General features: G+C 38.5%; 1 protein-coding gene across 1 annotated transcript; it reads right to left on the reverse strand.

Annotated features, from left to right (window-relative positions):
* Window positions 1-10,043: 10,043 nt before the first annotated feature.
* PTPN20 (protein tyrosine phosphatase non-receptor type 20) lies at window positions 10,044-114,042 on the reverse strand. Its single transcript, XM_087432929.1, has 12 exons — window positions 113,921-114,042; window positions 104,357-104,451; window positions 90,083-90,137; window positions 68,826-68,929; window positions 63,006-63,103; window positions 60,162-60,274; window positions 39,874-40,022; window positions 37,058-37,148; window positions 21,849-22,183; window positions 17,564-17,779; window positions 12,395-12,457; window positions 10,044-11,528 (listed from the first exon to the last, which is right to left on the reverse strand). Exons 1-12 carry the CDS (start codon window positions 113,976-113,978, stop codon window positions 11,463-11,465), a joined length of 1,443 nt encoding a protein of 480 aa, XP_087289055.1. The 5' UTR covers window positions 113,979-114,042; the 3' UTR covers window positions 10,044-11,462.
* Between the last annotated feature and the right edge of the window lie 29,248 nt (window positions 114,043-143,290).

The raw sequence follows: 143,290 nt of genomic DNA on the forward strand, positions 1-143,290 counted from the left end.
AAACATTTGCTTTTCCATCTCCACGTAAATCGCCGTCCTCCCATTTGAAGTCCCAAACCACCACCCCCAACAGCCTCCTTTGTCTTTAGCTGAAAATGGTATTTAAGTGTCTTTAGCTGAAGATGGTATTAAGGCCATTCTGGGGAGTTACTCAGTTTTCTTGGGTTTCTCCCATGTATACATGCTATTAAACTTGTTAGATTTTCTCCTTTTATTCTGTCTCATGTCAACTTAATTCTTGGACCATCCAGAAGGCCCTAGAAGGGCAGAGGAAAATTTCTTCCTCTCCCACAGGACAAAAGTGACAAAAGTATATAAATACTTCACAAATCTGCCCCTATTTCATAACTTGACTCACATTTAGTAGGAGAGGGCTTATGAGAGGAACATGACACTGCTCCCTCCTGCGCTACTCAGGAGAAAGGTGTGAGGCAGGGAAAGTGGAGAAGTGCCATGAGAGGTACACCTGCTGGAGAGACCATGTGTCTGGGTGTAGGCAACCAGTGTGTGAGGGAGAGCAAAAGCAGACTGCACCACAAGCGCATCTTTGTGACTTAATAGGGTAGAAGTCTCAATAAAGCAAGACTACAGTAAAACCAGCCTCCTCAGCCCAGAGGAACCCCTCTGCCCACAGATCTATTTAGGATCTCCCAGCCTGTCTCCCAGCATTTCCCCATCCTCCTGGAGTTCCTCCTTGTCCCTCAGGGCAGCTGCCCTCGTGCCCTGTTGGTCCCTGGGCTCCTTACACTCTGGCTTCCGGGCAGGACACCCTCCTGGCCACAAGTGCAGATCCAGTCCTGCCCTCGTCCTTACGGCGATGAGCTGAGGACGCTTCTCACTAAAAACGCTGATGAACTCCAACAATAGGGGTTCTTATTTGTTCTTATTGCACTAATCTATTTGACTTGCTTTTACAATTTATCATTCCATCTACCCACCCTCAACTTTACATACATTCCCTGAAGGCCTAGAGCCAGAGGAAATATGAGCAACCCTGCTCAATACGGGGCCTCTGTTACAAATCCCTTATTCATGGTCCTTGGCTTTGTCAGGAGTCTTGGCAGTCTCTTTATCTCCTGGACAACTCTCTCCCACAGAACTTGACCTGAGAAGTTACGGGGTGGCCATTGTGCCCAAATGCCATGGCAAGTAGAGTGCCTCTTGGCTCTGGAGGCAGCAATTGGTGCCAATGAGCACAGGCATTATCTCCCCCGAGAGGTCATTAGAATTCTCATAAAAATAAGCTGCTCCCACAAGCACGCCGGCCCAGGCATCCTGAGCAGGCCCCACATGTGCCCATTCTCAGTGGCAATCCCGCTCAGACAGACAGTCACTAAGGGCCCCACACGTCCTTTTGTTTTTCAGGGACAATAACTCTCAGTCTGTGGAATGCTGCGCCTCTTTGATTTGGCCCTTTGTTGCCAATAGCTTTAATGTCCCACTTCATTTTCTGCTTCACCCCGGGCAGAATTCCCGGTAAATAAGCACTTTAATACTAGAACACTGTGCTCTTCAGGAGATGTATTTTCCTGGAGAATAAAATACTGCTAACATATGCATTTCTGTTTGGCCTGTGAAGTACCTTTTATACACTGGGTTTGTAAGGGATTGGTTCTGGATTGCTAACATCTCAGTGGTGATCCAGAAAGGATAGTGGCAGGCAATTTTAAATGTGCTCTAGGGGGTGTAATTAACCAAATCCTTCCCCTCCATATCTGAGAAAGAACTTCCTCATCACCAGTGAGGAAGACATGATCTTTCACATAAAGGGACACTTAGTTTTTTCCTTGGGGTTATTATCCAAGCCTGACTGTTTGGTGGACTCAGTTTCCCCAATTTCACTCCCACCCATTTTTCAGAAGACAAGTCCAAGACAGTACTTGACTTGTAGGAGGGGAACAGTGTTTTACTATTAAGTGACTGTCTACTGTAAATTTGCTGTAGCTTCTTCTAGCAGATTAAGGCACATCCCTTCTATTTCTAGTTTGCTAAGAATTTTCTTTTCTTTTTCAAAATTAAGAATGGACTTAGAATTTTTTTCTTCATCTATTGAGTTGTCCATAGGATTTCCTTCTTTAATCCATTAGTGTGATGAATTACATTCATTGATTTTATAATGTTAAACCAATTTCACTTCCTAGAATAAACCCAACTGATCATGATATATTTATTCTTTTTATATTGCCAGGAAAAATTGTGAAAAGCTTTGAAACGGACCAAAAGGATTACCTGGTGTTCTCAATGGAAAACTAGGAATTTTCTAATTTTAGGTTTTCTGATTTTATGGGGACTGTACCTTTCATAGTCTTTGAGCTATTCTACAACTCTGTAAACTGTAGATAACTGATAGCAGTGCAAACGATTCTTATCCATAAACAGGCAAGTTAATTCTACCCAGTGGAGGGACAATTGATTTTTTCCTACTCTCTACATGAAAGCCAGTTTATCATCTATTTGTAAATTTCAACATTTACATGTGTGGTTTTTAAAATTTTTTCTGTGAACCAGCTTATGGGTTCCCTAATTAGTTGATGAGTTAAATAAAATCTTTGACTTCTGTGTATTTAGTATTATGAGTCATAATTATACTTTCTTTAAAAATTATCTTCTGACAGTCTTTTTTTGGATTCACTTTGCTACTACTTTGGGACAGTTGCATATATGTTCATGAGTAAAACTGATCTCATAGTTTCCTTTTTGGGTTTTGGTGTCAATGTTATGCTAACCTTTTCCATTTCTCTCAAAGAATTGTATAAGATTGGAGTAATTTCTATTTAATTTTGCAGAACTTGCCAGTGAAGCCACCTGGACTTGAAGTTTTTATTGTGGAATGGTTTAATTATGAATTAGTTTCTTTGAAATTTTAGACCTATTACAGTTTTCTATTTTTATTGTGTTCCTTTTAGATTTTTCTAGGAATCTGTCCATTTCAAATTTATTGGCATACACTTATCCATAATATTCTCTCATTTTCTTTCTTTAAAGTCTCCGGATTCTGTAATGAAATAACTTTTTCTCTATTCTTGCTACTTGTTATTTGTGACTTCTCTCTTTTATCTGAATCAGTCTTACTAGAACCAGCTTTGATCAAGCTATGTTGATTCTCCTTGTTGTGTGTTTGTTTTCTATGTCATTAATTTCTAGTCTGAATCCTATTCCTTCCTTCTACTTTATTTTGGTTAATTTTGCTGTTCTTTAACTTCTTGATAATGACGCTTATTTAGCTTACTAATTTTGTACCTTCTTTTCTAATAAATGTATTTAAGGTTATAAATTCCCCTCTAAATACTGCCTTAGCTGTCTCACAAAAGTTTTTAAATGTATTACTATCATTATCAATTCAAAACTTAATTTAATTTTGATTATTTTTCCTTTGTCCCATTATTTATTTAGAAATACATTTTTTAAGTTTCAAATATATGGAGCTTTTCCAGTTATCATTGTTACTAATTGCATAGCATAATTGCATTTGGTTTAGGAAACACACTGAATATGATTCCAATATTTTTAAATAAATTGAAATTTGCTTTATGGCCCAAGGTATGGTCATCTTGTTGAGGGGGTGGGTATTATATGTGTCATGAGAGCTTGAAAAGAATTATATTCTGCAGTAGTTGGGTGCAGTGTTCTATATATGTTTTTTGGACAATTGGGTACATCATGTTCTTCTAGAGCCTGATTTTTTTTTTTTTTTTTTTTTGGCTTAAACAACAGAAATTTATTTTCTCACAATTCTGGAGGCTAGAAGTCAGAGATCAAGGCATCAGCAGGGTTGGTTTCTTCCGAGGCCTCTCTCCTTGATTCGTAGATGGCTGTCTTCTCCCTGTAGTCGCACTGATTTTTGTCTGCTTGTTCTACTAATTACTGAGAGAGAGGTTGAAATTTCCAACTATTATTTTGTACTTGTCTATCTCTTCTTATAATTTTCAATTTATATATACATATATGCTTCATTTATTTTGCATATATGCTTTATATATTTTAAGGCCCTGTTATTAAGTGCATGCAAATTTATAATGGTCATATGTTTCCAGTGAATCTCTCTAGCAATGTTTTCTTGCCTGAATTCTATTTTGTCTAAAAGTAATATACTACATCAGCTTTCTTTTGACTAGTGTTTGCATCCTTTTTACACTCTTTTATTTTCAACTTTTTTGTATCCTTTTATGTTTTAGATTTGTCTCGATAATTTTCATCATTTACCTTGAACATTTGATCCACTTATCACTTATTGTAATTATTGATTATCTTTGGGCTTCAATCTACTCTCTTATTAAGTGCTTTTTATTCGCACCACCTTCTGTATTTCTTTTTCTTTCCTCTCCCGTAAGTTACCTTCTCTTAGTTTGGAAATTAGACATTCTTTTCCTATTCTTTTAGTAGCTATAATTGAAATTATAAGAAACATTTGAAGCTATCAAAATCTAATATTAATTGATAAATTTATCCTTCTCTTGAATGATGCAAGGATCTTAGAACATTTTAAATCTATTTACATCCCTCCTGACCAATATGCTAGTGTTATAATGTATTTTAATTCAATATGTGTATTTTAAACCCAATAAGATATTTAACCCAATCTCTTAATTCCATCTTTACCTCATCTGGGATCATTTTAAGCCATTTTAACTTTTAGAATTTCCTTTAGGGTACTCTGCTGGAGGCAAACTCAGTTTTGTTGTGTCTGAAAATGTTTTTATGTCACTTTTATTCTTACAAGATTTAGAAATCAAAACCTGGGCATTAGGGGTGCTCACTTGTACTGGATTGGTCACTGTTTTTAGGCCATGTCAATTGACAGAGCAGGTATCTACTTATCTATCTGTCTATCTACTTACATATCATCTATCTATTCACCCATTATCTATCTGTCTATCATCTAAATACTTTCTGAGTTCATATTGTTATTTCCAATTGAGGACCATAGGATTTTTACTTAACTTCTATATTACACCTGTATCTTTTTTCTACCACTTTGAGAATCTTCATTCACAAGGACACACAGGATGACTGAATTAGAATATCCAAGAATTACTCATATGCTTTACTCCACATTACAATAGTCTGAAAACAATAATTCTATACTACTGAACCAATTATTACCAAAACACTAAAATATTTTTGCCTTTATTATATTCATTCTCCCTCATTTTTAAATGATTATATCTACCTTGTTAGGTCATATAGTCATTTGCATACTATAGTTTCTCCCTTTTAACTCCTTTATACATATATATGCACATATATTTATAAGCATTATATTTAAAATATTATATATAATTAGAAATATATATATATATATATTTAATGCTTACCATTATGTCAATGATTTTCTAAGCATTTTAGTTATCTGAAGTGTGTTCTTTAGTAGATTCCCTAGGAAGGGCTCTTGGAAAAAATTTTCTGAGTCTTGCATGTTGACATAAATTTGCATCCTTCATACGTACATCAAGGTCAGTTTCACTAGATCTAAAATCCTTGGCTCTTGTTTTCTTTCCTTGAAAATCTTAAATACATTATTCCATTTTTTTCTGTCATAAAGTGTTACTTTCAAAAAGCCTGATAATAATCTAATTTTATTTTCCTCATAGATTCCCAAAAGATTTTTTTCTTCAAATTTCACTAGATAATTTCTTGGCATTGGTCATTCTCATTTGATATTCTCAGGTACATACTGTAATATTTCAATATGTAGTTTTAAATCTTTTTTATTTCAGGAATATTTTCTTGAATTATAGTTTACTATATTTGTTCTGTACCTTTGTCTTGGTTTCCTTCTTTAAAACTTCTATTATCTATATGTTAGTCTTCTTTGCCTATCATTGATATTTGCCATGCTCTCAAGTTCTGCTTTCTTTCTTCATTTTGTTTTGAAAATGTTCCTCATCTTAAGCCTTTTCTTTATCTTAATGTAACCATTATAGACCAATTCATACTGGCTCTATTGTATCAATAACAAAATACCGAAGTTATCTTGCAGGGGCAATAAGCAAAAGCTACAAGTCACAGAGCTAGAGCCTGTGTAGAAGATGGAAACCTTGTCCTCAGATGACCTTAAGCCACCTAGGAACCAAAAGCTCCCTAACTACAGAACTCAATGTGACGTGAAAGCAACATGGGGAACTTAACAAGAAGGAAAGGGTCCCTTGATTTGTAGCACACTGGACTATTAAGATCCTTACACTCCCACCATCCAATCAGATTCCGCCAAGCTAGCATTTTGCATAACCACCCCCATTCCCAACTCCTTAAAAGGCCATCCCCACTTCAGCTGTGGGAGACAGATTTTAGCCCTGCCTCCTGTCTCCTTTCTGGTCAACCCTGCAATAAAGATCTTTCTTCTATCAAAAGCCAGTGCTGTAGTATTGGCTTCTATGTGCATGGGGCAGTGAGCCCTTGCTCGGTAAATTTAAGGTGTCAGGTATTGTGTTTATTCACTTGTGCTCCTTCTAGTTTAGTCTTCATTTCTTAAATTTTTTTGTTTCTTTCTTGATTTGTCATACCATTTTGAATTTTTCTAATTCTGATTTTTGTTGTCCTTCTGTGTCTGACGTAATTTTTCCAATGTCTTTAAGCTCATTTTGAAATACTAGGTTATAGTTTGATCTGTTTTTTGAGCATGTCTTTCTGGTATAGCCTCACTGTCTGTAGGGAGGCTATTAAGTTCCTTAGTCTTTCTTACAGTAACTTGTATGGGATTTGATCACCATACTTTTCTATTGCTCATTTTTATGTGAATTTAGTTTTCCTGAACTTTTAGGTGGCTTGTTCAGATAGCTCTCATAACTTCCTTGAGCTTGCCTTCTGAGGTTTTCTGTTTCTGATCCCCTCACTCACTTTTATATGGACCTCACTCACTTTTATATGGACCTTCTCTTTCCTTCATCCCTATTATCCCTTCTGCTCAATTTTGATCCTATAGTTTCTCCTCAGTGTGGGACTCTGTTCTGGAAAGGAGTCTTGGCTGGTCAGCTTTTACAGTAGACAGGAACTAGACTGCTCCAACCCTTTAGGCCTTACAAAAATACTCCTTGTACTTATTCCCTTTTGAAGTGGATGATGGCAATACTCATCCAGTTTCAGCTGCTGTCCTCAAATTATCCCACTACACTTTCTAGTAAATATCTGTTGCCTATTTTGGCTATTTTTGGGTCCATGTGTTTGAAAATAAAATGGGTCCTTCACCACAGAGTTTGAGAAGCACTGATGTAGAAATCAAAGGAGGGAGAGATGAGTGTTAGGAGGCTTCATGGAAGAGGTGGCTCTTAGGCTGGGCCATGAAAGGCAGTCAAGGTAGGAATAAATTTTGATGTTCCCCAGGGCTCTGACCTTGGACTCCATCTCACTTTCTTAGGGGAGCTCATCCATTCCCATGCCTTCAAGCATCACCTTCAAGGCAAACATTCCCCCAGATCTAGGTCTTCAGCTCAGGAATCTTTTTAACATCAGACATGTAGAACTGCTTGGAGGTCCCACAGGTGTAACAAATTCAGCATGGCCCAAACCAAGAGCATGACTTTCCCCCTAAACTTTGTCACTGCATCCCACAACTTATGATATGTTGTGTTTTCATTTTCATTTATTTCAAAATATTTTCTAATTTCTCTTGTGATTTTGTTCTTTGACTCATAGGTTATTTAGAAGAACACTGTTTCATTTCCAAATATTTTGGAATTTTTGCAATATCTTTATGTTATTGATTTCTAGTTAATTCCATAGACATACTTTATAGTTCCTATCCTTTGAATTATATTGAGACTTATTTTATGACCCAAAATATAATCTCTGTTGGTGAATGTTCCATGTGCACTTGGAAATGATGTGTATTCTGCTGTAGTTTGGTGCTGTGTTCTATAAATGTCAATTAGGTCAAGCTGCTTGATAGTGTTATTGCAATCTTTTATATCCTTACAGATTTTCTGTCTACTTATTCTGTCAATTACTGAGAGAGGAATGGTGAAATATCCAACTATAATTATAGATTTGTCTATCTTTCTAGTTTTATCAGTTCTTTCAGTTTGTGCTTCATATATTTTGAAGCTCTGGATTTGAAATGCTATTTAAAAGTAGCCAAAGCATACAATAAATTCACAAATATATGTGAGTCTGTTAAGTCTATTTCTTGACTATTTTGCTCCATTGATCCATGGAACTGGTATCCCTATACCAGAAGCATTGTTTTAATTACTATGACTTTAGACAATACTTTGATTATTGCTAAGGTACCCTCTCTTCCTTCCCCACAATTAACTTTTCTTTTTTAAAAATATCTTGGTTCTTTACATGTATTTACTACTCATTTAGGATGTGAGCATCAACTGGTCAAGTTCTTGGTAAATTTAATCTTAAGTGCTTTATATATTTTATATATCCCTGTTGCTCAGAGATTTTTTTCCTACTGAAGATATAGAAGAGGGATTGGCAGATTTTTTTCTTTAAAGGGCTAGATGGTAAATATTCTAGGCCATATGGGCTTATGATCTCTGCCACTACTAACTTGGCCATTGCCACTGTAGCACAAGAGCAGCCACTGACAAGATGTAAACAAATGGGCATAAAACTTTACTTACAAAAACAGGCAACAGGTCAGATTTGACCTGTGGGCCATAGTTTGCTGATCCCTGATATAGAGAAAGATTAATTTTTACATAGTTATCTTGTATCTAGACTTCGTAATGAATTTCTAGTACTATATTTTAGTTGAGTCTATTATTTCTATGTGGGCAAATATACAAATAGAAGATCATTTTGTTCTAACTTTCCAATATTTATACCAATTATTTCTTTTTGTAGTCTTATTGCATTGGCTAGATAACCCTAGAGCAATACTTAACTATAGTGCTAACAGAAGGTATTGTTTTGTTAATGAGTCTCTATTTTTTCACCTCCAAATATGATGTTGCTATTAGTTTCTAAAAAATGTTCTTTACCACGTTCAAGTTTCAGATAGGATGGTTGTATTAGATATCTTTTAAGATCACTTCTAATTCAAATCGTTTCATTATGAGGTCATTACTTACTGCTTTTTGGTTGTGGCTGTAGACAAACTGAGTCTTCCACTGAGCAACCCATCACCTCCATTGAATTCCACTGACCTGTTTTTACTTAATGGATACTTTCCAAATCTTCTGGTTCAATTACTTGAACCTCAAGACAACACAGAAGAAAATTAATTTTTCCAGGGATTAAGAAAAATTAAGTAAGAAATGAAACTTTTTTGTTTTAGAGTTATTTAAGGTGTTTTCCTTCGAGATTTTTCAATAAAAATAAATTACTGAAATGACCTTTGAGTAGTAAATGTAAACTTAACTGAAAATTCAATAATGCTCTAGATAGACTGGAGGTGAAAGGTCCAAAGAAAAATAAATTAGTAAGACTTGTATGAGAATAAAACCTACAATGTTTATTCTGAAAAGCTTTGGTCCAAGCTCATATAACTTTAAAAATATGTATTTAAAGTTGAAAGTTAATAAATGAATATATGCTTATATCTAAATATTTAAGAAGTTCCTCTAAATAAGCATTCATATACTCAGAAAGGTGTTGACGGGAGTTTCATATTCATATCCTACACAAAAACTGATTTATTGTTGGTATGAAACTTAGTATTTCAATTAGTCACAAGTTTTTAACTTGAAATTCACTTTCTAAAAATGAAATAAAAACAAATGCAATCAGTACTTCCATATTTACTTATCTAATTTCCCTGAAAAACTAAAAATTAGTCCCAATATGAGGCACACACTAAAGAAGAAAAATGTTTACCATCAAGAATTGTGGAAATTTTCTTTACAAGAACACTTCAAGGCCCAGAAAATAAAAATATTCAGGCAATACATAGTAAACCTTGCATAGAGCCCCTCTCAGGAATATTGTTTTACACTATTATTTTACAATAACAGAGAGAAAATAAAATTAGGGATACAGATATTAAAGGCCAATCATCAAAATTAAATTAATGTTTAGCATAGACTATTATTTATGTGAACAATGTAAATAAATAGAATCATCAATTTGATTTAATATAAAATACATTTCTGGCATATAATTATTTTTAAAATGAGAATTATCAATTTTAATTCAACCAATTCAAGTATTCATTCAGCCAAGGGAACAAAATAAGCCTCTTAAAAATTCAAGATTTATAGATTAATATTAGAAATTTTCTCAATATAACACATAGAATATTCTGATCTCCACTGAATTACACTATACAAAGACATGTATCAATTGCTTTATAGCTAATAATCAAGTATAACTGGCCACTAAAATTCCTTGACCAAAATATCACTAATTGTAGGAGGCAAAGTCCTATAATAAGATGAATGTAATAATGGCCACATCTTTTCAAAAACAGAACATAGAAGTTTTCGTTTTTACAACTATGAATTTGGTTTTCCAAAATCTGGTTCCCAAAGCCAACTTCTAAATGTTACAGCAGAGATGGGGCAGTAATGGAAAGAAATGATTTAATAGAACTCTGAAGAAATAAAATAACTATCGTAGATCTTAGTTTGAAAAGTATATCTGGCATAAGAGATACTCAGAATTACATAATAATGCTTATATCCAAGTTTATTGGTTAGCTCAAGGGCAAAGAGTAAGAGGCAAGTAAAATGTAATATTTGCTTTGAACAAAGCAGACTGAGTAACATGTTAAGCGTTAGGGTGGAATAGGAAAGAACTCAAGCTGGGCAAAGTTTTCCTCTTGGCCTTTCTCTATAAACACCTATTTTAATTTTGAACGGTTCACCAGTGTGCTCATGTAATGGAGAGGAGGAGCTCTGCCCACCCATGACATGCTTCCCAGACCAACAGGTCCTTGTCCAGCTGCTCTAGAAAGGCAGCTCGTCCTCTGAGGTCCCCGTGGCCCCACGGAAGCATGGAAGTAAAGGAAAATGGAATCCAATTTGCGTAGAAAGTTAATCCACCATAATTGGACTCGTTAGTGAACTGAGTTATTTAAATACCAGCTAAAAGTACAGACTAGCTAAAAAACATGGGTAAGTATCTGTCTTGAAAATACCGGTAAGAGGTCATGCTATGATCCTGCAGTTTACTGGCCCTACATTCTCCCAGAATAAGGGCTTTATAAGGTCCTGGAAATCCTCAGCTCCCTTTAGCTATCTTTCCAAATAAAATGTTAATGAATATAGTTTAAGTCCTTTTGTGGGCTCTGTAATCCCTTCAACCAAATAGGCTGCAGTTGTTTTATGTAACTTTTGTTTCATTGGTAAATGTGGGAGGGTATTTTGATGTTACCTAAGTAAGATCAAGGGGTACACACTGTTCATCCCAAACCAAATGATGCTGCCTTCAGGGAGTTGCCAGAAAGAAGATGAAATGAGACACCAAGAAAGCACATTGTACCCATAAGCAAAGCCCTTCAGCACAGCTCGAACGCGTTCTTTATGAGGAGGCTCCACTTGGTAATTTCAAGTGTGAAGCAACAGAAGTCTTTCTTAATGGAAAGTCAGAAGCTTCTGAAGAACTTCAAGCACAATTTTATAACAAAAGCAATACTGCTCCTACATACACATATATGAAAAACAATAGGATGTTAAGTAATTGAATATTCACTTTCAGAGAACACACTTGTAATTTTCAACCACAAAGGAAAGTTCCTAAAAAGAGCAAACATTTAACCAACCAAGAACTTCTTTATGTAAATACATATTTTAAAATATCAAGAAGATAAGTTATCATAATATAGTTCTTGGTCTAGAACTAGCTTCTGAAGGCTTAACTGAACAGAGGGTTAACTGATTCTCAATCTCCATCTCCTTACATCTTCCCTGGATAAATCAAATTAAAAAAATTTTTTTAGATGCAGCCTCAGGTCTCTCAGGCAACTTCAGTTCAAATAAAACACTTCATATCGTTCAACATTGGCCTAAAAACAAGTCAACCTAAAGATTAGGGACCTGTTTGTTTTCATCATCCATACTCTCTTGACCTCCCTCTCCCAATGATTAGTAACTAATCTGTGACATAAACGGTATCCTGTTATGACATGCGCTGACTTGGATATTTTAGTGGCGAGTAAAGATCCCTAAATTGCCATCCAGAAATTTATGAAAAATGACTTTAGGTATGTTACTCAAACAACATGGCATTATGGACAAAGCATGTGTTTGGGCATCAGGAGACTTTAGTTTCAGTCTTGGCTCCTCCACTTGGCACCTGAATGACCTTATGGAACAGACTGCATTGCTCTGAACTTGAAGTACGTCATCGGCAATCTCAGAGCAAAACTAAGGTCTACCTCAAACAGTGAGGATTCAATGAAATCATGTAGGTGAAAGAGCTTTATAAGGTTTAATGTGCTATACATACAATGTTAATCTTTCTATTCATTCTTCTCCCTATTAGAATTTATGTGGTGGGAGCTTACCTTCGTTTGAATCATGCCATAACGTTGTTCTCTCATTTGAGCCACTATGTCGCTGATGCTGAACTGCAACGGGATGACAGTAATTTTGCATTATCCATATAAGGGAAAACACGAACTCAGATTGCCAAGTAAGTACTCCATACTTCTTTCCAGTAAAAGAGATGTCAAGATTTAACCAGAAAGGTCTCATTTTCAGTCATAAGAAAATGTACTATTTTTAACCTAGCCTAATGGATAAGGATGACCTGTTTAAATGGGTTTCCAGGAAAAAGCAGGAAGCAATCATTTATAACAAGAAATGCTCTCCAAACGAAATAACAACAAATTTGCCCCTGTGTATACTTTTCTGTTCTCCAAAGGGAGAACTTAAAGCAGCATTATAATTCTGGAAAGGTCTGAAGCATAGAAGACATTTTCTGGCCACGATGGTAACACAGCTGTTTCTCATATAAAAAGCCCTCTCAACTCAAATGGAGACGCTGAGCAACAGTTGGCCCCAAACCAGATTCTGTGCACGGAGACCAGCACTACCTAGCGTGGTCGCTGAGCTGGTGCAGGTCCGCAAACGGCTGTTGCTAATCCACAGTGAGTCCAGAAACTGGCAGTAAGTGCTTAGAAACTCTTATGGCAATGTGATAGTGGCAAAGCACCGAGGAGCATCATCAGAAGAACAGAATATAGACCAGCTCGGGTGTTGCTGAACTTGCCTGGCGAGTCACACGTGGTGCAAGCTGAGGACCAGTCACGGGCAGTGAGACCATGCTGACACATGAAATTTTAAGGTTTGTCAACTATAACCCAAAAGTATATAAAAATTAGGGAAAATGTAAGCATTCCTTTATTTTTATAACTTGTCATTTTTATAATAATTTAAAATTTTAATTAAGCCTTTAAAAGTTTTTATACTGAAATAATTATCGATACACAATAAGTTGCAAACAAAAATGTACAGAGAGATCCTGTGTATCTAGCCCTCACTCAGTTTCCCCCAATTATACCATCCTATATAACTATAGTATAATATCAAAACCAGGAAATTGACATTGGTACAATCCAGAGAGCTTATTCAGATTTTGCCAGTTTTATATGCAATCATGTGTACGTGTGTGTGTGTATGTGAGTGTATGTAGTTCTATGCAATGTTATCAGATGTGAAGATTCATGTAACCGCAACCACAATCAAGATACATAACTGTTCCAACACAAGACTTCCTCAGGCTATCCATTAGAACTACCCATCCACCCCAATCTCTAACCCTTGGCAACCAGTAATCTGTTCTCTATCTGTACAGTTTTGTTATTTCAAGAGGATTACATGAATGGAATCATGTAATATCTAACTTTTTGAGATTTACTTTTTTTTATTCAGCATAATTGCCTTGAGATCCATCCAAATAGTTGTGTGTATCAACAGTTCATTACTTTTTATTGCTAAATAGTATTCCATGGTGTGGACATGTACCAGTCTGTTTAATCATCAAGTTACTGAAGGATATCTAAGTTGTTTACAGTTTCTGGAAATCATGACTAGATCTGCTTAGGAACATTTATATATAGGTTTTTGTGTGAATATAAGTTTTCATTTCTCTGGGATAAATACCCAGGAGTGCTATTGCTGGGGTTATATGGTAAGTTTAGTTTAGTTTTGTTTCTGTTTTTTTTAAAGAAACTGTAAAACTATTTTCCAGAATGGGTATACCATTCACGTTAATTTTACCTGGAATTATGATTCCTCACATATTGAGTTTTGTAGCCATTATTGATTGTGAATTGCTAAAACCACACTTGTGTAACTTACAAAGATGTACTGGCTAACAAAGCAAAGGAATCATTAAAATTTACTTGTCATTTACATAAAAAATGAAATAAGTTCAAAGACAAAAGAATTATTTTAAAGCATATTAAATTAAAAAGCCAACAGAAGCTGATGTTCAATATTTCACATGTAACAATAATGCTTGGCAGGCTTACAAAATAGCACTTTGAATTGCTAAGACTAAAACTCCATATATGATTGCCAGGACAATGGTGAAAGACTGCACTAAGCATGTTTTCTTGGAAATTTTGGGTAAATATGTGGCAAAAAAAGATAAAGTACCACTTTCTAATGACACCACAGTTTGACAAATTCAGGGACTGGCTAATGATATGGAGTGGTATCAATTCCGGAAACAAATAAAAGTAGCAAAGTACTGGGGCCAGCTTGGTGACATAGTGGTTAAGATCGCACACTCCGCTTCAGCGGCCTGGGGTTTGCAGGTTCAGAACCCGGGTGTGGACCTACGCACCACTCATCAAGCCATGCTGTGGCAGGTGTCCCACATATAAAGTAGAGGAAGATGGGCATGGATGTTAGCCCAGGGCTAATCTTCCTCAGCAAAAGGAGGAGGATTGGCAACAGAAGTTAGCTCAGGGCTCATCTTCTTCAGCAAATAAAGAAAAACAAAAAAGTGGCAAAGTATTTACCACTGCAACTTAATGAATGCATAGATTTTGCTAACATAGTGATTCTTTCAGTGTATGTGTGATTTGAACATGATGTGATAAGAAGGAAGAATTCTTCCTTTATTCAGTTTGATTACTGACAAACACAATTAGGTCTAAACTGTATAAAAATGAAAAGTACTACATTGTCACAAGTGTCTGGAGCTTCAGCTTTGTGTAGGATCATGTTCTGGCGGTGGAGCTGCAAGGACAAGAACACAGCCTGAGGGAGTGCAGAGATCAAGGCACTTAGGCCAGAAGATAGATCAACACACTGCCTCATCAACCAAGTCTCGAAACAAAAAAACCCCGCCCGATGAACTCAACAGTGTACTTAGTGGTGCAGTAAGACTTTTTAAGTATGTAAAGGCTAATATGTTAAATTTTAGATTATTCACTTCATTATGTGATAATGTGGTAACTGTTAATTAACAAATGTTATCACATGCTAAAGACAGTTAGAGGGGAAAGTTCTACTGAGAATGTTTGAACTACAGAGCAATCTGTGTTTCTGCAAGATAAGAGCCAGTTTGTTCCCAACGTGTCAAGGATTTTTGAGGAGGCTTGATTAAAAATGAAAATGGCTATAAAAATAACAATTAATAAAAAGAAATAAATGGTTACACATTCTTAGATTTTCATATCCTTTAGCGTTGTAATTGATAAACTAATCTTAAAATGTCATAGGTCACAACTTCTCCAGCCGCACATGACCGGTATGCAGCCTGCAGCGTGTAAGACTCCCACGTGAGTTCCACACCACACAAACTGGTCTACACCCTCTTCAACAAGACCAACCCACTGTCATGCTCTTGGATGTCACAGCAATACACCAAACTGCTTTGAAAGTTTCTAAATGCTCACTCTCAATTTCTATAAACTCTTGCTGCAGACAACAAACATCCACAGATTGGTGTTGGTCCAAGATCATTTTTTAGTAGCTCTGGTGGACAAAATTTTTGAAAAGAGTAGAGAGGGGCATCAGTAAGAACATTTGACAGTTCAAATCTCTATGGAAAGCGAATAAGGAAACAACGGATGTATTTCGTATTTTTGAACCACTATATTTCATCAAATCTAAGCATCCTTAATTGTAAGATGCATCATTATTTCACGTACCACTAAGAAAAACACTGTCAATTAAACTGACAGCTAACTTATTATAAGACACATTTTGAGTTTAAAGAAGGTATAATGTGGAAAAAAACAGTGTTCCTTGGACTCAGGAAATATAATACTTACAGTTTTTGAAGGGATATAAAATAAGGACAAATATAAACAAATTATTTTAAGAAATTATGATGGAGAATATATAAAAGAAAAATTATGCTAATACATTTTCTGCTAAAAGAATAAAACAACATCAGTTATGGGAATAGATAACATCAGACTCATACTACCTAAATTTTCAGCATTTTTGAGGAGGTCTATTTTTTTTTTTTTTTGACCACCCAGTTTACGTTCATTCTTAGGAATAAAACTCTGAGTTTGTTCTGGAAAACATTCCTTTCTCATTCTTAGCCTTATGGCCTGGAGTGGTCCTAACTGGACCAGCATCACCCACAGTGGTGAGCTCAGGGAAGGGCTTCAGTGAGAAACAGTGAAATGCTAGGAGATACTGGCTCAAGCTTCTGAGAAAAAGAAACACCCCCTGTCCTACAGGGAGTTACTGGGAGAGGCCATTTTTGTACCCTCCCACACAACATGGCATGAGGATGGGGAGTTCTGGAACTGAGGCAGCCATTTTGCGAGGAAAGCCTCTCACTGTCGGGGAATGACTATGTAAAGCCGGAGACAGCAGAGATTTAACTTTTGTTCTGACAACAGCATAACTCTGCAGCATTCGCCTACCAGGGCAAATGCCTCGTCGCCCGTTTTCCTATGACTGAGGTGTGGATTTCTGTATCCTTGTGGTCACGGTAAGAGCCACCTGTCCCCTTATGCCTGCTAAGTAAACAGATGTCTCCCCTCCTCACTTTCACAGCACAGGGAAACGGTTTAGTACGTAAGCCTTTTTGGCCACAGAACTGAAGTCACATTCCCTAATCAGTTTAATCAACAATAAAGGTACTAGCACAATCACCATGTGTGTAATTCTCGTGTCTATCTCTTAGCTGGCTCCAAATTTAGGAGGAAAATGAAGAATTGTTAATTGACTCAAAACCAACAATATTATTATCCTTATTCTACATATGAGAAACCTGGGCTTCAGAGAGGATAAGCACTTTGCACAAAGTCACCGAAATCTCAAGTATGTGGCAAAGCTGGCAGTCAAATCTAGTGGCCTCTCGTTAACTCTCAAGTCTACCCTTTTCCCAGTGTGTTCACACGCGTGTATTTCTGTTCAGTAAAAACAGGTACACTTCATCAACACTCTCTAACAAGACTCTAAAAACTGTCTGTGTGGAGGAGGGAAGGAAAAGGAAAATGAACTCACGTTACTGTGTACATACTATGCTCCAGACACGGTCCTAAGCCATTCCTTTGCATAATGTACTTTAATTCTCACAACCACCTCCAGGAACCTGCAGCAGTTAAGTGAGAAGCAGGTACCCAAAACTCACGTGCTTTCTATTTACTAAGTTGCTCTTGAAGGACAAATATTAGTCTTCAGATATTAGAAGGCTGTTAAAAGTAGAGTGTTTACCAACAGCATTGGTTTATCTGCTTAATTCACACACTTACTGAAAAGTTCTTTTCAATGGCACAGAACACAACATCCACACATAGGAACACCCCTGTTCGGCCCACACCAGCACTGCAGTGAACAACCAGGGGTCCGGTAAGGTGGCTCTTCCTCACATAACGAATATACTTTATAAAAGCATCTACTGAGGCAGGAGTGCCATGGTCTGGCCAGTCGGTGAACTGCAAGTGTTTTACAGAGTGCCGAGTTCCTGTCTGTTGAGAGAAAGAGAAAGGGAGAGAGGAGAGAGGGAGGGAGAGAAAGAGAGGGAGGGAGAGGGAGGGAGAAAGGGAGGGAGAGAAAGAGAGGGAGGGAGGGAGAGAAACAGAGGGAGGGAGAGGGAGGGAGAGAAAGAAGAGAGAGAGAGAGGGAGGGAAAGATGGAGGGGAGAGAGAGAAGAGAGATTTATCAACTTCTTACATTAGAGATCTCATTTCAATTCTGATATACCAATAATAAAATAATAATAATAATAATGGCTATATGGTAATACAATAATAAAAGTAAGAATACTGACAGGTAACATGAATTGAGCACTTATCATGTGCCAGGTACTGTGTTAAGGACTTCACATGCATTATCTCCTATAATCCTCCCATCAACCCTGGGCAGTAGGCACTCTTTTATCCTCATTTTACAGATTAAAAGGAAAGGATTGGGGTGACTGAGAGATGTGTGCTAGGTCAGAAGGCTCACATGTTTAGAGTGGGGACTATACTGTAAGCCTCCTGAATCCAAATCTACTGTCTCTCTTCTGCACCATGAGGCTGCAGAAGAACCAGGAATCCAAACAACTGAGAGGGAAAGATGGGCTAATACGTTAAGAATAAGAAAGAAAAGCAATCTATCTTAGCTTAAATATTATGACCCTAAATTTAATTTTGGAATTTTAAAATTTAAGTAAAATTAAAATTTAATTTTAATTTAATTTTAAAACAGGTAGCTGCTGTCATGTTGCTTGACCAGGGGGCACCAGCCTGCTCTGATGATGACGGGGTGGTTAAATGACCGTGTGAGTGGCCTTTGGCCCCCACTCTTGTGCTGAGCCTCCTGGAAGCAGAGTCACGGAACTCTCTTCAGGGTTGACAGTTCACCCATCATCACTTCCAAAGAGATTACCCTTCCCCAGTGTGGAGCCTCATTTTACTTCACTGGGGACCCTCGTGAGGAAACTCAAGAGTTTCTTACTCCTCTGCCTCTCCCTAATGCATCTCTTTTTCCCAAATTCCAAATGAAAAAAAGTTTTCCTAAATTCCAAATAGAAATAAGTTTTCCTATGTTAAAAGTAGAAAACTCAAGTTTGATTCATTGGTACATAAAATTGAATGATGAAAATAATACTTGAAAATCTTGTGAAGGTACCAAGTTGAGGATAGCTCTCACCCTATCACATGACTCAGGGGTTAAATCTCTCCTGCCACTGCATGACCACTGAGAAATTGCCCAAAAGGGGCCCTCACTGCCTTCCTGACCCAGTGCCATGAAGGCAGAACCCCTGATGCAGATTCTCCAAACATAAACTTCATGGTTCTGAGGCTTGTGGGCCTCAGCCCAAAGGCCACCATCCTAGACCCCTTGCCAAGCCTCTACAGGTGGACTCCAGCATTTGAATCCTTGCAGGCAGATCATTTCTCTGGGCCTCCCACCTGGCCTATATTCTCAAAGCATGCTGTTCTCCTGCCACAGCACGTATCACACGTCATTTGGAACTGATGTGTTTGGTGTCTTCCTTCTCCACTAGACTGTAAGTACTCTAAGAGTTGAGACTGTGTCTGCTTTATGTCTCAAGCACCTGGCACAACACCTGGTTAATAGGAGGGGATCAATAAATATTAGGAGAGTGAGGGAGAGTGAGGGACCAGGCGAATCCCCAGGTGTACAGAGCAAGCACAGTGCCGAGCACACAGCCAGCAAGCTCTCCATCAATGTCAGCCATTATGATTATGCTTGGCCTCCCTCGTCACCACTCTCCAGTCCTCCTTGTACTCCTCCAACCCTCCTCATACTCCCCTTTTCTATCCTCCCCACCCCCCCACTCCTCCATCTCTTCAGCTTCTTGCACTCAGGTCCCCCATCCTAGAGTAAACTCTTGGAAACCCTCATCATTTCCCTAAATGCTTCTTCCACTTCCTTGCCTTGCCTCCCACAGGCACTTCACTCTGCAGCCCTCTCTAAATGGGCCACTATTCTCCTGTGCTCCAGGTACCACAGAGCATAGAGATTAGGTTGCATACCCTTTGCTGCCCACCCCTGTTTCCAATTCAGTACTCCTTCTCCTTATATAAAAAATCCTATTCATACTTCTTAGCTTCATGTGCTCAGTGCTACCACCCAGCGGTTAAACCTCCTAGTCGATCGCCATATTCACTGAAGATCCCGACCCTTTCCCTACCACAGATTCTGACATCATCCAGCCCAAACTCAGGGTTTCAACAGCCCGACAGACACTCTAACATCACAGCATTTTTATTTCTCTCTTGCAGAGGAGACCACTCCTTTCTTCCAGTCCTCACAATGATGATCACTCCTTGGACTTACCATCACCTGCAATATCCAGTATCAAAACTCTTCCAGTTCTTAAACTCCAACATCACTTTCTGACCAGGAGCTCGTATGCTACCACCTCAGTTGTGCTTCACTTCAACTCCAACAACAATGTGACGAAACAGAGCTCTCCCGTCCTTCATGTCCTCCCATTTACTCCTAGTTGACTGGCCCCTGATTCCATTCACCTCCCTAAATTCAGACTTCATGGCTGATTATGTGAATCATTCTCTCATCAAACTGTCAACTTTCATCCTTTGAATCTTGCCACCTGTACTGGACAATATCCCACCCTGGGTCAGTCCCACAACCTGTGTTCAGGAATCCCATAGTTAGGCTGCTGGGAAGAAAATAATCACACAGTTGCATATTTTATTGCTATTGCAAATTTATGGGTTCCAACCTCCAGCAACCCTTTTCCTGGGCATTGTCTGTGTCCCAATCAACTCCTTTGGTGATGACTCCAAACCTCGTCACTCTTTTTAAGCTTCTTGTTTAACTCCCACCCCCTTCATTCCTGTTGAACACATGTATCACCTACCTACTAATTAAATCCACTTAGAGCAATGTAACTCATCACTTTCTCCTACAACCCATTCCTTTTCTATTTTCCGAATCTATTAGAGCAAGAAATCTATGAATTATTCTAGACCAACACTTCCCAATAGAACTTTCTACAACGATGCAAATGTTTTAGATCTGTGATGCCCAAAATGGTAGCCACTAGTAACATGTGACTAAACACTAGAAATGTGGCTATTGCAAGTGAGGAACTGAATTTATTTTATGTAAATTTAAATAATTTAAATTTAAACTTAAATAGCCATATGTGGCTACCATATTGGATAGCATAATTTTTGACTACTCCTTCTATCACTCATAAGTCACAAGTCATAAGTCACATATAAGTCCTCCTGTTTTATCTGAAAAATACCGAAGTCTCTGCTTTCCATCTCAATGCCAACTGCCCTAGTTGATCATGCTGCCTTCTTACAATGTCTCTCAATTATCTTCATAATAAAGTTCATGCTCCTTAGCTGAAATCCAAGACATTTCATGTTCTGGCTGGTCCCTGCTTATGTTCTGTAGCCTCATTTCATCTCTCATTACTCCCTAGCATTGAACTTTTACACTCCAAAAATAGACTACTTATTTGCTATACATACCCTATGCTATTTTATATCTTGATCATCTACTTCCTCTTTCCATCTTTCTCATTTGGGTAATTCTCAAACCAGATGTCACCTCCTCCAGCAAGCCTTCCCAAAAACCCCAAATAAAGCTAAGTACACTTCCTTTCCAAGCCCCCAAAGTACCCCATACAGATCTCAATATTACCACTGAGCACAGTAACTGGAAGTACCAATGAGTGCACCAAACTCTCCACTACTCAGTAAGAAGTGATGGTGCCTGGCACAGTGATTGGCATACCTTAAGGACTCAATACGTATCTGTCATACATGGCAGAAGTAGCCGAAGTATATCCCAGGATTAGGCAACTTCCAATACTCACTCCCCCTCACTACCTCCCTGTTTCAATTTTTTCATCTCTCCAGTCAGAGTTTGGATAAGGAGAAGCAGAAATGGTGTTATCTTAGTTTCTGGTATGAGGGAGAAGTAAAAATAAGTTACTTAAAAAAGAATCCCCAGTCTAAATCCTATCCTATCGCTAACTTCTTATCCTGACACATGTTTATATAATGCAATATATATATCTAATAATGATTTTTTAAAACTTACGGACTTCCTCACAACTTGAAATATTCGAATGATGAAATATTGAAGTATCTGGTAGTTCTCCAGGAAGATATGACAGCTTTTCAATTCCAAAGGCTTCTTCATAGAAATGGGCCAATAATGGTGGCATTTGATAATTCCACCTTCTATCTCTCTGGTTATCATGACAATAACATTAGAGTTATTTTCCAAAACCATCTCCCAAAAGTCATCTGTGGTAGCTGGTAGTGGTCCTTGGGTAGCAATATAAAAATACTCTTCTCCAGAATTGACTATTCTAATATAACTAGCATTGATGTAGTCCTTGTTTTCTCCAAGAGGAACACGTGTTGAATCATCTATTACAAAAACAGAAATATCTGGTAGATAAAGGAAAAGTGGGAGATGCAATACACCCAAATTTCATCAAAGCATGTCACACAGGTAAACCCATTTATCTCTTTGACCAGTGGAGAAGATGGCATAGAAGTTTCTTTTCGAAAGGTTTATTTGAGTCCATGAATTTAAATTCTTCCCTCCCCAAAACCTACTGGCATGATCTAAGAAATATACAATTAGGGGAGTTCTTTGTTTTTTATATTTTTAAATCAGTTTCCAATAAACATAGAAGGACGCCATCAGTATCCAGACACTTTGAAAGATTTCTGTTAGATATGGCACAAGCAGGATTAGGCCAAGGAAGGAACCTACTAGTCTGCAACTGAACACAACAAAGGAGGAGCCCTCTGAGGGAGCAAATGAATGACCTTCTCCTACAAATCCAGAGAACTTGCAACCCAGAGCAGCAGGGGCGAGGGGGAAGAAAGAAGACAAGACTGTGATAGTTGATCAGATACAAATCCTAGGATTAATGGAATTCTAGCAATGCCCCCACACAAGGCAGTCATCTTTTATGTCCATCCTCAGCTTTCACCTGGTGGAGTGGCATGCTAACCAAAGCAAAGACATTGTGGCAAAAGGATGCTACAAAGGGAATTTGCTCCAAGTAACGTGGGACTTATCTAACATGGACTACTACAACAAATATGAGAGGGGAAAACCAGCTACTTGGCTCAATAATACACTCTGTTGGCCCAGGAGCTCCTTTTTCACTTTACATAGACATCTGGAGCTCTGGCTGCACCGCGGCTCCCACACAGAGAATAAACGCACTCAGCAAAGGAGGCACCTTCCCTGCCACGCAGTGGTCTCACCAACAGCCCCTCACTACCACTCAAAGTCATGTGGACTACTTATCTTGCTATGACCAAGACAACTGAACAGGGGCTTACACAATTTCTGACAGAATCCTTTTCAAATTCCAACATAGCAAACATAAACCTCCCCTTGTAAATATGAATAAACAGGAAAAACAATCACTAGATATATAAAAATATCCAGTACTTCACAAGAGGAGACCATTCTGAGAAATCACAGCAAATGTTTTCCTTTCTATAAGAGCGAAGAATACTTTAAAAACTCCTATTTGTATTTTAAATGAAATCCGAGAGAACATCATTTTATCTTTTAAAAGGATAATATATATGTTTATTGACATAAATATGTTACATTATTAAATTATAAAGGAGATAATAAGAGCATTATAGGGAGATCCTTCATCCTATATATGAACATACATACATTATATATAAACATATAATAAAAACTCTGGCAAGTATTCATCAAAATGCTAGCAGTGGCTATTTTATTAATCTAAATTTTTACAGTGAATATGCACTACTTTATAGTAGAAATGCATTTTTCTATTTTCAAAAAGGAGACTACTTGTGTGAAAATTAAACAATCTAAAATAATAAAAGCTTGCTTTCAGATAAAAACTACAATTGCTCAATAAAAGCCCTAAAGTGAGAGGTAAACAGAAAAACTAGTGACTTAGAACACTGGCTTAAGAATTTTCCCAGAACTCAGGAAAAAAGATGAAAAAAATGACAATAATGATTAAAATGCTAAAGGATGCAGAGCATATAAAGAGAATATATTAAAAGAATTTCAGAATCAAACTATGGAATACAAGCAAGAAAGAAAGAACTCAAGTGATCACAGGAGAAAAGTTCCCCAAACAGAAGAGACAGTAACAAAATTTAGTGCAAACATGTGTACCAGGTCTGAGCAGCATGGTATGTACTCTGCATGTATCACCTCATCTGAACTTCAAAATAATCCTTTGATACTGAACACCCATTAAGTCAACAAAGAAATCAGAAATCAAAAAATACCTGGAGACAAATGAAAATGAAAATACAACATACCCAAATCTATGAGATATAGCAAAAGTGGTACTAAGAAGAAGTTTATAGCAATGCAGGCCTACCTCAAGAAACAAGAAAAATATCAAATAAACAATCTAACTTTACACCTAAAGGAACTAGAAAAAGAAGAACAAACAAAGCCCAAAATCACTAGAAGGAAGGAAATAATGAAAATTAGCATGGAAATAAATGAAATAGAAACTAGAAAGATAATAGAAAAGATTGATGAAAATAAGAGCTGGTTATTTGAAAAGATAAACAAAATTGACAAACCTTTAGGTAGACTCACTAAGAAAAAAAGAGAGAAGGCTCAAATAAATAAAATCAGAAGTGAAATAGGAGAAATTATAACAATACCACAGAAATACAAAGGATTATAAGAGAATACTATGAAAAGCAATATGCCAACAAACTGGGTAACCTAGAAGCAATGGATAAATTCTTAGAATTCTACAACATTCCAAAACTGAATCAAGAAGAAATAGAGAATCTGAAAAGACCAATCACTACTAAGGAGATCAAAACAATAATCAAAAACCTCTCAAAAAACAAAATGGCTTCCCCAGTAAACTCTACCAAACATTCAAAGATTTAATACCTATGCTTCTGAAACTCTTCCAATAAATGAAGAGGCTGGGATGCTTCCTAACACATTTGATGAGGACACTACCCTGATACCAAAATCAGACAAGGACAACACAAAAAAGGAAAATTACAGGCCAATATCACTGATGAACATAGATACAAAAATCCTCAACAAAATATTAGCAAATTGAATATGACAATATATTAAAAGGATCATATACCACAATCAAGTGAGATTTATTTCAGATTTGCAAGGATGGTTCAACATTCATAAATCAATCAATGTGATACACCACATTAAAAAATGAAGAATAAAAATCACATGATCATCTCAATAGATGCAGAGAAGGCATTAAACAAGAGTCAGCATCCATTTATAATAAAAACAATAAAATGGGTATAGAAGGAAAATACTTCAACATAATAAAGGCTACATACGAAAAACCCACAGCTAACATCATACTTAATGGTGAAAAACTGAAAGCTATGCCTCTAAGAACAGGAACAAGACAAGGATGCCCACTTTTGCCACTCTTATTCTACAAAGTATTGGAAGTCCTAGCCAGAGCAATTAGGCAAGAAAAAGAAACAAAAGAGATCCAAATTGGAAAGGAAGAAGTAAAACTGTCACTATTTGCAGATGACATGATTTTATATATAGAAAACCCTAAAGAATCCATCAAAAAAAACTATTAGAAATAATAAATGAATACAGTAAAGTTTCAGGGTACAAAATCAAGACACAAAAATCAGTTGCATTTCTATACACTAACAACAAACTAGCAGAAAGAGAAATCAAGAACACAATCTCATTTACAATCACAACAAAAAGAATAAAAAACTTAGGAATAAATAACCAAGGAGGTAAAAGACGTGTACACTGAAAACTATAAAACATTGTTGAAAGAAATCAATGAAGACACAAAGAAATGGAAAGATATTCCATGCTCATGGATTAGAAGAATTAACGTAGTTAAAATGTCCCTATTATCTAAAGCAATCTACAGGTTCATTGCAATCCCTATCAAAGTCCCAATGGCAGATTTCACGGACATAGAACAAAGAATCCTAAAACGCATATGGAACAACAAAAGACCCCAAATAGCCATGGAAATCCTGAGAAAAAAGAACCTACCAAATGGGAGAAGATATTTGCAAATCATACATCCAATAAGGAGTTAATATCCAAAATACATAAAGAACTCATACAAGTCAACAACAAAAAAACAAACAACCCAATTGAAAAATGGGTAGTGGATATGAACAGATATTTTTCCAAAGAAGATATACAGATGGCCAACAGGCATATAAAAAGATGTTCAACATCACTAATTATTACAGATGCAAATCAAAACCACAATGAGATATCACCTCACACATGTCAGAACGGCTATTATTAAAGGGCAAAAAATAACAAGTGCTGGAGAGGATGTGAAGAAAAGGGAACCCTCATACACTGCTGGTGTGAATGTAAACTGGTGCAGCCACTAAGGAAAACAGTATGGAGATTTCTCAAACAATTACAAATAGAACTACCATATGATCTAGCTATTCCACTACCGGATATTTATCCAAAGAACACGAAAACACTAATTAGAAAAGATATATGCACCCCTATGTTCATTACAGCATTATTCATGATAGCCAAGACTTGGAAACAACGTAAGTGCCCATCAATGGATGAATGGACAAAGAAGATGTGGTATATACATACACACAATGGAATACTACTCAGCCATAAAAAATATGAAATCTTGCCATTCGCGACAACGTGGATGGAACTTGAGGGTATTACGCTAAGCAAAATAAGTTAGATGGAGAAAACCAAATACCCTATGATTTCACTCATATGTGGAAGATAAGAAACCAACAACAAGCAACAAACACGTAGATACAGAAAACAGATTGGTGGTTACCAGAGGGCAACAGAGGTGGAGGGAGGGCAAAATGGGTAAAAGGGGACATCTGGACAGTGATGGATGGCAACTAGACTTTTGGTGGTGAACATGATGTTGTCTATATAGAAGTCGAAATATAGTGATGTACACCTGAAATTTATATAATGTTATAAACCAATGTTACCTCAATAAAAAATAAATTAGAAAAAACAATCCTCTGAAGGAGGCATATTATTAGTCATGCTTTTCAAATGAAGAAACTTTACTCAAAATGGCTAAGTAATTTGTTCCATATTATGCAGAAATTCTTCCAGACTCCCCATTCTACAAATAATTCCATGATCTGCCACCCTTCAAGGAAGACTCAGGTTTGCAGATGGAAACGCCTCACCAATGCCCAATGACAATATTGAAGAGAGCCACCAAGACCTCAAGACCAGCAGGGGTTAAGGTCACAGAGACAGGAAGCAAAAATTGTAGATCACTAGAGGTAATAGTGAGTGGTGCCACTCCCATTTCCAGCCCTTGATTCCTGAATCCTGGAAGAAACAGCACCATATATTGGATGCTAATTTAGAGCATATACAACCTCCTAGAGAACACTGCTCCAGCCCTGTGAGGTACTGCCACCCAGCTGGTACTGTAACTGAGTCTTCAAAAGGCCATTCCACTGCTCTATCAAGCCAGCTGCTTCAGGATGATGAGGAATATGTTAAGACCAGTGAATTGCATGAGCATGAGCTCATTGCCACAAATCATTTGCCTCCAAGTGAGTTCCTTGATCAGAAGCAATGCTATGTGGACCACCATAATGGTTGATAAGGCATTCTGTAGGTCCACAGATGGTAGATTTGGTAGAAGCATTACATGCAGGGAAGGCAAATTCATACAAAGTGTCTGTTCTAGCACCAAAAAAGCACTGTTCCTTCTATGATAGAAGCAGTCCATTGTAATCAACCTGCCATCAGTTAGCTTGCTGATCACCCTGAGAAATGATGCCATATTGGGGCCTCAACATTGGTCTCTCCTGCTGGCAGACTGGGCACTTAGCAGTGGCCATAGCAAGGTTGGCCTTGGTAAGCAGAAGTTCATGTTGCTAAGCTCATGCATAACCTCTATTGCTGCCAGCACGTTCATTTTGTTCATGAACCCATTGGCCAATTGTAAGGGTAGCTGACTGGTATCCACAGATTGGGCCATCTATCCACTTGATTATTAAAATCCTCTGCTTAAGTCACCCTTTGGTAAGCATTCACATGGGACACAAGTATCTCCATGTTTTTTGCCCAGAGAGGTCCACCCACATATCTCTTCCCAAGACCTCCTTGTGATCAATTTTCCAGTCATATTCCTTCCAAGACCCTGGCCATCCAGCTAAGCCATTGGCCACAGCCCAAGAATTGGTAGAGATTTGTACCTCTGGCCATTTCTCCTTTCAAGCAAAACAACCAACTAAGTGCACTGCTCAAAGTTCTACCAACTGGGAAGATTTCCCTTCACCACTGTCCTTCAGGGACGTCCCAGAGAGGGGCTGTAGTGCTGCAGCTGTCCACTTCCAGGTGGGGTGTGCAGACTGTGCAGAACCATCTGTAAACCAGCCCCAGTTTTCTATTCTTCAGTTGAGTGATAATAGGGAACGCCTCATGAGGCCACAGGTGCAGGTAGGAAAGAGAAGGAAATGCAGCAGGAGAGTGGACCATGGGCATTTTGGCCACTTCATGTAACTTACTTGTGCCTTCAGGCCCTGCTCAAGCCCGAACTTGAATATATCACTTCCATTTGATGATGAAGTGCTGCTGTTCAGGCCCAACTTTCTGGCTTGAAGGCCCATGGTTAAGTGTTCAGTCTCTACTAAGGCCCAGTAGCAGGCCAAAAGCTATTTCTCAAAAGGAGAGTAGTTATACGAAGAGATTGGCAGGGCTGTGATTCACCTATAGGGGCCTGACAAGGCTCCAAACAGTATCCCTATCTCCCACAGATACTGCATCTACTGGATTATGTGGCCTGAGTAGCAGAGCAGCTTGCGCAGCACCCTGGACCTGGTACAGAGCTTTCTCTTGTTCTGGACTCAAAACTGTTAGTTTTGAGTCTCTTGGGAAATGGGCCAGAGTAGCACACCCAAATGAGCAATATATTGCCTCTAAAGTCCAAAGATGCCCACTAGGCACTGTGCCTCTTTTGGCTGTAGGAGGCGCCAGATGCAACATCCTATTTTTCACCTTACAAGGATTATTTTGACACGCCCCACACCACTGGACCTCTAGAAATTTCACTGAGATAGAAGGCCACTGAATTTTTGTTGATTCATTTCCTACCCTCTGATACACAAATGTCTTACCAGTAAGTTTAGAATAGTTGTTACTTCTTGCTCACTAGGTTCAATCAGCATAATGTCATCAATATAATGGACCACACATCACAATATAATGGTGTGATGTCTTAAGTAAGTGAAAGGTGATCAAGATCCCTGTGAACTATGACATAGGGCAGGAGAGTTGATATATCCCTGAGGTAGGACAGTGAAAGTGTATTGCTAGCCTTGCCAGCTGAAAGCAAACTGCTTCTGGTGGTCTTTACTAATGGGTATGGAGGAAAAGCATTTGCCAGATCAATAGATACACACCAGGTAACAGGGGATGTGTTAATTTTCTAAAGCAATGAAATCATATCTGGTACAGCAGTTGCAACTGGAGTTACCACCTGCTTCAGGTTACAGTAATCCGCTGTCATTCTCCAAGATCCACCTGTTTTCTGCACAGGTCAAATAGGTGAGTTGAATGGGGAAGTGGTGGGAATCACCACCCCTGCAATTTTTAAGTCCTTGATGGTGACACTAATCTCTTCACATTCTCCCCCATGAATGCAGGACTGCTTTTAGTTTACTATTTTCCTAGGTAGAAGCAGATCTAATAGCTTACATTTGGCCTTTTCCACCATAATAGTCCCCACTCCACAAGTCAGAGAAGCAACGTGAGGATTCTGCCAGCTGTTGAGTATGTCTAGTCCAGTCATGCATTCCAGAAGTGGGGAAATAACCACAGTGGTTCAAGACCCACTGCAACCTGAGCTAAAACTCCATTGATTATCTGACCTCCATAAGCACCATTCTAACTGATAGACCACAGCGACGCTTTGGGTCTCCCGCAATTAGTGTCAGATTAGTGCGAGTGTCAGTAGTATTGGCAAAGAAGACTCTTCAGAGTTTAGGGGTCTGCTGTGCCCATCTTCATCAGGATCTTCCCATATGTTTCTATTCCAATTTTCAGGATCCCACTCCTTCTCAATCAATGCCCTCACTTTAACAGCCAACACCCTGCATGGTTGGGAATTCAATTTGCATTGTAATTCAGCCATCTGCAGCATGAAATGCTGGGTTTGATTTTCAGCAGTCTCAGCTCCATGGCTACAGGAAATAAAGGCTTCTTTCAGGGCAGATATAAAAACTTTAGGTCATTAATGTGGTGCTTGAGATGGAAATTCTAATCCCTGAGATCATCCTTTTCTTTGTCCACTTGTCCAGTGCAATTAGGAGCAACCAGCCAATCTCATTATACTTATTAGTTCGATAAAAATATTTTAAGGTATCAAATACAGTGATCCAGAACTTTGCTTCCTACAATTATTTGAGTGGAATATCCAACAGTGAGATTTTGTGTATCTCTGTTGCCATATCACACCATGGATTACCACTGCTCTCTCTACTACTGGAAATAGAGTCATTAATGCCTTCACATTTTATCAGATTAGGGAACTAATTCATAAAACATCCTTAAGGTTCTATTCCTTTAGAACAATTCTTGGTACCAAAATTTGTATTAGTCAATGTTGTTCAGAGAAACAATCAACAGGCTGTGAGAGAGTGAGAGACATTTATTTTAAGTAAGAGAGATTTATTTTAGGGAATTGACTCACATGACTTGGGGGCTAGCCAGTCTGAAATTTGCAGGACAGGCTGCCAGGCTGGAGATCCAGAGAAGAGCTGATGTTATGGTCTTGAACCCAAAGGCAGTCTGGAGGCAGAATGGCTTCTTCCTCAGGGGACCTCCACCTTTTTCTCTTAAGGCCTCCACTGATTGGATGAAGCTCATCCACATTATGGAGGGTCATCTGTTTTACTCAAAGTCTACTGATTTAACTGTTAATCACACCTGAAAATACCTTTACAGCAACATCTAGACTAGTATTTGACCAAATATCTGGGTAGTGTGGCCTAGCCAAGTTGACACATAAAATTAATCATCACACTAGCTAAAAATTGTAGTAAATGATTTGAAGGAGGAAGATCTTTCTTGAAACTTAAATTAGTTCCCTAAAAGACCAACTGAAAGAAAGAAAATAAAAACAAAACTAGGGAGAGATAGCAAGTACATGCAAAACTACAAAGAGCCAGAAGTAAAGAAATAATCAGAGAAAAGAAGAAAGTCTTAGAAGATAGATTCAAGAGACTAACCCTATACATCATAGGAGCTCCAGAAAAAGAAACAAGTGTAGATTGAGGAAGAGCAATGATTAAATAACTGAAGCAAGTCTCCTACAGCTAAAGGAGGATCGAATCTGCAGACTAACAGGTCCTGTGAGCTCTAGAGAAGACTGATGAAATGAAAAACACCTGGTAACACTCTTGAACGCCAGGAAAAATTAAAATGTTATAAGGTTTCAGAATAAAAGAATACGTTTCCTGTAAAAGAACAGGAGTCAGATTACTGTTATATTTCTCATCTAAAACACTGGAAGCTGGAGGACAGTGAAGTAGCACCCAAAGAAAACTGGGAGAAACGTACTGAAATCCCACAATACTAAAATCAACAAAGATATTCATCTACCGGGATGAAGAAAAAGGAGCAAGAGCTGCAGATGGGCCGCGTTTGAGACTATTTACTACTTAGCCCACCTCTAACCAACCAACCAATGAATTGGAACAGAGACCTCAAACTAAGGGAAGATGGGAAGAAAAGGAAACAGTCGAGCCACAAGCCTTGCAAAATATAGTCTTATATCTATATAAAGAATGACTGAGAACCTATCATTAAGTGCTGAAAATGGTTTCTTGAAATAGAAAATAACATTCAGCACAGCAACACATATTAACAGTCTGGAAAAAGAATTCATGTCAAGAAGCACTACTGCATGGTGGTTAAGCCTAGGTTGAACCCCAGATCTGTCTCCTATTTGCAGTGTGACTGCAGGGAAAGTAATTAATCTCTCTAAGCCTTTTTGTAAAACAAAGATACGAAGAGTTCCAACATCACAGGGTGTGGTGAGGGTTAGATGAGTTACTACCTACGAAGGACTTGGATCAGCGCTGGGCACACACAAACATATTACTACCACCCCAATTATTGTTATTACTCTTACTATTGCTATTCTAGAATGGAACGATACAGTGTATTAGTCTGCTAGGTCTGCCATAACAAAATACTACAGACTGTGTGATTTAAACAACAGAAATTCATTCTCACAGTCTGGAGGCTAGAAGTCCAAAACCAAGGTGTCAGCAGGCTTGGTTTCTTCTAAGGGCTCTCTCCTTGGCCTGCAGAGGGTCGCCTTCTTGCTGTGTCCTCACGTGGCTTCACATTTCCTCTGTGCCCATGCATCCCTGATGTCTTGTTTTCTGGTGAGGAAGACTGACCCTGAGCTAACATCTGTGCCCATCTTCCTCTATTTTGTATGTGGGTCGCTGTCACAGCATGGCTTGATGAGCAGTGTGTAGGTCTGCGCCTGGGATCTGAACCTGTGAACCCAGGCCGCCAAAGTGGAGTGTGTGAACTTAACCACTACACCACCAGGCTGGCCCCCCTGATGTCTTTTGAGTGTCCTAATTTCCTCTCCTTATAAGAATACCAGTCAGATTGGATTAGGGCCTAACCTAAGGGCTTCATTTTATCTTAATTACCTCTTTAGAGGCCCTGTCTCCAAAGACAGTCACATTCTGAGGTACTGGGGGTTAGGACTTTTACATATGAATTTTGGGGGAACACAATTCAGTCTATAATGTACAGTATACACTCTTTTCATTGGCTTTTTTTACACCATATGATTATTTTGAGATTCATCCATGTTTTTGAATGTCTCACTAGTTTGCTATTTTTCACTGCTGAGTAGTATTCCATTCTAGGAGGAAAGACCTGGCCACCCACTTCCAAAAAACTTGGCCATGAAAACCCTATGAATAGAGGTGGAGCATTGTCTGATATAGCGCCAGAAGATAGGAGGATGGTGCAAAAAACACCAGGCAGGGTTCTGCTCTACAGTTCACAGGGTTGCTAGGAGTCAGAATCGACTCAACGACACTAACAAGACAAGTATTCCATCGTGTGGGCAAACCACAATTTGTTTATCCACTCTCCTGTTGATAGACATTGGGCTGTTTTCAGGTTTTGGCTATTGCAAATAAAACTGATATGAACATTTATATGCAAGTCTTTATACAGGAGTAGAACTGCTGAGTCATATCGTAGGTATATGTTTAACTTCATAAGATAGTGTTAAACTCTGTTCCAGTAGTGGGTGTAAAACAATATCTTACTATAGTGTTAATTTCAATTTTCCTAATGATTAATGATGCTGAGCATCTTTTCACATATTTGTCACCCATTTATCTTCTTTGGTGAAGTGGCTCCTCTAATCTTTTGCTCACTTATTGTTGGGTTATTTGTCCTCTTATCAAATTACAGGAATTTTTTATATATTCTAAATACAAGTCCTTTGTCAGGTAAATGTTTTGAATGTATTTTTCTCCCAGTTTGTTGCTTGCCTTTTCATTTTCATACGTGTGCTTTGAAGAGCAATATATTTTTTAATTTGATGAAGTCCAATGTGTTTTTTTCCTTTGCAGTTTGGGATTTTTGTGTCCTATTAAAAAAAAACTTTGCCAAACCCAAGGATGCTAAAATTTTCTCTTAATTCTGATATTTAGGCCTATGATGTATTTTGAGTTAATTTTTGTATATGATGTGAGGTAAGGGTCATAGTTCATTTTTTGCTATATAATTTTTTTTGGTATAGCAATATGCAATTGTCCAGAACCACTTTTGAAAGATTATCCTTTCCTATTGACTTGCATCCTTGAATTCAGATCTTATCATCTGCTCTGCCCTCCTCACATGACTGTAGAGAACACTCAATGAGATATGTGAAAACATGCTCTGAAAAATTTAAAACTAATAGAAATCTCAGTCACTATCATTACTTGTTGGTTCTGAGTGTATCTTGACCCAGAGAGCTTATTCTCTCATCTGTGAAATAGGAATAATAATATCTGACTGGTCTACTTGAGAGGGATTTTATTAAGATTATGCATTTTAAAATGCTTTGTAAATTGTCAAGTGCTATAGAAATGCAAGATATTGTCTATACCTGAAAAATCTCTGGATTACATAATGAGGCCCATTTCTGCTTTGCACAGTAATACAGGGCCATAAATATGACTGTACAAGCTGAAACTGCAAAAAGATCTTCATAATCAACAGGACAAATAATGATTATTCCATAATCCTTAAAAATTTTTGTCAAAACATTAGAAACCCTTTTACTGTTCATTATAAATGTATAAAGGAAGTGGAAAAATAGCAAGACTAATATTTATTTAGAGCACTGTAATTTAAAACATTAGAAACATTGAAAATTAGAGCATTTAATTTGTAAAGAAAACTTATCAAGAGTTATTTGAACAATGTTTGTGTCTTTTTGTCACATAACTCACAAGACAGCATCTTTTCCACACCTTGGTGAATTATCAGACTCCCCTGCAAGTTTGGATCAGCTTCTACCCTTTTATCCTTTGCTTTTACGATGTTGTGGCACAGCTCTAAGAGTTCCTTTAATGTGAAGTTTTTTGCCAGCAACACTTCCTCTAGGATACCTTCATCCTTTCTGTCACAAGCACTTCCCTCATTTATGTCGCAGTGTCAACATTTTCCCGGTCAGCTATTTCTTTTATAACTCTCTTTACATTCTATTAGAATTTCACTCCCAGCACGATCACTTTTCCTTTCTTTTCTACAATTTCATCTTTGTTGGCCAATTCCCTCTTCTGATTATTTTTGTTATGTGGGTTTATCACTGAAAGATAAGGAGGCAACACAACTACGTGGTTTGCTGTCTGTGCATGTAACAGGCACACAGTGACCACCTGCCAACATACTTTAAAAGAAGTGACGATTAGTCACTGATCTGATGTGCATCTGTTATTTACATAGGGATTTACGAACTAAAGCTAGAAGTTGTTTGTACCTTATGCGATTACTCACAGATAATATATAGTGACTACTGAGATTTGAATTGTGTTGTTGAGGGACTAGTGTTATTTAACTAAACACAGTAATGAAATCTGTGCATAGAGGAGCCACGCAGTGAGGACTGCCTGGACTCCCCTGTCCTGAGATGTGTGAGTTCCCCCATTGAGTGTTCTCAACATTTCAAGAGGAGGGAAAATAATTATTTCTCTGGCTTTCTTGACGTGAGTCTTCAGGAACCTCCTCTATTAATTCAAGAAATGTGTGGTGAAGAAATCAAAGAAACTTTCTATGATGGTCATTTAAGTAGCCTTATTTTAGATTAAATTACACTGTGGTATGACCTTCCTCATTTATCTATGAAGTAGATACATTAGTGAACTTTTAAATAGAATTTGGTTGAACAATAGTTGATTTTCTTTTAAGAGAAAATCAAAAAGTTTTGCATGATTTTCCTTAATCATTTAACTTACTTTTTCATATCTTTGCATGTCTTTAGTTGTCACTTTTCTTATCCCAGAATAAAGAGTTCAAGCCAGATCAAACGTTAAATGTACCCCATCCCCTAAAAGAAGTTTCTTATAACCCTGACAGGTGCATTTTAAAGGCCTGTTCGCATTCAGTCTCTCTAAGGGCTAACTGCACATGTAGGGATAGGAATTACATAATTGGGAACTCTGACCTCTTGAAGTGGTACCAACTTGTTGGCGTTCTCTCTTAAAATGTTTAATAGTGGTTCATCACCCTGATTTCACAACAGCCATCAATGCACTTCTGCACACTCTCCCCCACAGAAGACAGCAGAATAAATTATTTTAACTAGCCTGGGAAGGTACTCATTACTTTTATGATCACAAAGTTATTTTAGATCTGAATGAACCAACCAAACACGAAAGTATTTACCCAGTGATGGAAGTCACTGTGTTCTACTCTGATCTTTATGACAACCACCTCAAGTCTAGTAAGAGAAACAGAAACGGAAACAGAGAATTAAAATACAGTTTGGTAAGTGAGGGAGGGTAGTCACAAGATGGTACAAAATTGTTAGAGAAACACCAAACCTAGCTTTGAGAAAACGAAGAAGGTCTGACCCAGCTAGCTCTGAAAGACAGTAGGAATTACCTCAGCAAAGGGAGGACAGATGGTTCTTGCAAGAATTGCAGGTTCCAAGGCCTGGAGACAAGAAAAAGAAAATGATGAATTCTAGAAACCAAAAGAAGTTCTGTGGGAGTGCTGAGGCTAGAGAGGTGAAATTTATGCCATGTGAAAGAACTTAACCATGACAGTAACAGAGAGCCAAGAAGAGCTTTAAAAGGAGAGTAACATGTTCTGATTTGCATTTTAGGAGTATCATTTCAGAAGCTGCTGTGAGTAGATGGGATTGGAGACAGTGAAGAAGACAGAGACCAGCTGAGAGATCAAATAGGCTCAATCTACGTTAGCAGCGGTGGAAACTGAGAGACGGGGAATGATTTTAGACATATTAAGGAGGTAGAATCGAAAGGATTTTGTGACCATTTTGGGATATTGCAGGTGACACCAAGTTTTCTGGCTTGGACAACTGAGTGGAAGGTCAATTTGGAGGAAAAGAAATGGTAATTTAATTCGGAAAAAAGTCGACTGTGAAAGGAGTGTGAGGCATAGAATGAGATACCCTGCCTAAAATTAAAATGGTGCTGTGTTTTGTTTCCACTCTTCAGATGGCCTGAGACAGATAAATCCTGTGAGTAACCAGGTGGGGAGCGGAGTGGCACTGGCTTCACCCAGCACAGCAATGTGTAGGGCCCTTTGGAGACAATCAAAGGGCAGCCTTCTGTCAGAGGGAAGATTGACAGCTTGACTGTCCAGGACACAGGATATAAATTACACCCCAATTGTACTTGTGTCTAAACAAAATGGCCAGAGAAGGTGGTCAGGGCTTGGGGTACCAAAAGTGACAGATATCTCAGACTACTAGACTTTATGTTTTCAGTGGTTCATGAGAAGCAGCAATGCATAAGAACAAGGTTGAAGGACTGCTGTAAATAACCCTGGGACAGTGGCTGGAAGAAGTACCTAGAAGAGAAGACTTGACCTTCACCATGTCCTAGCAGATCCAAGAATACACCCAGGCCACTCACTGCTGGCTACCAGAGCTCTTCATCGTGGCCACAGGTCAAATGCTTAATTCTAAAAGCCATACAACCCACTTTTTAATCTTTTCCCAAATGTAAACAGGAAAATAATCAAAACCATTTTTAGCTTACATGGAAGAACATCTCGGTATCTGTTTTTGTCTCTGTTGCGTGGTTCATTCCCAGAGGTGAACTCACCAGGTAGGTTCTTATATTCTAAAGCCTTTAAAAGGTAAGAAATATAAGTCATGTACTTACTATAACGAAAAAAAACCAAAAAGAACAAAAACTGCCTCTGTTTACTGTTCATGATTGTTAAACCCCTATATGACATGACTTGACGTTACGTATGTTGTGTGATACGCAGACAAGTCAGAACCCCATTTAAAAAGTACTATATAAAAGATCTCAAATTTGAGATGTCAGTCGACAAGTTGCTTGAAGAGGAAATGTTAAATTCTCTGGAGATACTTTCTCCCTTGAACTTCAATATTTTTCCTTTTTCATAAAAAAGCCAATACAGAAATATTTACTTCTTAGGACCTACCCATAAATCTATCATTTTATAAACAAAAATAATAAGTAACTACAACAAAAATATATAAATATATAAACAAAAACATACAAACAATCTCACAATTTACTCCTTGCCCCATGAAGAAATTATAGCTAGGATACTAATTAAAGAATTCTTCCTTTCAAAAAGATTTCTTTACCCAGTGTGAATTCAACAAACATTTGGTATGTACTCGGCACTGCTCTAGATATTGGAACACAAAGATGCACCTGAGAATCGCCTCATCCTGAAGGAGCTAACGGAGCAGTTGGAGATGCAGACCTGATCAACGCACAGGTACTAGTATAGATGACAGCACTAGATTACACCTGAAGGGATGAGAAGGAAAGCTCCTAGAAAGGAAGCAGCACTTGAACTGGGCCTTCCCGAGTCATTGGAAGTTATGAAATATGAAACTCTGTGTGTGGAAGGAGAGAAGAGCAAAGATGGCTGGGGAGCATCCCAGGTGGGGACAGGAATAAAGACACGGAGCATACAAGTCCTCTCAGGGAACTGGTGAACAGTATGGTAACGAGGGCACAGAGAAAATGATCCAGCCCAAAAGAAAACTAAAATTACCTGGGAAGGCCTTGTTCCCTATACAAAGGAAAGTGAGAGGTACCCAGTCCTACTCTATTAGAATATTTGTGGATAAAGCCTGAGAGTCTGGACCTTTTAAAAGCTCTTCAGCAACTCTTGGGTAGCTAACTTGGCACCACCAGTCTTTAAACAAATGTTGGCAAATACTGCCATGTGGAATGAGAATCCAGTGAAGGTTTTAAGCAGTAGGATAATATGATCAGATTTTTACCTTTTTAATCTTTCTGCAAACCAATTCTAAAATTAATCTGGTAAAAAAAATCTTTAGGAAGAACCAAAACAATTTTGTAAAAAAAGAGTAATGAGGGGAGACTAGTCTTAACAGATGGTAAAAGATAATATACACCTACATTAATTAAAAGAGTTTGGTACCAGTACATGAATAAACAAGTCAATGGAAAAAGTCCAAGAATAAATTTAAATATATGTGGTGCTTCAGAATACGATAAAGTGGCATTTTACATCACCAAAGTTTCAAAAGGATCTTGGAACAACTGTATAGCTATATAATGTTTGGTCCCTACCAAATACCTTATAACAAATTAAATTCTAGCTGTATTAAAGATTTACACATTTAAAAAATCATAGAAGTATTATTTAAAAAACATGAAATAATTATTATGACCCTAGAGTGAAAGGGGCATTCCTAAAAGACAGAGAAAACTCTGAAGCCCAAAAAGAAAAGATTGTCATGTTTGATCACTAAAAATTAGTAGTTTCTTCTGGGCCGGCCCCATGGCGCAGTGGTTAAGATCTGCACGCTCCACGTCAGTGGCTCAGATTTGCGGGTTTGGACCCCGGGTGCAGACCTACACCACTCATCAGCCATGCTGTGGCGGCGACCCACATATAAAATAGAGGAAGACTGGCACAGATGTTAGCTCAGGGCTAATCTTCCTCACCCCCTCCTCCTCCCCAAAAAATAGCTATTTCTTCTTAGTAAATGTGTGTGTGTGCACAAATAACAAAGTAAAAAAATTTACCACATATAACACATACAAAAGGGGTAATTTCTTCATTATATAAAGAATAAGAAAATATATATCATTATATAAAGATAAGAAAAAGAATAAATATAAAATTAGGCAAAGACCTGGAACTAGCAGTTCACTGAAAAGAACATGAAAGGCTTAAAAACATACGGAAAGCTAGTCCTTGGTTCTCAAATAAAGAAAAGCGAATTAGATCATTAACAAGAAATCATTTGTCATTTAAGACATAAGCAAAGATCCAAAAATTTGATATCACAAAATACTGGTTGTCTGTCCAGGAATTTGTTCTAAAGAATACTCACACATTTGCACAGGCCTGTGAAGAGGGGTGATTGTTTATAACATAACAGCAAACTCTAGAATAATCTAAATGTCCATCAGAGGGGACTATTTAAAGAAAAGAAGGTCTTTATCCATATAATTAACTGCCACACAATACTTAAAAAAAACAAGATAGAGCTCTATGTGCTGATAATATATTTGGAAATTATTTCTTATGTGGAAAAAAATTTTTTTAAGGAAAAAAAGGGTAGAATAGTGAGTAAAGCACTGTCAACAATTTTTCTGGAAGTTTATATGATAAACTTAATAGTGGAAAGGGGGCCTAGGAAGTCAAGGGAGAAAAAGAGAGAGACTTTACCCATTATAACATTTTATGTTATTTTTTTTTTTTACTATGTACACCCGTTACTTTAAAAACAAAAACAATGTATTCAGTCAAGAAAAAGAAAAGAAACCCTCTGGTAGTGATGTGGAAACAGAAATCACACACAGACTTTTGTTAAAACCAAAATGTTTACCATAAATTCCTGGATGATTTCATAGTCTGCTCTTTTTTTCTCGAGCATTTTAAAACAATCCTTGATAGCTGATTGCTCATGAAAACTGAATATTAATGGTCGAACCTGAGCCAACTGAGCTAGCTCCCTTTCAGAAACAATTTGTATACCTAAGAAAGAGAAAAATTCACATTTGTAAGTTACTTGTATGTATATGAAGGCAGATTTTATTTTTGTTGTTGTTTTCTCTTAAGTAAAGGCATAGCCATTTAAGGATTAACGGAAGTTTATTTTTCCAGAGGTGAAGAGTCTATTATTGTGAAAAAAAGTATCCTTGTCTTAGAAAAATCGTGACTACATACCTTGAAATTACACAAAACCCACTATTCTTGGAGAAAACTGCCAAGTGCTATAAATATAACAGATGCAGTAGACTGAGAAGTGTTCTGTTTTATAATGTGAATTGGGTGTATGTATTGACAATTATGCCAAGAAGTGCATGTATGAGACTTGGGTGGGAAAAAGACAGAACTTTTGCTCTCCCTGGGACCAAGTGTTTGGAAGTTCCTGGAGTTTGAGATGAGAGCATGTGGAGAGTGTAACACACTTCTTACTCTAAAACAGATCAAGCACACACAAACACACACACATATACACACACATCACATACACACATCACACATCTCAAGGATTGAGAGGATCTATATGATGTAATTAATAAGATTTAAAAATAGATATATATAATGTATATATCTATATATAGATAATATATATTGTTATATAGTTATACACTTATAACTATATAAGTGTAGACCATACAGTCTATATCTATATAGATAATATATATATATTATATAGTTATACACCTATAACCAATAATAACAGAAGAGAATACATTCTATTTAATAGTAGATATGGAAATCATTTTTTTAATATGATGATCTTTTAGGTTTCATTGACAGTCTAGATTCCAAATATCTGAAATTTTACAGATCATGTCCACTGGTCAAAATGCAATAAACCTAGAAGTCAACATTAAAAGAATATTTTTAAAATTTCATATTTTTGAAGTAAAATGCTCAAAGGAAACCAGTTCTCAAAATCTCTTTCCAAAGCCAAATAATATGAACAAAAATCAAGTTAATAACAGCAAAAAATACACAAGAAGCAATTAAGCAAAAGAACAGGCACAAAAAAGAGATAGAAGTTTCTAAGAATCTGCACAACCCTGGGAAACTCATCTTGTCTTGGAACCCTACTATACCCAAAAGCCCTGTGTAGGGGTGGGAGAGAGAGACTACTGGTCAGGAGAGACAGACACAGAAATCCTATAATTTCTCACAAATATCTCTAACTTTAGCAGGAGAGGAGGTCTAGGAAGCCCAGAAGCAGAGATAAAATTCCCACAAGAGTAGCAGCCATTTTGATCACCTTTGATCCCCAAAAGAAAAACCCTTAGAACTTGTCCATTGTGTTCCAGTCTTGTTGGAAAAAAAGCTGAGAGAAGGCAGAGAGGAAAGGGAAGAAAAGGTAGAAAGACTGTAATGGACACTGTCATGGACTCCCCAACACTGATTCTACCCCGACGGTAAGTTAAAGCTATTTGTAATTATTCCACAATAATTCCCTTGCCAGTGAATAATCCAGCAGCAGGTAGGTGATTTGGGCCAATGGGAAGCAAGAAGAAGATTGTTCAGGGCTTATGGGAAAGGGAAGCAAGCCTCTTTCCCACCTCCATCCCCTGCCAGAACAAAAACCCAGAGGCTTAAGTCCCCTGATTACCACAACCAGCCCTATTGTGACCATAAAATGAATGAGCTGAGTATAGCAAATACGAAAAAAACATAAAGAACCTATATTCTTGATGACATCACTGAGCAACTGATCACATTGAACCTGGAATACTTCCTACCTCTGGACTTCCATTATGGGATAAAATGTATTTCTTTATTGTTAATGTCATTGTGAATTTGGTTTCTTTTTATTGCAGCCTGTTCTAAGAATTCTAATCAAGGTGTATAGGTCAGCCTTGGGCTGCAGATAACGGCAATCATTACAGAAAGTGATTTTTACATAAAGCCGGTTCACAGAAAGGGATTTTATCCATCTGTTTGGTGCTGACAACATCATTGGGAGGGTTTGAAGAGCAGGCACTTCCCCACTATGATCCAAAAATAACACAGCAGAATGGTCTGCCAAGAAGAGCGCTACCTTTGCCACAATGTGGAATCTGAGGGAGCTGGACACCACTGCTCTGAGTGGTGGTTCCTGGCTGACACCACCTTAGCAACCACGGAGGAATGAGAAAGCCACCATGACTGCTGGCTCTAGTAATGTACCACCTTCCTATAGTGAGGCACTAGGAATGCCATGCCTGCAATCGTGTGTACCAGCAACGTGGATGCTTTTCTACACATTTAAATCTTGGCCAAGTGCATATGACTGGTCAAACCCACACTAGCTACCAGGATGTCTAGGAAATGTAATTTTTATTTTTCCTGTCTGGGCCATACAGCAAGCTACGCTAGGAAGAGGGTGTGATCGACATTGAGTAAGCTGATCTACAATATTTGCCATACAACAATTCATCCACACTCTTGAGCTTTCTGCTCCTTTCCCCAACCCTTCAGCACACTCGTCGCTGTCCTCAGGCAAAATCCAGCCCTCAAAGTTTAGTTTATAATGGAAGATAACTAGATTCAAATAAAACAGAAGGAGAGCCAAGGAGAATTCATTCATGTTCAATTAGAAAAGTCAAAGAGATGCAGAGCTATACATGTTAGTGAACAAGATGGAATAAAACAGAGAGATGCAGAAAAAAATGAATAATGTAACATAGTATGCAAAATTTTTTAACACATTCTGAATAAAACATAACCTAAATTGTAGCTCCACCATCTGTAGGAAGATGTAATAAAAGTATGAATTATTTTAAGTAAGAGTTCAAAAATGAGATAAAACAACAGAATGAGGTGAAGAATAAGTTTACAGACCTAAAAAAATAAAGGCCAAAAGTACATTATTATAGCACTTATAATTAAATCAAACACTGCAAGAAACAAAGTACAGTTGAAAATGGACTCATTCACAGGATAAAGACGTATACATAAACGAATGAAGAGAAGAAAAGGTAAAAAAAAGAAAAAAAGATAATGCACATAAGGACCCTATCAGAAGCTCAGGAGAAAAACTGGAGACAAGGTGAGGAACTCAGGAAATCCTTCCTCACGGTGCAAGCTTGGAGAGGGGAATGTAGCTTCTATAGGAAAGGCGTGAAGCCACACCTGGTTCCTTTTTCCCTATCTCCCCTAAGGATCAAAAGCATAGGGAGTTGGGAGAAGGGCAGCGAACCCTATTACCCTCAAGGTACAGGTTAAGACCCACTAACACTGGGGATAGAGAGGTGAGGGAAGCATCATGGGGTCAGACCATAACATACCCCACACCCCTGAAGACAGGGAAGGATAACTCAGGAGGCACTAACTCTAAGACCCAGGGACGCTGCACCTGTCTAAGTCCAAGGCTGAACAAGGACAGAAGAGAATGCCATTCCCACCTGCAACCATGTTAGCAAGCAACAGAATTACAAATAAGAGCACTCTGTTGCTGGGGAATAGACAACATCGTAGATAGGAACCTTCTCTGAGGTGCAGGCACCATGGGGAGACCTAAAGCAGAGGGTAGAACAGACACTGAGGTAACCCCTCTGGCATGCCATTTTCCACTCTAAGCACAAGGGAACAATACAGGAACTTGAAGCTGGTGGTGCACTGAGAGTAACCACAGCAACATCAAAACCCAAACCCTGGGGCTGGCCCCGTGACTTAGCGGTTAAGTGCACGCGCTCCGCTACTGGCAGCCCGGGTTCGGATCCCGGGTGCACACTGATGCACCGCTTCTCCGGCCATGCTGAGGCCACATCCCACATACAGCAACTAGAAGGATATGCAACTATGATATACAACTATCTACTGGGGCTTTGGGGAAAAAAAGGAGGAGGATGGGCAATAGATGTTAGCTCAGAGCCGGTCTTCCTCAGCAAAAAGAGGAGGATTAGCATGGATGTTAGCTCAGGGCTGATCTTCCTCACAAAAAAAGAAAAAAAAAAAACAAACCCAAACCCTGTTCAATTCCTGACTAAACTGACACAACTCCTCACACTGAAGGCCTACCAAAGGAAGAGGCATGTCCATTTTTATTTACCTCAGCATATAGAACACAAGATATCCAGATTTCAACCAAAAAATTATACAGCCTCACAAAGAAGCAAGAAAAGAAAAAATAAAATAAAACTGTCAAGAGACGAAGCTATCAACAGAACCAGACAGATATGACATAGATGTTAAAACTACCAGACAATGAATTTAAAATAACTAAGATCAATGCTAAAGGTTTAGTAGAAAAAGTAAACAACATGGATGAACAAATGGGAGACTTCATCAGAGACACAAGGAACCATAAGAATCAAGCAGAAATGCTTAAAATGAAAAATACCTTAACAGAAATAAAGAATACCATCAATGGGCTCATCAACAGGCTTGAGACAGGCAAGAAAAGAATCAGCAAACTTAAAAATACGTTACTAGGCATTACCCAAACTGAAAGAGAAAAAAGAGGGGGGTAGGGGTGGGGGTGGGGAGGACACAGAAGAGACCATCCAAAAGCTACAGGCCAGTATCAAACAGACTACAATATTCCTATAATTGGAATCCCAAAATAGGAGAGAGAGAGAGAGAATTGGGCAGAAGAAATATTTGAAATGATAATGGTTGGGAGTTTTCCAAAATGAATGAAAGACAACAAGCCTCAGATCCAAAAGCTCATCATAAACAATACAAGTCAGAAGACAACACAGAATCCTATAACCGACAAAAACATCTTTCAAAAAAAAATAAAGGAGGGGCTGGCCTGGTGGCGCAAGCAGTTAAGTGCATGCGCTCCACTGCAGCGGCCCGGGGTTCACCAGTTCAGATCCCAGGCACGCACCGACGCACTGCTTGGCAAGCCATGTTGAGGCAGCGTCCCATATAAAGTGGAGGAAGATGGGCACAGATGTTGGCCCAGGGCCAGTCTTCCTCAGCAAAAAGAGGAGGACTGGCAGATGTTGGCACAGGGCTGGTCTCCTCACAAAAAAAAATTAAAAATAAAAAAATAAATAAATAAAGGAGAAATAAACACTTATACAGACAAACAAAAACTGAGAGAGTTCCTTAGTAGCAAACTTGCATTACAAGAAATGTGCAAGGAAAAACTTCAGGCAGAAAGAATAAATATATTCCATAAATATTTATATTCCATAAATGTAGTTAAATGTAAAGTTTTCTTTTTTTCTTAATTTCACTTCTCTGGAGAATAACTGGCTATCTAAAACAAAAATAATGACTATGTATTTTGTGATTATTATGTCAAATTAAAATGTTTGACAATAATTGCACAAAAGATGGATGGGAGAAATTAGGAAGACACTATTATAAGGTTCTTACAACACATATGAAGTGATATAATGTTATTTGAAGATAGAAAAGATAGACTGTGAGAAATTAAAGACGTATATTGTAAATCCTAGGGTGAATAAGAAAACATTTTTAAAAGAGGTATAAATAATAAGTCAATTGGGAAGATAAAATAGAATCACAAAATAATCCAAGAGAAGGCAGAAAAATAGGAAAAATGATAAAGAATAGAAGGAATAAATAGAAAACAATTAGCAAGATGGTAGAGTTAAATCTAAAATGATAGATAGGGCCGGCCCCATGGCTTAGCGGTTAAGTGCGCGTGCTCCGCTGCTGGCGGCCTGGGTTCGGATCCTGGGCGCGTACCGACACACCGCTTCTCTGGCCATGCTGAGGCCGCATCCCACATACAGCGACTAGAAGGATGTGCAGCTATGACATACAACTATCTACTGGGGCTTTGGGGGAAAAATAAATAAATAAATTAAATAAAATGATAGATAAATGCAAACAGTCTACATACATCAATTAAAGGACAAAGACTGAGAGATTGGGTTAAAAAGCAAGGCCCAACTATAAAATGCCCATAAGAAACCACTTTAAATGCAAAAACATAGGCAAGTTAAAAGCAAAAGAATAGAAAAACATATACCATGGGAACACTAGTCAAAAGAAAGTGGAGTGGCTATATTAATATCAGAGAATATATCAATAACAAAGTAGACTTCAGACCAAGGATATCACCAGGGATAAAAAGGTCACTAACGGGGGGAGGGAGGGGTGAATAAGTAGAGCAGAGAGGATTTTCAGGGCACTGAAACTATTCTGTGTGACACTATAATGGTGGATACACGTCATCATACAACATTTTGTCCAGACCCACAGAAGGTACAACACCAACAGTGAACCCCAATGTAAACTATGGGCTCTGAGTGGTGATGTGTCAATGGAGGTTCTATTGTCACAAATATATCACTCTGGTGGGGGATACTGATAGGGGGGGAGGCTATGTATGTGTGTGCGGGGGCCGTATATGTGAAATCTCAGTACCTTCTGCTCAATTTTGCTGTAAACTTTGAACTGCTCTAGAAAATAAAATCTACTTTAAGAAAAGATCATTACTAATGATGAAGGGATCAATTCACAGAGAAGACATAACAATGCTAAATGTGTATGCACCTAACAGAATTTCAAAATACACGAAGTGAAAACTGATAGTGCTGAAAGGAGAAACAGAAAAATTCACAATTATAATTAAAGATGTCAACACTCTTCACTCAGGAATCAATGGAACAAGTACAGAGAAAATCAGTAAGCACATAAAAAAACTGAACAACTTGACCTAACTGACCTTTATAAAACAGTCCTTCCAAAAACAGAACAAAAATTCTTCTCAAGTGCACATGGAACCTTCCCCAGATAGACCATATTCTAGGCCAAAAATCGAACTTTAATAAATTTAAAAGAATTAATATAAAGTATCCCCTTGGACCATAATGACATTAAACTAAACATCAATAACAGATATCTGGAAAATCCTCAAATACTTGGAAAGTAAAAAACATAGTTCTGAGCCAGCCCTGATGGCCTAGTACTTAAAGTTTGGCACGCTCTGCTTCAGCAGCCTGGGTTCAGCTCCTAGGCGCGGAACCACACCACTCATTTGTCAGTAGCCATGCTGTTGGGGCAGCTCACACAGAAGAACTAGAATGACTTATAATGAGAATATACAACTATGTACTGGGGCTTTGGGGAGGACAAAAAAAAAAAAAAGAGGAAGACTGGCAACAGATGTTACCTCAGGGCGAATCTTTCCCAGCAAAAAATAAAACAAAAAAATACTTCTAAGTAACCCATGAATCAAAGAAGCAGTCACAAGAGAAATTAGAGAATATTTTTTAAAAAATAGACTTCATTGTTAAGAAGAGATTTATATTTACAAAAATAATTAGTAGATAATACAGAGAATTCCCATATATCTGCTGCTACAGTTTCCCCTATTATTAATATCTTACATTAGGATGGTACATTTCTTACAATTAATGAACCAATATTAATAGATTATTTTTTAACTAAAGTGCATGCTTCATTCAGATTTCCTTAGTTTTTCCTTAACATCTTTTACTGATCCAGGATCCCATCTGGGATTCCACATTACATTTAGTTCTCACGTCTCCTTAGGTTCCTCTTGGCTGTGACGGTTTCTCAGACTTTCCCTGTGTCTGATGACCTTGACAGTTGGAGGAGTGCTGATCAGGTATATTCTAGGATGCCCGTTATTGCAATTTGTCTGATGTTTTTCTCATGATTAGCCTAGGATTACGGGTTTTGGGGAAGATCACAGAGGTAAAGTGCCATATTAATCACACCATATCAAGGATACATACTTATAAACATGATTTATGACTATTGATGTTGACCTTGGTCACCAGCTGCAGCTGTATGTCAGGTTTCCCCACCACAGAGTTATTCTTTATAAGCATACCCTTTCCATATTTTACTCTTTGGAAGAAAATCACTCTGTACAGCCCACAATTACAGGGTGGGAGTTATGCTCCATCTCCTTTATAGTGGAATATCAACATAATTTATTTGGAACTCTTCTGCATGGGAGATTTGTCTCTTCTCTCCATTTATTATTATATTCAATAATTTATTTATATCAGTATGAACTCACAGATATTTATTTGTACTTTGGGTTCTTATCCAGCGCTACAATGTATTGTTGCTTCAATTGTTCCAGAATTGGCCACTGAGAATGAGAAAACATTTTGAATTGAATATAAATAAAAACACATCAAAATCTGTGGAATGCTGCTAAAGCAGTATCCATGGAAAGATTTGTTGTATTAAATGCTTATATTAGAAAAAAAGAAAGAACTCATATCAATAAAGAAATCAATGAGGAGTGATGTCAGCATCATGGTGGAGTGAACCCTTCCCTCAGACTCTCCCCGCTAAGGTACGACGAAAAAGACATTCATAAACCCACAGAAGACATTCACACAACACAACAGATGTGTTAGAGATCCACACAGCCACATGTCTGAAGCCCCCAGGAAGAAGTGGAAGGAAGTAAGGGGATCTCCTCTCCCTCCTCCACAGCGACCTATGCCACGGGACTGCACGCTGCACTGAGAGGAGGTGGGGAGTGGCAGGTCTCCCAGGAAGACCTTTGCTCTCCGAGTTGCCTCCCAGCTGTGGGAAAGCTCCACACAGAGGAGGCCAAGGAACTGCAGGGGTATCTTCATCAAGCCAGCACCCCAAGAGAGCAGATAGACAGGACAGAGTGAGAACGCCTCCAGGATTGCCCAAACAAAACAAAGCGCCTCTCCCCCGACCTGGCGCACCAGCTCGTCTGGTCAGCCAGAGCAAGGGACCCCAGCCAGAGCACATGCACATATGTGTGTAAAGCAGCAGTGCAGGGCAATCGCAGATGGGCCTTGTCAGCACAGATTTCAAAGGACAGGCACAGATGCCAGGGATCGCAGTTGGTTCAGAATACACAGCTCCTGCCATCGCCCCCTCCCCCAGTGGCAGAAGGTGGAATTTGCAACCAGATACTTCCACTATGCAAAGGCACAAATCCACCCTGTCAAATAGCATGAAGAGGTATATCAAAACTCCAGACCAGAAGGAAAATGACAATCACCCAGAAATCAATCCTGAAGGCACAGAAAATTACAATCTAAATGACAAAGAATTCAAAATAGCTATCATAAGAAAACTCAATGAGTTACAACAAAATTCAAAAAGACACTTCAATGAAATCAGGAACAAAATTAATGAACAGAGGGAATTCTTCACAAAAGAGATTGACACTATAAAGAAAAAACAATCAGAAATGCTGGAGATGAAAAACACAATGAATGAGATAAAGAAAAATCTGGAGTCCTTGAATAACAGAGCTGATATTATGGAGGACAGAATTAGCAATTTGGAGGATAGAAATATAAAACTGCTTCAGATGGAGGAGGAGAGACAACTAAGACTAAAAAGAAATGAAGAAATTCTCTGAGAAATATCCGACTCAATTAGGAAATGCAACATAAGGATTATAGGTATTCCAGAGGGAGAAGAGAGAGAGAAAGGAGCAGAAAGCTTGTTCAAAGAAATAATAGCTGAGAACTTCCCAAACCTGGGAAATGAGATGGAATTACAGGTAAAAGAAGCTAATAAAACTCATAATTACATCAGTGTAAAAAAGACCTTCTCCAAGGCATATATTACAAAAACTGGCAAAAATCAATGACAAAGAAAAAACATTAATGGCAGGAAGGCAGAAGCAAATAACCTACAAAGGAACCCCTATCAGGCTTTCAGTGGCCTTCTCAGCAGAAACCTTACAGGCGGGAGAGGGTGGAATGATGTATTCAAAATACCGAAAGACAAAAACTTTCAGCCAAGAATACTCTATCCAGCGAAAATATCCTTCAGATGTGATGGAGAAATAAAAAAACGTTCCCAGATAAACAAAAGCTGAGAGAGTTCATTGCCACAAGACCCCCTTATAAGAAATAATCAAGAAAGCCCTCATACCTGAAAAAAAAAGAAAGGGTTTACAAAGCCTTCAAAAAGGAGATAAATAGGCAGACAAAATCAGAAAATTTCAGCTCTCTATCAGAACAGGTTAGCAACAATTATAACATTAGCGATAAAGGGAAGGAAAACATCAAAAATAACTATAATCTCTTCATTTTAACCACAAGCTCACACACAAAACAGAATAAGTTGTGACAACAATAACTTGAAGGGCAAAGAGGAACGGGAAGGAACCTACTTAGACTAAGGAAATAAGAGGCCATATCAGAAAATGGACTATCTCATCTATGAGATTTTTTTATACAAACCTCATGGTAACCAGTAAACATATAATCAGAACAGAGACATAAATGATAAATAAGGAGAAAACCATCATAGAGAACTTCCAAACTGAACTGGCAGTCTGAAATACATGGGACGAGAAACAAGGGAAATACAAAATAACTGGAAAACAAGTGATAAAATGGCATCATTAAGCCCTCATATATCAATAATCACTCTAAATGTAAATGGAGTGAATTCTCCAATCAAAAGACACAGAGTGGCTGGATGGGTTAAAAAACAAGACCCAACATTATGCTGCCTCCAGGAAACACATCTCAGGTCTAAAGACAAACAGGCTCAGAGTGAAGGGATGGAAGACAATACTCCAAGCTAATGGCAAGCAAAAGAAAGCTGGTGTTACCATACTTGTATCAGACAAAGTAGACTTCAAGATAAAAAAAGGCAGTGAAAGACAAAGAGGGGCAGTATATAATGATAAAAGGGACACTCCACCAAGAAGACATAACACTTTAAAATATATTTGCACCCAATATAGGAGCACCAAAGTACATAAAGCAACTAATAACAAACCTAAAAGGAAATATTAACAGCAAAACAATAATAATAGGGGACCGTAACAACCTACTTACATCCAGAGAGAAAGTCAACAAAGAAACAGTGGAATTAAACAAAAACTAGACTAGATGGACTTTATATATATATATATATAGAGAGAGAGAGAGAGAGAGAGAACACTCCGTCCAAAACCAGCAGAATATACATTCTTCTCAAGTGCACATGCAACATTCTCAAAGATAGGCCATATGTTGGGAAAACAAGGAAAGCCTCAATAAATTTAAGAAGATTGAAATAATATCACACATCTTTTCTGACCATAATGCTATGAAACTAGAAATCAATTACTAGAAAAAAGCTGAGAAAGTACAAATATGTGGAACCTAAACAACATGCTACTGAACAACCAATGGATCATTGAAGAAATTAAAGGAGAAATCAAAAAATATATGGAGACAAATGAAAATTAAAATACATGATACCAACTCATATGGCATGCAGCAAAAGCGATCCTAAGAGGGAAATTCATAGGAATAAAGGCCCAGCTTAACAAACAAGAGAAACCTCAAATAAGCAATCTTAAACTACATCTAATAGAACTAGAAAAAGAAGAATAAACAAAGCCCAAAGTCAGCAGGAGGGAAATAATAAAAATTAGAGCAGAAATAAATGAAATTGAAACCAAAAAAACAGTAGAAAGGATCAATGAAACTAAGAGCTGGTTCTTTGAGAAGATAAACAAAATTGACAAACTCTTAGCCACACTCACTAAGAAAAAAAGAGAGAAGTCTCAAATAAATAAAATTAGAAATGAAAGAGGAGAAATTACAATGGACACCACAGAAATACAAAGGATTATAAGAGAATACTATGAAAAACTATATGCCAAAAAATTGGACAATCTAGAAGAAATGGATAAATTCTTAGATTCATACAACTTCCCAAAACTGAATCAAGAAGAAATAGAGAATCAGAATGGACCAATCACAAGTACAGAGATTGAAACAGTAATCAAAAACTCTCAAAAAATAAAAGTCCAGGACCAGATGGCTTCTCTGGAGAATTCTACCAGTCAAAGAAGATTTAATACCCATCCTTCTCAAATTATTCCAAAAATTGGAGAAGACAAAACACTTCCTAACACATTTTACAACCCAACATCACCCTGATCCCAAAGCCAGACAAGGAAAACATAAAGAAGGAAAAATGAACATAGATGCAAAAATCCTCAACAAAATATTGGCAAATCAAATACAGCAATATGTTAAAAGATCATACACTATGATCAAGTGGGATTTATACCAGGGACACAGGGATGGTTCAACATCCACAAATCAATCGATGTGATACACCACATTAACAAAATGAGGAATAAAAACCACATGATCATCTCAATAGATGCAGATAAAGCATTTGACAAGATCCAACATCCATTTATAATTAAAAAAAACTCTCAGTAAAATGGGTATAGAAGGAAAGTACCTCAACATAATAAAGGCCATATATGACAAGCCCACAGACAACATCATACTCAACGGGGAAAACGTGAAACCCATCCCTCTGAGAACAGGAAAAAGACAAGGGTACCCACTCTTGCCACTCTTATTCAACATACTACTGGAGGTTTTGGCCAGAGCAATTAGGCAAGAAAAAGAAATAAGGGGTATCCAAATTGGCAAAGAAGAAGTGAAACTCTGGCTGTTAGTAGACAACATGATTTTATATACAGAAAACCCTAAAGAATCCATGGGAAAACTATTAGAAATAATCAACAACTACAGCAAAGCTGCAGGGTACAAAATCAACTTACAAAAATCAGTGGCATTTCTATACTCTAATAATGAACTAGCAGAAAGATAAGTGAAGAATACAATCCCATTTACAATCACAACAAAAGGAATAAAATATCTAGGAATAAATTTAACCAAAGAGGTGAAAGACGTATACAATGGAAACTGTAAGACATTATTGAAAGAAATCGATGATGACATAAAGAAACAGAAAGATATTGCAAGCACGTGGATTGGAAGAATAAACTTAATATGTGATAAAAGCATATTTAAGTTCAGTTGTGAAAGGTGGTTTCTTTAGTGAATGGTGCTCGTGTAATTGTCTAGTTGGTTCTCTACACCTCTGCCATATTTAGCAATTAACTGCAGATGGACTAGTGATCTAAGCAAAATGAATAAATGAATGAATGAATGCATGAAAATTCTGGAGAAAATTCAAAAGAATATTTGTATATTCTTCCAGTAAAGAAGACCTTTTTAAACATTCTAGAAACCCAGAATGTTTATGAAGGTCTCCCTTCTTAAGGTAGTGGCAAGGGGAGAAATTACAATATATTTGTCAGACAGACAAGGTGTTAAGATTTCAAACATGTGAAGAGTTCCTACAAATTAATAAGAAAAAAATGGGCAAAGGATATAAATATGCAAATGAAAGAAGAGGCTAATAAACATACAACAAAATACTTGCTCTCACTAGCATCAGGATAAGGTGAATTAGAGTAATAAGGAAGTGCTACTTTTCATTCACCAAATTGACAAAAATTAGAAAAAGAGTTATCTAGTGATGATAAGAATGTGAGAAATTGGACCCTTCCAACAAACCAGAGCAAGAATAAATTGCTCTAACATTTTGGAAAGAAATCTAGTATTGTCTACTAAAATACAAGTTGAATGTATACTTTGACTTGACCATCTTACTTCAGGGAATCTAACCAAAATAAAAGCACCAGTACCAAGGAAATGTGCGTAAGAATATATATTGTGGATTAGTAATGGGGAAAAGTCAAATGGAGAATGGGTGAGTTTACTATAGCATGTCCATAAAATGGAATATTAGGCAGCCATTAACATGGTGCTAGAATATGTGTTAACCTATATACATAATATAGTTTAAGTTTAAAAAAATAAGATTGCAGAGTAATGTATAGCACAATTTTTATTTAAACTTTAAGCAGAAAATCTAAGTTTTTATATCCTTGTGTGTTCATAGAGAAACTATTAATATTGGTTACTTCTGAGTCGAGATTTCAGATGATGGGAAGAAATTATCAACTTTTTCTTTATATTTCTTTGTATTGATTTTTTTAATATAAGCATATATTAAGTTCGTAATTTAAATTTTTTTAAATTTGGACTTTTAAAATATTTTATTAAGGATCAAGTAGGTGCAAAATAATAGATAAATAAAATATCTTTAAGGTGTAAAAATAATAACAATACACTACCCAGTTTAAAAGAGAACATTATCATTGCCTCTGATGTCCCCATGCACCCTTCCCCTCCTCCTTCGGGAACAACCACTATTCTGGATTGTGCTATCATTCCTTTGATTTTGTTTGTTTTGTTTACCACATATGCTCTTTTGCGTATTCTGCAAATTTATGTAGATGGAATCATATTTTCTTTTAAATCTTGACTTTTATGCTGAGACTACACCTAGGTGAGTTTGTTCATTTTCAGATTACACAAATACACTACAACTAATTCATCTATTCCAGCGTTGAAGGGCATCTGCGTTTTTCACAGTTTAAGGCTATTACAAACGAGGGCAGTATGAAGGTCTTTGCACGTGTCTTCTGGTGCAGAAGGGAAAGCGTGTCTCTAGCTAAACAACCAGGAAAGGAACTGCTAGGGCGCTGGGTATGGGCATATTAAAACATGCCAAGTTGTCTTCCATTGTGCCCCATACTCACCAATACTGACTACTGTCACATTTTTTAATTTTTCAGTCTAGTCAGTGTAAATTATTATTTCACTGTGGTTTAGTGTTCACTTCCCTGATTCAAAATTAGGTTGAACATATTTTCATATTTCCTCTTCTGTGAAGTGCCTGTTGATGTCTGTGTTGGTCAGCTTGGGCCACTATAACAAATTACCATCGACTTGGTAGCTTAGACAACAAACATTTATTTCTCACAGTTCTGGAGGCTAGAAGTGTAAGATCAGGATGCCAACATAGTTGGGTTCTTGGTGAATGCCCTCTTCCTGGTTTACAGATGGCTGCTTTCTTGCTATATCCTCACAAGGTGGAAGGAGACAGCTCTAGTGTCTTCATCCCTTATAAGGGCACCAATCTCATCATGAGGACTCCACCCTCACGACCTCATTCAAACTCAATCACCTCCCAAAGGCCCCACCTCCAAATGCCACCACATTGGAGATTAGGGCTTCAACATATGGATGGGGGGGGCATTCAGCCCATAGCATTCTTCCCCTGACCCCCAAAGTTTATGTCTTTCTTACATGCAAAATACATTTGTTCCATCTCAACAGCCCCAAAATTCTTAACTTGTTCAGCATCAGCCCTCAAGTCCAGAATCCAAAGTCTCATCTAAATATCATCTGAATCAGATACAGGTGAGACTGGAGGTAAGCTTCATCCTGGGGCAAAATTCCTCACCAGCTATGAACCTGTGAAACCAGATAACTTATGGGCTTCTAAAAATACAATCATGGGACAGGCATAGGATAAACATTCTAATTTCAAAAGGGAGAAATGAGAAAAGAAGGTGATGGGTCCCAAGTAAGTCCAAAACCTAGCACTGCAAACTCCATTGAACCTTAAAGCTCAAGAATAATCCTTTCGGACTTGATTCTCTGCCCTCCAGACCCACTAGGGCAGAGGCCCTGCCCCCAGACCCCCTATGGCAGCAGTCCCACCTCCTTGGCTCTGCTGGGCAGTGGTAGCAGTCTTGCCACCATGGCTCTTGGCAGCCCTGCTCTTTGTAACTGAGGTGGAGTACACTCAGGGCCTGTGGTGGGAGTGGCAGCCCTGATGATCTCTGAACTGCCCTAGAGGTCATTCTTTCCTTGCCTTGGCCAAATCTTTAAGTTCTGGTTCCTTTTTGCTTAACAATTCCATCTTCAATTCATTTCTCTCTTCTCATATTTTACTATAAGCAGTTGGGGGAACCAAGCCACCGATTCAACAATTTGCTCAGAAATCCCCTCACAAGTTCTGCCTTCCACAAAGCACTAGAACACAAACACAATTCAGCCAAGTCTTTGTCACCTTATGACAAGGACCACCTTTCTCTATTGTCCTATAGCATGTTCCTCATTTCCATCTGAGGCTTCATCAGAATGGACCTTACTATCCATATTTCTACCAACATTCCGTACGTGATTATTTACGTATTCTCTAAGACGGAAGCTTTCTCTACAGCTCTCCTCTTTCTGTTTTTGAGCTCTCACCAGAATCACCATAGAAGTCTCTTCACAACAATATCAGCTTTTTCTAGCATGCACCTCAAAACTCTTCCAGCCTCTACCCATTACCAAAGCTGCTTCCACATGTTTAGGTATTTGTTACAGCAGCACCCCACTTCTCAATACCAATTTCTGTCTTAGTCATCTTGGGCTGCTAGGCTGCTATAACAAATTACCATGGACTAGGGCACTTACAGAACAAACACTTATTTCTGACAGTTCTGGAGGCTAGAAGTTGGAGATCAGGGTATCCTGGTGAGAACCCCCTTTCTGGTTTACAGATGGCTGTTTTTGTGCTATATCCTCACGTGGTGGAGAGAAAGAGCTCTGGTCCCTTCATCCACTTATACAGGCACCATTTGCATTAGGAAGGCTCTATCCCCATGACCTCATTCAAACTCAATTACTTCCCAAAGGCCCTATCTTCAAATGCCAACCCACTGGGGATTAGGATTTCAACGTACCAATTTTGGGGAGACAGAAAAGTACAGTCCATAGCAATGTCTTTTGCCCATTTTTCTATTGTGTTGTTTGTCTTTTACTTATTAATTTGCAGTTCTTTATATTTTCTAGTCATTAATCCTTTGTTAATGCAGACCCTGGGAGAAGCCTAACCTTTGTCCTAAATGAAACTGAAAAGGAGGGAACTGAGAAGGGAAAAGCAGCTTCTGTCTGCTTTCCCCGGAGACCGGGCCTTGCTTCTAAGAGCTAGGCCATGGCATTATCCTGTTGTACAGAAGTAAATGTCATTTATCACCAACACTAGTTGTCACTAGGGGACCATAAGAAAGCAAAACAAAATCATCTAGTTATCATATCTAAACACAGAACTTCAAAGAATAACCCTAGATATACCAACTGCAAGTTTCTTGTTCCTCTATCAGTCAACATGTCACCCCTTTTCCTTTAAAACCCCTCAAAAGCGCCTGCTTGGATAGACACTGATCTTAGATCATGGGCTTCCCGCTGTTGCTGCAGCAGCAGTTTGAATAAAGCTGTCCTTCTTTTTTCTGACTCAGTCTAAGAATATTCCCAAAGACTTAGTTCCATGGATGTTTATCATATCACTGTATAATATAGTAATATTTTTAGAAAAACTACCCTAGGTGAACAACAAGAAGAGGTCGACTATATAGATAATAGTGTGGTCATAAAATGGAATATTATTTGGCTTTTAAAAACTGTAGAGTAAATATATACTTACTAAAAAGATATATTCACAATGGAATATGCTCTTGTTTTTTATTCTAAAAATAGATTTATATTCAAAATTCCACTTCTGCCTAAAATGTAGAAAGCTAGAATAGCATTACTCATATGCTATCAACATATAAAGCTGAAGAAAAAACAAAATAAAACAATTTTTGAACCAATCAGAGAGTTGTGATTGCAGGGCAACCAAGTTGGAAATTTAAGGAAAGCCAGACTCCTCTAAGGAGAGACAGGTCACGAACACTGGCTCACTTGTAGCAGCTGATGGGAGAAAGAGATGTCAGAAACTATACAAGTGGGAAAGAAGTATCCAGATAAAAAGCTTAATATATTGCTGAAGGCTGAATGTGGGCTAGTGTGAGAGTACAGAACCCCAGGAAGCCACAGATACAGAGAGTATACACACCATCACAGACTCAACAGACCTCCAGTAGGTGCTCCAAAGAAGGACTGAAGACAGAGTGGGAAATGGAAGGAATCCTTCCTTCAGGGGCGTAGGCTCAGAGGAGCAGAGCCACCGCCACGGTGGTAAACGTATAAAGCCCCACTTGGACCTACCTCCCTTATAGAACAAAAGTCTTAAATTGTGGTGGGAACAGCAGCAAACCTTGTTGTGCACAGGTGAAGACGCACTGCAGCTGGGAAAAGAAAAACCCTCTACTCCTGGAGGAGGAGCAGGAAACTGTCCTGAGCTCAGGATCCTTTACCAACACTATTATAAGTCTCCTACCACTAAGTGAGGGACGGGAACCCTCTCCCACAGTAGACCTGCCAAAAATAGAAGGCAGAGTTTGGAGGCCATAGAGAGGAGGGCAGCATCACAGACAAAGCCCCACACTGAGAACCAGGGACAGAGGACCTGCCTAAGGCTGACACTGGACTACAACAACAAAGAACTGCCTTGCTCTCCTCTCCAGGCTAGCAAGCACCAGTCCACTCCTGGAGGAGGGGCACGAGGGTGGGGAAGATCCCTTCTGAAGCACAGGCACAAAGGGAAGGCCTAAAGCTACGGATAGAACAGGAACGTTAAGAGAAACTCCCCAGCGCTCCAGCTGCCACCCAAAGTACAAGTTAAATCTTGAGGAATTTTAAGTCAATAGTTCACTGTAGATAACGACAGCAACACAAAACCAAAATCCAACTCATGTCCCAAACATGCTAAATCAACAACCTACACTAACGGCCTAGCAGAGGAACAAGCATGACTATTTCCAGGCATAAATTCTATTTACCTCAATCTCTAACTTTCCTACACCCAGCACCAACACTCTATCAAAATTTATGAGGCACACAAAGAAGCAGCAGCAGCAACAACAAAAGTCACTGTCAGAAAACAAAGCGATCAACAGAAAAAACTCAGAAATCACCCATCTGTTAGAATTATCAGAGAGGGAATTTTAAATAACTACGATTAATGTATTTAAGCTCTTGGTGGACAAAGTTGGACCCCTTGAAGGTCCACCTTAAAAGGTGGACAAAAATGCATGAACAGTCGAGGAATCTGAACGGAGATGGAAACTATAAGATAAAGTCAAATGGGAGTGTTAACAATGAAAAACACTGTAAAAGAGCTACAGAATGCTTTCAACGGGCTCATTAGTAGACTCAACACTGCGGAGGAAAGAGTCAATAAACTAAGATCGGTTGATAAAAATTACCTTAACTGAAACACAAAGAGCAAAAAAGAGTAGGAGGGAAAAAAGTAAAAGGCCTATTGGTACAACCTCTTTGGAACACGATTTGTCTGTTATATGCTTATGACTCACAAATCCCACTTCTAGATATTCACCTTAAAGAAACAGAAACTTAGGTTTATACAAAACCAGTATGTCAATGTTTGTAGTGCTTTTATCCATAATTGCGAAAATCTGGAAAACAACCCAAATGTCCTTCAGCTGGTGAGTGGATAAACAAACTGACGTAGCCATACAACAGAATACTATTCAGCAAAAAAAAAAAAATCTAAATACTGATAAATGCAATGGTGTGGATGAATATCAATAGCACTACATTAAGTGAAAGAAGTTGGACTCAAAAGGCAACAAATTTATGATTCCATTCATAAGACACTTTGGAAAAGACAAAAGTAAAGAGAACAAAAACTTTACCCGTTGTCAGGTGCTGGTGGTGGGGTTAGGAGTTGACTACAAAAGAGCACAGAGAAATTTGAGGGGTGAAGGAAGTGGACTGTATCTTGATGGTGGCGGTAGACCTTCGTCTAATCTCATGGAACCATATGCTAAAAAGGGTGAATTTTACCATATGTAAATTGTACTTCAACATTTAAAAAGTAATTTTCTTGTAAACTATTTTTGTGTGAGACCTGTATTTTAATAATTGCATAGTGTGATATTGCCTTAATTAGATTTGATATTTTTCAAATTAAAAAAAATCATTAGAGACGATGATTCTGGCACTTGTTGGGAAGTTGAAATGGGTGATCTCTAAGATGTTCTCTAACTCCCAGGTTTTTGAGGTATATGATCCCCCAAACCCACACACAAAAATTATACATGTATATTCATGGTTATATTTACATTTATATTATACACAAATGTAAATACATATACACAGAAAAAAATTTGGAACAATCTTCAGTACTATTATTTATTTTATCATATATATTTGTATTTTCCTTTTTTCCACAACCCATGATTACGTGTCACCCAAAAAAAAGGTATTATTTCACTTACAAAGTATACACTGTGCAACAAATTAAAATTAAGGAAATGAGGAAGCAGGTGATATTCAAGTCTATACAAATCTATAATTCCTAGTTTAAGAAAATAATAAGAGCTCATTTTATTAAGATGACATGTTTGATATTAAAATATTTAAAGAAAGGGTAGAAATTTGCCCTTATGAATGTAGGGTGTGGAGCATTTTCTTCATTTTTAAAAGAAAATCCTAGAAAATGATGTTTTCCTCATTTTAAAAAGTGTCTCCTAGCTCTTTCCTGCATTTATATTAGAAATTTCTTTGTGCATATCTCTGAAATACAGCCTTTTCAAGAATCTGCTAATAAAATAGGCTGCAGTCCTACCGTGAAGCTGAGGGGAGACAGTCTGGGACGGCCCTGCAGGCTCCTCCTCCTCACTGCTCCATCTGTCTCTTAGGAAGGAGTTTCTGACTGACCACGTGATGGGCTCACTGTCACTGAAAAAGAAATTTATATATTTGTTCATGGTTTCAAACAACGTATACATTTAAGAAAGAGTCTCTGGTAATCTACATTAATTATTCAGTAAAGCTTCGCCTCCATTTCAGTTCAGCCACCCAGTTCCACTGCCACCACCTGGAACTGGCCGCTGCCAAAGAGGTAATTCTGCAGTGCCAACGTCGGATCACATTTCCTCCCAACTTCACCTGGCTTGCAAACTAGCCGCCTCGGATCAATCGACCTATTCACCTTCTTTCCTTCTTTACCTAGGCTGTGGGAGAAAAGTACTGGGGTCTCTGGGGTTTCTGATATCAGCAGAGAGCCATTTTGAAAACACTGGTAGGTCCCTGTTGGGTTTCCCTAAAACCATTCCTCCACCGCAGCTAATTCTGAACTACCACCCTCACATAGGCCCTATCTTAATTCTCTGCCTTAGTAAAAATGTAGCCCCTTCTAGAAAATGCAAGCCAGAAAGCAAGAACTCTTTCAACTTACTTTTAAAATGCATACTTAGATGCACCAACATTCTTCATGACTCCTTACTTTCTCCTTGCTCAGAATTAACCCTTCCACATTCTCAACTCCATGCCTTCTGCCTCCTCTAAGACATTTTTCCGAAGTTATCTTTTCTTATATATATATATAATTAATCTCTTCCTATCTACAAATTCTTCCATTTTATAAGAATACTTGATTCTCTCTCATCTTAAAAATAGAAAACTGTTTAAACTTTCTGTCTCCATCTAACTACTGCTCTAACTCCATCAGATTTTTCACATACTAGCCCACACTTGCTTCTGTTTCCTTTCCAGCTTCTCACTCTCCATGTACCATTGATACTATCTGCTTGGCTCTTGTTGCACTTTCATTTGCAACCCCGCTTAACAAAAGCCTCCTCATTTGGTTTCTGGGTCTAATCTCCAAAGTCTAGAGAAAATTGTCCCTAAAACTCAAATTTAACTACACCTGCCCACCAACTACCAAGGCTCCTTACTGGACACATAAGTTTAGGATGCCAGCAATCTGGCCCCCGCCGACTGTTTCATCATCATCTCTACTCATTTCCTTCACGCACATTATACTTAATCTTAACAAAATGAATGCCTTTTTTTTTTTTTTGCTGCTGTAGGTAATTTCAGGTTTCTTACTCTTTCTCCTCCTCTTTTCTCTGTTTACTATAAATATCTTATTATTCTCCATTTCCTGCCAGCTAACTTCTACCTTGCTTCCAGCAATCCTCCTTCTAGATAAACAGATGATGATGATGATGATGATGATGATAGATAGATAGATAGATAGATAGATAGATAGATAGATAGATAGATAGATACATAGATAGATAGGTAGATAGGTAGGTAGGTAGGTAGGTAGGTAGATAGGTAGGTAGATAGGTAGGTGAATGAATGGATGGATGGATGGATGGATGGATAGACAGACAGACACATGTATGAATAAAACAAAAAGACTCCATCTTTCTTTCATTTTCATTCTAATAGTCTGAATAAAATGTATACTCCTTGGTTTCACATATATTGAGTTCCTTCACACTCCAGCCCACACTGGGTTTTTGGCTCTCCCTCTCATCTTCTCAAGGTTCACGGCATTCTAATTCACACATACCCTACAACTCTCGACACATAATATTTCTCACCATTAATGAGGATTTTCACAACTCCTTACCTTAGCTCAAATTTCTTCCCCCATCTTGAAATGTTCCTCCCTCTCCTTTTACCCACTAGATTTCCATTTATTTAAGATCCTAAATCCAACCAAAATATCTTTTCCTCAAGGAAGCTGGTGAGGAACTATCCCCCCAGCATAGCTCTCTGCCTTCGGTACCCACAGTCCTTGGATTTTGACTCTATAATAATATTTACTACATTGTATTTAAATTTGTCTTTTACATGTCTCTTTCCATAATTAAACTGTAAACTAAAGGGAAGGACTACGTAATATTATGTATTTGTATACAGTGCTTAGTACATAATTAGTATCTACCAATTAGTATACACTATTAGCATATAACAGTATCTCAAAATGCCTTTTGAATTACTATTATTTGTTCATTTAACTACTTCTGAAAGTTGTATACACAAGTTTTATACTATACACATTATTATGCAGTGATTGTAGCTAATATTACTCATAAATCTCTAAGGAAATATGGCTCAATAAAATGTTTCCTTATTTGATATGTTTTTGCATGTAACACCTAAATTTGAACATTTTATAAGCATGAAACCTGCCATTTCTTTTCTTTTTCTGATGGAAATTGACTTTTCACCTGGTTCTTTATATTTGTTCCATATATAGAACCAAGAATTCACCATGTTAATAGTCCTATTGTTTCTGGCGCATTCTTTCTGTCTGGAAACGGATGTCACTGCTCATAAGACTTAGCTGTGTGCTGAGCTTCACCAGACCTCAGGTACACCGCCCTCCAAGAGCACACACAAGAGCACGTGTACAGAGGCTTCAGAACTGCCAACTGTCCAGACGAGAGAGAAACGGAATTCTGTGGGGATAGCTTTTTGTTGTGTTAACACCATATTTACAAGATTATAAACACATCCTATTTCTAGCCAAATAAGGTTGTACTTACTACAAAGAGCTATATCTTAAAAACTTAATCAAACATTTGTGGGCCATTATTTACTATCTCCACTTAGAGGGCTAGCTATGAACATGAATAAAGAGAACACTCACTAAATAACTCACAAGTTATACCTTTCTTCAGCCTCTTTAAAAAGATCCTCATAATCACTATGTTGGAAATTCTGAAGAGGGAGTTTTACCTTCTCTGAGCTAATTTCATTTTCAAAAACCTATAGGCATAGAAAAAAACAACATTATGGCTATGATTTTAGGAATACACAGTTTAAAAGAAATATAACTTCTATAGCTTCCTAAGAAGAGCAATAAGGTCTTAATAATAGAATTAAAACCACAATCACAGTGTGATTTCTATTCCTAGAAAATCACTTAATATGTATATCTCCTATTAAGTATTTTCCAATCTGTCAAAACAGAGTACAGAGTACTATGCATACACAAATGATTTTTATTGAATCACTCAACTTACTTTCCAAAAGTTGATAAAAATAACCTTTATTTTTCTTTAAGAAAAGAACAACAGATTATTACTGCAGCCCAGAGGAGATGCTTATAACGAGTACTTATCATATTTAGCGTACCATTAATATAAAATTCCTAGCACGATATTTATTTTAGTACTTGTATAACTAATCCAGTAACTCTAAGTATGTATCAGCCATGAGATTTTGTACTGCCTGATGAACATTAGTTCACTTTGTTGCATTTGCAGCCAGCCTCTTGTACAGTACCTGGCCCACTGGTAGACAAAATTGAATATAATTAGAGAGAAAAAATCACATTACAATAAAGATTTAGTAAACAATATCTTAGACCTCAATTCTGCTTCAATTAATCCACTCATTCGACAGTTCTTTTCTGGAGGTCTAGTATGTGCAACACCGTCCTAAGGGCTATGGATAAAACACTGAACAAGAAAGGAGTGTGTTCTGTCCTTGTGGAACACATATATTCTCATGGGGAGAGAGAAAATACACAGCAAGCATACAAAACTTGCAGCTGGTGAGAAGTGTTAATGCAGTAACAGAGTATGGTGATACATAACAGCCACGTACCTGAAAGAGAAGAGGAAGGGCTAAGCAAGGAGACAGGGAAGCACCCCGAGCAAGAGCAGGCCCACGTCCAGGCAGCCTTCCATGGTCTGGCCTCCGCCTAACTTCCACCCTCATCTCAGGCCTCTCTATTTCTCCTGCATCATCTCCAGACACAGCCTATGTCCTGTCTTTTCATCTTTTTTAAGTGTCTTTTAATGACTTTGATTTTGTAAAGCTTATTAATCTTTTCCCCTGTTGCTAATATGTGTGTGTATGTGTTTGGCTTAATTCCATGAAACTTCCTAGACCTGGAATACCTCTTGTAGGTATATATATAGCTATCATTCCAGAACATCGACCCAAACACAATTAATTTTAAAAATAAGCATGTTAATGGAAAGATGTAAACAACTACCCAGTATTCCTATCAAGCAAATTCATTTTGCTGAACAAGTCAAAACATGTAACTTACTATGTTTTTAGCCTAACATGAATAAGCATTGCATGAAATATAAGGCTAACTTATATTTCAGCAATATGAATTTTAGAATATATTTTAGAATATATTAAATTCTAATGGATTAGCTAACTGTGATGTTGAATAATATATAAAACATAAATTTAAAAATTTTTTTCCTAAGGGAATAAGAAAAATATCAATTCTCACATATTTTTCTAAAATTCGTTAAGCTTTGGTTTTAATATCTGGGGATTTAATTCACCTAGAAACGATTTTAGCGTAAAGTCTACCTTGCTCACTCCACTCAACCACCAACAATGATCTTCCTTTCACCTGGACATTCACAAGATCCAACAGGCCACACCTGGCACCAGGTGAGCTTTGCAGAAGGATATAGGAGAGGAGCCCCAACCCGTCAGCAGGACAGTCTCAGCTTGCCCTCATCAGGAGTCCTAACAGTGTTCTAACGTCAGCTCAGGTGTAAGGCAGTCAGACTACACGGGTGGGTACCTAAGTCACCCTGGCTTAGAAGCTCTAGCTGCACAGGAACCAGTATGTCTTATAACAACCCATGAACCTAACCTCCGGGGATCACAGCAAGGGGCTTCCCACATTCACTCCATTTGTACACTCAACAAGACATTCATCACCCTAGTCATAATCCTTCCAGTCCAGGAGTCATTTTTACCATAACCAATGCTGCCTAGTAACACAGCTGATATTCCATCTTTACCAGGTTTCCAGAGAAACAGGACATGAGAAGGCCAACACAAAATCATTTTCTCGTTGTGAAGAAAAAAAGTCTGTTGACCTTTCCTCACAGGAAATGCAGTTTTATTTTTCCTATTAGAATAACCAATTGTACCAGCACCATTAATTGAGCCGACTATTCTATCTACCATGCCACCTGTCATATAAAAGGTTCCCATATACGCCTGGGTCTTTTTCTGGAATCTCTGCGCAGTTTCACTGGTCTTATCTGCTGCTTCCTATGCTATCACCACATTTCCTCAGTTCCTACAGCTTTAGGATAGGCCTTCATCACCTGCAGTGCCAGTCGCTCCCGCCACCCCAGACATACTTTTCTTTCCTTTCCTCACTGTCTTGCCTACTCTTGGCCTTGTTTTCTCAAGTAAGTTTTTGAATCAGCTGATCAAATCTCACACTTAGACACATAAAAAAGAACTTTAATGGGGCCGGCCCAGTGGCGCAAGTGGTTAGGTGTGCGCGCTCCGTTTCAGTGGCTTGGGGTTCACGGGTTCGGATCCCGGGCGCACACCGACACACCACTTGTCAAGCCATGCTGTGGTGGCGTCCCATATAAAGTGGAGGAAGATGGGCACGGATGTTAGCTCAGGGCCAAGCTTCCTCAGCAAAAAGAGGAGGATTGGCATCAGATGTTAGCTCAGGGCTGATCTTCTTCACAAAAAAAAAAAAAAACTTTAAAATTTTTATTGAAATTAAATTAATTTTGTAGTTTCAATTAGGGATAACTGTTATCTTTATTATATTAAGTCTTATTATCCATTAATATGATCAAGTTACCCATCAAAACACTTCATGATATTCTTAATAAAGGCAATTCACACCTTTTCTTAGATTTACTCCCACATACTTTATATAGCTGCTATCATTGTAAATGTAATGATATAGATTACACATTATATTTGCTAACTACTGCATGATGAGCAAACCACAAGTTTTTTATATGTAGTAATTTTGTATTTATTCTATTCTAAATACTTTAACTTTCCATTATGATTTCTTCTTTGGCCCATGAATCTAGAAGTACGTGTCTTTACATTCCAAATGCATGTTTCATCTTTTTGTGGTTGACGTCTAATGAAATTTCTTTGTCAGAGACCACAGTCAGTACTATAAAGATTATGTTACATTTGTTGAGATATATTTTGATTTGGTACATGGTAAATTTTTATACATGGTCCATGTATGCTTCAAAAAAATGTTAAGTTCTCTAATTTAGGGATTCAAGTTCTATATATGTTCATTATATCTAGCTTGCTAATTGTTTTTTTTTTTGTAATTTTTATACTCTTTTAATGTATCAATAAAAGTTACTGTTTAATGTATCAAAAAAATAACTGTTTAATGTATCAATAAAAGAGATATTTTAAAATGGTCCACTATCATAATGAATTTATCAATTCCTCATTGCAATTCTGTCAAATATGGCTTTATATATTCTAAAACTGTTATTAGGAGCTCATAAATTAAGAATTTTATATCTCCCTTGTGAATTAAACCGTTTAGTGTTATATAGTGGCCACTTACTGCCTAATGCTTTTTGCTCTGAAGTCTCTTTTGTCTGATATAACTATAGCTACACTCACTCTCTTTTGTTAGTGTTGCCCTGTGTATTTTAATTCTTTTACTTTAAAACATCAAGGGGAAATGTTCCCCAAAGATTCCTTCTTATTAAAGTACATGGATGACCAATAAAGTAAATGAAATGAGTTCTACGCAGATGACCTAGTCCTGAAAACTAGTTTATCAACACTAATTGGTAGAACAAATCCCTAAAAATTAATTTCAGGAGAATCAGCATAGGAATGTGGAGATTATGAATGAGATGGGGTGGAGGAAAAGAATTCGGGTAGTGCTATCACACCAACACAATCTCTCCCATCTCCAGCAAAACAGGTTTAAAAACATTTGCACACAACTCATTTACCAAGAAAAAGTGACCTCACCTGAGTGAGAAGTCCGAGCATAATTTAAACCTGAGGTATATTTTAAGTCACGCTTCAAAATGAACTTGATTACATTTATCAAAGGAGCAAACTGTTCTGGACGGCTGCAATTCAAATTAAAGGCTCACTTGGGACTCGAATATGTCTTTGATTAAATTAAATGTGATTTGGCTAACAATGTCAAGAAGGCACAAGGAGAAATACACTAAATTAGCAAGATGCCAGGTTTCTTGGAGACTGCTCACTGAATCAAATTAATGTCAAATTAAAGAAAAGGCTGGATAAATTTTTCCAAGGAGACTCAGTTAGCTTTTCTGCCCTACATATGCCAAGGATTTATGAGGACAAAGTGAAAACAGTAAGACTAGGAGATAGGAGCCTGGTTTCTAGTCTTGTCTCTGTACTAAAGAGCTGTGTGATGACAGACAAATCATTTCAGCTCTCTGGGACTTAGTGTCTTCACCTCTCAAATGAGTGTTGGAATAAAAATTTCTTTATTTACCTTCCAAATCTAACCATCTACAAGTCTATGAGTCTAGACAATTCCTAGGGACAGCATCATAAATGAAAGGGTATCAGTGGCTATATTAATTGAGTCACGAAATGTAAGAAAAGCAAATTCTGATAAAATCAGCTGATTTTCCCAACATACTCTAAAAACCATCCAGAAATGTTCTAAGATACTCTTTTCTAAAAGGAAACTTTAAAGCACATCAAAACTCATCCTAGATGGGTCAAGCCATAAAACATAGAGGGAGAAAAAAAACGATAAAACGTACTCAGTTCTAGAAGGGAGTCAAGTACGGTTACATAAAGGATCTACTCAGGACATTCTATGAAGATGCTCACTTCCAAATCGTCTCTCCTACAAGTACAAAATCATTCTGATCAGAGAATAGTATCAACAGTGGGACTGAGAGCCCAGCAGTACACTAAGAGTTAGAGACTGCCAGCCAAAGATGTGATGGTAGTCTTGATGGCCACCTTACATGTCACAGAGGAATGGACAGACTCTTATTTGAGAGAACAACAAACCACAAGGTTGTTTTTCAAAGCCGCAGCACAACTGTCAGCCCTGGGTGGGGGTGGCAGCTGAACTAGGCAAGTGGGAGAAGCAGTGCTTGCTCTTGGTAGTGATTTTTCTCTCTGTTAATGCTGGAACTTGCAGAAAGTGAGTATGAGGACAGCAACACGATGGAAGTCCCAAAGCTCCAGCAGATTCCATAAGAGATAAAAATGGAAGGCATCCACCAGATGAAAATGCATTTCCCGTGTTGTGCTCTAACCCTGGCAGTATCTCCACGAGGAAGGTAATGTGTCCAAGTGAGAATTTTTGCCCCATATCTTTTGCAATCCTCTACTTTCCCATAGTTTGGAGACACTGCCCCATGCTGTCTCTATCAATTAAAAATTCCATCATCAGTATATCTAAAGTCCTTCAAATTTTATGTGAAATTTATTTTTATCTCTTTAGTAGAACAAAATGAAATAGATGCCACAATAAGTAAAATTTCCAGAATAGCACCAAAAAGGATTTTCTTTAGAGTTGCAAAAAGTCTCACTCTTTGGAATCCCTATTTTGGTGATCTTCAACATCAGAGTAACACAGAATTGAGAAATCACTGTGGTAAGGAGAACAAAAGAAATGCCTATTCCTTAGAGAGCTTGGTCAGGGATTTGGGCATTAGCCACAGTCCATTAGCAGGGATCTCTCTTCTTCTAGTTTTACCTCATGGGTCACTGGTCTCAATGTCTTTTCCTCACTTGATGAAGGTGAAGTCTCCCAGAAATGCAGGTCTTTTGTATCACTGTCATCTCCCTTCTGATCTTTTCCTGAACAAAGAGAAGGAAAGCATCGATCAAAGGCAAAGGGATACACAGAAGGAAAGGTTGAGCCTTACTGAGAAAAGCAAGGCTCCATGAGGGGAATTTTCCCCTACTTTTCCTGTTTTAGAGTCATCTCATCTTTATTTCCAATATTAATCATTTCTTTTTTTTTTTTTTTTAGGTTCAAAAGTTATTAATAAATTCAATTTTACCTTTCAAATACAGACTCTATTACAGAAACTCAAAAATGGATTATTATTAGGTGAATGGATTTTTACTGCTCTTCAATGGGTTAAAAGTGAAAAATCATATGATAATAAATGAGAATAGATTTTGGTAAAACATATAATTCAGTCTATATCTTTAACCTACAGACTACATTTTAGCAGCTCTTTATTCAACTGCGCTTATTCTACTTTGTCCTTTTGCCAGTTTCCTTAAGTCTGAGTCCTTGGGTTGTTGTTCTGTGTTTCTTACACGAGAAAACCTGTATTTTATATTCTGTAGTTTCAACTAAATTTTAACTTACAGAGGAATAAAACCATGAAACTACATTCATCTCTGAATGTAGAATCCTTTCAATTTTTATATTTTCTGGCTAACTTATCTTTTTCTTCTCACTCATACCAAATTTGAAAGTATTTTTTTCCTTTTAACTGAGTGAATTTTATGGAATTATTCCAAAGCACCTTCCTCCTCCCTCTTCATACATCAGGCTGTGCAATATTTAAGTCAGTTTTATAATTGAAAAATTAATCAATGGAACATAATCAGCTTTGGGAACAAAAATAGACTGGTTATCAGCATGCACTCCAACTAATGGAAACAAAAGCGTGAGTCTGTGAGGAGTCACTGCTAGGAAGAAGCCAAATAGCCTCAGGCACTCCAATATTAATCATTTCTATCCCTCCTTTGAAAAAATAGCATAGCAAACATGATCCTTCTTCTAGGATTATCCTCAGGAAGTAGATTTTCAAGCAATCCCTTTGTTCCTACTTCCATGTTATTCAAGAAAGTACTCTTCAGTAAATCCTAAATATATACAACCTACAGAACCTATGCACTGGGATCTACAGAATACAGTTCTTCTGTGTTTCAGAGTCTACTTTTTGGATAAAGAATAGTGTGTTATATAAGTCTCACTTTAACTTCTTGGATTAATAATAAATAAATTAGAAATATGTTAATGTATATATAGAAAGTTGTTTTAGGCTTTATTGAGGAATGTAATATGAATCATCCCTAGGAAACTAATTGCTGGTTTTATTATAGGCTTGATGCTAATTATTCTGCTAATTTCAGTGCACAGAATCTTTCAGATAGAGGCCAAGGGAGATAATTTCTCTGATTTTAGAATTGAGCACTCAGAGTACTATTTCGTATATCATGACAGCCTTAAATATTACAATTTAGAAATTTTGTGACATGGCATATTACAAAATCAACAGTAAAAAATATAGTGAACAAGTACTTTGGAAACTAAAAAGTGCATTCCTGAATGTGTTAAAAAGGAAATCAAATATGAGGCCGGCCCAGTGGCGTAGAGGTTGGGTTCGCACACTCCACTTCAGTGGCCCAGGGTTTGTGGGTTCGGATCCCGGGTGTGGACCTAAGCACCGCTTGTCAAGCCATGCTGTGGCAGGTGTCCCACATATAAAGTAGAGGAAGATGGGCACAGATGTTAGCCCAGAGACAATCTTCCTCAGCAAAAGAGGAGGATTGGCAACAGATGTTAGCTCAGAGCTAATCTTCCTCACCAAAAAAAGAAAAAAAAAGAAATCCAAGAGAAATTATGAACTATTATAACATATGAATTAATTTCATAAGTATATATTAAAAAATATCAATGAAAGGACAACATATCAAAACTAATATGGAATAGCTAAAGCTGTGTTTAAGGGGGAAATGTATAGTTTTAAATACATTTATACAGAAAAACAAAAAAACTGACAAAAATGAATTTCGTTTTCAATCATAAAGGCCAAGAATAACTGAGGAAACCCCAAAAAAAAGTAGAATGGAAGATACGATAAAGAAAAGTAGCAAATAGAAAATAAACTAAAACAACAGAATAATCAACAAAATCAAAGACAAGTTATTTGAAAAAGACTTAAAAATACACAAATCTCTTTCACTACTCAACTGATAACACTTAAAGTGAAAAAAGGCACAGCCCAGATCCAACTATCCTTTTTAAAAATAATAAGCAAATATTATGAGCATCTTTAGACAAATCTGATGAAATGGAAACTTTTATAGAGAATTATAAATTATCAAAATCTACTCACAAATATGTGGAAAGCCTGCATAGTATAATAACCATTTAAAAAATTAAACCAATAAGCAAAAACCTCACCCTCAGGAGAAGAAAGGCATCTGGGCCCAAACAGGTTTCCAGATGAGATTTTATCAAACTTTCAATGAACAAAAATCTCTTTCTTATGTAAATTGTTTTGGAGAACTTTTTTTAAAGTTACCTGATTTATATTAAAAGGTTAGTAAAATCCTGACATGAAAACAAGTAAAACACAAGTAAGAAAAATTATAAGCCAAACTCAAAAATGAACACAGATGCAAAAGTCCTAAAAAAAAATATTACTAAATGATGCAAAGGAAAAAATGTGTAGAGTAAGTTAGTTTTATCACAAGAATTGAAATATCAATATGCTCAGTATCAGAAAAATCTATCAATGTAAATCGGAATACTAAAAAATTTTAACAGGGGCCAGCCTGGCAGCATAGTGGTTAAGTTCCCGCACTCTGCTTTGACAGCCTGGGTTCGCGGGTTCAGATCCCAGGTGTGGACCTACACCACTCACCAGCCATGCTGTGGTAGTGACCCACTTATAAAATAGAGGAAGACTGGCACATATGTTAGCTCCCGGCTAATCTTCCTTAAGTGAAAAAAAACAGGAAGATTGGTGGCAGGTGTTAGCTTGGGCAAATCTTTCTTAGTAAAAAAATAAAAAAATAAATAAAAGACAGAAATCACATTATCATCTGAACATATAATGAAAACTCATTTGAAAAATTCAATAGTCTTTCAAGGTAGAAATAGAGGGAACTTCTTTAACTTATAGAAAAGTCTACCTATTCAGAAAATTGAACCAATATTATACTTAATGGTAAAACTTAAGACATGCTCTGTTTTAAGGAAAATGTAAGAACGCCTGCCACCACTACCCTTACTTAACATTGTATAAGATACAGGGCCCAAGCAATAAAAAGAAAGAAAAAAGAACAAAAAGCCGTAAGGGTTGGAAACAAAGCAAGTAAACTGTTATTTGCAAATACTGTAATTGTCTACATACAAAATTAAACAGACTATAATCAAACTATTAGAAATAATAAGAAAGTTTGACAGGAGAGCTAATACAAGATCAATAAATTAGAAACATTCCATATACTGACAATAACCAACAATACATTGCAACAAAAGAAAATATGTCATTCACAATAAAAATAAAAATATAAGGTAACTAGAAATAAATTGAACCAAAAGTATGCAGTGAAAATTGCAAAATTTTATTGAAGGGTACAAAAAACAGAATAAACAAATAAAGAACCCATATTCATATAGGAGAAAACTCAATATCATAATAATGGTAAGTATCCTCTAAATTAATCCATAGATTCAATGCAAATCCAATCAAAATTGGAGCAGGATGTGTGGGTATATGTGTGTGCATGTGCATATGTGTGTAGACAAACTAGAGAATACAAGTCTAAGAAAAGCAAAGACAACTCTGGAAAAGGTGAACTGATTGGAGAAAATGCCCTATCAGATATCAATACTTATTATAGGCTAAAGTAATCAAAATAGTGTGAACTGGTGTAGGGATAGAAAAATAGATAAATAAAAGAGAACAGGGATTCAAAAACAGACTCAAGCACATAAGAGGATTTGCCATTTGATAGTGGTGGCATTGCAGATCAGTGAGAAAAGTACTAAAATATATAGGGTTGAGACAATTGGTTTCTCCACCAGAAAAAAGAAAAGATTATATCCCTACCTCACAGCATAATGAGATCAAAGATCAAAATATGCAAAATAAAATAAAAGAGGCCATATTTATTATCTCAGGGCAGAAACGGATTTTTGAATTATAAAAGCACAACTAATAGAAGAAAATTTTGACAATTTTGAATATTCAGTTAAAAGATATTATCAACAAAGATAAAAAAAATAAACATTCACCAGGGAGAAGTGATATACAGACAGAATATATCTAGGATATATAAAGAATGCTTAAAATTCAATAAGAAGACAAACAAGCCAAAAGAAAAAAAAATGAGTAAACTATATTAAACTAGCTGATATTCTCAGTTGCAAGTAACAGCAACCAACTATTGCTGATTGGAGAATAAAGACAGTTTACCACATGTCCTCTGGGTAACTCCTTTAACCATCAGAAAAGCTGGGCAGTAAGACATGGTCCCCTGAATGCTGCAGGGTGCACGTCTAACACTCCTGATACTGAATGCTAACAGTGAACCATATCCCCCCATAGCCTTTGACATTGAATATCACTGAAACTACTGCCTCATGCCAAGACTCAAAGGATAGGGAATTCTGCAAACCTAAGAAAGCAGCTTGAAACACTAGGGAGGCAAATTAAAAAGAAAAACATGTCCATAAGAATTATAAACAAGCAACTCACAGAAAACTTACAGGCCAATAAATATATAAAAAATGCCCAGATAGGACATTAGCAACATGGCAGAGTAAGCTGTTCCCTGTATCTCTTGCCCTTTGAACTACACCTAAATGGACATTCATTATCAACAGAGGATACCCACATAGCACAACAGGATGCCTGAGAGACTCAGACAGCTATACATCTGAAGGTGGATGGACTAACTCCAGGGAGGTGGTGGAAATAGGTAAGCACTCTCTGGCCCCTCATCAGCCCTGTGCACGTATGCAACTGCTCTTCTGTCTGGAGCGCCTATAGTACCACTGTGGCCCTGAGGGTAGGAGCACACGCAACTGTGGGAACAGGTGATGGAAGCCCTGAGGCCCTGTGTGATCACTTTTCCATCTGGTGGGAGAACCCAGAGTGCCGCTGCAGTCCCACGGAGTGGCCAGGGCTCAGACCCCATGGAGAGGCCCCACCCAACAAGCACAGCCACCGGTGCCACTGGAGAAAGAGGCAGTGGCAGATGTGCACGCCCGGGCGAATGATTTCCTGGCTGTGGCAAACGCCCATAGTACCGCTGCACCCCTGAAGGGGGGAGCGCAACTCAGCGTCACTGAGGAAGCAGGTGGCAGCAGCCTTCAGCCCCCGCATGATTGCTTTCCCGCCAACTGGGAGAGCCCACAGCGCTGTTGCGGTCCCAAGGAGTGGCCCAGGCATGGACCCCATGAGGAAGCCCCATCCACTAAGCACAGCAGTCAGTGTGACCTTAAGAAGAGGCAGCAGCAGATCTACGCACCCAGATGAACGTTCTCCTAGCTGGTGTAAGCGCCTATAATACCTCACGACTTCCAGCAGACAGGGTGGGATCTGAAACACAACTCCTGCTTCCCCCCGTGGTAGCAGGTGGAATCTGATACTACCACAAATGCCCCGGCAAAAGATTAGTTCATCAAACAACATGAGAAACTACAGCAATAATTCAGAGCAGAAGGAGAAGGACAATTTTCCAGAAACCAACTCTGAAGTCACAGAAATTTACAATCTAAATGACAGAGAATTCAAAATAGCTGCCATAAAGAGACTCAACGAGTTACAAAAAAACTCAGAGAAACAGTTCAATGAGCTCAGGAATAAAATTCATGAGAAGAAGGAATACTTCACTAAAAAGATTGAAATTATTAAAAAAAAAAACAAACAGAAATTTTGGATATGAAGAACACAATTAATGAAATAAAAAATAATCTAGAATCCTTAAAAAATAGAGCTGATGTTACAGAGGAAAGAATTAGTGATTTAGAGGATAGAAATATAGAATCGTTTTAAGTGGAGGAGGAGAGAGAACTAAGATTTTTAAAAAATGAAGAAATTCTTCAAGAAATATCCAACTCAATTAGGAAAAGCAACATGAGGATTACAGGTATTCCAGAGGGAGAAGAGAAGGAGAAAGGAGCAGAGAACTTGTTCAAAAAAATAACAGCTGAGAATTTCCCAAACCTAGGGAAAGAACTAGACTTACAAGTACATGAAACCAATAGAATTCCTAATTGCATCAGTGGTAAAAGACTTTCCCCAAGGCACATAATAGTAAAACTGGCAAAAGTCAATGACAAAGAAAAATATTAAGGGCAGCAAGACAGAAGAAAACAACCTACAAAGGAACCCCTATCGGGCTTTCAGTGGATTTCTCAGCAGAAACCTTACAGGCTAGGAGAGAATAGAATGATGTATTCAAAATACTGAATGACAAAAACTTTCAGGCAAGAATACTATATCCAATGAAAATATCCTTCAGATATGATGGAGAAATAAAAGCTTTCCCAGATAAACAAAAGTTGAGGGAGTTCATCACCACTAGACCTCCTCTACAAGAAATGATCAAGGATGCCCTCATACCTGAAATAAAAAGGCAAAGGTCTACAAAGCTTTGAGCAAGGGGATAAATAGACAGACAAAATTAGAAAACTTCAGCTCTCTTTCAGAACAGGGAAGGAAATACTTAATTATAACTTAAAATATAAAGGGAAGAAAAGCATCAAAATTAACTAGAAACACTTCAACTTAGTCACAAACTAACGACACAAAACATAATAATTTCTAACAGCAATAACTCAGACGGGGAAGAGGAAAGGGATGGAACCTGTGTAGGCTAATGAACATAAGAGACTATCAGAAAATGGACTATCTCATCTGTGAGAACTTTTATAGAAATCTCAAAGTAACCACTAAACAAAAAATAAGAGCAGAACCACAATTCATAAAAAACAAAAGAGAACACTGAGAAAGCCTCCACAGAAAAGCCCCAAAATAAAATGGAAAATAATGGAAACACAGAACCAGAAAACAAGAGATAAAATGGCAGTATTAAGCCGTCATATATCAATATTCACTCTAATATAAATAGATTGAATTCTCCAATCAAAAGACACAGAGTAGCTGGATGGATAAAAAAACAAGACTCAACAATTAACTACCTCCAGGAAACACATCTCAGCTCTAAAGACAAACACAGACTCAGAGTAAAGGAATGGAAGACATTACTCCAAGCAAATGGCAAACAAAAGAAAGCAGGTGTTGCTATACTTATATCAGACAAAGCAGACTTCAAGATAAAAAAGACAATGAGAGACAAAGAGGGGCAATATATAATGATAAAAGGGACTTTCCACCAAGAGGGCCTAACACTTATGAATATATATGCACCTAACACAGGAGCATCCAGGTATATAAAATGACTATTAACAAACCTAAAGGGAGGAATTAACAGGAACACAATAATAGTAGGGGACCCTCAATACCACACTTACATGAATGGATAGATCAGCCAGACAGAAAGTCAACAAGAAAATAGTCAATTTAAATGATACATTTGATGAGATGGACTTAATAGATATATATAGAGCACTCCATCCAGAAACAGCAGAATATACATTCTTCTCAAGTACACATGGAACATTCTCAAAGATAAACCATATGTTGGGAAACAAGGCAAGCCTCAATAAATTTAAGAAGATTGAAATCATCCCAAGCATCTTTTCTGACTAAAGTGCTATAAAACCAGAAATCAACTACAAGAAAAAAGACAGGGAAGTCACAAATAGGTGGAGACAAAACAACATGCTACTGAACAACCACTGGATCAATGAAGAAATCAAAAGAGAAATTAAAAAATACACGGAGACAAATGAAAATACAACATAACAACTCTTATGGGATGCAGCAAAAGCAGTTATAAGAGGGAAATTCATGGCAATACAGGCCCACCTCAACAAACAAGGAAAATCTCAAATAAGTAATCTTAAACTACACCTAACAGATCTAGAAAAAGAACAAGTAAAGTCCAAAGTTAGCAGAAAGAGGGAAACAATAAAAATTAGAGCAGAAATAAATGAAATAGAGACTAAAAACACAGTAGAAAAGATCAATGAAACTAAGAGATGGTTCTTTGAGAAGATAAAAAAAATTGACAAACCCTTAGCCAGACTCACTAAGAAAAAAGGAGAGAAGGGTCAAATAAATAAAATTAGAAATGAAAGAGGACAAATTACAACAGATACCACAAAAATACAAAGGACTATAAGAGAATACTATGAAAAACTATATGCCCACAAATTGAATAACCTAGGAGCAATGGATAAATTCTTAGACTCAATACAACCTCTCAAAACTGGATCAAAAAGAAATAGATATTCTGAATAGACCAATCACAAGTAAAGAGATTGAAACAGTAATCAAGAACCTCCCAACAAACAAAAGTCCAGGACCAGATGGCTTCTCTGGAGAATTCTACCAAACAGTCAAAGAAGATTTAATACCCATCTTTCTCAAACCATTCCAAAAACTTGAAGAAGATAGAATGCTTCCTAACTGATTCTGTGAGGCCAACACTACCCTGATACCAAAACCAGACAAGGACAACACAAAGAAGAAAATTTACAGGCCAATATCGCTGATGAACATAGATGAAAAAGTCCTCAACAAAGTACTGGCAAACTGAATACAGAAACACATTAAAAGGATCATACACCATAAGCAAGCAGGATTTAAACCAGGGACGCAGTTAAACCAGGACTGGTTCAACATCTGCAAATGAATCAATCTGATATACCACATTAACAGAATGAGGAATAAAAATCACATGATTATCAACAGATGCAGAGAAAGCATTTGACAAGATTCAGCATCCATGTACGATAAAGACTTCCAATAAAATGGGTATAGAAGGAAAATACCTCAACATAATAAAGGCTATATATGACAAACCCACAGCCAACATCATACTTAATGGTGAAAAACTAAAAGCCATCCTTCTGAGGATGCCCACTCTCCCCACTCCTATTCAACATAGTCCTGGAGGATTTGGCTAGAGCAATTAGGCAAGAAAAAGAAATAAAAGGAATCCAAATCAGAAAGGAAGAAGTGAAACTCTTGCTGTTTGCAGAAGACATGACTCTATTTATAAAAAAAACCTAAAGAACCCATCACAAAACTATCAGAAATAATAAACAACTACAACAAAGTTAGAGGATACAAAATCAACTTAGAAAAATCAGTGGCATTTCTATACACTAATAAAGAAATAGCAGAAGGAGAAGTCAAGAATACAATCCCAATTACAATCATTACAAAAAGAATAAAATATCTAGGAATAAATTTAACCAAAGAGGTGAAAGACCTATACACTGAAAACTATAAGACATTATTGAAAGAAATTGAAGAAGACATAAAGAAATAGATAGATAGGGCCGGCTCTGTGGCTTGGTGGTTGAGTGCGCGCGCTCTGATGCTGGCGGCCCGGGTTCGGATCCCGGGAGCGCCCGGAGGCACCGCTTCTCCATCCAACGCGAGGCCGAGTCCCGCGTACAGCAACTAGAAGGATGTGAACCTATGACATACAACTGTCTACTGGGGCTTTGGGGGGAAAAAGCTGAATAAATAAAATCTTTAAAAAAAATAAAAAAAAAAAAAAAAAAAAAAAAAAAAGAAATAGATAGATATTCCATGCACGTGGATTAGAAGAATAAACATAGTTAAAATGTCCATATTACCTAAAGTAATCTACAGATTCAATGCAAGCCCAATCAGAATCCCAATGACATTCTTCACGGAAATTGAACAGAGAATCCTAAAATTTATATGGAACACAAAATCCCGAATAGCCAAAGCAATCCTGAGAAAAAAGACTAAAGCTGGAGGCATCACAATCCCTGACTTCAAAATATACTACAAAGCTATAGTAATCAAAACAGCATGGTATTGGTACAAAAACAGACACACACACATCAATGGAACAGAACTGAAAGCCCAGAAATGAAACCATACATCTATGGACAGTTAACCTTCACCAAAGGAGCCAAGAACAGAAAATGGAGAAAAGAAAGTCTCTTCAATAAATGGTGCTGGGAAAACTGCATAGCCACATGCAAAAGAATGAAAATAGACCATTATCTTGCACCATACACAAACATTAACTCAAAATGGATTAAAGACTTGAATGTAAGATCTAAAACCATAAAACTCCTAGAAGAAAATATAGGCAGTACACTCTTTGACATCAGTCATAGCAGTATCTTTTCAAATACCATGTCTACTAAGGCAAGGGAAACAAAAGAGAAAATTAACAAATGGGACTACATCAGACTACAAAGCTTCTGCAAAGCAAAGGAAACCATCAACAAAACGAAAAAGACAACCCACCAACTGGGAGAAAACATTTGGAAATCATATATCCAACAAGGGGTTAATCTCCAAAATATATAAAGAACTCATACAACTCAACAACAGAAAAACAAACAACCCAATCAAAAAATGGGCAGAGGATCTAAACAGACATTTTTCCAAAGAAGATCTACAGATGGTCAACAGACACATGAAAAGATGTTCAACATCACTAATTATTATGGAAATGTAAATCAAAACTACAATGAGATATTACCTTACACCAGTCAGAATGGTTATAATCACCAAGACAAAAAATAACAAATGTTGGAAAGGATGTAGAGAAAAGGGAACCCTCATACACTGCTTGTAGGAATGCAAACTAGTGCAGCCACTATGGAAAACAGTATAGAGATTTCTCAAAAAATTAAAAATAGAAATACCATACAATCCAGCTATCCCACTACTGGGTATTTATCCAAACAACTTGAAATCAACAATCCAAAGAGATTTATGCACCCCTATGTTCACCGCAGCATTACTCACAATAGCCAAGATGTGGAAGCAACCCAAGTGCCCACCAACTGATAAACGGATAAAGAAGATGTGGTATATACATACAATGGAATAATACCCAGCCAAAAAAAAAAACCAAAATCATCCCACTCGCAACAACATGGATGGGTATTATGTTAAGCAAAATAATCCAGACGGAGAAAGACAAACATCGCATGATTTCACTCATATGTGGAAGATAAACACACGGACAAAGAGAACAGTTTAGTGGTACCAGAGGTGAAGGGGGTTGGGGGGTGGGCGAAAGGGGTAAAGGGGCACATATATATGGTGATGGATACAAATTAGACTACTGGTGGTGAGCACAATGCAGTATATACAAAAACTTATAAATAATAATGTACAGCTGAAATTTCACAGTTATAAACCTTTATGACCTCAATTAAAAAAAATGCCCAGCGTCACCTAATAAACAAAGAAATGAAAATTAAAATACCCTACCACTGACTTTCACTCCTCCCATGAGGGATTGACTGTTGCAGGACTTAATCACACCCAGAAAATAGGACAAAACACATGAAACAACAATTTTCAGACACTGCACAACAGATTGTGGTCCCTGAGAGAGGAAAGACAAATGAGGTGAGCTTTACAATTGCCCAGATTAAGGCCTCAAGTTGTTTCCAGGCTACAGCTCAGGGTAAGGAACCAAAGGGAGTCCGTGATCTCCCTGAGCTGAGGAGAAAGAGGTCAAAGTTCAGAGAGGCTAGGGCAGGTCGCATTTGTGGGGCAGAGTATCAGAGAAGAGGGAGCTATACAGAGCAAGAGAAGTCTGAATGGATCTGCTTATATGTGGAGGACAATCCCTGATGCCCAGGAAGAATCACTGAAAAGCAGCAGGCCAGATAATTCCTAGAGGTTAGTAAGGGCTAGGAACAGTTTGTTTTCTCACAAGCCAGGATGAGGAGACCTCATAATACATGGGTCACTGGGGACAGTGCACAGAACAGACACTTAGTAGTAAAACTAAATCATTCCCAGAACCACGGCTACTCTGAATCACCTATAAAAAGCTTAACAGCCAGCCTCAAAAAGGATTAAGTTACTTGAACTTCAAGTAACATAACTGCAAGGCAAAAAGCACCCAACATTTTTTAAAAGAATACAAAAAAAAAACCCAGCACCCAAAATCATAAAATTCACAATGTCCAGCATCCAGGTGATAATTAACAGGCATGCAAAGAAGCAGGAAAATATAGCCCATAACGAGATAAGTCAATCAATGGAAAAACACTTAGAAATAACAGATGATGAAATTTGTAAATAAGAACCTTTAACAAGCTACTATAAATTTTATAAGGGTGTTCAAAGAAATAAAATAATATAAGAATAGAAATGAAAAATGTAAAAATGAAACCCAAATGGAACTGCTAGAGATGAAATACAGTCACGCACCACATAGACATTTCAGTCAATGATGAACCACATACACAATGGTGACCCCATAATATTAGTACCATATAGCCTAGGTGTGTAGTAGGCTATACCATCTCAGTTTGTAAGAGTATACTCTCTGATGTTTGCACAACAATGAAATCACCTAACAATGCATTTCTCAGAACATGTCCCTATTGTTAAAAAACACATGACTGTACACAGTATATGAACTGGATGGAATTAATAGCAGATAAGACAGTAGAAAAGAAAAGATCAGTGTATGTCAACATATAGCAATATAAATTATCCAAAATGAAGCACAGAGGGTGGAAAAAAGAGACTGAACAGAGATTCAGCAAACTTTAAAAAATAAAGTAGGGAAATGAGATATCTTGCTAACACTAGTCAAAGGAGAGCTGGAATAGCTAGATTAATAGCACACAAAGTAGACCTCCAAAGGAAGCATGGTACCAAGGATCAAGAAGGACACTACATAATGACAAGGGGTTGAGATTAGAAACAATTCAAAATATATATACAACTAATAGCAAAACCTCAAATTACAAGAAGTAAAAAACTAATATAATTGAAAGGAGAAAGATACATATCTACAAAACTCTTTCAGAATTTGAAATAACAAATAGAAAAAATATCAGTAAAGATATGGAAGACTTGAAACACACTATAATTCACATTGTCCTAATTTAAAAGTATATAGAACACTTCACTCAAAAACAACAGAATACACATTCAAATGTCCACGAAAGATTCTCAAAGATCATACATTGGGCCATAAACACAATTCTCAATAAATTTATAAGCTATGAAATTATAGAGATTTTATCATACAAATTATAAAATATATAAATATCAGCAGATCAGAATGGAAATAAATTAGAAATCAGTAATAATAAGATATACGAGAAATCTCCAAATATCTGGAAACCAAACAAGTAATTTCAATTTAACCAATGAGTCAAAGAAGTCACAAGGGGATCTACAAACTATCTTAAACTTCACAAAGGTAAATAAAACAGCACATTGAAATTTTAAGGATAGAGTCAAAGTAACGTTTCGTGGACATGTATAGCATTGGATACTTCTAAGAGGAATACAGAAAGGCCTAAAATCCAATGATCTAAACTTCCACTCTAAGAAATTAGAAAAAGAAGAGAAAATTAAATTCAAAGAAGCAGAAGAATGGAAATGGTGGTAAGAACAGAAATCAATAAAATAAGGAGAAAAACAATAAAATGGAACCAACGTCTTGTTCACTGAAAAGATCAATATAAATGGTAAATAAATATCTTGACAGATGAATTGAGAAATAAAAGACAGAACAAACTAACAATCTCTGGAATGAAAGGGAGGACCTCACTACATTTTCTACAGAAATTTAAAGGAATATTATGAACAATTTTATGTCAGTAAGTCTGACAACTTAGATAAAATGAACAAATAATTTTAAAGACACAACCTACGGTAGCTTACCCAAGAAGAAATACATAATCTGAATTCATAATTAAAAATTCTCCCACAGAGAAAACACCAGGCCCAAATAGCCTCACTGGCAAATTCTACAAAATATTCAAGGAAAAATACCAATTCTACACCAATTTTTCATAAGACTGAAGAGAAGGAAACACTTCCCATCTCTTTTTGTGAGGTACACTACCGTATTGGTCTGCTAGGGCTGTCATAACAAAGTACCACAGACTGGATGGCTTAAACAACAGAAATTTATTTTCACACAGTTCTGGAGATTGGAAGTCCAAGATCAAGGTGCTGGCAAGTTTTATTTCTCCTGAGGCATTTCTCCTTGGCTTGTAGGTGGCCGCCGCCTTCTCATGTCCTCACATGGCCTTTTCTCTGTACATGCATATCCCCAGTGTCTCTTCCTCTTCTTACAAAGACACTAGTCCTATTGGATCAGGGCCCCACCCTTATGATGTTATTTAACCTTAATAAACTCTTTAAAGGCCCTATCTCCAAATACTGTCACATTGGGGATTAGGGCTTCAGTATACGAATTTTGGGAGAAGACACTTCAGTTTATAACAAGTATCTTGATACCAATATCAAAGATCTTAGAAAAAAAACTACAGATAAACATCCTCTCATAAACAGAGATGCAAAAATTATTAATAAAATTTGGCAAATCAAATCCAGAAATATATAAAAATGACCATACATCAGGACCAAGCAGAGTTCATCCAAGAATGTAAAGTTGGTTAACACTTCAAGAGTAATCAATGTAATTCAATATATGAATATACTTAAAATGAATCATCTCAACAAATGCAGAAAAATAATTTGACAAAATTCAATTCCCATTTACTTAAAAAAAACCCTCGGCAAACTATGAATCAAAGGGAACCCTCTCAAGCTGATAAAGGACATCTACAAAAAACCTATGAATAACAACGTAATTAAGAGGAAAGACTAAATTCTTTTCCCCTAAGATCCGAAACAAGCGAAAGATGTCTGCTCTACTACGCCTTTTCAACATTGTACTAGAACTGTTAGCCAGTGCTGTGAGGCAAGGAAAAGACGACAAAAAGGTTGCTACAGGAGAAGTATTTATTCAAAGATGATATGATCATCTATATAGAAAATCATGAGGATTCTACAAAAAAGCTGTTAGAAATTAAAAATAAATTTAGCAAGGTTGTAAGATATGTAGTCAGACTACAAAATCTATTGTATTTCTGTATGTTAGCAAGGAATAATATAAAACTAAAATTTAAAAATTTAATAATATAGAAAACCTGAAATACTTGGGAAAAAACTTAAAACATGCTTAAGACATATACACTGAAAACTACAAAGTATTGCTGAAAGAAATTAAAGAATATCTAAATAAATGGAGATATATACATCATCTTTGGATCGGAAGACTCAATATTGTCAGGATGTCAAAATTCCCCACATTGATCTACAGATTCAATGCAATCTCCATCAAAATTCCATCAGGATTTTTTTGTAGAAACTGATAAGCTAATTCTAAAATTCATATGGAATGCAAAGGGCCTAGAATAGCAACAATAATTTTGAAAAAGAACAACACTGGAGGACTTACACCACCTGATTTCTACACTTATGATGGAGCTATAATAATCAAGATACTATGACATTCAAAGAAGGATAGATGTATAAATCAATGGAACAGAAAGTCCAGATATAATACTACACATATATATTCAGTTGATTTTTGACAAAGATGCCTAGGTAATTTAGTGAAGAAAGGATAGTTGTTTCACAAAGTAATGCTGGAATAACTGTATTGGCATTAAAAAAAGAACCTTAATCCTTATATAACACTATTAAATAAAAAAGAAACCCTGGTCAGCCCAGTGGCATAGTGGTTAAGTTCACACACTCCAATTCGGTGGCCCGGGTTTCACCGGTTCAGATCCTGAGCGCAGACCTACACACCACTCATCAAGCCATGCTGTGGTGCATCCCACATACAGAATGAAGGAAGATGGGCACAGGTGTTAGCTCACAGACAATCTTCCTCAGCAAAAAGAGGAGGATTGGCAACAGATGTTAGGTCAGGGCCAATCTTCCTCAACCAAAAAAAGAAAAAGAAGCAGCAAAATAATTCACAGATCTAAATGTAATAGCTAAAACTATAAAATTTACAAATAAACAGGAGAAATGTTTGTGATTTGGAATTATGCAAATATGTCTTAGTATATAACAAGCATGAAGGTTAAAAGAAAAACTGATAAATTGTATTTCCTCAAGATTCATTGTTTGATTAATTCTAATAATTTCTCAGAAGCTTTCTCTTGGATTTTAGACATAATCAATAATTTTTATTATTGTCCTCTATCACATTTTAATTTCACCTCTTTGATCCCAGTTCTGTCATTTCTGGGGAGCACGATCCTGGTGCACTCCACTTTGGCAGCCCAGGTTCGCGGGTTCAGATCCTGGGCACGGACCTACATCACTCATCACCCATGCTGTGGTGGCAACCCACATACAAGATAGAGGAAGAATAGCACAGATGTTAGCTCAGGGCTAATCTTACTCAAGCATAAAAAAAAATAAAAAGAGCAAGACCGCCAACAGCTGTTAGCCCATGGCAAATCTTCCTCACCAAAAAAAAAAAAAAAAAAAAAAAAAAAAATCTTATTTTGCTTTCTCTCTCAGAAATGTATCACATTGTTGACTAACACCTCCCTATTAAAACAGTCTCATCTTGGCTTCCCTGGGACACCACTCCTGGTTTTTCTCCTATCATCCCACAACTCATTCTCTATCACCTTTGCCAGATCATCCTCTACCTAGATATTAAATGTTGCAATTCTAAGAACTGTTCTTTCCTCAAGATGTACAATATCTCTCTGGGTGATCTCATCCATACCCAGGTCTTCAATGTTTATACACAAATGAATCACACATGTTTATCTCTAGCACAGACATGTCAACTATCTCCTGCAGAGAAAACTTCTTACTCTATAGCTCCACTTGGATCACAATCATCTCAACCTTATTATAAGCAAATTTGAACTCTTAATTTCCCTGATGTCCCCCACACAATAGCCATCACCTCCAACAACATCTGATCCTTTCCCACTGTTCTTTCTTCAGTGAAAGGTAATGACAAAGTTCTGTTTTAAGCATGAAAGATAAATTGAAAGTTTTGGAAAGGAACTGAATGGAAAGACTTCTGTGGTTAAAAAGGAACCCAATAGTAAGACTAATACTAAAAAATATAACAACTGAAACTAAGATGTCAGTGGTGAGTTTAACAGCACATTGCAAAGAGCTAAACAGAAAATTAGTTACCTAAAAAAAAGTCAGAAGAAACATGGAGTGACAAAAAACAGAAAACACAGAAGAGAGGGGAAGAAACAGAGCATACAGTAAGAAGGTGTAATATAGGTAAAATTGGAATCTGAAAAGGAGAGGAGAGAAACATGACAGAAATAACATGTGAGTATATAAAGACTAAGATTTTTCCCCCCAAAAGAAGACAAATTACCTTAAAAAAGCAACAGTTAGACTGAGGTGACTTCTCAATAGCAACAATGGAAACCAGAAGATACTGCTGAAATAAAATAACTGCCAAATTAGAATTCTATGCCCAAGGAAAATATGCTACAAATACAAAAATGAAAAACATATATATTTGAAGATGTATCAAAACAGAGAGACTTCATAAGCAGCAGACCTGCTGTCAAGGAAACAGTAAATGGTATTTTCAAGCAAAAGGAAAAATGAAACTCACATGAAAGGTCAAAGATGTCAAAAGGTGTAAAAATGGTAAATACGTAGGTCAAGCCAATTAAATATTGACAGTCTAAAACAATGATAATAATAACAATATATGTATGGAATTAAAACAGGATATATACATGGCATGAAAGTTGGAGGAATTTGGTGAAGAAAACAGAGTTAAAAGGTACCAAGGTTCGCATTGCCTGGGAGGATGGGAAGAGGGGACATCACTACAGATCCTACAGACATTAACTGGACAATAAGGAAATATTACTAAAAACTATGCTAACAAAATTAACAATTTAAGGAAATAAACAAATTTCTTCAAAGACAAAATTTTTTTTTGGACATGGGCATTTTAATAAAATATAGTCCCTCTGCCCCACCATTTTTTGTTTTTAATAGAATGCTCCTTATTTTAGTTTTATCTGAGATCTTCTCATTATTAAATTCAGGTTATTCGTTCTTAACTGGAATACCGCATAGGTGATGTTCCTTTCTCAGGGTTTCACATCTGAAAGCTTATACCGTCCATCTCTACCTCATTGTTGATGTTAATTTTGACCACTCAAAGTGCCATTCAATTTTTCTCCTATACGATTTTATCCTCTCTTACCATTAATAAGCAGATGGTGGGGAGACACTTTGCAACCATACACACATCCTGCTCTTCATCAAAATTTCCACCTAGATTTAGTATCTATTGTTGATTTTTGCCTGATTCAGTCATTTATGATGCATGCAAAATGATGATTTTCTAACCTTAGCACTCTCTCCACATTTTTTTATTGTGGTAGGGTAGTATAAGCCCTGACAATTGTCTTTTTTCTTTTTTATAATGCAAGTGCCCAGCAAGCTTTGATTGTTGAGGCATCCACTTCAAAGAGGCCTCCATTTCAGAATGATGTCAGCAACAAAGCAGCATGAGTTGTTCCTTTTGTCTCTCCACTCTAAGTTACAATGAGTAGAATGGCCACAGAACAACAAAGGATCCCCTGCATAGCACATGAGGATGCCAGAGAGATCCATACATCTGTACATCTGAACGTGGGTGGATTACACCTTGTGGAGGCAGCAGAACCAGGGGATCAGCAGCAGTGGCTCCTGAGACTGGAGGCTTCAGAAACCGTGGTGGCACCCACAACTAGAGGCCCCAGGAACCACGGCAATGCCTGTGACCCAGCAGCTCTCCTTCCCCAGCTGGGACAACAGGACCTGAGACCCTGGCCCTCCCAGCAGCCAGGGCTGAATCCAAGACTCTAGTGCCCTGGGCAGCAGTTGTGGCACCCACAACTTGAAGTTCCAGGAACTGTGGCAAATCCTGAGACCAGAGGCAACAGGAACCATGGTGGTACCAGCAATAAGAGACTCTTGGAACTGAGGCAGCACTCATGACCCAGTCCTCCTCTCCTCCAGCAGCAGCAGTGGTGCCTGCAACCCTGGCCCGTCAGCAGTAGGGGCTGCATCCAAGACCCTGGTGCCCCCGGCAGCAGTGGCAGTACCTGCAGCCTAAGGCTCCAGGAACCTACAGTGGCACCCATGACCCAAAGCTCCAGGAACCACAGTGGCACCTGTGACCCAGGTACACCCGACCTTCCACTCCTGTGGAGGTGGTGGTGGCACCTGCAAATCTCACCCATCTGGTAGTGGCAGCAATGCCCATGAACCCAGAGCCCCCAGCAGTGGCAATGCCAGCACTGCCAGAAAACCTGGTAGCAACAGCAGAGGTGGCACATGTAACTCCAGACCCCTGGCCACAGTTTGTGGCACCCAAGGCCACAAACAATCAAGAAACAGCTGCAGTGGCACCCACCACCCCAGCTCCCCCACCCCCGATGGTGGCACTTGGCAACCCGACAACCCTGGATGCAGTAGAGGCACCTGTGACCCCAGCTCACACCCCACACTCCCCTTCTGCCTGCCGTGCTAGTGGAGCCCACAACACAGGTGACCCAGGAAGCAGCAGAGGCACTCGCCAGTATGGTGAACCAGCGGCAATGCCCATGACCACAGCAACACTGGCAGCAGCAAGACACTAGTGAACTCAGAGTCACAAGCAGCAACAACAAGAGCACCAATGACACCTCCGGTAGAGGTAGTGGAGGGTGAAAAGTGCAAGCTCTCAGATATAACCAGAGACCATCCAAAAACAGCAGAATCAAAGTAAACAAAGCCTTCCCTAAATAAGAAAGGTTTCATCAAGCACCATGAAAACTTATAGTAACGTGGTATCACAAAAAGAAAATTACAATTCTCCAGAAACCAAACTGAAGTCATAGATGATTGTGATCTGACAGAGAATTCAAAAGAGCTATCATGAAGAAACTCAATGAACTACAAGAAAATTCAGAAAAAAGACAGTTCAATGAGCTTAACAATAAAATTAATGAACAGAAGGAATACTTTACCAAACAGATTAAAATTCTAAAAAAGAACCAAACAGAAATTCTGGAGCTGAAGAACTCAATAGACAGGATGAAGAAGACAGTAGAAAGCATTGGAAATGGAGCAGACTATATGGAAAAGAGAATTAGCAAGCCTGAAGATAGAAATCTAGAAACGATTCAGGTAGAAGAGGAGAAAGAACTAAGATTTTTAAAAAATGAAGATAGTGTACAAGAAATATCTGACATTATTAGAAAAAGCAACAAAAGGATAATGAAGATCCCAGAAGGAGAAGAGAGGGAGAAGGGAGCAGGGAGCTTATTTAAAGAAAAAATAGCTGAGAACTTCCCAAACCTGGGGAAGGAACTGGTTATACAAATCCATGAAGCTAATGAACACTCAATTATCTCAATTGCAAAAAGACCTTCTCCCAGACATGTTATATTAAAACTGTCAAAAGTAAATGACAAGAAAATAACTTTAAAGGCATGTAGGGGAGAAAAAGACAGTAACCTACAAAGGACCTCCATTAGGCTATCAGCAGATTTCTCAGCAGAAACTCTACAGGCCAGGAGAGAGTGGAACGACATATTCAAAATATTGAAAGATAAAAACTGCCAGCCAAGAATACTCTATACAACAAAGCTATCCTTCACATATGAAGGAGAAATAAAGGCTTTCCCAGACAAACAAAAGCTGAGGGAGTTCACCACCACTAGATCTTCCTTACAAGAAATGTTGAAAGGAGCTCTTCTACATGAAACAAAAAGGCAAAAGTACACAAAACTTTCAGTAAGGGGATAAATAGACCAGAACATTCCAGAGCTATTACAGAATAAGATGCTAAACACTTAATTATAGCATAAAGATTAAGGAGGAAAAAGCATTAAAAAATAACTAAAGCTACTTTAATATGGTAATGAACTCACAACATAAAAAAGGATAATTTGTGACAACAAAAACAAAAAAGGGGAGGAGGAGAAGGATGGAACCTGTATAGGCAAATGAAGAGAAGACACTATCAGCAGAAAAAGGACTATTTTATCTACAAGATGTTTTATACAAACCTCATGGTAATCACAAAACAAAAATCTAAAACAGAGACACAAAACATAAAAAAGAGAGGAAACTGAGAAAAAGATCATAGGAAACCACCAAATTAAAATGGCAGGCAGAAATACAAGGGAAAAGAAACAATGGATATATAGAAAAACCAGAAAACAAAAGATAAAAATGGCAGTAGTAAATTCTCATATACCAATAATCATCCTAAATGTAAATGTATTGAACTCACCAAGCAAAAGGCACAGAGTGGCTGGATGGATTAAAAAACAAGACCCAACTATATGCTTCCTTCAGGAGACTCATCTCAGCCCTAAAGACAAACATAGACACAAAGTGAAGGGATGGAAGATAATACTCCAAGCAAAGGGTAGACAAAAAAAGCAGGTATAGCCATACTTATATCAGACAAAATAATTTCAAGCCAAAAAAGGTAATAAGAGACAAAAAAGGACATTATATAGTGATAAAAGGAACAATTCACCAAGAAGACATAATGTTTATTAATATATATGCACCCAACATAGCAAACAACAAAATAAAACAACTATTAACAGACCTAAAGGGAGAAAGTGACAGCAATAAAATAATAGTAGGTGACTTTAACACCCCACTTACATCAATGGATAGATCATCCAGACAGAAAGCCAGCAAGGAAATATCAGCCTTAAATGATACATTAGACCAGAGGGACTTGATATATATAAAACATTCCATCCAAAAACAACAGCACACACATTCTTCTCAAGTGCACATGGAACATTCTCAAAGATAGACCATATGTTGGGACATAGGGCAAGTTTCAATAAATTTAAGATTGAAATCATATCAAGCCTCTTTTCCAACCACAACGGTATGAAACTAGAAATCAACTACAAGAATTAAACTAGAAAAGTCACAAATATGTGGAAATTAAACAATATGCTACTAAACAACTATTGGATCAATGGAGAAATCAAAAAATACATGGAGACAAATAAAAATGAAAACACTACATACCAAAATCTATGAGATGCAGCAAAAGCAGTACTAAGAAGGAAACTGATACCAACAGAGACCTACCTCGAGCAATAAGAAAAACCTCAAAAAACAATTTAAACTTATACCTAAAAGAACTAGAAAAAGAAAAACCAATGAAGCCCAAAGTCAGTAGAAGGAAGGAAATAATAAAAATCAAAGAAGAAATCAATGAAATATAGACTCAAAAGACAATAGAAAGGATCAACGAAACTAAGAGTTAGTTCTTATAAAAGATAAGTGAAATTGGCACACCTTTAGCTAGACTCACTAAGAAAAAAAAAGAGAAGGCTCAAATAAAATCAGAAATGAAAAAGGAGAAGTTACAAAGGATACCATAGAAATATAAAAGATCATAAGAAACTACTACAAACAATTAATAGGAAATCTAGAAGAAATGGATAAATTATTAGAATTATACAACCTTACAAGATTGAACCATAAAGAAAGAGAAAATCTGAATAGATCAATCACTAGTAAAGAGATTGAAATAGTAATCAAAAACCTCCCAAAAAACAAAAGTTCAGGACTAGACAGCTTCACTGGTGAATTCTACCAAACAGTCAAAGAAGATTTAATACCTATCCTTCTCAAACTCTTACAAAAAATTGAAGAGGGAATGCTTCCCAATTCATTTTATGAGGCCAACACTACCCTGATATCAAAATCAGATAAGGACAACCCAAAAAAAAGAAAATTACAGGCCAATATCGCTAGTGAACACAGATACAAAAATCCCCAACAAAATATTAGCAAACCGAATACAACAATACATTAAAAGAATCATACACCATGATCAAGTGGGATTTATTCCAGGGATACAAGGATGGTTCAACACTTGCAAACCAATCAATGTGATATACCATATTAACAAATTAAAGGATAAAAATCATATGATTACCTCAATAGATACAGAAAAAGCATTCGACAAGATTCAACATCCATTTATGACAAAAACTCTCAATAAAATGGGTATAGAAGGAAAGTACCTCACCATAATAAAGGCCATATATGACAAACTCACAGCTAACATGATACTCAATGGTGAAAAACTGAAAGCTATCCCTCTGAACACAGGAACAAGATAAGGATGCCCACTCTCTTTTATTCAACATAGTACAGGAAGTCCTAGCTAGAGCAATCAGGAACGAAAACAAATAAAAGGGACCCAAATTGGAATGGAAGAAGTAAATCTGTCACTATTTGTAGGCAACATGATTTTATATAGAGAGAACCCTAAAGACTCTCATAAAAAAAACTATTAGAAATAATAAATGAATACAGTATAGTTCCAGGGTACAAAACCAATATACAAAAATGTGTTGCATTTCTATACAATAACAACAAAATAACAGAAAAAGTAATTAAGACACAATCCCATTTACAATAGCAACAAAGAGAATAAAATACCTTGAAATAAATTTAACTAAAGAGGTGAAAGACCTGTACACTGAAAACTATAAGACTTTACTGAAAGAAATTAAAGAAGACTCAAAGAAATGGAAAGATATTCCATGATCATGGATTGGAAGATTCAGCATTGTTAAAATGTACATATTACTTAAAGCAATATACAGATTCAATGCAATCCCTATCAAAATCCCAATGGCATTTTTAACAGAAATAGAACCAAAAAATCCTCAAATTTGTATGGAACCACAAAAGACCCCAAATATCCACAGCAATCCTGAGAAAAAAAAGAACAAAGCTGTAGGAATTACACTCCCCGATTTCAAACTATACTACAAAGCTATAGTAACCAAAACAGTATGGTGTTGGCAGAAAAACAGACACAGATTAATGGAACAGAATTGAGCGCCCAGAAATAAACCCACACATATATGGACAGCTAATATATGACAAAGCAGCCAAGAAAATACAATGGAGAAAGCAAAGTCTCTTGGGTAAGTGGTGTTGGGAAAACTAGACAGCCACATGCAAAAGAGTGTAAGTAGACCAGTATCTTCTTACACCATACACAAAAATTAACTTAAAATGGACTGAAGACTTAAATGTAAGACCTGAAACCCAAATAACTCTTAGAAGAAAACACAGGCAGTACACTCTTTGACATCGGTCTTGGCAATATCTTTTTGGATATGTCTACTCAGGCAAGGGAAACAAAAGCAAAAATAAACATATGAGACCACATCAAACTAAAATGCTCCTGCACAGCAAGGAAACCATCAACAAAATGAAAAGACAACCTACCAAGTGGGAGAATATATTTGCAAATCATATATCCAATAAGGGGTTAATATCCAAAATATATAAAGAACTCATACAACTCAACAACAATAAAAAAAAAAACTGCTTAAAAATGAGTAGAGGATCTGAATAGACATTTTTCCAAAGAAGACATACAGATGGCCAACAGGCACACAAAAATATGTTCAACATCACTACTTATTAGGGAAATGCAAATCAAAACCATGAGGGCCAGCCAGAAAAGACAACCCACCAACTGGGAGAAAATATTTGCAAATCATACATCCAACAAAGGGTTAATCTCCATAATATATAAAGAACACACACAACTGAACAACAAAAATACAAACAACCCAATCAAAAAATGGGCAGAGAACCACACATATACGGACAGCTAATTTTCGACAAAGGTGCTAAGAACATGCAATGGAGAAAGTCTCTTCAATAAATGGCGTCGGCAAAACTGGACAGCCACATGCAAAAGAATGAAAGTGGACCATGTGCTATCGCCATTCACAAAAATTAACTCAAAATGGATCAAAGACCTGAAGGTGAGACCTGAAACTATAAAACTCATAGAAGAAAATATAGGCAATACACTATTTGACATTGGTTTTAAAGGAATCTTTTCGGATGACATGCCTACCCAGACTAGGGAAACTAAAGAAAAAATAAACAAGTGGGACTTTATCAGATTAAAGAGCTTTTATAAGACAAATGAAACCAGAATCAAAATGAACAGACAACCAACCAGCTGGGAGAGAATATTTGCAAAACATACATCTGACAAGGGGTTGATCTCCATAATATATAAAGAACTCACACAATTGAACAACAAAAAAACAAACAACCCGATCAAAAAATGGGCAGAGGAAATGAACAGACACTTCTCCAAGGAAGATATACAGATGGCCAATAGGCACATGAAAAGATGCTCAACATCACTAATCATCAGGAAATGCAAATCAAAACAACACTAAGATACCACCTCACGCCCGTTAGAATGGCTATAATCACCAAGACAAAAAACAACAAATGTTGGAGAGGATGTGGAGAAACAGGAACCCTCATACACAGCTGGTGGGAATGCAAATTGGTGCAGCCTCTATGGAAAACGGTATGGAGATTCCTCAAAGAATTAAAAATAGAGATGCCCTATGATCCAGCCATCCCACTACTGGGAATCTATCCAACGCACCTGAAATCAACAATCCAAAGAGGCTTATGCACCCCTATGTTCACTGCAGCATTATTCACCATAGCCAAGAAGTGGAAGCAACCTAAGTGTCCCTCGACTGACGATTGGATTAAGAAAATGTGGTATATATATACAATGGAATACTACTCAGCCATAAAAAAAGACAAAATCGTCCCATTTGCAACAACATGGATGGGCCTGGAGTGTATTATGTTAAGTGAAATAAGCCAGAAAGAGAAAGACAAACACTGTATGATCTCACTCATATGTGGAATATAAACCAACACATGGACAGAGAAAACTGGACTGTGGTTACCAGGGGCGGTGGGGGTGGGGGTGGGGGTGGGCACAAGGGGTGAAGGGAGTCATATATATGGTGATGGACAAACAAAAATGTACAACCCAAAATTTCACAATGTTAGAAACCATTAAAACATCAATAAAAAAAAAAATGGGCAGAGGATATGAACAGACATTTTTCCAAAGAAGATACACAGATGGCCAATAGGCACACGAAAAGATGTTCAACATCACTAATCATCAGGGGTATGCACATCAAAACTACACTAAGATATCACCTTACACCCGTTAGAATGGCTGTAATCACCAAGACAAGAGATAACAAATGTTGGAGAGGTTGTGGAGAAAAGGGAACCCTCATACACTGCTGGTGGGAATGCAAACTGGTGCAGCCACTGTGGGAAACAGTATGGAGATTCCTCAAAAAATTAAAAATAGAAATACCATATGATCTAGCTATTCCATTTCTGGGTATTTATCCAAAGAACACAAAAACACTAATTCGAAAAGACATATGCACCCCTATGTTCATTGCAGCATTAGTCACAATACCCAAGACTTGGAAGCAACCTAAGTGCCCATCAACAGATGAATGGATAATGAAGACGTGGTATACACACACACACATACACACACACACACACACACACACACACTGGACTACTACTCAGTTGTTAAAAAAAGATGAAATCTTGTCATTTACAGTAACATGGGTGGACCTTGAGGGTTATGTTAAGTGAAATAAGTCAGACAGAGAAAGACAATTACCATATGATTTCACTCATATGTGGAAGATAAACAAACACATGGATATGGAGAACATATTGGTGGTTACCAGAGGGAAAGGGGGCGCAGGGAGGGTGAAGGGGTAAAGGGGCACATCTGTACAGTGACAGATGGAAACTAGGTGAACACTACACAGTCTACACAGAAGTCAAAATATAATGAAGTACACCTGAAATTTACATAATGTTATAAACCAATGTTATCTCAATAACAAAAATTAAAGTTAATTAATTAATTAGGGCACATCCATAAAATGGAATTCTAAGCAGCCTCCCAATAATTCTTTCATTCCAAGCAATTCATCTCTGCTGTATTCACCACTGACTCCTGTCCTAGATTTTCAGATACTATCCTAAATTCCCCTAATTTCTATCCCAATGCCCTTTCAAAGGCTTTCAAACTTGATCAAGCTGTACTGAGTCAAAACAGTTTGTGAGGTACAACACAATTAGTTATAAATAATAATTAAAGAACTAAAGTTGTGGGTCATACATTTGTAAGTTATATTAGAAGTAAAGTGGTTAACTTAATAATATCATTCTGTTAGGCTGTCTGACAGAAAAGGTCACCATTTCAATGCCCTGTAGAACGTTAACCAGTTTTATTTCTAATTGAGCAAACTTATTTCAAAATGCCTTTCCTAATGGGTGATACATACTCAGTTCCTTAAAATGTTCTTTCAACCAGCTTTATTCTCTCACTATTCCCTGATTATTTAATGACTTGAATAAATTATTTGAGACAGGTTCTTTCTATATTTGTATGGGTTTTCCTCTAATATAATGTAGCTAAATGAACTGACACTTAAATGCAGAGTGATTTTTCAAGCATATATGATTTTAACCTTTAGAAAAAAAAGGATTGTGTCTACTTGTCTACAATGCTTTTGAGAATTTTGCCAAATTTTAAGCTTGCAAAATTTGATCTGAGTAAACGAAGAACCCTCAAGTTTACTAGACTTTGTACTTTTTAAATAACCTAACTTCTCTAAAGGAATGCAAGGCTCTGTTAAGAATTAATTTTTCTATAAAACAAAAAGTTGCTAGACTTACCCATTTTTTTTCCTTATGCCAGACAGCTTCCTCTCTATAAATTTACACAATAAAATGGTATTTATTATCATAATGGCATCTTATTGTCTAGTTAGATTTTGCATTAAATAGTCTAGCAATAATCCCTCAAGAGATTCCCTTATATAATTCTATTCAAAGTTATATAGGTTTGTATTAGACAATAATGACTTCATCCTTGCACAGCACAGCTGTTAACAAGGTAAGCCAGGGCCTCACTCTGTAATCCTTGATCCTGCTTCTGCCTCCAGAGCACCACAGGGTGGGTCCTTTCACAAGGGCTCCTGGTGCATTTGCACACTGGTGTACTATCTACTGCTACATTCTCTTCTCCAGGGTAAACATCCCTAGTTCCTATTCCACTCCCTTAGAATCCTTACTTGTCCTACAGTGAAAATAAATGTGATGACGCTCACTTCATGCCGGAGAAATGCTTTATTCTAGCCTCCGGTTAGATAATTTGATAAACTGGTAATCTGATGCTATTCTGATTCTAGAAAACACTCCTTTACATGTGACCTGTTTTATTCTCCCTCACTGGAAGCTTTTAGGATCGTTTCCCTTGTTTGGAAATTTCACAGTAATGTGCCTTGGTGTGGTGTCTCTTCTTCCTTTCATTTTGCAGGGTACTTGAACTTACTCTCAACCTAGAAACTCGTGTCCTTCAGTCTGGAAATGTCTTTTCAATAATTAGCTCCTCAAAAAAGAACAAAGATGGAGGCATCATAATCCCTGACTTCAAAATATACCACAAAACTATAGTAATCAAAACAGCACGGTACTGGTACAAAAACAGACACACACACGTCAATGGAACAGAACTGAAAGCCCAGAAATAAAATCAGACATCCTTGAATAGCTATTCTTTGCCAAAGAGCCAAGAACATACAATGGAGAAAAGAAAGTCTCTTCAATAAATGGTGCTGGGAAAACTGGATAGCCACATGCAAAAGAATGAAAGTAGACCATTATCTTACACCATACACAAAAATTAACTCAAAATGGATTAAAGACTTGAATGTAAGATCTGAAACCATAAAACTCCTTCAAGAAAATATACATAGTATACTCTTTGACATCAGTCTTAGCAGCATCTCTTCGAATACCAAGTCTACTCAGGCTAGGGAAACAGAAGAAAAAAAATAAAGAAATGAGACTACATCAGACTAGAAAGCTTCTGCAAGGCAAAGGAAACCATCAACAAAACGAAAAGACAACCCACCAACTGGGAGAAAATATTTGCAAATCACATAACCAACAAAGGATTAATTTCCAAAATGTATGAAGAACTCATAGAACTCAACAACAAAAAAACCCAATCAAAAAATGGGCAGAGGATATGAACAGACATTTTTCCAAAGAAGATATACAGATGGCCAACATATGAAAAGATGTTCAACATCACTAATTATTACAGAAATGCAAATCAAAACTACAATGAGATTTACCTTACACCTGTCAGAATGGCTATAATTACCAAGACAAAAATAACAAATGTTAGAGAGGATGTAGAGAAAAGGGAACCCTCATACACTGCTTGTGGGATGCAAACTGGTGCAGCCACTATGGAAAACAGTATAGAGATTTCTCAAAAAATTAAAAATAGAAATACCATACAATCCAGCTATCCCACTACTGGGTATTTATCCAAAGAACATGAAATCCACAATTCAAAGAGATTTATGCACCCTTATGTTCACTGCAGCATTATTCACAATGGCCAAGAAGTGGAAGCAACCCAAGTGCCCATCAACTGAGGAATGGATAAAAAAGATGTGGTATATATATACAAGGGAATACTACTCAGCCATTAAAAAAAGACAAAATCATCCCATTTGCAACAACATGGATGGACCTTGAGGGTATTATGTTAAGGGAAATAAGCCAAACAGAGAAAGACAAACACCATATAATCTCACTCATATGTGGAAGATAAACATATGGAAAAAGAGAACAGATTAGTGGTTACCAGAGGAGAAGGCGGTTGAGGGGTAGGCAAAGGAGGTAAAGGGACACATATGTATGGTGATGAACAAATATTAGACTCTTGGTGTGAGCACGATGCAGTCTTTATAGACAATAATAATGTACACTTGAAATTACACAATGTTATAAACCAATATGACTTCAATAAAATAATTGAAAAAAATAATAATAATTAGCTCCTCAATCTCTTTTTTTTTCCTTCTCAATTCCTATTAGTTAAATGTAGCCTGTCTTGGATTCATCCTCTAATCTTATCTTTTTTCTATCTCTTTATCTTTTTGTTCTATTTTCTGAAAGATATCTCCAACTTTATCTTCAAACTCTGAATTTTCTATTTCTGCTAACACATGCTAAATTTCTAAGAGCTCTTGTTTGTTTATTGGATGGTCCTTGTTTTGAACACCTTGTGCATGTTCCTCAATGCAATATCATCTCTTAGTTCTCTGAGAATATTAACTACAGCATCTACTTGTTTTCTACCTGCATTGCCTCTGAATTCATTTCCACCCCGCCCCCCATTTGTTTATTTGGTTCACTCAAAGGCTTTCCTTAAATACTCAGTGACCTTTGGCCATACATTCATGCATAACACTGAGATACTGAGAAGGTGATTGGGAGCTGTGTGTGTGTGTGTGTGTGTGTGTGTGTGTGTAGCTCCTTAACTAGTAGTAGTCCTTACTACTAGTCATGCGTTGCTTAACGACAGGGATGCGTTCTGAGAATTGCGTCATTAGGCGATCTTGTTATGCGAATGTCATAGAGTGCCCTCGCACAAACCTAGATGGTACAGCCTACTACACACCTAGGCTATATGGTACTCATCTTATTGGACCACCATCGTATGTGTGGTCTGGCATTGACCAAAATGTCGTTATGTGGCGTGGACTGTATATGATAATTGAGAGAGACACACACACATTGTCCTTTAATTGTGGACTTCCCCAAGTCTGTAGATCTTTTCTCTTGGGCAAGCCAATTTCCCCAGGGAGAAATCCTCTCATTTTCTGCCTGGAGAGTATAAATCTGGCTGCTAGCATTCTGAGAGCTGAGGGGAGGAAACAGGACAGTTGAGGGGAAGGAGTGAGGGGGAGTCTTATCACTGTGTTAAGTGCAGACTCACAACTACTTCCCCCTGTTTTCAGTCTAATATCCCACTCCCACTCCTAGCTCAGCCAACCTCCAATCCAAAAGAACTCCTCCACCTTCACCTCCCTATGGAGCAAGCCTCCTGTCTTCTGTCAGAAGAAGGGAAGAACAGTTATCTTGCTGCACAAGCTGAGAAAAGGGATCTAGGTGTCTAAAAAATTCTAATACAGACTTTAAACCAATCATCCTGTTTTTAGCTTCACTTTCACTCAGTACCTGCAATTCCTGAACACTTCATATGTCTAACGTGAAAATCATGTAGTTTTTTATTGGCTACTTCCCCTCCCCCTGGCAGTTGGGTTTCTTCTCCTCTGCTCTGCAAAAGTCATTGTCCATCTGCTTTACATTTTCCAAATGGTTAGCCTTTTTAATCTGCTATTGTTCCCTCTCCTGTTAAGATGTTCTTGTGGGTTTACATCTTTTCACTATCTCTTCAGTAGGATTTCTAAAGGGAGCATGCACTAACACATGTGCTCAATCTGCCATGCTTTAGTGCAAGGATCTCTTAGGTCCTTGTCTGCCTGAATATATTTTAAGCACAGTTTATGTGGTCACATCCTTCTAGAGCTGGATTTTTAACATACAAACAAAAAACTTTATTCCTACTATTTTTCACCTTTCCAGATCTGCTGAGGTCCCTTTACTATAGCACTTTCCCCACTCGACTATTACAGGATTACCATTTATATTACAATTTACCTACATACAAACTTCCACAGTATATTGTAATCTCCTTGGAGAGACCATGCTTTATCTACTTCCTTATTTCCAACCCAGAATACAGTGCCCAGATCAGAACATGCACTAGATAAATGTCTATGAAACAATGAATTTTGTTATCAATTGTCATTGTGTAATCCATCATATTACATGTTTCTCTAGCAGTTCAAGTACTTTTCCTAGGTTTGGACAAATGCAAGGTGCTGGACAACGTGAAAAGCTTTTCTGTTATGTGGAGAGGGTGGAGTGGTGCCCTTCCATCATGGATTCTAGATTAGTAGACTAGAATGAACAAGGCATTTTCTCAAAATCATGACAATCACTTGGCCAGAAGAAGAGTCAAAATCAGAATCAAAGAAGGAAAGTAACAGGTCAAAGCTGGAGAAGGGGTGCTAAGCATCAGTTCAAGGAATGAAATATGAAGTGGAAAGCTAGAAGAGCAGGACTAAGTCACACAAGGCGTACGAAGCCATAAATTAATGGGATCCATGAAAAATGAAAAGACATCAGAGACTCATTTTTATGTGTGCACATGTGTGGCTTAGGGGCAGATATGAAAGTTTAAAAGTACCAGTCTGGATAGAACACTCCCTTCTCCCATCCTACTCATTCATAGATTCCGTAGCCTTGGGATAAGGCAAGGATGTTCCTTTTTTGCCCAATCTGAGATCCTTCCCCAACAAAGTCTCTTTGAGCCTCAAGTTCCTATGAGCTCCTCTGGTGTCCAGCCTTTCTCCTTGGCTGAAGCCCTGGAGCAGGCCTTGGTGAAGGCTGTTCGTGGAGCATATCCTGAAAGTCCTGGCTGCATGGCAACGCCCCCCGGGCTGAGTACGGTCATAAGGGGACAGTAAGGAACAGTGAAAGATAAGGAAAATGTGAATGGATGAAGTACTGGTAGTAAACAGGTAGCAACCTTCATAACTTGAGTGATGCAGGAAGCACCCAGAATGCAGTCTTCAAGCGTACTGAAAGGTCGGGTGATAGATATTTTATTGGAATTGAGTGAGTAAGCAATGCTGTACCAGTTGAGGCCTAGGAGCAGCCCCTGGTGTGGTATCCAATAAATCTTTCTTGTGGATTGAGACTCCGTGACCAAGGGCCAGAGTCAGGATGGCTCTAGATAGAGTATAGAACTAGGAATGAAGGACATAATTACCATGAAAGATGCATGGACTGATTGTGTACTTGTTGTACATTAACACAGCATTTGGGAGCTACGTACCCTGTCACTTTATCCATACAAGGCACAGTACCAAAAGTACTTCCCAGTGACTCCTTTAAATACTCCATATCTGGCTTATTGATAGGCAAACATGAACTAAGAGGGCCTTAAAAAGTACAAGATACAAATGTGGCCCTCTCTCTAACACATGAGTGGGAAGGTCAGAAAGAAATATCTCTCAAGAAAAAGTGGGGCTGACTGGGGAACCAAAGATGAACCAACACAAAGAACCTAGTGGTCTGTTTTGTCATGGACATTTACTATAATGAGAATTGTGTTCTCTTCCAGGACACTCAGGCATTGACAGAAAGCAGCATAAACCCTGGGCTAGCTTAGGTCCTAATGGCTCTGTAAATTCAGAATACTGGACCTGATGCAATAAGGTCACCAGAAATTTCAAGTCATCACGGTTCAGTTTTAAAGGAGCCTTAAACATGAAGAAGGCTGAGGATCTTCACACACATAGATATCGCCAATGGGATATCTAAGTGACTGGTAAACTAGTTAAACTAGTAAATGAATCCCCTGTGTATTCCGCCATTTTCAGAATCATAAAAGGATGATTTCTGATTCCAGCAACCATTGCTAGGCTCAAGTGCTTATTTGTCTGGCCTTGCAATAGGGTTCCAAGGGAGGCTTTGGGGCCACCAAGTGCTCCAAGCAAAGAATTCCCTGAGGTTTGGTGGTTTGGGTCATCCTAACCTTAGGGTGGCCAGGAAGAAGAGGATGAGAAGAGCTTCCTCTTGATCTGGGGCTGCTCTAGACAGCTCTAGGTAGAGGCTGGTTTAATCTGTCTTGTCTTAGTCAAACTCAGTCAGTTCTTAAAGATCACTTCATTGTTTCCTAAGGGCTCACAAACCATCTCTTTGGTAACAGAAATTTGCCATAATTCAAAATTGCTAATCTGTCTTTTCCTAAAGGACAACATATTGTAAAAACTACAGATCAGTAGTACCTCTTCTGTCTCTTTCTTCCACCACTAAGAACAGGTCTGAGAAAACTTTCAACTCAACATTTACTAAACGTCTGCAACATACAAAGTACTGAGCTTGCTTAAGCAAAGAGGAACAAGACGCAACTTTTATCCTCAAGGAGTCTGCAAGAAACATAAAAATAACTGTAATACGAGACAATGAGCACTCTAATAAAGATATAAATAAAGCCTTATGGGAGCCCAGAAGAGAGAATACAAATTCCAGCTGGGATTCCATGAAAACTATAAATGCTTTTAATAAGTGATTCTGGAACTGTGTCTGTGGCTAAAAATTTTAATTCATTTAAAGTAATCTGGTGCTTGCTCTCTCCGTTTGTTTCTCTCTTTCTCTCTCTATTTTGGACTTTAAATTCATCTATATATTTAACTTTTCAATTTTGCAAAGCATTCTCTTTCCTTGAAAGAGGTGGCAATAAAGAACAAAACTATAAATTACCATAACACAATGTAGTACTTTTTGAATATAGAAAAATATATTTAGAATCTAAAAAGTTCTTCCAATAAAAATATGAGAATTGCTACTTTCACAAAAGGAAACCCACCCATTTTGGCCACTTGCATGTTAATTTGCAAATGTCTTAAGTAAATGGGTGCCTCACCTATCTTTTTGTGTGCTGTTTCTATCCTTTTCACAGAAGCTAAAATAAAGGCAAGGAGTGTTTAGGACATAAAATAATTTCTTATTTTATTTATTTATTTATTCTTATTTATTCTTTCGAAGCTGAGTCAAAATTATATTTTAAAAGACTCCAGTACAATTTATAACTTCATCAGATTCTTGAGTAGAAAGTGAGACAATAACTAATTGACAGAACTGTTAGCTCACAGTTAGTTCAAAAAGGAAAAAGTAACAAGCAGATTTTTAAAAAAATCAAGTTACACAAAAGGAAATAAATAATCCTGGATAGTAATCAGAGAAATGTAAATTAGAGGAAGCTCAAGGCACCATTCCATAACAACTAAATTAGCAACATTTCTTCATGCTATGATAATACCAAATGCTGGTGAGGTTACAGTATAACTGGTATACTGCTGGTAGCATGCTTAGCCTCTTCTAGAAAACAAAATGGTAATAGATAGTAAAATTAATACAAAATTCAAACTCATTAGCTCTGGGACCCCAATGCTGAGAATTTATCCTAAAGAAAGAATTCAACCAAAGAATAAGATCTATAAATATCAACATCTTGTCAAGAGTAATGCTTCTAATAGAAGGAAAAAAGACTGGAAACAACATACATGCAGGTCTTTCAGAGTGTACACAGGACCAGGGCTTCTGGAGTCTGGAGGGCAGGCCAGAGAAGGAGCTGGCAGGGACTTTAAGCTCTGGCTTAAACCTCTAGAGGAGGAAGCGACACTGATTACAAGGGCGGCAGGGTAGAACAGGGACCAGGATCCGAGCTGAACACAGAAGGAATGAGGAAAGGTATAAAAGAAATGTTGAAAAATGATGGCAAGCTATTAATGCTTGAGGCAAGATAATGACAATATGAGTCAGTTGGGAGACAGGTGGCATCTAATGAAAACACTGTACTAGTATTAAGTACCAAAAGCCATCTTCTTTGTGTTTTTGTGCTTTCCAAACTCTCCTCAATAAATATATATTACATTTATATATAATCAGAAAAAATGTTATTTGAAAAGAGTAAAATAAAACACAAGAGTCTAATCCTTGCTTCTCTAAGTGTGATGGTTTGTTAGAAATGCAGAATCTTGGGCCCCACCGCAGACCCAGTGAATCAGAACCTGCAGGCTCCCAATCCACAGGCGGTTCCCACGCATATTTACAGTCTGAGAAGCACTGCTCTGGCTCCTCCTGTCCCCACATCCCCCAAAGTGTGCGATGCGTGAGAACTTACTAGAATCTGCTGCAGCCTTCCTGGGGGAAGACATGTTGTCCCCATGCCCGGAGGAGATGGGTAAAAGGCTTCTGCAGGTACTGGAGCCTTGTGTCCTGAGAATCAGGCAGAAAGAAAGTCTAATTAGCATCCTGTGGCCAGCACATAATTGCTGTTCACCTGGTCAAACACACAATGCAAAGGCACTTCCATTAGACAACTGGAGTCTTCACAGCTTTGACATACTATGACTCATTTATTCAGTCACTGTCACCCAGTGACTTAATTCTTTTAATGCCACACTTATGCTGATGTTGGTACTGAGGATTCAATATCAAATGGATAAGAATTAACTACAGAGCCTGTCTTCAAGGAGTTCATATTCAGACTATAAAAAGTCCTCACAGGATAAGTATGTTTTTTCTTTTCTAATCTTTGCCATAATAGGCCTGTAAGGTCATGTCACATTACTGTCACTGGTGAAAACCTAGAGTAGTTTTTGTCTGGTGATCTTTCTATTATTTACGTGCAAATGAAACGGGACTACTATAATCTGAATCTAAAAGTTAACGTTTTATATATTTGAAAACTTTGAGATGTAGGATGCTAAGAAAGAATATTTAAAACATGGAAGTAAGGCAGAAAGGTAGGTAGCACGCCCTTTCAATGTTATATGATGATGATGTTTAACAGGCCCTCCTAAGGATTATTTAATTATGTAGAGAAATTGTACCTGTTCAAATCGTTGTTTACTGTTGACTAAAAGTCCTAGACTTAGTAAATTACACGTTAGCCTACAGATTTTTGTCCAATGGAGATACAAATAATTTCTGACTGATAGAAAAGATAACACCCAAGATTCTAATTTATTGCCCTGTCGGACATTAACCAGGCTTTTTCAATCTAACCTGGCATTCTTAACCTAACACTGGTTTAAAATGCCTACAAAAACCTAGATCCTCAAAATATTCTCTGAAATACCTCTGCCACCTTCCTGGTTCCTTCATTAATTAATAAATTGAATAAAATCTTTAACATGGTTTCATGTCAAATTTTAATGTCACATTTTTAATTTTTTGAAAATTCTACTTTGATGAAGGGGAAAAAAATCTCCTTTTTTAAGAGAAGGACAGCAATGGCCTTGTGACTGGTACGGAGATACTTGACTTAAGTGATAGAAGTAGACCCGAGAAGTTGAAGACCTCACTGTTAACTAAGAACCATTAAGAGTGACGCACAAACTTCTGCCTCCCAAATACATGATTGAAGATATTTAAACTAATACAATCTTAAAGACAATTTAAATGAATTTCCTTTAGAAATTTTGTCAGACAATTCCTAAATACTCCTTGATAACTGAAGATACTCTTACTTATTTAAATTACCAGGGTTTAAAGATGCTATCTCTGCATTCCACCAAGTAAACATGTGAATGGCCTTGCACCCAAACAACCTGTCCTCTTTATACAAATACACGCACACGCACACACACACACACACAAAAATCAGTAAGATCTCTCTAGCACACAGGGGAGCAGACTGAAATCCATATTAATCCATACCAACAGTCATCAGTTTCAAATATTCCATAAGTTAGCAGTGCTTCCAGAGCAAACAGCTCTGATCAGAAACACATGCCCATTTCTGGTGCTTGTTAGTACAGTAAGTTTGAAATAACCCTATAGAAACACAAAATCGAACTGGATGAATTTCTCTTCTCTTACATTTTATCTAGTGTATCTTAGAACAAATATACAAAAGAATATCAATATTAAGCTGATTAACATTTAATTCAATTTTTGAGTTGTAGCTACTATAGTAAATCAGCAATAGTGTAAGATTATACAATGCATCATCAACAAATGTCTACTGCAGCCTAGACAGTCTATAAAGTCTACAAAAGTAAACTATATAATAAAAACTGAATCTTCATTTACTATAAAGCAAAAGAAAACTTTTCAGGAAATATAGTGAAAGCTTCTACCTTATTACTCACGTACCCCCGTGCCTGGCTAAGTAAGCCCCGCCAGTTCTCCTATAATTTCTGTTTTTTATAACGATCTCTGGATTCATCTCCCCATAGTTGGACCATAAGCATCTCGAGGGCAGGAACTGTAACTTTTTCATTTTTGCATCTTTAGTGACTAGCACACTCTAGACACAAAAGGAATGTTTGATGGATTAACTAATTAGTTAATTCCATGAAAAGAGTGTATGCATCAGCAGGTTATCTGCATAACCATGTCAAGAACTCCAGGAAGTCCTGGAGGTCAGATCTCTAAATTAAAGGCTTCCCTCCATCTCCTGGGGAAGGTGCTGTAGTATAGAAAATCAGGGAATGAACTCTGAGGAGCGGGAGACCTAAAAAAATTATTACTTGTTTTGGGATACAGCGCTGAGGACAGAGAAAAAAGCTCTAATATGGCACTACGTAGTCCCATCTGATCAGAAGAGGAAGAAAACACAAGAATGTGGTTTACCCAGGCCGTAAAAGCAGGACATTTTCTTCAGGAGTTAGAATGACATAAAGAAGAGCCAATTAATGCTGTACGTATTCTCAAACACTCAGTTGGGGTACTATTTCCAGTCTATCTCAAACTCTCTCAAAACTAAAGCAGATGCTAGCAAAGACCATTTCTTCATACTGGACTTTATGTTGGATGCAAGATGCCAAAATATAGAATTTAAAATGACATTCTCAGCACCTTGCCCTGGAAATTCTGACCTCTGGAGCTAAGGCTACTTCCAATTCTTTTGAAAGTTCTATCATGCCTCACTCTCTGAGACCTGTACTGGACAGGAAAGAAAGGGACGAAAGAAACCCCAAATGCCCGACACAGAGTAATCTTCCCCTACCTGAATTCACCTGAAGGCTAAGAGCTCCTTCCTGTGAAATCTATATTTCCTGTGATTCCCAGTATAAGCTTCTTGGACTATTAGTAATTATTTAGCATGTTTTATACCTTTTAAGAATTGTTGTTAGTTTAGTCATTTTTTTAAAGGAACAGTGTTGTTGCTTTTTCTGATTATAAAAGTAACCAATATTCACATAGAAAGTAAAGTTACCATTAAGAAACATCCTTTTGATCAGTGGTTTATTGGTCCTTCTCTGTAATGTGTGTGTGTGTGAGGCAGGAGGAGTGAAGGGCTGAAGTGCTGCCTCGAGAGCTGCTGGCAGTCCCGGCCAGTGCGATCAGGCAAGAAAAAGAAGGAAAGGTATTCAGATTGGGAAGGAAGAAATAAAACTGTCTTTATTCCAAGATTAAAATTTTTGTACAAAATTATACCTCAATAAACCTGATTTTTAAAAAGCTATAAAAAAATAATCTACTTTAATAAGAGTAAAATAAAATGTAAAAATAATCAAAAAATAATTAAGTTATTAATGAAAGTTTAAACATTAAAAAAATAGTTGTTACCACGAATCATAGAAACAAGAGAGAACTGTCACCCCTCCTGGGTCCTCACCATGCTGTTGGCATTACAATCCTTGGAACCCTACGTCAACAACACTTAGTCACTCGCAACCCAGGGACTGACACAGTTACCAGGAGCCACGTTCTAAGCAAATACTGTTTCAATTATTAGAATGGAATTAGTGAAAATAACTACTCACTAAAAATATCATTTTAAAATGATTCCAGGGCCGGCCCCATGGCTTAGCGGTTAAGTGCGCGCACTCCGCTGCTGGCGGCCTGGGTTCGGATCCCGGGCGCACACCGACGCACGGCTTCTCTGACCATGCTGAGGCCGCGTCCCACATACAGCAACTAGAAGGATGTGCAGCTATGACATACAACAATCTACTGGGGCTTTGGGGGGGAAAAAATAAATAAATAAAATTTTTAAAAAAATAAATAAATAAATAAAAATAAAAATAAAATGATTCCATCATCTGAATGCTTCTGCTATTTAGACGCCAAGATAAACAATCTACTGTTTGTTTAACTCATGACATAAATTGCTTTGGCATATTCCCTCAAAGCACCTGAAATCAGGTCCATCTGTCTGTCCATCTGTCTGTTCTTCCTTTTTCCTTCCTACCTTCCTCTCTCTCTTTTGGTAGTACGCCAGTAATTACACGAGAGTTCTTATTTCAAAACATATAGTTCCTGTACCTCTAATCAGTAGACCTTGGCTTGCATAACCCTAAGAACTACTTATTCATAGGGTACAGCTGAACCTTTCCATAACTGAGATCATGTCAGTCTGGAACATATGCACATTACATATGTGTGCTGACAAGAGTTAACATAGCAGGCCTGAGCTTGCAATGCTTAGAAAGGCCTGCTTGCAAGGCTGGCCCTTGACTGGCATCTGTGAACTTGCCTGGTAAAACTTTCCCTAAATGATATGAGCAGCCCACTGTGCTTAGACTATGAAACACCTGCTTTCCTTCTGGACGTCTGGAATTTCAGTGACTGCATCAGTCACAGACACTGTGTGCCTCCATAACTGACCCCTGAGAAAGACCCTGGACTCCTAGCCTCAGGCGAGCATCCTTGGTAGACAACACTTCACACAAGCTGTCACAACTTGTTGCTGGGGAATTAAGTGCATCCTGTGTGACTCCACTAAGAAAGGACTCTGGGAAGCTTGCACATGCTTTCTTCCTGCAAAGGACTGAATGTTTGTGTCCCTCCAAAATTCACATGTTGAAACTCTAATCCCAATGTGGTGGTATTTGGAGGTGGGATCTTTGGGAGGTAATTAGGTCATGAAGGTAGAGCCCTCATAAATGGGATTAGTGCCCTTATAAGAAGAGGCCAGAGAGCTAGCCAGCTTTCTTTCTGCCACATGAAGATACAACAACAGGATCGTAGCAGTCTGCAATCTGGAAAAGAACCCTCACCCAATCTGGAAGAGAGCCCGACAATGCTGGCACCCTGATCTTGGACTTCTAGCCTCCAGAACTGTGAGAAATAAATGTTTGTTGTTTAAGCTACTCAGTTTATGGTATTTTGTTATAGCAGCCCAAAGTGACTGAGACAAAAATTGGTAGGAATAAGTGGGGGTGCTGCTGTAACAAATACTTAACACAGAAGCAGCTTTGGAACTGGATAATGAGTAGAGGCTGAAAGAGGTTCGAAGTGCATGCTAGAAAAAGCCTAGATTTCTGTGAACAGATATTTAAAGGCAATTCTGGTCAGAGCTCAGAAAGAAAAGAGGAGAGCTGGAGAGAGAGCTTCCATCTTCCTAGAGAACACCTCAGTAACCATGAACAGAACGTCGGTAGAAATATGGACAGTAAAGGCGATTCTGATGAGGTTCAGACTAAAATGAAGAACATGTTACTGGACAATGTTAAAGGATCAAGTGCAAAAGGTGGAAAACATATACAAACCAGTAGAGAATTTAAGTAGAGTGACAGAAACTACTTTAAAAAGCCAAGTAGAAATGCTAGAAATAAAAAATAATATCAGAGATGAAGAATTTCTTAGACAGGTCTATCAGAAGACTGAACACAGCTGAGGAAAGAAGCTGTAACTGGAAGATGGGTCAATAGAAATTATCCAAAATGAAACAAGCAGAAGATGAGTGAAAATCACAAGATCATTCAAAACTTATGGAACAATACCAAATGGCCTAATTTATGTATCATTGGAGTCACCAAAAGAGATAGTAATTGAGAAGTTTCCAAAATTAATATATGATAAAAAATAACCAATCAAAGAAACATACAGAACCCCAAGCAGGGCCAAAAAAAAAAAACCCTACATATGCCAACAGAAAACTGAGGTTGCTGAGCAAACTACCACCCCAAAATCTGGAGATACAGGCAAATACAGAGACTCACAACTGAGATTGGCTTACCTAGAGCACAAGGTACCAGAGCCCGTAAGGAGTAGGAACAATTAAACAGTAACTCTGACAAAGTGCTGGAGGCTGAGTATGGACTACTTTCAGAGTTAAAAATCCCTGAAGGGAAGGTGGTCAAAAGGTACTAACTTCCAGTTATAAAATAAATAAGTCCTGGGGATGTAACGTACAGCATGGTGACTATATTTAACAATACTCCACTGTATATTTGAAAGTTGCTAAGAGAGTAGATCTTACAAGTTCTCATCACAAGAAAAAAAATTCGTAACTATGTGTGGTGATGAACGTTACTTAGGCTTACTGTGGTCGTCATTTTGCAACATATATATATAAGAATCATTATGTTGTACATCTGAAACTAATATAATGTTATATGTTAATTATACCACAATTTTAAAAAAATGGGCAAAAGACAGACACTGACCAAAGGAGGAAAAGAAACTGCCAACAAGCATGTGACAATATCGCAACACCATTAAATAACAGAAAAATGCAAAATAAAATTGCAATGAGATACCACTACTCATCAACTAAAAAGACCAAAATAAAAAAAGATAAAAATTATAAGCTCTGGCAATGATTTGGAAAAATTACATGTTGGCAATAATTTGGAGAAACTTTTATTCTCATTCATAGTTGAGGAATGTAAAATGGTACAAATGCTTTTAAGTACAGTTTGGAAGTTTCTTATTATATGAAACATGTACTTACCACAGAAGCAACATGTTCACGCTTATCTACTTAACCAAGAGAAACAAAACTTAGATGCACACAAAGATGTGTTCATCAATGCTCATAGCAGCTCTATTCATAATAACTCCAATCTTAAAACAGCCTAAATTCCCCTCATCAGGTGAATGTATAATCATATGCTCGATTGAAATTCTATACCAAAATAAAAAGGAGTGAAGTGGGGAAAAAAAAACTTGAGGGGCCAGACTTACAGGGTTCCCCACACTTGTATGGGTTTTACCTCCAGGAACTCTACCAGGTTCTCATGCGGAAGAATGGAGAAAATGACCCTTGTGTTTCAGACAGTGGGGGCGGTGGGGGGGTGGGGATGGAGTAACCATTTTGCAATGCAGCTAGAGAGTTCTCTATAATCGAGACCTGCTCTCCCAGGAAAAGTTCTTGACTGGAGACTTATCTGACCTGGAGGAAGGGAAACTGGTCAACTCTAGCCCCTCCTAGCCATCCTGTCTTATGTAAGGGGAAAAAAGAGACTAAGAAACACTTCTGAATCTCACATTCCAGGGACTCAGACCCACTAACAAATTAAGATTTAATCATAAGATTATGCAATGCTTCCCTTCCTCAAAACCCTACCATATAAACTGGGCTTCAGTATGTTAGCAGTGGATTATAACTGAAAAAGCTGCAAGTCACAAACTCTATTTAAGAAGGAGTTCTTAGGGAAACCCAAAGACAAAAGAGGTGGGGAAAGGAAAAAAAACAAACAAGGACACTAAAAGAAATTGTAGCCTCTGGTACCTACAGCTATAGGAAATATGAAACAGAGCCCAGCTTCCAGCCAGATTAACATAAAACCTCACTCTAAAAGCCTAAATACCTCAGTTCCTATTACCCAATACACCATGTTTGGCTTTCAACAAAAATTACAAAGCATTCTAAATAGTTAAAAAAAACACCTCACCATCTGAAGAGACAAAGCAAGCATCAAAACAGACTCAGATATGGTGAACATATTGGAATTACCAGACAAGGATTTAAAATAACTAAAAGCTCTAACAGAAAAAGTAGACAATGTGGAAGAACAGATGGGCAACATACACAAAGAGGTGGAAACTCTAAGAAAGAACAAAAAGGAAATGCTAGAAACCAAAAACACTGCAACAGAAATGAAGAATGCCTTTGATGGGCTCATCAGTAGAACAGACATGGCTGAGGAAAGAATCAGAGAGCCTGAAGATTTGTCAACAGAAACTTCCCAAACTAAAAAGAAAGAGAAAATTAAGGGGAAAAAAAAAAACAGAACAGAATATGCAAGAACTATTGGACAATTTTAAAAGGTGTATATGCATAATGGGAATACCAAATGGAGAAGAAAGAAAGGAAGGAAAGGAGGGAGGGAGGGAAAAATAGTGAAGTAAAAATGGTAGAGAATTTTCCAAAATTAATAACAGACACCAGATCACAGATCCAAGATGCTCAGAGAACACCAAACAGGATAAATACCTAAAGGATATCATATTCAAACTGCAGAAAACCAAAGACAAAGAGAAAATCTTACAAGAAGGCAGAAGGGGGTAAAAATACCTTACCTATAGAGAAACAAGGATAAGAATTACATCGGATTTCTCATCAGAAACTATGCAAGCAAGTAGACTATAGAGGGGGACATTTTAAATGTTGAAAGAAAAAATCACCAACTTAGAATTCTGTATCCAATGAAATTACCCTTCCAATGTGAAGGAGAAATACAGACTTTCTCAGACTAACAAAAACCGAGGGACTTTTTCACTAGTAGACCTGCCTTGCAGGAAATATTAAAAGAAGTTCTTCAGACAAAAGGAAAATTCTATGGGTCAGAAACCAAGATCTATATACACGAAGAACATCTTAGAAGGAATAAATGAAGGTGAAATAGAACCTTTTATTTTTCTTATTCTTAATTGATCTAATAAATAACTTTTCAAAGTAATAATAGCAACAATGTATTGGGTGATTACAGCGTGTGGCTAAGTGAAATGAAGGACAGCAATGTTGTAAGGGACAGGAGGGAAAAATTGGGACTACTGTGTTATAAGGTAACTGAAGTACCCATGAAACAGCATAGTATCATTTGACAGTGTACTTACACTAACTGTAAATGTATTCTGTAAACATGGGTAACAACTAAAAAAAATAATTTTTTTAATTAAGAGGAGAGAAAATGATTTAATTGACTATAAAAATGATAAATTAAAATCAGGGAAGGCAGAAAAATGGGGAAGATAAAGAAGCAAAGAACAAGGACAAGTAGAAAACAGTTACAAATACAGCAGACATTAAACCAACTATACTAATATCACTTTAAATGTGAATACTCTAAATACATTCACATGTCAGAGTAGATTTTTTAAAAAGACCCACATATAGTTGTCTACAAGAACCCAACTTTAAATATAAAGACAAAGATAGATTAAAAGTAAAGGAAAAGAAACAGATGTAGCATGCTAACACTGATCAAAAGAAAGCTATAATGTCTATTCTAATCACAGGCAAAGCAGATTGCAGAACAAGGAAAATATTGAGAGGAGGGAGTCAAGATGGCAGCGTAGGCAGACTCTGAACTCACCTCCTCCTGTGGACACAGCCAATTTACAACTACTCGTGGAAAAATTACCCCTGAGACAGAACTGAAAACTGGATAAGAGGAACTCCTGCAACAACGGACAATCCTAACTGGGGTAGAAGAGGCAGAGACTCCCTTCCGGAGAGGAAAAACGCCGCCTTCACAAGCCGCCAGCTTCACGGCCGCCGGGAGCAGCTCACAGGTACGCACCCTCCCTGGAGGCGCGGGGCCCTGAGCCGGGGAGCGCCCCCGCTGTGGGCATTTTGTGGACCCAGCACAATCGAGACGAGCGGCATAATATCTGACTTTGCCTGCTACTAAAGCATGGGGGAGCACCCCCAGAAAACCCGGTTCACAAAGAAACTAAAACCGGCTCTTAAAGGGCCCGCGCACAAACTCACCCGTTCCAGAAAGCATCCTAAAATCACCAGAAAGAAAGGTGCACAGTGCTTTGGTGACAAGAGACTCACCTAATAGGCCCTGAGTGCATCTCGGTGAGGGGTGAGACCTCTCCAGGGACTGGGACATTGGCGGCAGCCATTGTTGTGGCCTGGTGTGAGCGTGCTGACACAGACGCCATTGGAGTTCTCCCTGAGGCCAGCTAGCCCAGGGTCTGCTCCACCTGCTAGAGCACCGATTTAATCCAGCTCAGCCAGGGCAGGTAGCCGACCCTAGAGACTGGCCCCACCCAACAACAAGCCCTCAGGCAACGTGTGGGCCTGCATAGATTGGTGACTGGATTCTCTGCAGCCTGGCAACTGAGCGGACTTGAGCGGGGCAGGGTGTGCACAAGGAGCGGGTGGAGAGTGTGGGGTGGTGGCGGAGTGTGTGGGGCTCCCACCGTGGAGAGACTGGGTCCGCTTGTGGAGGCTGGGGCGCTCACACGGGGCAGGACTGTGTTGACTGTGTGTGTGGACCTGTGGGCAACAGGGCTTGTCAGCTGCAGAAGACTTGTGCTTCTCAAAGACCCACATAGGAGGTTTGCCCCACCTTCCAAAGCCTGAAACAATTGGGTGTTCCTGTGCCTGAGGCCAGCCCCACCCAGCTGCAATCCTCAGAGAGCTGACAAGAGACATAATAGGCTAGAGGCTTGCAGCAATTGTAAGGCCCTGAGCCTAACAACCTGCCACGCTGGGGGCCTACTCAGTTAAAAGAAACACTGCAACACAAATGTGGTATTAGAACTTACAGCCAACTGTGCTGGGATGCCCCACACCTGATAAAGAGACTGAAGGGCCCACAACAACTACAAGCAGCTGAGCATTACAACAGCTGGCCAGGAGCATAACTCAGCCTCCCTGGGAGCCTATAGGGAGAGCTAACAGGCCACAATAGAAGGACACACATAGCCCACATAGGGGCCACCCCTGGAACATTGAGAACTGAGGGAAGCACACTGGAAGCCTCCTAAGGCATCACTTACATAAGGTTACCTATCCAAGAGCAGGAGACGTAGCTGACCTACCTAATACGTAGACACAAGTACAGGGAAAGAGGCAAAATGAGGAGGCAAAAGAATACATTCCAAGTAAGGGAACAGGACAAAACCCCAGAAAAGGAACTAAGTGAAACAGAAATGAGCAACCTACCTGACAGAGAGTTCAAACTAAGAGTGTTAAGGATGCTCACTGATCTGGGGAGAAGAATAGATGGACTCAGTGAGAATGTCGACAAAGAAATGGAAGATATAAAAAAGAACCAATCAGAAATGAAGAATACAATACTGGAAATGAAAAATTCATTAGAGGGACTCAAAAGCAGAGTAGAGGATACAGAAGAACAGATCTGTGAGCTGGAAGAAAGACTAGAAGAAATTACCCAAGGTGAACAGGTAAAAGAGAAAAGAATTAAAAAGAGTGAGGACAGTCTAAGGGACCTCTGGGACAACATCAAGCGCACTAACATCCGTGTTATAGGTGTCCCGGAAGGAGAAGAGCGAGACAAGGGGGCAGAGAATCTATTTCAAGAAATAATAGATGAAAACTTCCCTAACCTAAGGAAGGAAACAGACATCCAGGTACAGGAATCACAGAGAGCCCCAAACAAGATAAACCCAAAGAGGCCCACACCAAGACACATCATAATCAAAATGTCCAGAATTAAAGACAAAGAGAGAATCCTAAAAGCCGCAAGAGAATGTCAAGTTACATACAAAGGAAACCCTATAAGACTATCAGCTGACTTCTCAGCAGAAACCTTACAGGCTAGAAGAGAATGGCACAATATATTTAAAGTGCTAAAAGGAAAAAACTTACAGCCAAGAATACTCTACCCAGCAAGGTTATCATTCAAAATGGAAGGAGAGATCAAAATTTTCCCAGATAAGCAAAAATTAAAGGAGTTTGTCACCAAGAAACCAGTGCTACAAGAAATGTTAAAGGGACTGATTTAAGGGGAAAAGAGAAGACCACAAATAGGAAAAATTATCTATTTCCATGATTAGAACATAATGGATACAAATGCACAAAAAAGAGGTTAGATATGATATTAAAAACATAAAAGGAGGGAGGAGGGGAGTTAAAGAGTAGAGCTTTCAGACAGAGGTCAAACTAAAGTGACCATCAATTCTGTATAGAAGAAGTAAGGAACAGAGAAGGACTACTAAAACACTGAGAAAAAAAAAAAAGTTAAAAAATGGCAGTAAGTACATACTTATCAATAGCTACTTTAAACGTCAATGGACTAAATGCTCCAATTAAAAGGCATAGGGTGGCTGACTGGATTAAAAAACAAGACCCATATATCTGCTGCATACAAGAGACACACTTCAGACCTAAAGACACTCACAAACTGAAAGTGAAGGGCTGGAAAAAGATACTCCATGCAAATGGCAATGAAAAGAAAGCTGGGGTAGCAGTACTCATATCAGACAAAATAGACTTTAAAACAAAAACTGTAAAAAGAGACAAAGAAGGGCATTACATAATGATCAAGGGAACAATCCAACAAGAGGATGTAACACTTGTAAATATCTACGCACCCAATGTAGGTGCACCCAAATATATAAAGCAATTATTAACAGACATAAAAACAGAAATAGACAGTAACACAATAATAGTAGGGGACTTTAACACTCCACTTACACCAACGGATAGATCATCCAAACAGAAGATCAATAAGGAAACATTGGCCTTAAACGACACACTAGAACAGATGGACCTAGTAGATATATACAGAGCATTCCATCCAAAAACGGAAGAATACACATTCTTTTCAAATGCACATGGAACATTTTCCAGGACTGATCACATATTAGGCCACAAAACAAGTCTCCATAAATTTAAGAAGATTGAAATAATACCAACCATCTTTTCTGACCACAACGGTATGAAACTAGAAATCAACTATAGGAAGAAAATCAGAAAAGCCACAAATACATGGAGATTAAACAAAATGCTACTGAACAACGACTGGGTTAATGAAGAAATCAAAGAAGAAATCATAAAATACCTGGAGACAAATGAAAATGAAAATACGACATGCCAGAATTTATGGGATACAGCAAAAGCGGTTCTAAGAGGGAAGTTTATAGCGATACAGGCCTATCTCAACAAACAAGAAAAATCTCAAATAAACAATCTAACAATGCACCTAAAGGAACTGGAAAAAGAAGAACAAACAAAGCCCAAAATCAGTAGAAGAAGGGAAATAATAAAAATCAGAGCAGAAATAAATGAAATAGAGACCAAAAACAATAGAAAAAATTAATAAAACCAAGAGCTGGTTCTTTGAAAAGATCAACAAAATTGACAAACCTTTAGCTAGACTCACCAAGAAAAAAAGAGAGAAGGCACAAATAAGTAAAGTCAGAAATGAAAGAGGAGAGGTTACAACAGACACCTCAGAAATACAAAAGATTATAAGAGAATACTATGAAAAGCTATATGCCAACCAATTCGACAATCTGGAAGAAATGGATAAATTCTTAGAATCATACAACCTTCCAAAACTGGATCAAGAAGAAGTAGAGAATTTGACTAGACCAATCACCAGTAAGGAGATCGAAACAGTAATCAAAAACCTCCCCAAAAATAAAAGTCCAGGACCAGACGGCTTCCCTGGTGAATTCTACCAAACATTCAAAGAAGACTTAATACCTATCCTTCTCAAACTCTTCCAAAAAATTTAGGAGGGGGGGAAGCTCCCTAACTCATTCTACGAAGCTGACATTACCCTGATACCAAAACCAGACAAGGACAACACAAAAAAAGAAAATTACAGGCCAATATCACTGATGAACATCGATGCGAAAATCCTCAACAAAATACTAGCAAATCGCATACAACAATACGTTAAAAAGATTATACACCATGATCAAGTGGGATTTACTCCAGGTATGCAGGGATGGTTTAACATTCGCAAATCAATCAACGTAATACACCACATTAATAAAATGAAGAACAAAAATCACATGATCATCTCAATGGATGCAGAGAAAGCATTTGACAAGATACAGCATCCATTTATGATAAAAACTCTGAATAAAATGGGTATAGAAGGAAAGTACCTCAACATAATAAAGACCATATATGAGAAACCCACAGCTAATATCATCCTCAATGGTGAAAAACTGAAAGCTATCCCTCTAAGAACAGGAACCAGACAAGGATGCCCACTGTCACCACTCCTATTTAACATAGTATTGGAAGTCCTAGCCAGAGCAATCAGGCAAGAGAAAGAAATAAAAGGGATCCAAATTGGAAAGGAAGAAGTGAAACTGTCACTATTTGCAGATGACATGATTTTATATAAAGAAAACCCTAAAGAATCCACCAGAAAACTTTTAGAAGTAATAAACGAATATGGTAAAGTTGCAGGATACAAAATCAACATACAAAAATCAGTTGCATTTCTGTACACTAACAACGAAGTAGCAGAAAGAGAAATTAAGAATACCATCCCATTTACAATTGCAACAAAAAGAATAAAATACCTAGGAATAAACTTAACCAAAGAGGTGAAAGATCTGTACACCGAAAACTATAAAACATTTCTGAAAGAAATTGAAGAAGACACAAAGAAATGGAAAGATATTCCATGCTCTTGGATTGGAAGAATTAACATAGTTAAGATGTCCATACTTCCTAAAGCCATCTATAGATTCAATGCAATCCCTATCAAAGTTCCAACAACATTTTTCACAGAAATAAAACAAAGAATCCTAAAATTTATATGGAACAACAAAAGACCCCGAATAGCTAAAGGAATCCTGAGAAAAAAGAACAAAGCTGGAGGTATCACACTCCCTGATTTCAAAATATACTACAAAGCTATAGTAAGCAAAACAGCATGGTACTGGCACAAAAACAGACACACAGATCAATGGAATAGAATCGAAAGCCCAGAAATAAACCCACACGTCTATGGACAGCTAATCTTTGACAAAAAAGCCAAGAACATACAATGGGGAAAAGAAAGTCTCTTCAACAAATGGTGCTGGGAAAACTGGATAGCCACATGCAAAAAAATGAAAGTAGACCCTTACCTTACACCATACACAAAAATTAACTCTAAATGGATTAAAGACTTGAATGTAAGACCTGAAACTATGAAACTCCTAGAAGAAAACATAGGCAGTACGCTCTTCGACATCGGTCTTAGCAACATCTTTTCAAACACCACGTCTCACTGGGCAAGAGAAACAATAGAAAAAATAAACAAATGGGACTACATCAAACTAAAAAGCTTCTGCACAGCAAAGGAAACCATCAACAAAACGAAAAGACAACCTAACAATTGGGAGAAGATATTTGCAAACCATACATCTGATAAGGGCTTAATCTCCAAAATATATAAAGAACTCATGCATCTCAACAACAAAAAAACTAACAACCCAATTAAAAAATGGGCAAAAGACCTGAACAGACATTTCTCCAAAGAAGATATACAGATGGCCAACAGACACATGAAAAGATGTTCAAAATCACTAACTATCAGGGAAATGCAAATCAAAACTACAATGAGATATCACCTCACACCCGTCAGAATGGCTATAATTAACAAGACAGGAAACAACATGTGTTGGAGAGGATGTGGAGAGAAGGGAACTCTCATACACTGCTGGTGGGAGTGCAAACTGGTCCAGCCACTATGGAAAACAGTATGGAGATTCCTCAAAAAATCAAGGATAGAACTACCTGATGATCCAGCTATTCCACTGTTGGGTATTTATCCAAAGAACTTGAAAACACCAATTTGCAAAGGTACATGCACCCCTGTGTTCATTGCAGCGTTATTCACAATAGCCAAGACTTGGAAGCAACCTAAGTGCCCATCAAGGGACGAATGGATAAAGAAGCTGTGGTATATATACACAATGGAATACTACTCAGCCATAAGAAACGATGAAATCCAGTCATTTGTGACAACATGGATGGACATTGAGGGTATAATGCAAAGTGAAATAAGTCAGAGGGAGAAGGTCAAATACCGTATGATTTCCTTCATTAAGTAGTAGATAATAACAACAATAAACAAACACATAGGGACAGAGATTGGATTGGTGGTTACCAGAGGGGAAGGGGGGAGGGAGGAGGGTGAAAGGGATAATTCGGTACATGTGTGTGGTGATGGGTTGTAATTAGTATTTTGGTGGTGAACATGATGTAATCTATGCAGAAATAGAAGTACAATGATGTACACCTGAAACTTTTACAATGTTATAAACCAATGTTACTGCAATAAACAAAAAATTAAAAAAAAAAAAAAAAAAAAAAAGGAAAATTATGAGAGGCAAAGAGTGGCACTACATAACGCTAAGTGGTCCATTCTCCACAGGGACATAACAATCCTTAACACGTATGCACCTAACAACAGAGCGTCAAAATATGTGAGGTAAAAAATGACAGAACTACAAAGAGAAATGAACAAATCCATTATTATAGTTGTAGACTTAAGCACCTTTCTATCAGTAATCAACAGATTTAGCAGGTAGAAAATCAGTAAGGACACAGTTGAAGTGATCAACACCAGCAATCCACTATATCTGATTGACATTTATCAAATACTTCATTCAACAATAGTAGAATATACACTCTTCTCAAGCTTACATGGAATATTCACCACATCTTGGATAGGCCGCATCTTGGGCCATAAAACACACTCTAATAAATTTTTTAAAAGTAGAAATCATACAAAATACGCTCTCAGACCACAGTGAAATTAAATTAGAAATAAAAATAGAAGGATAGCTGGGGATGAAATAACATGTGATTAAATAACACATAGGTCAAAGAAGTCTCAGGAGAAATTGAAAAGTATTTTGAACTAAATGAAAATGGAAATACAACTTACCAAAATTTGTGAGATGCAGCAAAAACAGGGCTTAGAAAGAAATTTATAGCACTGAATGCATATATTAGAAAAAATAAAAATATAAAAGTCAACAACTAGGCTTCCACCTCAGGAAATTAGAGAAAGAAGAGCAATGTAAGCCTAAAGCAAGCAAAGAAAAGAAATCCTCAAAATTAGAGCAGAAACACATGAAATTAATAATAGAAAATCAATAGAGAAAATCAATGAAACCATATCTGGCTCTTTGTAAAGATAAATAAAATCAATAAACCTATAGCCAGGGTAACCAAGAAAAAAAGTAAGAAGATACAAATTACTAATATCAGAAATGAAAGAGAAGTCATCACTGCTGAGTCCATGGACATTAAAAGAATAATAAAAGAATATTATAATGCTCCAAAATTTGATAACTTAAAGAGACTAATTCCTTATAAAATAGTTACTACTAATACTCACAAAAGGAAAAGTAGATCATCTGAATAGGCCTATGTCTACTAAAGAAGTCAGATCAACAACTAATAAACTTCCAATATGAAAGCACCAGACCCAGATGGTTTCACTAGTGAATTCTACCAACCAATTAAGGAAAAAAATCATACCAATTCTCTCAAATCTCTTCCAGAAAATAGAACCATAGGGAACACTTCCTAATTCATTCTATGAAGCCAGCATTGCCCTAACACCAAAACCAGATAAAGATATTAGAAGAAAGAAAAACTACAGGCCAACATCACTCATGAACATATATACAAAAGTCCTCAATAAAAATATTAACAAATTGAATCCAACAATGTATAAAAGAATTATACACCATGACCCACAGAACTTATTCCAGGTATGCAAGGTTGGTTCAACATTTGAAAACCAATTAACGTTATGCAACAAAATGGGCCAAAGAAGAAAAATCATATGATCACAACATATGCAGAAAAAGCATTTGACAAAATCCAAACTCCATTCATGTTAAAAACTCTCAGAAAACCAAACTAGAGGAGAGGAATTTCCTCAACTTGATAAAGAAATCTACCAAAAAATCTACAGGTAATTTAATGCTGATAAACTGGATGCTTTCCCCCAAGATGGGGAACAAGAAAGGATGTCCTCTCTCACCACTCTCATTCAAGATTATATTAGAAATCCTAACTAATGTAATAAGGCAAGAAAAGGAAATAAAATGTATACAGATTATACATTGGGAAGGAAGAAATAAAACTGTCTTTATTCTCAGGTGACATGATTGTCTATGAAGAAAATCCCAAATAATCAACAACAACAAAGACAAAGAACAACAACAACAAAGAACTCCTGGAACTAATGAGCAATTACAACTAGGTTACAGGATATAAAGTTAATATACAAATGTCAATTCCTTTCCTATATATCAGCAACGAACAACTGAAGTTGCAAATAAAAAACACAGTACCGTTACAATACCGTTACATTAGCTTCCCCTAAAATAAAATTCATAGGTATAAATCTAACAAAATAGTTACAGGATGTATATGAAGAACTCTACAAAACTGATGAAAGAAAGAAAAGATCTAAATAAATGGAGAGTTATTCCATATTCATGGATAAAAAGACTCAACGTTATTAAGATCTCAATTCTTCCCAATGTGATTTACAAAGTCAATGCAATTCCAATCAAAATCCCAGCAAGTTATTTTGCGGTTATCAATAAATTCATTCTACACTGTATACAGAAAGGGAAAAGATCCAGAATAGCCAGCACAATACTGAAGAAGAACAAAGTTGGAACACTGACACTACAGGATTTCAAGACTTACTATAAAGCTACAGTAATCAAGACAGCATGGTACTGGTGAAAGAATAGACAAAATAGATCAATAGAACAGAACAGAGAGCCCAGAAATAGACCCACACATATACAGTGAACTGATCTTTGACAAATAAGCAAATGCAACTCCGTGGAAAAAGAATATTCTTCTTGACAAATGGTATTGAAACAACTCGACATCCATATGCAAAAAAATATCTATACGTAGACCTTACACTTTCACAAAAATTAACTCAAAATGGATCACAGGCCTAAATGTAAAACACAAAACTATAAAACTTTTAGAAGATAACTGCATCAGTGCCCAAGAGCTACCATAACAAAGTACCACAAACTGGATGGTTTAAAAGAACTCTTAAAGCTCAACAATTAAAGAAACTCAATTTAAAAATGGGCAAAAGATCTAAAGTGACACCTCACCAAAGAATATATGCAGACGGCAAACAAGCATATGAAAAGATGCTCAACATCATATCTCATTAGAGAACTGCAAATTAAAACGAGATGTTACTAAATACCTATTAGAATAGCTAAAATTCAAAAAACTGACAATACCTAATGCCGATAAGGATGTGGATTCATTGCTGGGAACACAAAATGGTACAGCCTCTCTGGAAGACAGTTTAGCAGATTCTTACAAAGCTAAACCCAGGACTGCCATAAGATCCAGCAATTGTACTCCTAGGTATTCACCCAATTGATTTGAAACTTATGTCCACACAAAAACCTGCATCTGGCTGCTTTATTTATAATCATCAAAAACTGGGGAATAAAAACTGAAAGCAACCAAGAAACGAGCTATCAAGCCGTAAATAGATACAGAGAACTCTAAGTGAAGGCAAGGGAAAGAAGCCACTCTAAAGAGGCTACATACTGTATGATTCCAACTATATGACAAGTCCTTCATCAGATATGTGTTTTGCAAACATTTTCTTCCATTGTGGTTTGTCTTTATTCATAATTTTTTTCTTTCATGGGTCATCCTTTTGATATTGTACCTAAAATTCATTGCCAAAACCAAAGTCACCTAGATTTTCTCCTGTGTGACTGTTGTGGATGATTGCATCCCCTAAAAAGATATTTTGAAGTCCTAACCCCCAGTACCTGTGAATGTGAACTTATTTGGAAACAGGGTCTTTGCAGGTGTAATCAAGTTAAGATGAAGTCCTAATCCAATGATTGGCGTCCTTAGAAGACAAAAGAAAGTTGGACACAGACACAGAGGAAGAAATCCATATGACAAGAGAGGCAAAAACTGGAGTGACATGTCTCCAAGCTGAGGAACACCAAGGACTGCTGGCAACCCCCGAAAGTTAGGAAGAGGCAAGGAAGGATCCTTCCTAGAGCCTTCAGAGACAGCATGGCCTTGCTGACACCTTAATTTCAGAATTATGCCTCCACTACGGTGAAAGGATATACTTCTGTTTTTTTAAGCCATCCAGTTTGTAGCACTTTGTCATGGCAACCCTAGGAAACTAACACATTTTTTGGTACCAGAAAGTGTAGTACTGCTGTAATAAATACCAAAAGAAAGTGGAAGTGGCTTTGGAATTAGGTAATGGGTAGAGGCTGAAAGGGTTTTGAGGCACGTGATAGAAAAAGCCTAGATTGCCTTGAAAAGACTGTTGGTAGAAATATGGACGTTACAGGCATTTCTGGTGAGGGGTCAGAAAGAAAAGAGGGGAATAGTGGGGAAAGTATTTAGTGTCTTAGAGAATATCTATATCATCAAGAACAGAATGTTGCTAAAAATACGAACTTAAAGATTTGTCTCGTGAGGCCTTAAAAGGAAATGATGAACATATTATTGGACACGGGAAGAAGTGATCTCTGCAGTAAGTTGGCTGAATTATGTTCTATTGTTGGGTAGAAAGTCAAACTTGTAAGTAATGAACTTGGATATTTAGCTGAGGAGATTTCTAAGTAAAGTGTGGAAGATGCGACCATGGTTTTTCCTCACTGCTTATAGCAAAATGCAAGACGAAAGAGAGAAATTGAGGAAGGAATTGTTAAGCAAAAAGGAACCAGCACTTGATGATTTGGAAAATTCTCAACCTAACCAAGATATGCTCTGGAAAAGGACGAAGGGTGTGGCCGGACAAACTTTCACCAAAGAGATTAGGTGTGTGACTCATGGATCCAGTCAGCCCTCTCAGCAGAAAAACTGCTAGCTAGGACTGAAGGGGACAGAGCCAGAACGAAATGAAGGAAGGCCGTCTGATTTCTGGTATTCTACAAACAGGAAACAGGCTGCCCGCAGGGTGCTTCTGCTGCTGCGAGCCAAGTCGGGGTCACCTTCACTGAAGGCAGCTCAGAGGCCAGCAGGGCCTCTATGGGCCCAGAGGGTGGACTTAGCCAGAGAACTATTCTCAGGCCTTGAAATCTAATGAAATTTGTCCTGCTGTGTTCAGGACTTGCTTGGAAACTGTAACCCCCTTTTTCCTTCTGATTTCTCCCTTTTGGAATGGGAATGTCTATCCTATCCTATACCATTCTGTTATATCTGCTTCTGTTGGAAGCAGATAAAATGTTTTCCAGGTTTCAAGAAAAACAGATGGATATGAATTTTGCCCCAGTATAGACCATACCCAGGATCTCACGCATCTGATTTAGATGATTAGAAGATGAGATTTGGGACATTTTGAGTTGATAATATTTTGATGAGATTTTGGACTCAGAGTTGATGCTGGAAGGGGTCAAGACGCTTGAGAATGTTGAGATGGAGTGAATGTATTTGGCACACGGTAAGGACATGACTTTTGGGGGTAGAGGGAAGATTATTTTGGTTTGAATTGTGTCAACAAACTGAATTGTGTTGCCAAGGATTGTAAGCAACCACCAAAAGGAAGGAAGAGGCAAAGAAGGACCCTCCCCTAGAGCCCTCAGAGAGAGTGTGGCCCTGCTGACACCTTGATTTCAGGCTGCTAGCTTCCAGAACTGTGGGAGCAAACATATCTTAGGACACTAAGAGTACAAACCACAAAAGAAAAAACTGGTAACTGGACTCACAAAAATTAAAAACTTCTGCTCTTCAAAAGATAGTATTAAGAAAATACAAAGATAAGCCATGGAATGGGAGAAAACATGTATCTGAAAAAGGACTTGTATCCCAAACACATACATACCCTTATAACTCAAAAAGAAGAAAAACAACCCAATTTTTTTTAAATGGGCAAAAGATTTGAAAAGACACTTCACCAAAGAAGAAATAAAAATAGTAAATAAATATATGAAAAGATGCTCACCACCACTGGTCAACAGAAAATGCAAAAGAAAACAATAATGAGATACCACTACATACCTATTGTTGTTAGTGCCCTTGAGTCAACTCCGACTCCTAGCGACCCCGTGCACAGCAGAGCAGAGCCCGGCCCGGTCTTTCTGTGCCATCCTCTCACCTTCCGGTGCTGTAGCAATGTTCTACTGCTATTCACAGGGTGTTCGTGGCCAATGTTTTCGGAAGTGGGTGGGCTCCTTCTTCCAGTCTGTCAGTCTAGAAGGTCTGCTGAAACCTGTCCCCCATGAGTGACTCTGCTGGCATTTGAAATACTAGTGGCATAGCTTTCAGCATCACATACCTATCAGAATGGCTAAAATGAAACACACACACACACACACACACAAAACACCAAGTAGTTCTGGTGAGGATGTGGAGCAACTGCAACTCTCACGCATTGCTGTTAGGATCACTCTACTCATTACCCTGTTTTATTTTTCTTAAAAGCACTTTTCATTACCTTAAAGTTTGCCTGTGTATGTAAGCCCATATGTCTCTGCTCACATTTACTGTTGCTCTTCCTCAATATAAATGCCATGAGGCTGGTGACCTCATCTGTCTGTCACCATGTGTCACCTCAGCACCAAGAAGAATGGCACAAAGTAGGCACTTAATACATATTTATTATTAAATTTAAAGGCAGGAAGGAGCAGAAAGGACACTAAGATAAGTGAATGTATGGAGGCAAGGAACCCAGTCACTGCACCCTACAGAAGGACAACCTGCTGGCGTAAAAGAAAATGAATTTAGACCACCAGGAGGCTACATGGCGTAACGCAGAGACTGCCCATTTCAGCTGCACATCAGAATTATCTGGAGAGCTTTGCAAAATCCTGATTCCAGGCCACTCCAAACCAATGAAATCAGAATCTCTGAGAATGGGACCCAAGCATTGATCATTAAAGTTCCCCAGGTGATCCAACTGCACAGTCAAGTTTGAGAAGCACTGAGGAAATGGAATCTAGGTCTTGCAACTGTACACAGCTGTGTGTAAATCTTGGGCAAGCTACTTAACCTCCCTCAGCCCCAAAATTCTCATCTACAAAATGAGAATGATACACACCTCCCAGAGTTGCTATAAGATCGCAATTGTATAGAAAGCTCTCAGTAAATGTTAATTCTCCTCCCCAGGCAAATTTGATGAAATCTTTATGGCTTAGTGTGATAAAAGCTAATTCAATCATCAACTCATATCGTTCATTGTTACCTGATTATTAAATTGAACATTTGCATTGGGAAAGTTTAGCAATGCTCATTTTTTTGGCTTTCCTGATAAGATGCCACCTGAAGCTATGTCTATTTTAAATCTAGGAGTAACTAAACTATGGAGGGAAATCTAGCTGATTATTTATATCAGTGACTCTCAAACATGACCGCAGGCTAGAATCCCCTAAGAAGCTTTTTTAAAAATACTGATACCAAATGTCCAGACCTCATCCAGGCCAATGAAATCAGAATCCCTGGGGTGGGTCCAGAGCATCAGTATTTTTTAAAAAGCTAATTGCACGGCGATTCTAAAACACAGGGCTGAAAAGCACTGATTTGCACTAACGATATCCCACGCTAACTGCACATCCAAGTCACTCAGGGAGCTCCTAAAAAACAGATTGATTCCAGAATCTGTGGACGTGGACCTTGTCATTTTGCAAAGCTTCATAAAACTCCCCCCAGTGATTCTGATGCAAATCAACTACTTTATATCATGCATTTACTCTCCCTGTTGTGTACCAGCAAGATCATCAGAACTTCCACTGGCGTCCCACGCCAAGTCTGCCCAGTCGCTTTTAATCAGTAACTGACGCAACACATCACAGTAAGTCTGAATTTTACAGATCTTTTCAGAACATTTTCACGTGTAGCCCCCTGACCCACATCATTTACCATACGCTGTGCCCAGCACTGGCTATGCAGTCCATCGGCCTTTCCAATCAAATCCCTCCAATGGGCTGCCGATTTGGGAACGGCAAAATGGCACCACATTACCCCGCCAGCCTTACTTCCCTTTAAGTGATATGCAGTGCAGGACTAATGAAATGAACCTCACGGGTCAGCTGACTCTGAATGAAGTCCAAGTTGTTTTCTGCACCTAGAAGCAAACTGTTATGTTTGCTTCCCTCAGAGAGATGATAAAATTAAAGGAAACAAAGGTGATCTCTGAGTTAGGAGCATTAGTAGAGTGCCCTGCAATTTTCAAACTCTACCTAGCTACTGTACCGGGACCCTCAGAGAATGATTTTAGGGGAGTCAATCAATCAGTACACATACCACTATGGTTACATGACCAGGGAGATGATAACAACAGCGTTTAAACAACCAGGCACTATTTCAGGCTTAGTAAATACATTAACTCATGAGATCCTCAAAAGAACCCAATCAGGCAGGACTATTATTATTCCCATTTCATGAATAAAGAAACAAAGGCACACAGAGGTTAAATGATTTGCCCAAAGTCACATAGCTAGTAAATGGCAGTTTTTGAAGCCAGGCAATCTGCTGCAGTTCTCCAGGAGAGTGCAGACAAGTGATGGCCAAAAAGTCTTTTTAAAAAGTTCGTCTGCAGCAGAAACTGGAGATCGGACTATGTGTACCTTGGGCAAGTTACTTAACCTCTCTGAGCCTATTTTTATATCTAAAAAATAGGTGTAATAATAGTACCTGCCTCATTGAGGTGAGGCGAGGATTAAACAAGATTATGCACGTGATGTGCTTCAAACAGTGCTTTGCACTTTTAAGAGCTGCCAATGTCAGCCATTATTATTACTTGAATCATAATACAGCCCAAGTGGTCAGGAAGAAATGAGAACCTATTAAACTGAAAATTTCCCCTGGCAATCTTAGATCTTTAGATTCCACAGATTCCCACTACATCAGATCCAATATGAAATGCAGTAGTAAAAGATTTTCACAAAAATTTAAAAACTGCCACTGTGACAACCCCCCCCCCCCCAGCCCAATCAGCCCAAGACTATGAACTGATCTGACAAGGGAGAGCCCTATTTGCTACAGTTTGGCTCTTTTTAGCAAACATCCTCAATTATCAAGCTGTATAAATGTAACCACACCAGGAGCCAGACGTCCAAGTAGCTGCAAACTGCAGTGGACTCTGGGGTCTGATTGGAGAACATGCCACAGAAGACCCTTTCAGGTGGCAAATGTCTGCCCTCCTGTCACATTTGTATAAACAAAAAAACAAAATGAGAACTCAAACAAAAGTAGGTAACATTCATCATGTGCTTGCCACCGTATTAAATACTTTCCATGCATGATCTCATTTAATTCTTACAACATCCTTCCAAGGTTGAACATTCCCATAGAAAACCACACAACCCTGTTGGTTGATCTCACTTTAAATTCATGACTACACATCTCAAATGGGGACTCAACACTGCCTGGCAATCCAATCCACTTCCCTAGTTAGTCCACCTTCCCACTCTCCAGGAGGACTATGTCACATGTCTCTCCTCTGAGTTCTAACATCTCTTCTCCTCTCCCCTGCTGTCCTTACTCTCAGCCAGTAATTGCCTTCAGACAGACGGTGCCTCTACACCTATCTGCCTCTGCACCCACTGTCTCAGCTTCCCCTCTACTTACAACAGAATATGCATTCCTGCTTATTTCAAAGCCAGCTACCCACCTGCTCTGGGGTCTCCTCCCCTCTCAGTTGTTCACAGACTTCTACCTGCAATGTTTCCTTCTCTCATCTGGATCATTTCTCCCTTTCTATAAGTTCAATCCCATTGGCATATAAACATATTCTAGTTCCTTCTATCTTAAAAAACAATTCCACTTGACCTTAACGCCCCTCTACACCACTAAAGTTGCTGTTAAAATGATTATAATCCTCCTAATCGCCAAATCCATCTTACACAGTAGCATTCACCATGGTTGCCCACCACTTCCCCCTTTTTTGGCTTCCCCTCCTCTTGTTTGTGTACGCTCTCAGCCTAGGTGGTTTTATCCAGTCCCATAGTTTAAATACCATCTATATAGTGATGATTTCAAAGACCAACTCTAGCCCTGACATCACGCAGGACTTCAGACTCAAATTCCCAATGGCCTATTTGACATCGCAACTGAAAAATCTACTAGGTGATTTATGTTTTGTATATTTCACCACAGCAAAAAAATAAATCTACCATGACAGATGGAGAGAGAGATGGAGAGATGAATAGATATGTGAAAAGACAAGGGTAGCTAAGTGTTAATGGAAGGATCTAGGTTGTGAGGGTCCAGAATTCACTGTACAATCTTTCCAAATATACTGTTCATATGTTGTGTGCTGGAAAAAACCTACTAGGCATCTCAAACCTAACATATTCATAACAGAATTCTTGATTCCACCTCTTCCAAAAATGAAACCTACCCCCCATCTACAGTTTTCCTCTTCTCATTAAACAGCAAAGCAAAAAACCATGACTCAGCCTTGAACGGTTATCTCCCACCTGGAATATAACTCCATGAAGGCAAGGACCTTGCCTATCTTGTTCATCGATATTCCCAAATTCTAGAACAGTACCTGGCAGCAGGAGGTGTTCAAAAAATAGCTGTTGCATTAAATGATGAATTAATACTCTGTTTCTCTCTCGGCCCCTCACCCCTCACTGGTCCTTGAGTGAGAACGGAGTTCTTGGTCTCCAAACCTTCCCAGCCCGGGCCAGTGGAGCCCATGTCTTAGGACACGACTATGGCTTCTTACCAATCATATCAGCTCTATGCTCCTCAACCAGAGTTCAAGGCCTTTCTTTACCACAAAGCCAGTGTTTCCTGTCCCAAACCTGTCACACACAGGAACCAAAACACATGTCACAGTACATCCGGGCATCACACTGCCCAGGCCGAGTCTCCCCGCAGGCATCAGCGGACTCTGGCCTCACAACGCCAAGGGCCGTCCAAACCCAGCCCAGGCAGGTCTCCTGGTGTCCGGGGCCCCAGGCCACTCCTTCGGCCCCTGGGCATCAATGGCAACTTCCTCTCGCCCAAGTCCACCCTCTCAGGCCGCAGCGCTGCGGTCTCCCTCCCCTCCCCCGTCTCACCTGGCCCCCAGTCACCTAGCCTCACCTGCACATGTCCCGCATGCCCCGCCCGGCCCCAACCGCCCGTACCTGCGCTCCCCAGCCCACCTGGCCGGTTAGGACGCGCAGGGAGCCCGCAGGCCCGGCAGAGTCGGTGCTGTCCAATCCCGGAGGCGCCCGCGAGCCTGCACACTGCAGCCTCGCCCCGCGCCGCCGCCCTCTGCTGGCCGGGCCGGAGCCTGCAGTGCCTCCTCTGCTGGTCGTCCGAGGCACTGCAGCGCCCACCGCGGACCCAGCGGTAGGCGCCCTGCCGTCGCTGATCCGCTGCCCAGTCCTTGCCCCTCTCCCAAGCCAGGCTCATAATGCCAACAACTCTCTGAGCCATGCCCACATCCTCAGCCACTGAGGACTGTGTTCTCTAGGAGTGCTCACCTGGTTCACACCTTCCCTAAGCCCGGTCCTGAGTCCCAGAGGGGCCAGGGTAGGAGATCGGTTTGCAGTGTCGGAGTGGGGCCAGAGTGTTTGGGCATTTTGGACAGGATAGACTTTTGCAGAAGGAGTCACTTGCCTGTGCCGTAATGTGAGGTCAGTTGGCTACTAGATCAGCTGAGATACTTTCAGGTAGGGTGGTCAGTGTAGGGAGAATTCAGGGTATAGACATCACCGCAAACAGGAAGCCAGAACCTTTTAATCTTGATGAGCACACCTTTCTCCATCTGGTCCTGACCAGAGCTGGCTAGCGGATCCAGTTCCCCTGAAGGCATGATCAGACCTGCCTCACTTAGCCCACAGCTTTCAGTGTTGGTCCAAGGAGAGAGCCATATCCTTCAGCCGAACTGAGACTGAGCCAAAACGGCCACCCTCTGTCCAGGCATGAAGGGGTCAGCTCCCTGCTGCCTGAGTCACTGACCGTAGTTGCCTTCTCTCCATTAGAGGCCTCCCCTTCCCTCAGCAGCCAAGGCACGCCCTGGTGAGCCATACCAGAGCCAGGGTAGGATTTCTCCTTAAAGATGGACTCCATGTCTGATGTTTCTTTTGTTTCTCACAGTGTCTAACATCAGAACTCTGCATGTGGTCACCATTTCACAAACATGAGCAGCAGGAATGAATGGAAATGTTATAAATATTGTTTCCTACATAGATTGCTGTTGGAGGACACACAGAGGGAAGAATTCCCACCCACAGCATCTGGAAATCCCTGAATGGAGACTAAACGAACACTTGGTGGAAGTGGACCCTGAGGTCTCATCCTATCCCCCAACTTCCTGCTAAACCAACCACACAATACTCCCGGAGACCACTGACCCAGAAGGCTCTCCTTGGCTGCTTCTGTTTTTACCAGTGAAAAGTTCAAAGAACTATAAAGTTTAGCACTTTACCGAAGTTTCTACCATTCCTTGGAGGCCTTCTCAAGCCCTCATGTCTTGCCAATTGCCAGTAGTGCAGGGAGTCTTGCTCTGCTAGTGAATTGCTGGTGACCTCAGGCAAGTTACTTCCCAACTTCTACCTCAGTTTCTCTTTTTTAAGAATGGAGACATAGGGTTGTGAGTGTTTAATCAGACAAAGGACAGAAGCATCCATCACCATGTCTGGCGGTAAATGTTGCTTTCCTTTCCCAGGAGGTTAGATCCACACATTTCCCTAGGGTTGTGGCTCTCCCAGGATGTCTGTGCTCACTGTTCCCATCTCTCACTCCCTCTTTCTCTCTGAGCAGAGGACGCACTGCAGTCACGGTCTCTGTCCTGTTGTGGGTAAGGCTGGATGCCATTCACAAATCAGGCCAGAGGTATTCATGCACCAGACAGGCATTCCAAAAGCAGAGTCCAGAAGACCAGGTTGCTCAAGTTACCTTTCCTCTTGGCCCCAGGACTCAACCTCACAGAGCTTTCCACAATGCAACCCCAGGCCCTCGCTCCTCAAAGCAGACCTTATGCCACTCTGCTCCTCTAGCCCAGGCCTCAGCTTTGCCTCTCCTCTGGGCTCCTCAGTCCATCTCTCCAGGTCCCCTTTCTAGCCGAGCTGAGGAGTCTCTCAGTGCTCGCCTCCCTGCTGCCCCCTAGACACCATCTCCTCATGTCCTGCTTGGCCCTAGGCTGACTGCAGATGCCTGGGGAACCTCACATGGGGAAGCAGCTTGATAGCACAGAGAAGTCATGCTGATTCTGGATTCTCACAGTCTGCATCCTTGCCTCCGATCTGGGCATCCAGACTCCCTCCGGGATGCACCACGACGGCCAGGCAAATGTCTGCTCTCTGCTGAGATGGGGCCCATATGCTCCTTTCAAGTGCAAGAATTTACTACCAAAATGGCTCCTCACCCCAAGCCATGGGTCTCCAGACACAGAGAGGACTCGTGAGGGCCTCCCAGACCCCAGTGGACAGCTCACACCCAGGAACTCAGAACCCAAAGTCATTTCTTCACAGTCCCTAAGGCCCATGCTCAGTTCAGGGTTTTCTAAACCTGGCCTGGGGCCAGGGAAGAGCAGATGACTAAGAACAAGAAACACTGACAGAAAAAAAAAGAATGATTCAGTGACACTACCCTTCCACAGGATCCAGCATGGTACAGGCCTCGACTTTGCAGCCCGGTTTATTTTTGAATGGTGTTCTTCACATCTGGCACCACCCAGTGTGAATGGACGAGGACCGTGAGCTTGGAAGAAGCTGTGGGGCCTTTTCTGTGTGTTAACTTTCTCTCTGCTCAGCTTTGAAACACTTCACATAAAAGACTCTATAAAAATAAATTGTGGAAAGTCGAAGGCCAATAAAAATCCCAATGGAGGCTGAAAATGACTTTATTTAAAGAGCAGAAGGACATGCACTTACCTTGTTGTGAATTCCCAGCTGCCTGGTCCCTGAGCCTGGCACATGGTCGATGCCCAATAAATATGAATTGATTGATCCCTTAGTTTGCTCAGGAGAGCAAAGTCGTTTGCAGAGCTTCAGCTGGCCCACGGCTCTCCATGCACACGCCACAAGGAGAGAGACTCCTTAGCCTTCGATGGGAGAGTACTGCTAAGTTGGCGGGAGAGTCGTCCACAAACTCTTGTACATGGATGCCTGCCTTCCACTCCCGGCTCTGCCTATTAACAGTAAAATGAGGATGTGGCAGAAAGTGAACTGCAAACACTGCCAGATTCTGAGAGAAGAGCTGGATTCATGCCTTTCAGTCCTCCTGTATTACCATTTGGTCTGTGCCAAGCCCTGGGCTTTCCAGCAAGAATATAGATGTCACCATCTTATTGCATCTTGCTAGCTGGACAGAATAGGGTGCATGCAAAAGACAACTTCTTTGTTTCTTTCCCATGCCATACAAAAGCAATGCCCAGGTGCATTTTTTTCTGGGCCCTTGCATATAAAGCCTTGGGCAGGTCCATAACTTTGAGCACCCAGAACAGTCCCATTTCAGTGTCAGACTCCCTCTGACTTCTGATCTAACTGTTAGGCTCTTTCCACCTGGAGGCCAGGACTGCGTTGGGCTGGAAACAGGCCTGGGAAATGGGCATGTCAGTTTCCCCTTTCTCACCCAGCTTCACACCCACATCCTACCCTCCAGGCTCAGCGTCTGGCACCTCTGCAACGGGAATCCAGCACTGGGCCCTCTGTGCTCGGCAGATGTTTTGAGCTGGCTGTTTGTCCTGAGAAAGAATCTCATGGTTTCCCCCAAGAATTCTCCTGTGAGAAGTCTCCAAGTGCAACTCCATTGCTTGGGTGATGTTGCCTCTGGCCAGCTGTTTACAACACCCTCCCCTACTCCTGCCTTCCCTGGGCCCCTGGGTACCAGTGTGTTTACGTAGTTTTTGTCATAAATAAAGGCATCAGACAAATGGGTAAGTGGAGGCCAAAATGCAGACTTGGCTTTATTCCTCCATGAGGGGCTTCTCAAAAGGAGGAAGGGCCACCTTCGTGTGATTCATCAGCCACAGGAAGGTGCCTTTTTACGATTCTCGCCAATGCACCCTCCGTGTGAGCTGAAGCTCTGGCTCTCTCTGTTTGGGTCCATGTAACCCCTGCGTGTTTTACAGCAGCTCCAAGCTGTGCCCCGCTCATAGGTCCACCCAACTATAACAAGGACTTATGCATCCTTGCCCTGCCAAGGGTATTGGCAGTTCTCTCCTGGGACAGTCCTCTCTCTCTTTGCTCTCCCACCAGGCATGTTGTTTCAGCCATCACCTCTCACCTTTAGATTGCTCAGCTATGGGTCAGACACCAAGCCCTTGTGTCCCCCTCAAATTGCAGGAGATGCATGTCAAGCCTTATAAATTATGCTCTTAAAGTTCCTCTCATGCGGGCAGAGGTGAAGGAGAAGCACCGCTCTCCCTCTCCCCTTCCCTCCCCAAGGAGGGGAAACAGGTGTGGAAAGGGAAATGCCATAGCATTCCAGTAACTCTTTTCAGAGGAATTTTCCGTTTCTGGCTTCCTTACCCTCCAAACCCTTATAGACTATGGGTGAGTGATCACCAGTGCTGCTGGCTTGCCAGAGGAGGTGACTCTTAAGGCATGAGTAGGTGTCAACTGAATGAAGAAGGGAGAGTGTGCCACATGGAGGTGTCTGGCACAGAGCAGCACAGGAAGGAGCATGAGAGAGCATGGCATGTTCTAGGGTACCACAAGCCACTCCATATGACGGCATGAGATAGAGTCTAAGGGATGGTCAAAGAGATGGAATTGGAATTGGAGAACTGAGTTGCAGCCAGATCCTGGGGTGTTTTGCCTACTATGCTGTGGACTTTGAATGCTATCTTGTAGGACTAGCCATCAAAGGATATTAACAAGGGAGTCCCTGTTTTTATTTGCCTCTTAGCATGCTGTCTTTGGGAGCAGTGCAGAGAGGCACAGTGAAAGGGGAGACTTCTTTGGTGAGAGCTAAGAATATTGATAAGAAATGTTCAGAGAATCTTCCAAGCAGAGTGAAATAATTTCTTAATTTTTTCTCATTTCTCAATCTTTCTAATACAATCTTGAAAGCCACTCATTGTCCTTGTTTTGCCAAGTCCTTAAGGAGGCATCGTGACTGAGAGAGAAGGGCATGGGCTTTATTCCAGAGTGACCTGGGTTTTATTCCAGTACCACTCTTGTTACCTCCAACAAATTATTGAACCTCTCTGAGTCTCAGTTTCCTCATATGTAAAAATGACCCTAATGATATATGAGGCAAAATCAACTAGATTATGCTGCTATAATAAATGAACCCCAAATCTGAGTCACTTAGAGCAGTCAGGGTAGGATTCTTGCTCTCAGGGCATGTCCAGTGTCGGTCAGCTGGAAGCTCTGCTCATGCCCCCTGACTTCAACTGCAGGCTGATGGAGCACCCAGCGTCTCACACATTGTGGTCACTGCAGCCGATGGAAAGGGAGCTCTGGAGGGCTCTACAATTAAATGTCCCAGTCTAGAAGTGGCTCGAATTACTTCTGCTCACAACTCTGGTCAGAACAAGTCACACAGCCCCACTCCAGCGCCAAGGGCCCCTGTGTGACGACCACAGATACCTGCCCCGCGGGGCTATAGGCGGGATAAAGGTGGTTACAAACACAAAGTACCTGACACAGAGCTTGAAACCTAGCAGGTTCTGACAAAGCTCTTCTATGAAGAGCAGCCTCTACCCACAGTTATAGTTAGGACTCCCAGCTTCTCACTAAGTCCTTGAGGAAAAGGATTGTATCCTCAATAACACAGGTAGACATTGAGGCTTCTGTTTCAAAACAATAATAGGAAATTCAAAAATTCCAGTAAAGGAAAGCTTGGTAGAGAAACAGAAATGCAAAGAGATCAGGATTGGCGAATGTCTCTATCTTTGAGTCATAGACATAGAGGGCCCTCAAGGATAGAATTTGGGGAAAGGCAGTTGATACTCTTGTGTAAGTTAGAAGATTTTCAGCTGCAAGTCCAACTGGCTTAAACATGAGTCAATTTATTGCCATGAGAATGCCAAGGCCTACTGCAGGGCAGGGTTCCAGGTTGGTCGATTCAGCAACTCAGTTTTGTCAATAAGGACCAAGATTCTTTCGATCTTTTTGCTCCAGCATCCACAATGTTGATTTCCGTTGGCTTCATCTTAAGACTGCTTCCTGTTGAGGTCATGGAAAGGCTGTCAGAAGCTATCCAGTGGGGTAGATAAATAATTGCTTTCTGGAAACTTTCCATAAAAATGCATGGGGAACTTCTTTGAAAGTTCTTGCAAAATATCTGCTTATGTTTCATTGGCTTAAATTTAATCATTAGTTCTATCACTAGCAAAAGGAGTTGCCTTTAAACCAATTGGGTCTTACCCTGGCAGAAAGAAGGAGGAAAGGATGCTGAATAAACAACTAATAGTCTACTCTGTACCCACTGAGAATAAGCAGGTCTGATTTTAGGAACTGATTCAGAGATAGAAGGTTTTGACTGCTGATCTTAGAAGATTCTTATCAAAGAGACGGGGTGACATGGTAGCGTGTGTCTATCAATCAATGAGGAGTCTGATGAAGAAGCACAGAGGAGACTCCACATCCTTCCCTCTCCTCTCTTCATCCACCCACAACCATGAGATGTGTCCATCTACACTTGCCTTTAAACTCTGCCTCTACCTGCTGCTCCCTTTATGTGGTAGAGTTTTATAGCACAGCTATCTTTAGGGTCCGTTCTACAGAATCTCTTGTAGATAAAGCCACGTCATAGCATTGCTTTGAGTCACTGGACCCCTTGCAATGGAATTAAAGACGATCGCACCTTAGTGAAAATGTCCCTCTGGGGGACCTCATATCCAGAGATATCTCAAATTCAGAATATACAAAACCAACCTGATCACCAAATATGCTATTCCTCCACAATCCCCGTTTCACTTGACGGGCCCACCATTCCTTCTGCTCTGGAATCAGCAGCCGTCTCCAAAGCGATCTGATTACTTCTTGTCTCTCCCACACCAATCCTTCTCCAGCTCTCAGACCAGACTAATCTTCTGATTGGAGTTCTGATTATAACAAATACCTGCTGAAAAGCCAAGTTTAGTTCACTCTCTGTCCCCATCCCATCTCTTGGCTCCTCTCCTGCCTCTCAGCCCCCTGCTGGCTTTGTCTACATGCTGCGTCTTCGTTGCCTCCTCTCCATGCCCCTCACTGCCTACACCACTCCTCTCAGAGGAAGGCCTTGATATCCCATCCCTGTCCCTCCCCTCAGGCAGGATTAGTATTCCATTCTGGGAAAAATCCCTGTTTTCTATACATTCATCTCTATACCATCATTACAGCATTATTCCCATTGATTATAGCCATGTATTTGTAGTTTACCTCCTTCACAGGATGCGAGCTCCTGGTGGGCAATCAGCATCCACGTTTATCCCTATCCCCTGAGCCTGCCCAGAGCCCGCTATACAGGAAGTGCTCAATGAGTGGGTGTCAAACTGAAAATGGGGCAGAGACGTGTAGAGCTGTTCCAGTATTCATCTTGTTTCCTTTTCTCCGTGATTGTTTGACTCGGAAGCTGAGTTCTTTATTCCGCAGCAGAGATCTGTGTAGCTGAAGGACAGAATTGTAATTTATGAAAAAATACTACAAGTGCCACAGTGGCGGCACTGACTGTAGACGGGCTGTCTGGGAGTCGTGGGCAATTCAAGCACGTGGGTAGCAGAGGCTGGGCACGCCTAATCTCCGTCTATGGACGTGTCACTTTGTGTAGAACCCGCCCTGCCAACATGTGGAACAGCCATGGCATGCTTGAAGCAGAGCTGGGAAGACCATTTTTTTAAATAAACTTTTTATTTTGAAATAATTATAGATTCACACACAGTTATAAGAAATAATACAGACGATTTCCTGTCCGCTTTACCCAGTTTCTCCCAGTGTAACATCTTACACAACTAGCACAATATCACAACCAGGATGTTGACGTGGATGCAGTCCATGCCTCTTGTTCAGGTTTTCTCAGTTTTACTTGTACTCGTGTGTGTGTGTGTGTGTGTGTTAAGTTCTGTACAATTTTATCACATGGGGACTCAAGTATTCACCACCACAGTCAACATACAGACCAGTTCCGTCACCACAAGGATGCCTCCTGATGCCCTTTTATAACCACACCCACTTTCCTCCCTCCTGCCCCCCTCCGCCCCTACTCCCTCCTTAACCTACAGTAACCATGAATCTGTTCTCCGTTTCTATACTTTTGTCATTTTAACTTCCTTTGTTTGCCCCTTTAAAAGTTAGCATTTCAGACAAGTCACTAATATCTGGGCAACACAAGTCAGTTAGGTATCTTCTTTTGCATAGCAAATGGAACAAGATCTAAAAAGAGTTATCATCTCCAGTGGTGTTATCAGTGTAGAAAAAAATAGACATGCTTATATGGTCCAGGGTGGGGAGGGAATATAAATTTGGAATTAGTTTTATGGTCAGAGGAACATATACTATATAGTTTGGGTTTTTGCAGTTTAAATCAACTTTATTGATATATGATTTACATATAATAAAATACATTCACTTAAGTGTACTGTTAGGCAAGTTTTGACACAAGTGTACCCATGTAACTACTAACCCAATCAAAATAAAGAAAATTTTCATCACCCAAAACATTCACTCATGTCCCTTTGCTGTCATTCTCTCTCCATCCCCCATCAAAGGCAAACATTATTCTGCATTCTGTCCCTATGGGTTAATTTTTCCTGTTTTAAAATTTCAGATAAATGGAATCATATAGCATGTACTCTTTTGTGTCTAGCTTTTTAACTAAAAAATAAAAGTTTTGAAATGTCTCCAGAGATGTGCATTAGTAGTTCTTTCCTTATTATTACTGAGTAATTTCAATGTAGTTCCAATTTTACTAAAATTTTTTAATGCATTTACTTATTGATAGATTCTGTTTCCAATTTTTGCCCATTATGAGTAAAGTTGTTATTAACATTCATATTTAAGTCTTTGTGTGGATATATGTTTCATTTCTCTTGAGCAAATACCTAGATGTGGAATTGCTGTATGTATGTTTAAAGTTATAAGAAACTACCAAATTATTATCCAAAGTGGGTGTACCATTTTACATTCCCTCCAGCAATATATGAAAGTCCTGGCTGCTCCACAGGCTTGCCAGCACTTGGTATGCCCACTCTTTTGAATTTTAGCTGTTCTAGTAGGTGTGTAGTGGTATTTCATTGTGTTTTAATTTGCATTGCTCTAATAACTAGTGATCTTGAGCATACTACCATGTGTTTATTGGCCATTTGTATGTCTTTTGAGAAGTATCTGTTCAAATACTTTGCCCATTTTTAAATTGGGTTGTTTGTCTTCTTACAGAATGATAAGTGTTTGAAATACAAGTTCTTGATCAGATATATGTATTGTGAATATTTTCTCCCAGTCTATGGTTTGCCTTTTCATTTTATTAAAGGTGATTTTCAAAGAGCAGAAGTTTTTAGTTTTAATGACATCCAATATATCACTTTTTTTAAATGACCAGAACTTTAAGAACTCTAGCTTAAGAAAATGAGAGCATCAGCTTCAATTTGCTACATGTCTGTTATTCACTTGAGATGCTTGAAAATTGCAGAATCGGGCTAGAATCCAGGCAAATCTTACAAAAGCCCATGAATGTGACAGCCACTTTTGTTTATGTTAATAGCTATAATTTTGTGGGTATACTATGCAATAAGCAGTATGCTCAGTACTTCACATACAGTCATGCATTGTTTAACGATGGGGATACATTCTGAGAAATGCGTCAGGCGATTTCGTCATTGTGTGAACATCATAGAGTGTACTTACACAAACCTAGATGGTAGAGCCTTCTGAACACCTGGGCTATATGGTGCTAACCTTATGGGACCACATCATATATGTGGTCTGCCATTGACCGAAACATTACACAGTGCATGACTGTATAACTTTTCATTTAATCCTTATGAAAAGGCTTACTAAAGAGGAAACTTGGATTTAGAGTAATAAAAAAGTCGACTAAAGGCTTAAATATTATCAGTGCCAGAACTCGAGTCTACCTGACTCCAAAACCCTTTGAATCTTAAAATCTATTCAGGGGCCGGCCCCGTGGCTTATCGGTTAAGTGCACACACTCCACTACTGGCGGCCCGGGTTCAGATCCCGGGCGCGCACTGATGCACCGCTTGTCTGGCCATGCTGAGGCAGCGTCCCACATACAGCAACTAGAAGGTTGTGCAACTATGACATACAACTATCTGCTGGGGCTTTGGGGGAAAAAAAAAGGAGGAGGATTGGCAATAGATGTTAGCTCAGAGCCAGTCTTCCTCGGCAAAAAGAGGAGGATTAGCATGGATGTTAGCTCAGGGCTGATCTTCCTCACACACAAAAAAAATCTATGCAGTATCCTGTCTAAGAAATCTTTGTATATGTCAAAGTCATGGAGATATTTTCCTATGTTTTCTTCTAGGAGTATTATATTTTAGTTTTTAGTTTGTGTTTGTGACCCATTCAAGTTCATTTTTATATATGGTATGAGGAAGGACTGAAATTCATTTTCCCACCTATGGGTATCTAGTTGTTCCATCATAAATTGTTTTTAAGACTATCCTTTCCCCCAATGGGGGAAAAAAATGTTACATAAATGGAATCATACTGTGCAAGCTTTTGCAACTGGCTTTTTCTCACCATAACTCTCTAGAGGTCCATCCAAACATGTATCAATAGTTCCCTCCTTTTGGTACAGATGTCCCACAGTGTGTTTAACCATTCACCTGGCTAAAGGGCATCTGGATTGTTTCCAGTTTTTGGCTATTACAAATAAAGCTGCTATCAACATTCACGTACAGGTTTTTGTGTGAACATGTTTCCATTTTTCTGAGACAAATGCCTAATATGCAATTGCTGAGTCTTATGGTAATTGCACGTTTACTTTTTATAAAAGACTGCCCAACTGTTTTCCAGAGTGACTGTACCATTTTACATTCCTGCTAGCAGCGTATGAGTGATCCACTTTATCCACATCCTCACCAGCATTTGGTGTTGTCACTGGTTTTTATTTTACCATTCTGATATGTGTATAGAGAGATCTTACTGTGGTTTGAGTTTGCATTTCCCTAACAGCTAGTGAAGTTGAACCTCTTTTCATGTGCTTACTTGTCATCTGCATATCATCCTCTGTGAAATGTCTGTTCATGTCTTTTGCCTATTTTCTAATTGGATTTTAGGTGTTTTACTGTTGAGTTTTAAGAGTTCTTTATATATCTAGATACTACTCCTTTGTAGGACATGTAGTTTACAAACACCTTCTCCCAGTTTGAAATTTGACTTCGCATCCTCTTAACAGCATCTTTCTCGGAGCAAAAGACCAATTTACCAATTTTCCCTTTGACAGATCATGCTTTTGCTGTCAAATCTAAGAACTCTTTGCTTAGCCCTAGATTCCAAAGGTTTTCTCTTTTTTGTCCTAAAAGTCGTGTAATTTTCCATTTACATTTAAGTCCATGACCCATTTTGAGTTCATTTTTGCACAGGGCGTGAAGTTTAGGTCAATGTTCGTTTTTTTCCCTATGGATGTCCAATCATCCCAGCACCATTTGTTAAGAGGTTATTCTTTCTCCATTAAATTTTTTCTGTACCTTGTCAAAAATCAGTTGGGAATATCTGTGTAGGTCTATTTCTGGGTTCTTTATTCTATTTCCTTGATCTATGTGTCTATCCCTCTGCCATACTGCACCATGTTCACTACAGCAGCTATAGAGTAAGCTTTCATATTGGGTACAGTGATTCCTCACACTTTATTCTACTTTTTCAGGATTTTTTAGCTATTCTAGGGCTTGTGCCTTTTCCTATAAATTTCAGAACATATTTTTATTTGTATAAGGTAAACTATATTTAAAATATTAAAAAAACGAATTTTAGAATAAGGTTGTCTATGTCTACAAAATATCTTGGTGGGAATTTGATAGAAATCGCATGAGACCTATAAATTAATTTGGGGAGAATTGACATCTTTACTATGTTGAGCTGGGAAGCCCCTTATTGCTCCACAATTTAGTGGGGAACATGTCTATGTCTGAGCAACCTCATACAAAATGGTGTGCTGGCACATAATAGGAGCTTCATAAATATTTACGGCAGAGAGGGAAGATGGGAAGGCCAAGCAAAATCTTGAAGCATTTGGATCAGTTATTCTCAAATCTGGCCTCACATACAATCTTCTGCTGAGTGTGGTAAACGTACAGATTTCTGGGCTTCACCCCAACCCTGCTGATTCAGAGTCTGCAGGAGTGACGCCAATGAAGCTATATTTCTAACACCCTCTATAGTTGATTCTTAGGTACAGCCAGCTTCGAGAATGTATGATGTGGAAGCCAGACATGGAAACAGTTTGCAGGCAACGAGCTGAGTCCCTTAGGACTGCAATGTTCTTTCTGACATTTGCCCTGAAACAAAGCAAGAGGCAGCTGCGATCAAGACCGTCTATGTCAAATTAACAGGTTCTTCATGAGATATGGCTCAAAATGCGTAAACAGGCCGGGAAGGGGGGGGTCCTCTTCTACAA

Source organism: Ceratotherium simum, chromosome 6, assembly GCF_057802395.1.
Source record: "Ceratotherium simum simum isolate JZ-2026a chromosome 6, ASM5780239v1, whole genome shotgun sequence".
Classification (NCBI taxonomy): Eukaryota; Metazoa; Chordata; class Mammalia; order Perissodactyla; family Rhinocerotidae; genus Ceratotherium; species Ceratotherium simum.

Bases quoted from the DNA above. Each gene is read 5' to 3' on its own strand.
- PTPN20 (XM_087432929.1), bottom strand. From the start codon at position 113,978: ATGTCCCAGTCCCTGGAGAGGTCTCACCCCTCACCGAGATGCACTCAG. The intron at 63,104-68,825 runs GTAAAACTAGAA...CTATGCCTATAG, and splicing joins TGAGACCAGTGACCCATGAG to GTTTTTGAAAATGAAATTAG. The intron at 22,184-37,057 runs GTAAGCTAAAAA...TTTTTGTAATAG, and splicing joins ATACCGAGATGTTCTTCCAT to ATGATTCAACACGTGTTCCT.